The sequence below is a fragment of the Carettochelys insculpta genome, chromosome 6 (assembly GCF_033958435.1).
Source record: "Carettochelys insculpta isolate YL-2023 chromosome 6, ASM3395843v1, whole genome shotgun sequence".
Classification (NCBI taxonomy): domain Eukaryota; kingdom Metazoa; phylum Chordata; order Testudines; family Carettochelyidae; genus Carettochelys; species Carettochelys insculpta.
The window spans coordinates 120,031,674-120,175,287 of record NC_134142.1 but is presented as its reverse complement, the minus strand read 5'-3'; the positions used below and the strand labels follow the sequence as shown (position 1 = coordinate 120,175,287).

At 48.6% G+C, this 143,614-nt stretch overlaps 7 protein-coding genes across 8 annotated transcripts; all 7 read left to right on the top strand.

Annotated features, from left to right (window-relative positions):
- The first annotated feature begins 7,457 nt into the window (after window positions 1-7,457).
- LOC142015157 (olfactory receptor 5F1-like) lies at window positions 7,458-8,402 on the top strand. Its single transcript, XM_074998575.1, has one exon. It carries the CDS (start codon window positions 7,458-7,460, stop codon window positions 8,400-8,402), a length of 945 nt encoding a protein of 314 aa, XP_074854676.1.
- A 9,446-nt stretch (window positions 8,403-17,848) lies between these two features.
- Window positions 17,849-18,793, top strand: LOC142014045 (olfactory receptor 5F1-like). Its single transcript, XM_074996055.1, has one exon. The coding sequence runs from the start codon at window positions 17,849-17,851 to the stop codon at window positions 18,791-18,793; it is 945 nt and encodes a 314-aa protein (XP_074852156.1).
- An 18,670-nt stretch (window positions 18,794-37,463) lies between these two features.
- LOC142014044 (olfactory receptor 8D4-like) lies at window positions 37,464-38,411 on the top strand. Its single transcript, XM_074996054.1, has one exon. The coding sequence runs from the start codon at window positions 37,476-37,478 to the stop codon at window positions 38,409-38,411; it is 936 nt and encodes a 311-aa protein (XP_074852155.1). The 5' UTR covers window positions 37,464-37,475.
- Window positions 38,412-51,841: 13,430 nt separating this feature from the next.
- On the top strand, window positions 51,842-52,789 carry LOC142014043 (olfactory receptor 5AR1-like). The gene has a single exon (XM_074996053.1). The coding sequence runs from the start codon at window positions 51,854-51,856 to the stop codon at window positions 52,787-52,789; it is 936 nt and encodes a 311-aa protein (XP_074852154.1). The 5' UTR covers window positions 51,842-51,853.
- A 10,388-nt stretch (window positions 52,790-63,177) lies between these two features.
- Window positions 63,178-64,125, top strand: LOC142014042 (olfactory receptor 5AR1-like). Its single transcript, XM_074996052.1, has one exon. It carries the CDS (start codon window positions 63,190-63,192, stop codon window positions 64,123-64,125), a length of 936 nt encoding a protein of 311 aa, XP_074852153.1. The 5' UTR covers window positions 63,178-63,189.
- An 11,378-nt stretch (window positions 64,126-75,503) lies between these two features.
- LOC142014865 (olfactory receptor 5AS1-like) lies at window positions 75,504-83,856 on the top strand. 2 transcript variants are annotated; one of them, XM_074998078.1, is made up of 2 exons: window positions 75,504-75,523; window positions 82,926-83,856. In XM_074998078.1, exons 1-2 carry the CDS (start codon window positions 75,504-75,506, stop codon window positions 83,854-83,856), a joined length of 951 nt encoding a protein of 316 aa, XP_074854179.1. The 2 variants fall into 2 exon arrangements, with proteins under 2 accessions (XP_074854179.1, XP_074854180.1); XM_074998079.1 differs by lacking the exon at window positions 75,504-75,523 and having other exon boundaries at window positions 82,918-83,856.
- A 21,174-nt stretch (window positions 83,857-105,030) lies between these two features.
- Window positions 105,031-106,029, top strand: LOC142015156 (olfactory receptor-like protein COR4). The gene has a single exon (XM_074998574.1). The coding sequence runs from the start codon at window positions 105,031-105,033 to the stop codon at window positions 106,027-106,029; it is 999 nt and encodes a 332-aa protein (XP_074854675.1).
- Window positions 106,030-143,614: the final 37,585 nt, after the last annotated feature.

Below are 143,614 nucleotides of genomic sequence, written 5' to 3'. Positions count from 1 at the left end.
CACAAAGCACAAAGCTCAGATCTGCCAGCTGTGGGTGCTCTGCCAATCAGCTAGGTGACACCTGGATCTCTCTTGGGTGGCCGCCCAAGAGCTCAGCTTACGGGGAACACTAAGCACCACCTGTGGCTAACCCACTTTCTCCATGCTACCTCCTGTGAGAAAGAAACTGTAGAAGCTGCAAACGACTTTTTTTCCAGAGCACAGGCTCAGCATGGGTAGACACGCTTCAAGGTGCCCCAATTCAGGTCCTGCTGAAGTGCCTCTGCCCTGAGAATAGGGACCAGTCTATAAACAAGAGGCAAGTTCAGGCTCCATGGACCGCTGAGCTGTAAGACTCTGCCGAGAGCCTTTCTAGTTAAGGAACTTTGGTGAGACCCATCATGGTGGTATCTGAGCATTAACATATTTAAACCCCACCCCCACCAACACCCTCTGAGACAGGGAAGACTGAGAACTGAGGCTAAATGAATTGCTGGAGATCACACAAGAAATCTGTGGCACATTGGGGATCCAAAAGGAAATTTTCTGACACCTAAGCTAGCACCCTACCCACTGAACTATGCTGCTTGTTACCGCCCCAACATTTATGGAAGGGCTGATTTTCACTGGTGACGACAGAAGCCACATAAGTAAGCAGAGGCTATCCACACGTTGGGCACATGGCTGTGACCATCTGAAGGTACAAAGACGATAAGGAAACAGGAGCTAAGAATCAACCACTGCTTCTGAATGCTGCTGCTTCAAGTCACAGAACCACAGAACACTAGAACTGTAAGGGACCTTGAGAGGTCATTGAGTCCAGTCCCCCCTTACGGAAGGACCAAGCACCGTATAGACCATCCCTGCTCGATGTCTATCTTAAATATCTTATATATATCCAGTGATGGAGATCCCACAACCTCCCTAGGAAATTTATTCCACAGTCTGATGGAAAAGACATGTTTCAAAATCCTTAAGTCTCAAGCAAATATACCCTGTTACTGAGTGATTTAAATGAAGTGTCTGTGCTTACACTTAGATCCAGCAGGGAAACCAGACCAATTTGCATTGTTTGTTCTCTGCTCCACATTCCTCTGAGATCAGGTCCCATAACTCCATGAACCTCTATGAGATAAATGCTCAAATGATCACTCTCAACTTGATATATATTGGTTTCTGCAATACAGAATTAGCTCTTTTGTTTCTCCAAGCAGTTCAGATCAGGCCAGGGCTTGGAAGAGACCAGCTATCTAGCTGTGCCAAGCATCAACAATCATGAGGCAGATGCAATGGATCCATATCTGAAGTCACACGGAAGGGAGTTTTGGAAGATGTTACGCGCGGGACTTCTACAAAGTGACTTCCCCCTGCCCCAGGCCAAAGTGGTAAGAACTGCAGGAGCATCTCAGTCACAACCCACAGCCTTTACAACACGGCTTCATATTGATTTGTTCACATAATTTTCTTGGGGAAACTGGTGCAGTGGCCGTGCTGTTCAACTCTGTACTGCTTTGCAGCATTGGTAGTATGTTATATGCTAACCTACCACCAAGGTAAATAGTCTCGGAGAGGTAGCTATGTTAGCCGGTAGCCTCACCAAGAAGCAGTCCTGTAGCACCTTAAAGACTAACAATTTTATTTATTAGGTAATGAGCTTTCATGGGCAAGACCCATTTCAGCAGATTTGGAGCAAAAATAAGAATCTAGGATTTACACTGGGGGGCAGTGGAGGGTTCACCTGTCATTTATAGGACCTGTAGAAGAAGTAAATTAAGTGAGATGGGTGCCACTCCTGTGAATAACAAAAGTAGGGAAATTGTTCTTTTTATGCATAAGGTAATTGAAATCTCTGTTAAGTCCCAGGTTAAATGTATTAAATTTGCAAATGAATTTCAAATTCAGATGTCTCCCTCTGTAATCCAGTGGTAAAATCCTTTTGTAACAGGATGGTCACTTTAATGTCCATCATAGTATGTCTTGGGAGGTTAAAGTATTACTCAACAGGATGAGACATAGTCTAATTCCTGATGTCTGATTTATGGCCATTCATGCTTTGGCACAGGGACTGTCCAGTTTGTCCAATGTAAATGGCAGAGGGGCAGTGCTGGCACATGATGGCATATATGACATTAGTGAATGTTTAGGTGCATAAGCCCCTGATGGTGTGGCTGTCTCTGGAACTCACTCCCGGTGCCCCTGTACTTGTATTCCCAGGGCTTGAATGTCTTCAAACTAACCAAATGTGAGGACACGTGCATTCCACAAAACCATCCAGCAGCAACATAGGGAACCTACACAGTAAGTGTCCACTGCAGCTCTGAGATTTTTTCTTGTGCCCCAAAATGCCATTTACTTTTCATATAACAACTGATTTAAAATAATTAGTGGAGCAGAGTTTCATCTGAGGGAACATTGCCCTGGTACGTTTCCTAAAGACAATCTTTTTTTATTTTCTTCAGTCATCAGTTATTTAACCTTTCTTGCTGTTGTATGTTAGGTTATTGTACCTTGTACCTCTCTGTCTTTTTTTAACCTTGATCCCTCATCCCCGTTCCAGCAATTTTTTGGCTATTCTGTCTGTCGTCAGCCATGATCACTTTCAAATCTGCTGATCAACACACACAAAATAAAGGATTTCAGTAATGTTTGCAATACATAGATTGCAAAAAGTGTGAACACAAAGGACTATTCAGAGCCGGAAGGCTCCTAGTTTATTCTGAAGATCTTTGTTTTACGCATTTTGTTTCTGTAGATTATAAGGGAAGCCTTATACAGAGCTGCTTCTCTACCGGTTGTGACATTTCCCAGAAGGAACCAGTTAGTTATCTCCTGTGCAAATGATATCAGTGCTTTCACCAACTCCTGCCATGGTGTAAGGATGGCCACGTGATTTGATGTTGCCTAACTTGCAAACGCTGCAGGATGAATTGTGAAGATAAGAGTTTATTTTCTAGACAAGCATAGAACAGAATGGCTGGAGACAACCTCATGGAAGTGTCAGAATTCATCCTGCTGGCATTCACTGACCCTCCAGAGCTCCTAGTTCCCATTTTCATACTGTTCCTCATTATCTATGTTATTGCAGTTGTGGGGAACCATGGGATGGTCACGTTAATCTCTGTTGATTCATGGCTTCACACCCCCATGTACTTTTCCCTCAGCAACTTGGCCTTTGTGGATTTCTGTTACTCTTCTACTATCGCTCCCAAAGCCATGGAGAACTTCCTAGCAGAGAAGAAAACCATTTCCTTTACAGGGTGCTTTGTGCAGTTGTATGTCCTTTGGACAATGACATCTGCTGAGGGCATGTTGTTGGCAATCATGGCCTATTGCTGTTATGTGGCCATTTGCAGTCCCTTGCTCTACACCACAGTCGTGTTCTCAAGATGACAGCTGGATCATATGCCCTATGCTTACTGATCTCCATGATACTCAGCACTTTATTAAGCCGTTTATCTTTCTGCCACGCCAATGTCATCTTTTTAAAGATGCCTTTTTATCCCTCACTGCTTGTTTTACATGGGTGTTAACCATGGTGGCTCTTTTTTTGGTCTCTTTGTTTGTTTTTTAATTTGGGGTATACATTTAAGTTGGGCCTCTGTTATAGTGTCTTTGAGACGCTTCCATGCACCTTGCAGGGTTTTTGTTCTAGTCACTCTGGCTTTTAATTTCTGTTTAACAAACCTCCTCATTTTTGCATAATTCCCCTTTTTGAAATTAAATGCCGGCGTGTAGGACTGCTGAGGTGTTCTTCCCACCACTGGAATAGCAAATGTTATTACATTATGATCACTATTCCCAAGTGGTCCTATAATAGTGACCTCGTGGACCAGATCCTGTGCTCCCCTCAGTACTAAATCAAGAATTGCCTCTCCCCTTGTGAGTTCCCGTATCAGCTGCTCCAAGAAGCAGTCATTAACAGCATTGAGAAATCTTATTTCTGCGTCTCGTCCTGATGTGACTTGTACCTAGTCAATATGGGGATAACTGAAATCCCCCATTACTATTGAGTGTTTTATTTTTATTTTGGTAGCCTGTCTAATCTCCCTTAGCATTTCAACATCACTCTCACAGAATCTAGGCTGTTTTACCAGCGTAATAAGCATGGTTATGACTACCCAGGCATACGTAATAATATATGAATAACTGTACACAAATTATAAGTACAGGCACACTCACACCCTCAATGATATTTTTAGGATCTGATGGATTCCTCACCAATGGATCATCACTAGAGGGACCGTTCCTATTTGGGGTTTTCCTGTAGGTATTCCCAGCTACACTTAACATCCTGTGTGCCTGTAGGAAAGTGTCAGCTCTCTACCCCCTATTTGTACTTCCATGCCTGAGGAATAGTGGGACTTTTTTCATTTTTTGTCCTTTCTCTTGTGTTTATTACAATTTATAAACAACAGGTACCTTGCAATAAGGTCAGGACATTTAGAGGATCTTACTATAAGGTATTCCATGATCTTGAATATACTGCAGTAGATTTTCCAGAATACTTTCTATTTCCAAGTATTTACAGTAGCCTGATGACCATTACTGGCATAGGGTTATCTCTTGGTCACTTACTTGTGTCAAAAATTCCCAAGCCTGTGGCCTATTATGGACAAGCTGAAATGTTATAGGCCTCAGCCTGCACACCTTATATTTCAGACTTGCTTTGTTAGATACCTAACACATATTCATCACTCCTGAACGTTTATGTTCCTGCATCTTAAATTAGCCTCCATAAATTACATAGAACACAGCAGAGGAGCTAATCCTAACATCAGGCAGCACAATAAATGGATCAAAAAATTAGCCAGATGCCTACAGAGCCCACTCTTTCAGCATGCCTGTCTCTGCAGTTATTGTCTTCCTCCCCATGCACCACACCCTACTTCATCTCTTTAATTTCCTGTTGCTCTTAATCTGTAAATTCACTAGGGCAGGGACAGGTGGTGAATTTTGTTTGTAATACACATAGTCGTGATGGCAAGATGGCTTTAGTTCGGGCTTCTGAGCTGCTGGTGATCCAGGTTCATTCTTTCTGCCTGTGTCTGCTGTGTGACTGCTATTGGGTTCTCGGTGCTTCAGTTCCCCACCACTACTACGGAGGTAAGAGCACATTCCTACTTCTAAGAGTTTGCAGAAACGTAAATACACAAAGCACTGTATGATGCTGTAAGCTGCTCGGCTATTTCAGAAGTGGGTGAAAATAAGGACCTTAATTCTGGTTTGGGGGCCTTAGGTGCCAGCTCAACAATAAGGATCACAGTGCATCGTGACATACTGGGACATTTTTGGTTGATTCATTCTGTTTGTGTACATAGCACAGAACACCGAAGGAGCAGCAAGATCCTGCAAGTGAGACACATTGGCAGAGAAGGCAGTTATATGTAGGAAATTTGAACTCTGTAGGTTAATGACACAATACTTTGACCTACCAGTGTCGCATGTGTAGTACCCAGAGGCACTGAGACCTCATCTGGGGTGAGTGAAGTTTCTGCTCTACAGCCTCAGCTGACAGCCAGCTGGACTATCCATCCCCCCATTCCACAAACATGCTGGAAACCATTAACAAAGGGATAGCTAATATGACAAAAAATGTCAAATTTCCAATCTATATAAATCCGTGGTACACCCTGATCTTCCATGCTATGTGCAGATGTGGTCGCCCCAACTTCTCAAAAAAGATATATTGGAAAAGATACACAGAAGGGCAACCAAAATGGTTAGGGGTATGGAACAGATTCTGTGTAAGGAGAGCTTAATAAGACTGGGAATCTTCTGCTTGGAAAAGAGGCGACTAAGTAGGTATATTATAGAGGTCTATAAAATCAGGACTGGTGTGGAAAAAGCTAAGAAGGAAGTGTTATTTGCTTCTTTTCATAACCGAAAAACTAATAAGTTAACAGGCAGCAGGTTTAAAAACAAACTGGAAGTATTTCTTCACATACCACAGAGTAAACCTGTGGAGCTCTTTGCCAAAGAATGTTGTGGTGAAGGCCGAGACTATAATAGGCTTCAAAAAAAGAACTAGATAAACTCATAGAGAGGAAGTTATGCAATGACTATTTACCAGGATGGACAGGGCTGGTGTCCCTAACCTCAGTTGTGCCTGAAGTCAGGAATGGGCCAATGGAGATGGATCTGCTTGATGATGACCTGTTCTGTTCATTCCCTCTGGGGCAGCTGGCGTTGTGCTGCTGTGCGGCATATTCACTGTGTAGAGTGACACTGTTCCTCTGAGAACAGGTGAGAGGCTAAGATGTGCCTCTGGCTACCTCTGCTTGGGTTTTTAGTATTCCAATATTGCATAACCCATAATAAAAATAATCACAGAATCATAGCACTCTAGAACTGGATTGGTGGTCAAACACTGGAACAAACTGAATAGGGAAGTTGTGGAATCTCCATCACTGGAGATTAAAAGTAGGTTGGACAAACATCTGTCATGGACGATCTAGATGGTGCTTGATCCTGCTATGAGTGCAGGGTTCTGGATGGAATGACCTCTCCATGTCCCTTATGAATTCCAATATTCTATGATTCTGAGGGATGGCCAACATAGATGCCTAAAACAGCACCTTTGACAGTCTGTGTCGTTCCAATTTTTAATCTTTTCATCCATTAACTGTTTGAAAAAACAATTGGCTCAAATCATCCACTGATGTAAATGGACAATGCTCACTTCAGAGGAGTGACATTAATCTACCCCCACTGGATACCTCCTATGATTGCTATTCTCTCTCACTTTCATACCCGACACACATTAGACCCATGTTGTCATTCATGTGTGTGGAGCGCAAACATCTCTCCCAAGGCTTGTTAGATGGTCAGCAAACACTGAGAAGATGATGTGTCAGGTGAATCCAGAAACCTGCTAAACATCACAGAGGTTGCTAGTCACTTTCCTCAGAATTACTGTGGGATCTCCTCTCCTCCAGCTGTTGGAAGGTCCACAGAAATGGGACAAATGCCACCCATTTCTTTCTTCTGAAGCCCTCTCTCTGAACCCAGTAAACCTCCCTATTTATATGCTGCAGTGTGGACCAAGGGAGCCCAGAGAACCTTGGAGAAGGGTGGAGGAGATATAGAACATGATGTGGGGCTGCAGGGTGTGGGAGTTGGGCCAGGCTAAAGCTAACAGAGAAATTAGATTTCTATGGAAAAAATGGTCTGACTTTCTTCATAGAGTGAAAAAAGACAAAGCCTTTCAGTCATCATAATTTCCTTATTTTGGGTGTGTTTGTGTCATTATGTCTGGTCTGGTCTAGTCTGAGAAGTTTCTTTCTTTGACTCTTTTCCCCTATAGACTGGAGTTAAGGCTCACACAGAAGCACATGTCAACTTGTTATGCTTCTGTATAACTTCTCCTCTACTTTCAGGACACGTCAATGCCCTCACCATTTCCAGGTGATTTCATATGTGCCTCACTGCAGGGCTGCTTGTGAGAAGTCAGATTTATTTCTGTACAAGCTCAGAAGAGAATGGCTGGAGACAACGACACAGCAGTGTCAGAATTCATCCTGCTGGCATTCATGGACTCTCCAGATCTCCTTGTTCCCATTTTCACACTGTTCCTCACGATCTACATTATCACCCTTGTGGGGAATCTTGGAATGATCACATTAATCTTTGTTGATACACAGCTCCACACCCCCATGTACTTTTTCCTCAGCAATTTGGCTTTTGTGGATTTCTGCTACTCCTCTACTATCGCTCCCAAAGCCATGGAGAACTTCCTAGCAGAGAAGAAAACCATTTCTTTTACAGGATGCTTTGTGCAGTTGTATGTCTTTATAGCATTGGTCTCTGCTGAGTGCATGCTGTTGGCAATCATGGCCTATGACCGTTATGTGGCCATCTGCAATCCCTTGCTCTACACCACAGTCATATCCTGGGGACTTTGTCTCAGGATGACAGCTGGAGCATATGCCCTATGCTTACTGAACTCAATGCTACTAACCATTTTAATGAGCCATTTATCTTTCTGCCACACCAGTGTCATCAATCATTTTTTCTGTGATAGCCCCCCGCTCCTCAAGCTCTCCTGCTCCAACACACACCTCATCGAAACACTCATATTCATTACCGCTGGAGTAAATACACTGAGCTCCATCCTGATCATCCTCACCTCCTACATCTACATAATCTCTGCCATCCTGAGGATCCCCTCCACCCAGGGCAGACACAAAGCCTTCTCCACCTGCACCTCCCACCTGATGGCTGTCACTTTGTTTTATGGAACTGGCTTTTTTGTCTATTTACAACCCAGTTCAAGTTTCACACACATTCAGAACCAAGTGATGTCTGTGTTTTGCACTTTGGTTATCCCCATGCTGAATCCCTTGATCTACAGCTTGAGGAACAAGGAAGTAAAAGCTGCCCTCCAAAGACTGATGGGCAGAATTTTTTTTTTTCAGTTGCTCTGACTTTGTTAATTTGATGGGGCCTGAAAGAGACGATTCAAAAAGATTAAAACAGCAGAATATGCAATTTTGGTTGACAAAGGAATGAGCCTCGTTAGCCAGTGAAATATTTATCTAAGGTAGCTAGATCACCCCCTTCACTGAGACTCAGAAAGCTTAAAAATTTGAAGCATGTAGACAACGGAAAGCCTATTTTTGAAAGGTTTTGAGTTTTCAAAATGGTGCTTATTTAATTGGAGCAAAATCTGAAAGTCTTGAAATTCTCCATGAAAGGAAATGCTGGACAAAATGCAATGTGGGATTGATCAAAATGTCATGTTTCAATCATGAGCAGGGCTCTGGACAGTCATTTATCTGCTCCATGGGTGCAAAGGTAGGTTGGGACAGGGAACAAGTAATATTGTCTTGTTTAGTAACCTCTGTGGAAGTAAGGGGCAAAAGAGTTCTATTGTCCTATCCCTCTCCTGGCAGTCTTTGTTCCTGCTGCCATGTATCTGAACTAGATCAAAAGTTTGGAATCCCTGCACAGCCTTGATCATTCTTGTATCTTGCCTACTCTGCCCAACCACACTGCATCCTCTGCTCAGAAACAGCCATGGCTGCAGGAGGATGATTTGTCTCTTGTAGGGTAAATGAAAGGAAGCTCTCCCTTGACAGGAAATCATCTGGGACTACCAACCTGTAGCCTCAGTGAGAATAGATCTAGGGATGTTATCATTTATGACCATGGGTTTGGCTCCGCTGGCTACAGTCTGAACCCAGGAGAGTGAAAGCCACCTGTGCATTTTGTCTGTTATTCAGAGACACTAGGAACACGTGAAGACCAGGGATAGAGGCCACACATTCATTTACAAGCACAGAGTCTAGTCTGTTTTATTAGGGTAACAAGCAAGGTCATGACTACCCAGGCATCTATAGTAATATAAGAATGCCTGTACATAAATTATAAGTACAGGCATACTCACATCCACAAAGATATTTTTAGGGTCTGATGGTTTCCTCAACAATGGACCATCAGTAGAGGGGCAGTTCCTACTTGGGGTTTTCCAGTAGGTATTCCCAACCAGGGAACACTCTGCCATCTTGACTACACTTCACATCTTATGCATCTGTAGGAAAGTTTCATCCCTCTATTCCCTATTTGTGCTTATATTGGGATTTTCTTCATTTTTATCCTTCCTTTTGTGCTTATTAGAATTATTTAAACAACATGGACCTTGTGAGAAGGTCAGGGTGTTTAGAAGAGCTTACAATAAGCTATCCCATGATCTTGAATACATTGCTGTAGATTTGCCAGAATATCACCTATTTGCACATGTAGTCTGGTGACCATTATTGGCATAGGGTTGTCTTTCAGTCACTTACTTATGTCAAGAATTCTTAAGCCTATGGCCTAATGTGGATTAGCTGAATCTTACAGGCCTCAACCTGTACACCTTATATTTCAGCCTTGCTTTGCTTAGATACCTAATGCATATTCATAACTCCTGTATTTTTATCATCCTGCAACTTAAATCGGCCTCCATAAATTATGTATAATGCAGCACAGGAGATAATCCTAATATCAGGCAGCACAATAAGGCCGCTTCTACACAGCCCCCTCCCTTCCAGAAAGGGCATGGCAATGATGAAAGGGGAATATTCAAATGAAGAGTTGATTTAAATACCAATTAAATAAATGGATCAGAAAATGAACTAAATGACTACAGATCCCACTCTTTCAGTGTGCCTGGTTCTGCAGTTGTCCTCTCCTTCCCCCCTATGCAGTGATGACAAGATGACTTTCATGTGGGCTTCTTGGCTGCTGGTGACCCAGACACATTCTGTCTCCGTGTATCCGCTTTGTGCCTGCTGTTGGACTCTCTGTGCCTCAGTTCCCCACCAGTAAAACAGAGATAAGAACACTTTCCTACCTCTAAGGAGCTGTAGGAACATAAATAAGTGAAACGCTATAAGATACTCAGCTATTTCAGAAATGGGGGCAAATGACGACCTTGATTGTGACTTGAGGGCCACTGGAGCCAGTCAGCAATAACGTCACAGCGCAGCATGATGTACTATGAAATTTTTGTTTGACTCATTCTGCACAGCACAAAAAACCACATAGGACAAACAAGACGCTGAAAAGTAGGAATACTGGCAAGGAGGAAAATTAGATGTAGGAAACTTGAACTCTGTTGGTTAATGACACAAGACTTTGACCTGCCAGTATTGCATGACATTTAACATCAGTGTGAGGCATTGTACAGTATCAGTTGGTGTTTTGGGGTCCTATATTCCGTCTGCCCAACACTACTTATTTCCATGTACACATCTTGTTTATCTGTCATTTTTGTATAAGTTTGGAATAAAACCTTTTAAATAAACACTGACTGGACATTAAGGCCTGGGCATTTGGACTCTGTTCATGCAACTGAGCAGAAGGAAGGCCAAGAGCACCGACTGCATGTACTTTCCAAGTGTCTCCATGTACACCTTAGGTAATTTGTACCTCCCTAATTTCCAAGGAAGGGAACAAGGAAAACCAGAAACAAGAATGCGGTGTACCCTGCTTGCTAATCCAAAGTAACTGTTTCTCCACTCTAGTGATTGAACAACACACAGGCTATGTCTACACTTACCAAAAAGTTTGGAATGACCATGCTAATGGCCAGATTGAAGAATACTAATGAGGTGTTGAAATGCATATTCATTTCTGAACTAGCCGCATTTCGCTCCCACGCGGCTTGTCTATACAGGGGGCCTCTTCAAAAGGAACCCACCAACACTGAAATCCCCTTATTCCTATGAGCTCTTGTATGAGCTCAAGAATGTAGAGCTCATAGGAATAAGGGGATTTTGATGCTGGTGGGGTCCTTTCGAAAAGGACCCTCCGTGAAGAAGAGCTGTGCAGGAGCAAAATGCGGCAATTTTGAAGCGCCGCAGCTGGCAGCATGCTAATGAGGTGCTGAAATGCATATTCAGCGCCTCATTAGTATTCTTTGATCTGGTCATTCGCATGGCCGTTTCAAAGTTTTCGGTAAGTGTAGACATAGCCATAATGATTTATGGGTCAAGTACTGCCTACTCACTAATGGAATTGGTATTTCAGCTTAAACAAGAGAGGCCCATAATAAAAGTCAAATGGTCAGTCTCCCAGTAGAGGATTAGAGGATGTTAGAAGAGGTGTCCGGTCCAGGGGCTGGAGCTGGTTTAGATCTCAGAAGAATTTTCCCCAACCAGCAGGTGTCTGAAAATCATGAGAAACTTATGTGACTCTTGTCCCCTTCCAGTGAGTGGAGCACATTTAGCTCTTAAAGCTTTAGTACTAAGCTAGTAGTTGTAAGTGAAGGGGCTTGGCTATGTTTGGCAAAGTGCCCTGTCATCCACAGTTCCTGGCACAATCCTGGAAGGAAAAAAAGCCCAAAACAGAGGCACTGGTACCTTCCAACGTGTCCAAAGGGCATTAAAATGAGTTCCCCACAGAACACATCACTGACCCTCTTAGTTCTCCCTTCTACCAAGCTGCCATATTTAGAAGTTAAACTGCAACTTTGGACCCGCCTTGGTCCCTTATGTCCCATCACAGGGCCCTCCCCACTAATGAGCTAATGGAATATGAGATCTAGATAATTACACTGTTGTTCACCTAGAAACAAATTGACCAAGCCATTGAAGTACAAGTTATAAAGAAAAAAATTAGGGGTGGGGAGAAACAGTTCAACAGCTTACATATTGCCTTCCATATATATGATTATTTAATTCAATAAGTAAATGCAAAAAGAATGTAGAAGCAAATGAATGGTTAACATCAGAAATATAGATTTTCAAATGTTTTATATATATATATATATATATATATATATATATATATTTGGCCTACAAAAGGGAATAGGTAAAGGAGAGACCTAAGCAACAACTCCCATCAGTCCTAATAGCTCACCCAAATTCAGTTTAATGCCAAACCCCACCAAAAAGCAGTGCTCAGATATTTCAGCATTAACATATTTCAGAACTCTTTCTTCTGTTTGAAGTGTTGATGTTTCTACTCCACTGAAGATGAAAAAAATCTCAAAATATTGGAATGTCCCGTGTGATAGAATTTACAATTTTCAAGCAACTCCACAAGTTATTTAGAAGTAATTTTAACATCTGTTGAATGGATTTGGTTGAAAGCTTTTTTTTTTAAAAAAAAAAACTGCAGAGCCAAAAACTTAGGGTGAAGCATCAGCTAGGTTCTCTAGTTTTAGATGTCTCTAGAAGGAGAAACTTGTGCACACTTATGAAAAAGGAGCAAGTAACAGACTTAATAGAAGAGGTCAAAGAATCTAGGAGTTCTGTGTGCAGGTACTAGGCCTGTGTGACTGAACCTGATAGCCTGCAAAAGCAAGAAATTTAGCAAATGCTAGAACATTTATCCAAAGACTAAGGACAGCTGAGAACCCTACCCTGATTTTTCCTGGAAAACTGTATTTCTGACTCACGCTACTTCTGCGAGATTGGGAAATGGTATCATACCCATTTCACAGATGGGGAGTCTGAAGCTAAGTAACTTGCCCGAGACAACTGAGGAAGTTTGTGGTAAAACACTGAATTGATCATTCTCATCATCATTCTCATCATCATCATAATCAATTCCTATTAAAGACCTACAACCTATCCTTACTCAAAATACCACACTCCAGAAGGCCGTAGGTGACAGACCTGTTCTCTCCTACAGACAACCTCCCAACTTTATGAGGATTCTCAACAACAGCCACAGTCTTTATCGTAGGAACACCAGTCCTGGAACTTTTCCTTGCACCAAAGCCTGCTGCCAGCTTTGTCCACATATCTATTCTGGAGATACCATCACTGGACCTAACCAGGTTATTCACAGAATCACAGGCACATTCTCATGTTCCTCAACTAACATCATATATGCCATCATGTGCCAACAATGCCCAGATGCTTTGTATATTGGACAGACTTCAAACTCCCTTAGACAAAGAGTTAATGGGCACAAAACAGACATTAAAACACTCCTGATCCACAAACCTGTTAGCCAGCATTTTAATGGAGTGGGCCATTCTGTTAATGACTCAAGAGTCTGCATGTTACTGAAGAAGAATTTTCACAACACTGTTGAAAGAGAGACTGCCAAACTCTCTTTTATATTCAAATTCGACACATTACCATGTGGTTTGAACCAGGATGGGAATTTTCTGAGTCACTATAGGGGCTCTTTTGCATACTTGGCTTAATCTAATTCTTGACGTCCCCTCCTCCCTCCTTCTGCCCCTCTCCTCTCTGATTTGCTCACCTTGATAATTTTTTCTGATTTGTCCACCTTGATTACTGTTTTTGGTTCTCTATGCCTTGAATATTGAGTCTGTTCTGGTATGGCTATGGGCTGAAGAAGTGGGTCTGTCCCACAAAAGCTCACCTAATAAATTATTTTGTTAGTCTTTAAAGTGCTACTTGACTGCTTTTTTGTTTTGCTATTATACCTCTGGCTTCTAGGGCAAGGATGAAGCTTCTCTACTCTTGTCTATTCCTTCAAGATTTTCAATGGTGCCCCAGTTGTGCCCTAGCTTTTTCAGCTTGGCTTCCACAGCCTTTTGCCATGCTATTTTTGGGCAGCCTTGTTTTCACTTGCCCTCAGGATTCCATCTCACTGCTACTCTGGTGCTGGAATCAGTTTCCATCTAAAACATGTGGCCAATTCATCTCCTACATCTCCTGGCAATGGTGGTGCTCATGTGTACTTGGCTGCGCTGCGTCAATAGATTTTGGTTTGAGATTGACAGCATAGAACAGCTGTCCCCTAATTCTGGAAATAGTGCCTATGCCACTGGCTCATCCGTTGCTGTAGCTCCAAGACACCCGAACAAAGACACTGATGGTTTTTTCCTGCTGTCAACCTCAGCTACTGGAAAGCAGGCAGAGAGCACGAGCAGGTTAACTGCACACAGCCCAGCAAAGAGTGAGATGCCTATGACCTTTGGTGGCAAATGAGTTGCCTAACTAAACACTAAGGCTGTTGCTACACTTCCATGGTCATGTTGGAGGGGCCGTGGTAATGAGGCAATTTGAAGCAAGCTAATGAGGCGCAGATATGCATATTCAGTGCTTCATTAGCATAATGGCAGCCACATGAAGACACTTTGATTTTCAGATTGACAGGAAAGATGGGGGCAACTTCAAAATAAGCAGCCCACTTCAACATTCCCTTACTCCCTCAGAACTAGAACGGAGTAAGGGAACGTCGAAGTGGGGCGCTTATTTCGAAGCTGCCTCCGTCTTCACTGTCAATCTGAAAATATATGTTTCTTTGCACAGTTGCCATTACGCTAATGAGGTATTGAATGTGCATGTCAGCACCTCATTAGCTTGCTTCAAATTGTCTCGTTACCATGGCCCCTCCAACAGGAACACGGTAGCGTAGCAGCAGCCTAAGGAAACAAGGGCCAAAAATTGGTCTCTGCTTCTGGATGTTCAAGCTACCACCAGATGGAATCTACAGATATTTTGAAATCACAGAATACTCCCTGCAAAAAAATCTCCCGAAGAAACAAAAACACCACCAGTTCCTCTTACTGAGTAGTTCCCTCTCAGGACATTTGCTCCAGAGCCAATCAAATCACAGGTGTTTTCAGTGTGATCTCTGTGCAATTCTTTCAACCCAGCAGGGTAAGCAGACCAATTTGCATTGTTTACTATCCTCATTGACCTGATCCCTGAGGACTGTCTGATAGGTTAACAAACCACCCTGAGATACATGCTTGAATGATTGCTCTTGACTGGGCAAATACTGGCTTCCGTATCACACTAAGAACTCCTTTTATTCCCCAAGCAAACTCCATAAGACTGGAACTTAGGAACTTGCAGCTAGCAAATCTGTGTATTGACACTCACAGTGCACACTCCATGCTTCTGTAGCTTGGACACAAAAAGTGTTGAGAAGATACTATATGCAGAACGTCTATTGGGATGCCTTCTTCCTCGCCCATCTGGTAAGAAACACGCTAACGTGTTGGGAATCATTAACAAAGGGATAGATAATAAGACAAAAATATCATATTGCCTCTATATAAATCCATGGTACACCCCCATCTTCCATACTGTGTGCAGATGAGGTCACCCCCCTCTCAGAAAAAGAGTTATTGGAAAACATATGAAGAAGGGAAACCAAAATGGTTAGGGGTATGGAACGGCTTCCCTGTGAGGAAAGATTAAGATGACTGGGGATTTTCTGCTTGGAAAAGAGATGACTAAGTAGGGATGTGATAGAGGTCTATAAAATCATGACTGGTGTGATAAATAAGTCAATAAGGACGTGTTATTTGCTTCTTCTCATAACACAAAAACCAAGAAATTAATAGGCAGCAGGTTTAACACAAACAACAGGAGGTTCACACGCCTGTGGAGCTCTTTGCCAAAGGGTGCGGTGGTGAAGGCCAAGACTATCACAGCGTTCAAAAAGAACTAGATAAACTCATGGAGATTAAGTCATTCAGTGGCTATTTGCCAGGATGGACAGGGCTGGTGTCCCTAGCCTCAGTTTTGCCCGAAGCCGGGAATGGGCCAATGGGGATGGATGTACTTGATGATGACCTGTTCTGTTCATTCCCTCTGAGACACCTGGCATTGTGCTGCTGTGCAGCATGTTCACTGTGTTGAGAGATGCCATTCCTCCGACAACAGAGGAGAAGCTAAGATGTGCCTCTGGCTACCTCTGCTTGGGCTTTTAATATTCCAATACTGCATAACCCATAATAAAAATAATATAGTAACGTCAGGAAAAATGATATTATGGGAAATGAGTGTCTAGAAAGGAGGACTGCAGAAAGGGATCTGGGGTTCATAGTAGGCCGCAACCTAAATATGGGTTCAAAGTGTGATTCTCTTGCAAAAAAAAAAAAAAAAAAGAAGAAACCATTCTAGGATGTAGGAGCAGGAGTGTTGCAAGCAAGACACAAGTAGCAGTTCTTCTGCTCCACTCTGTGCTGATTTGGCCTCACCTGAAATATTGGGTCCAGTGTCTAGGCACCACATTGCAGGAAAGATGTGGGCAAATTGGAGAAGATCCAGGAAAGAACAACAGAAATGATCAAAGGTTTAGAAAAGATGGCATATGAGGGGAGATTGAAAGAACAGGATCTGTTGAGTTTGGAAAAGAGAAATCTGGGAGGAGACACAATAACAGTCTTCAGATACCTAAAAGGGTGTTAAAAGGAGGAAGAAAAAATATTCTCCTTAGCCTTTGATGCTAAGACAAGAAGTAATGGGCTTAAACTGAAGCAAGAGAAGTTTAGATTGAACATTAGAAAAACTTTCCAATTGTCAGGATGATTAACCACGGGAATAAATTGCCTGGGGAGGCTGAGGAAATCCACAAAGGCTGGACAAACATCTGTCACGGATGAGAGAGATGGTGCTTGATCCTGCCTAATCCTGCCATGAGTGCAGGGTTCTGGATGGAATGACCTCTCGATGTCCCTTCCGAATTCTAGTATTCTATGATTCTGAGGGATGGGCAACATGGATGCCTAAAACAGCACCTTTGACAGTCTGTGTCGTTCCAATTTTTTCTCTTTTCATCCATTAACTGTTTGAAAAAACAATTGGCTCAAATCAGCCACTGATATAAATGGACAATGCTCATTTCAGAGGAGTGACATTAATCTACCCCCACCGGATACCTCCTATGATTGTTATTCTCTCTCACTTTCATACCAGACACACATTAGACCCATGTTGTGATTCCTGTATACGGAGCACAAATATCTCTCCCAGGGCTTGTTAGATGGTCAGCAAACACTGAGAAGATGATGTGTAGAGGACTCCAGAAACCTGCTAAACATCACAAAGGTAACCAGTCACCTTCTTAAGAATTACTGTGGGATCTCCTGTCCTCCAGCTATTGGAAGGTCCACAGAAAGGGGACAAATGTCACCCATTTCTTTCTTCTGAAGCCCTCTCTTTGAACCCAGTAAACCTCCCTGTTTATATTCTGCAGGGTGGACCAAGGGACCCAAGGGCTCAGGGAACCTTTCGGAAGGGTGGAGGAGATATAGAACATGATATGGGGCTGCAGGGTGTGGGAGTTGGGCCAGGCTAAAGTCTCCAGAGAAATGAGTGTTTTGTGGAAAAAGTGGTTTGACTTTTTTCATGAAGTGAAAAAAGATGAAGGATTTTGGTCATCATAATTTCCTTATTTTGGATGTGCTTGTGTCAGTATGTCTGGTCTAGTCTGAGAAGTTTCTTCTGAGAAGTCATTTTTCTCCTATAGATTGGAGTTAAGGCTCACACAGAAGCACACGTCAACTTGTTATGCATCTCTATAACTTCTCCACTACTTTCAGGACACGTCAATGCCTTCACCATTTCCTGTGTGGACAGTAGGATTTCCAGGTGATTTCATATGTGCCTCACTGTAGGGGTGCTTGTGAGAAGCCAGATTTATTTCTGTACAAGCACAGAAGAGAATGGCTGGAGACAACGACACAGCAGTGTCAGAATTCATTCTTCTGGCATTCACTGACTCTCCAGATCTACTGGTTCCCATTTTCACACTGTTCCTTGTGATCTATATTATCACTGTTGTGGGGAATCTTGGGATGATCACATTAATTTCTGTTGATTCACAGCTCCACACCCCCATGTATTTTTTCCTGGGCAACTTGGCCTTTGTGGATTTTTGCTGCTCCTCTACTATCGCTCCCAAAGCCATGGAGAATTTCCTAGCAGAGAAGAAAACCATTTCCTCTACTGGGTGCTTTGTGCAGTTTTCTCTCTTTATAGCTTTGGTCTCTGCTGAGTGCATGCTGTTGGCGATAATGGCCTATGACCGTTACGTGGCCATCTGCAATCCCTTGCTCTACACCACAGTCATGTCCTGGGGCCTTTGTCTCAAGATGTCAGCTGGATCATATGCCCTATGCTTACTGATCTCCATGGTACACACCACTTTAATAAGCCGTTTGTCTTTCTGCCACACCAGTGTCATCAATCACTTTTTCTGTGATAGCCCCCAGCTCTTCAAGCTCTCCTGCTCCGACACCCATCTCAACGAAACACTCATATTCATTACTGCTGGAGTAAATACACTGAGCTCCATCCTAATCATCCTCACCTCCTACATGTACATACTTTTTGCTATCCTGCGGATCCCCTCCACCCAGAGCAGACACAAAGCCTTCTCCACCTGCACCTCCCACCTGATGGTTGTCACCTTGTCTTATGGAACTGGCTTTTTTATCTATTTACAGCCCAGTTCAAATTTCACACACAGTCAGAACCAAGTGATGTCCGTGTTTTGCACACTAGTCATCCCCATGCTGAACCCCTTGATTTACAGCTTGAGGAACAAGGAAGTGAAGGCTGCTCTCCGAAGATTGATGGGAAGGAAACTGTTTTGTCATATACTCTGACTTTGATCGTTTTGTGGGGTGTTAATGAAATTTAACCCAAAGAGATTCAAACAGAAAATTCAACCATCTTGGAAAAGAGGAGTAGCAACCTCTTTAACCAGTGAAATAGCACCTAAGATCATTTCTTGATTTGCTAAAACTTAAACTGATTTTAAAAAGAAAAAATCCATTTCCAGTCAAACAGAATGTTTCACTTTACATTTTTTTTTAACATTTGTAGGGCTTTCATCATTTTTCATTAAAAATAATATTGTAGGAAATATCTAAAAGAAAATGTCATTTTGAGAAAATTGAAACATTTCCTTGATGGTATATGACAACAAATAATTTCTCACTCTTTTTCCACTTAAAGAATTCAGCAAATTCAACATGAATTTGTCAAATGCTTTGATCCACCCAAATCTGTATCATTGGCCAGAGAAAATGTTTTAGTATAAAAATTCGGCACATTTCTCAGAATGGGGTGTCCTTCTTTAGGCAGAACATGTATAAAGGAGGTTAATGCTCTCCAAGTCTTGTCTGAAATAGCGTAGTTTTGCTCAAAGTGTGTGTGGGAAAGCTGGAGACGGTAGATTTTTGTGCACCTCCACATGAGTCTCTCCTCTTCTCTTACCACACCAGAGGTCTATGGTTTCCCACTTTACCCTAGTACCAGAAGATCCTGGTGCCCCTCTGTGAACAAGTGGGAGTTTTTCATATAATGTTTTGTGGACTACTGCATGTCTCTGTTTCCCCTATGTGAGGAAGAGGGTTTAGGCTGTGGCCAAAGGTTGTTATTCTTTGCACAAACCCATGTGGAGGCTGATACCTGTTTGCCTGGGGTCCCAGAAGGACAGTCGCCTGAGAATTGCTTACCTAGCAACTGAGGAACCTGGCCCTCTGCAGAAAACTACCCAATTTAACAAGCTGAAGAAGAGTGAGTCAATAGGAGGGACTTTGCCTGGGAAGAGGAACAAAAGACGAAGGGATTGTTATCTATCGTCTGTTGGAAGCAGGAGTCATGCTTCTAGACTCAGGGATTGTTGGGGCATCCCATGCTCAGGGACCTTGCTATAGCTGTCCTGTTTTGTGTCTTAACCATGGATATCCTATACTGTGTTCCAGTCATCTAATAAACCTTTCTGGTTTACAGTGCTGGGTGATAGCCACTGCTGTCTAAGGTCAGGTCTGCACAAGGGGATAAAATCAAATTTAAGGGTCTTAGGATGATTTTATAAAGCATCAGTCTTCACCACAGCATTCAATAGGTCAATTTTAAGGGGCTCGAAAGTCAACTTTTGTACACCTGATTTCACTAGGAATAATGCCAAAAATCAATTTTTCAGTGTTGACATGCAAGTGCAGAGGGCAGTGTTATTAAATCAATTTTATTAGCCTCCAAAAGCACTCCCAATACCCACAATGCGTCCTTTCGGATCATCACTTCACCTCCACTCTTCTCCAGGTGAGAACATAAGAACAGCCATACTGGGTCAGACCAAAGGTCCATCTAGCCCAGTATTCTGTCTCCGGACAGTGGCCGAGACCACGTACCCCAGAGGAAGTGGACTGAACAGTTAACAATCAGGAAGTCTCTCTCCTGCCATCCATCTTCAGCTTCTGACAGATGCAAGGGACACCATCCCTTACCCATCCTAGCTAATGGCCATTAACAGACCTAACCTCCATGAATTTATCTAGTTCTTTTTTAAACCCTGTGACAGTCCTAGCCTTCATAGTCTCCTCTGGCAAGGAGTTCCACCGATTGACTGTGCTGTGTGAAGAATTTCCTTTACTTATTTTACACCCGCTGCCCATTAATTTCATTTGGTGTCCTCTAGTTCTGATATTATTGGAACAGGTAAATAATCTTCCTTGTTCACTTTCTCCACATCACTCATAATTTTACATACTTTTGTCATATTCCCACTTAGGCTCCTCTTTTCTAATCTGGAAAGTCCTAGGCTGCGTCTACACTAGCCAGCTACCTCGAAGTAGCCGGAACAACTTCAAAGTAGCTATTTTGAAGTTGAAACTGACGTTAGCCAGTGAGACGTTGAAATCGCGATTCATACCAGAAGATGGGAATAGCGCCCTACTTTCACATTGAACGTCAAAGTAGCATTAAACATTAAAAAGGTCGTAGAGCAGTTTTTAAACTAAGAGGTGGGGGAAAGCTGATTGGTGCCGGGGAGCACGTGGATCGGACGGAGACGTCTCTTACACAAGGCTCCATAGATAGGGATTCCCTAGAAGTTAGTCAGATAGGGAACGTGGGAAATAATATATGGGCAAGATCAGATGTGAAACAATTGCATATAAAAAAATCCAAGGCGTCTGTGAAAGGCGGACATATAAATAGTGGTAGTTTTTTAAAGTGCTTTTACACAAATGCTCGGAGTCTGTCTAATAAGATGGATGAACTGGAGTACCTCATATCAAAGGAGGAAGTTGACATAATAGGCATCACAGAAACATGGTGGAATGAGGACAATCAATGGGACGCTATCATACCGGGATATAAATTATATCGGAAAGACAGAACAGGTCGTGCGGGTGGCGGAGTGGTACTATATGTGAAGGATAATATAGAATCAAATGAAACAAAAATCCTAAAGGAATCAAAATGTTCCATAGAATCATTATGGATAACAATTCATTCCTCTAATATGAATATGGCATTAGGAATATATTACCGACCACCTAACCAGGACAGTGATAGTGATGCTGAAATGTTAAGGGAGATTAAAGAGGCTATCACAATAAAAAACACAGTAATAATAGGAGATTTCAATTATCCCTGTATCGATTGGGTACATGTCACCTCAGGACGGGATTCAGAGATTAAATTTCTTGATGCCTTAAATGACTGCTTCTTGGAGCAGCTAGTACAGGAACCCACAAGGGGAGAGTCAATTCTCGATCTAGTCCTGACTGGAACGCAGGATCTGGTCCAAGAGGTAACTGTTACTGGACCGCTTGGAAATAGTGACCACAATATAATAACTTTTAATAGTCCAGTGTTGGGAAGAACACCGCAGTGGTCAACACTCTGGCATTTAATTTCAAAAAGGGGAATTACACTAAAATGAGGAAGCTAGTTAAACAGAAACTAAAAGGTAGAGTAACTAAACTAAAATCCCTGGAAGCTGCATGGAAACTGTTTAAAGACACCATACTAGAGGCCCAACTTAAATGTATACCCCAAATAAAAAAACACAGTAAGAGACCTAACAAAGAGCCACCATGGCTTAACAGCCATGTTAAAAAGGCAGTGAGAGAGAAAAGGGCAGCTTTTAAAAAGTGGAAGTCAAATCCTAGTGAGGAAAATAGAAAGGAACATAAACACTCCCAAATTAAGTGTCATAATGTAGTAAGAAAAGCCAAAAAAGATTTTGAGGAACAGCTAGCCAAAAATTCAAAAAATGATAGTAAAATGTTTTTTAAATACATTAGAAGCAGGAAGCCCGCTAAAAAAGCAGTGGGGCCCTTGGACGATAAAGATATAAAAGGAGCAATCAAGGAAGACAGTGCCATTGCGGAGCGATTAAATGATTTCTTTGCTTCAGTCTTCACAGCTGAGGATGTTACAGAGGTTCCTAAATCTGAGCCAGCCTTTTTAGGTGACAAATCTGAGGAACTCTCCCAGATTGAAGTGACATTAGAGGAGGTTTTGGAGTTAATTGATAAGCTGAATAGTAACAAGCCTCCAGGACCAGACGGTATTCACCCAAGGGTTCTGAAAGAACTCAAATGTGAAATTGCGGAGTTATTAACAGTGGTTTGTAACCTATCTTTAAATCCGCTTCGGTACCCAATGACTGGAAGACGGCCAATATAACGCCAATATTTAAAAAAGGCTCCAGAGCAGACCCTGGCAATTATAGACCGATAAGTCTAACATCAGTACCAGGCAAATTAGTAGAAACAATAGGAAAGAATAAAATTGCAAGGCATGTAGAAGAGCACGAATTGTTGGGCAAAAGTCAGCATGGTTTCTGCAGAGGGAAGTCGTGTCTAACTAATCTATTAGAATTCTTTGAAGGGGTTAATAAACATGCGGACAAGGGGCACCCAGGGGACATAATATACCTAGATTTCCAGAAAGCCTTTGACACGGTCCCACACCAAAGGCTTTTATGTAAATTAGGCGGTCATGGGATAGGAGGAAAGATCCTTTCATGGATCGGGAATTGGTTAAATGACAGAAAACAAAGGGTTGGAATAAATGGTAAATTTTCACAATGGAGGAGGGTAACTAGTGGTGTTCTCCAGGGATCAGTCCTGGGACCGATCCTGTTCAACTTGTTTATCAATGATCTAGAAAATGAGGTAAGCAGTGAGGTGGCAAAGTTTGCAGATGACACCAAGTTGTTCAGGACAGTCAAAACCAAAAGGGATTGTGAAGAACTACAAAAAGATCTCAGCAAACTGAGTGATTGGGCAGCAAAATGGCAAATGAAATTTAATGTGGGTAAGTGTAAGGTAATGCACATTGGAAAAAATAACCCAAATTACACGTACAACATGATGGGGTCAAATTTAGCTACGACAGATCAGGAAAGGGATCTTGGAGTTATAGTGGATAGTTCTCTGAAGACATCCACGCAGTGTGCAGCAGCAGTTAGTAAAGCAAATAGGATGTTAGGAATTATTAAAAAAGGGATAGATAATAAGACAAAAGATATCATACTTCCCCTATATAAAACTATGGTACGCCCACATCTTGAGTACTGTGTGCAGATGTGGTCTCCTCATCTCAAAAAAGATATATTGGCATTAGAAAAGGTTCAGAAAAGGGCGACTAAGATGATTTGGGGTTTGGAACGGGTCCCATATGGGGAGAGGCTAGAGAGACCGGGACTTTTCAGTCTGGAAAAGAGGCGATTGAGGGGCAATATGATAGAGGTATATAAAATCATGAATGGTGTGGAGAAAGTGAATATAGAAAAATTATTTACCTTTTCCCATAATACAAGAACTAGGGGACACCAAATGAAATTGATGGGTAGTAGGTTCAAAACTAATAAAAGGAAATTTTTCTTCACACAGCGCACAGTCAACCTGTGGAACTCCTTGCCGGAGGAGGCTGTGAAGGCCAGGACTCTATTAGGGTTTAAAAAAGAGCTCGATAAATTTTTGCAGGTTAGGTCCATAAATGGCTATTAGCCAGGGGTAAAGTATGGTGCCCTAGCCTTCAGTACAAGGGCAGGAGATGGATGGCAGGAGATAAATCACTTGATCATTGTCTTCTGTTCTCCTTCTCTGGGGGACCTGGGATTGGCCACTGTCGGCAGACGGGATACTGGGCTGGATGGACCTTTGGTCTGACCCAGTATGGCCATTCTTATGTTCTTATGTTCTTATGTGTGTAGATGATCCACGTCCCGCTACTTCAAAATAGTGGGGTCTTCCATGGCAGCAATCAGCTGAGACGTGCTGTCCAGCCCCTACGGGGCACTATGATCACTGCATGCAGCAGCCCTTAAAGCACCACAGACCTGGACATCCTGTGGCAGGAAGCTGAGAGCGTGCAGGCAGCAGCAGCCATACGAGCTCGCCCTGCACACCCTAAGCGACACCCCAAGCTGCCCACCCACCACCCATGGCAGCCAGCCAGCTCCCTGAGTGCCCCCAGGGTTTCCCCCCCAAGGGGACCCAGGGCTCCCAGGCATCCAGCTGGGGCGGGGAGAAGTGGTGGGGCCCCTCCTGGATGAACACTGAGCTCCAAGACCTGCTGGGCTGTGAGGTGAGGAGGAGGTGCTCCATGTACTTGTGAGCAAGTGGCAGAATTGAGAAGTGTTTGCTGGGTTGGCCAAGGGCCTGGCTGTCCAGGGTCACACTGCCCACACTCTGGATCATGGCCAGAGCAAAGTAAAGGAGTTGTGGCAGGGTTACACCTGGGCCCGGTACTCCGCCAGCTGGTCTGGGGCTGCCCCCACTGCTTGCCCCTATTACAGGGAGCTCATGGCAATCCTGGGCCCCCGGTACACCTCCTCCCGCTGGCCATCCTTGACACCCCAGCTGAGACGCCCCAGCAGGCCTTGGAGCTGGAGTCCATCCCGGAGGCCAGCCCCCCATCCTGGGGGGCCACTGAAAGAGCCAGCCCTTGGGACCAACAAGCAGGGATCAACCAGTGAAGGGGGGAGTGCCTCATCGACCTCCCATCCTGGAGCTCTATCTGGGCATCTGGCTGACAGGCATCCGCTGACTGCTGCAGTGGATTGTCAGTTACGTACCCCACAGGGCACGCACCCCTGGGCCAGGGTGCAGGGGCACCAGACATGACCACGGGGACTCCCACATTTCCAGCAGACCCTGGCCTGCCACAGCCCAGCCACAATGGCCCTGGGACAGCGGCACGGCCACAAGTGCCCATCAGCACCCGCTCCCACAGACAGCACTGTGCCCTAACCCCGGGGAGGAGGGGGGACCGTGCAATGGGAGCGCCCACCGGGATGCCGTGCCCACGGACAGGGAACGGGGGGGTGTGGGCCATGGGCCAGGGCTCAGAACTAAGAGACTTCTCCCTCCCTCCCTCCCTGTTTCTGCGCTGCACCATCTGAGGCCCTGGAAAGTCAGGCACCATCTGTCGTCCTGGAGAGCCCCCTGGGGTCCAGGGACCACCAGCGCCTGGGGGCACCACCAGCTCCTGGACCTGCCCACCCCCACCAGACCCAGGGGACAGCCCCCATGGATTCCCAGCTCCTGGTGACTCTCCAGTGGCAGGTGGAGGTAGCTGAGGAGAGGCTCTCCCATGACTGGGAGGAGGCCACCTGGCGGTGGGCAGCATGGCAGGACTTCATGGGGGTCTTCAGGGACATCACCCAGTCATTCCGGCAGGTTGTGGCCTGGTTCCCACTTCCCTCCTGTTGGGTCAATAAGTTAGACGTTTTTTAAAGTGGGGGTCTAAAATGGTGTCATTTTATGTTGTTAACAAGTTACCTCAAACTAAAAAGGCAAACCTAATTAAGAACTGTTATTAGCGCCAGCTGTAGTTGGCAAACTAACTTAGTATAAAGGCAATGGAGGGTCCTGTGGCACCTTATAGACTAACAGAAAAGTTTTGAGCATGAGGTTTCGTGAGCACAGACTCACTTCATCAGATGCTGGTCTCGGAAATCTGCAGGGCTTATTTATACCTGGCCCTGCAGATTTCCAAGACCAGTATCTGATGAAGTGAGTCTGTGCTCATGAAAGCTCATGCTCAGAACTTTTCTGTTAGTCTATAAGGTGCCACAGAACCCTTCGTTGCTGTTACAGATCCAGACTAACACGGCTACCCCTCCGATACTTAGTATAAAGGGCGGACCTAATTAAGGACTGTGGTTATGCACACAGCACGCAACATCTGTGCACACGGCACGCAACTGCCTGGGAAAGTATATAAAGTGGAGGTTTAAGCCAAGCTGGAGGGGGTGGCTTTTCCGTTGGTCCTCTTTTAAAAAGTAAAGGAAAAAAACATCTCTAAAAGCAGAGCTAAAAGCTAAAAAGCTAAGTTAAAGCTACACATCACTTTGGGATGTACTTTGGCGCCACTGTCACTGTCAGGTGCCATTAGGCCCTAATGCACCTATGCAGACACTAATCTGCCATTAATGACAAGCACAACGGTGCTGTCATAACAAGCTGTCTCACATGAGCTAATCACACACCTAAACTCCTCATTGGTTCTGGTTGCTGTCATGCTGTTTGCTGCTGCAACGTTATCGTTCCTGAAGGAAGCAAAGCTGCCGTACACTATGTTCCAGTCATCGTCATCGTTCCATGTCACCGTTCACCGTGTTCCAAGCTGTGTTCCACCCGCCCAGTGTTACCTAGAGTCAACACCACTATACCGCCACAACCTAAACGCCATCACCATGATTACTGACATCGTGGGTTCGCCTCACTCTTCCTCCTCTAAGGCTCCAAGGAGCCACGGAGTTAAAGGTCGTAAGCCTCGTTCATATACTGGAAAGTATTGAATTCCGGGTTGCAAGGGTTAGGGTTTCGGAGTGTAAAGGTTTTTTAAGGTAATGTTTATGTGTGTTGTATGGCTAAATTCATTGCCTTGTTTCCAAATTGTTATCCAATACATGGTTTGGCCCTAAATTCTATGTCAAGTACTAATCTAACTACCAGTGATAAAGATATGGGAGGGAGTCAAATCTCAAGCCACCTAAGCTAAGGCATAGTCAAAGTCCCTAGATTATTAATTTGTTATTTCTCAGTGTACCAAATTTGGCGACCGCAGAAGGACTCCCCCAAATTAATTGGTATTCTGTTTTGTTCAAACTTGTATGGACAAAACTTGAGCTTGGCAGTGAATTTATTTTAAGAAGCACTATCCTTGGGGATATAGTGTGGCAAACAACTGACTTGGTCGGTAACAGAATGCTAGCATAAGCTTCCAGGAACCATTATAGGCTTGGCTTACGAAGTATGGTGAGCAGGCTTCGGTTTACGGGCCTAGCTAATAATATAAGGATTGAGGTGAACAATCCGAAGAACTGAAGTGATGATAACCTCGAACCAACTCTTCGATTCGGAAGGCTGGAGACCCCAGTACAATAAAAATTCTTTGGAAGCTGCAGTCCAATTATTTGGAAAGGGATCAAATCCCTGGGCAAAGAGCTCTTTCAAAGGGGAAGATGCCCTAAATAAGTTTGGAGAATTATGGAAAAAGCTTAAAGTAACCAAGCCGTTTCCCAAGAAAAAGTATCAAAAGAGAGCGCTCTGATTTATGGTCTTGCTTTGGTGGGTAAAGAACTAACTGGTTGTGTAAAACAGCTAAAGGCAAAGTATGACAACACTATAGGGGTCGTTCAGTCCTTAGAAGCCCAGCTTAATCAAAAGGAAACTGACCTAAAAAGTAAGGAAGCTTTGGTTCAGACATTAAATGTCATGGTTTCTCAGAATAAAAATAAAATATCCAAGTCGTCTAGTAAATTAAAACAAACTAAGGAAATTACATTAGAACAGACTGCTCAAATTAATAGGCTCAAACTGCCATTAGGCAATTACTAAAAGAAGTCAATGGCGCTAGGGCAGTCGGAGACCATTCTAAGTGTGAGCAAGCTATCAAGCAGTTACAGCAGCAGCTTTGCTCAGCAAAGGGTGTGGTAGCAGCAGTTCAGCCTCATTGGAATTTAACATGGCTAACTCCTAAAATAGACCATAGAAATTTAAGTCCTTCTGCTCCACCTTTTAATCAAGGAGGAGTAAGTGGAGTCAAAATTATGGCCCCAATTACAACTAGTGTTGTGGGATATCCTGGACAAAATCATGCAGTTATCAAGCATGAACAAAAGGCCTTAACCCCAGAACAGACAAGAGCATTGGGGAAAAGTATGGGGATGTGTACTAGAGGCAAAGCTTTAAATTGGTTAGCCATACTAAGTGCCACTCCAAAATTAACCCCGAAAAATGTAATAATTCTCCTAAAGGAGCGCATGCCTGTAGAGGACTATTTGTCCCTACCCTATGCCATGCTCAATAATCCTCAAGTAAAGCAAATTGCTATATATAAGGTGGTGTATCATTTATACTTTCCACATGAGGCCATTTTAGGAAATGTTTATTCAGATAAACAAGGGAAGGGAGAAAAACCCAATATATATACTATGCGTAAAAAGTTGTTATATTGGTTAGCAGGTCTAGGGGTTGTAAGGAATGGTATTTTAAGTTATGATATCCCACAGTTCAAAAAAATTTGTTACCAAGGTCTATCCCCAGCCGTGAAGTTAGCTTTAGGAGGATTTAATATGGCAAATATTCCATTAAGTAAACTAGAAGAAAAAATTTGTGAGGTTAATGATCTCCAGCAAATGGCCAGTGCTGTGAATAAACCCATGAGGAGAATAGCTGCCATTACTGATGGTTCGGTGCAGCGTACCAGGGAATGGTCCAAGGATCAAAACAAGAACAAACAATGGCCTCAACCCAGGATTCTCATGGGAAGAAGAGAAGACGTAGTAGCCACACGCCAAGTGTTAGTGCAGCGATTATCTAAGTACTTGCTCTGGGGCAAAATCCGAACAATGGACACGGACACTGTTTTTAAAGAACTGCTGCACTGCGAAAGGAATATAATGCTATCGCCCATTACCGAGAAACAGCTTTCTCGCTCTCTAAAAAGAGGTCGTAACAAAAACATTAATTGTAATACCGGTAATAATAAAGACCATTGAGTATGCCAAGCTTCCTCACCTCTAAAAAAAGTAACCCCACTAGAGTTTAAGGTATTTAAAAGTCCTATAATAAAGGGGGCTTCTACTAGCCCCCGTATTTACTATAGCCCATTGATCAACCTTACCGAACTTCCCCTTATAAACCACCTTTATTATATACTAACTCTGAAAAAGCCACCAAAAAGGTAATACATCCTATCATTCCACTAGGTCTGTTCATAAACCAGTCCGTTTTAATACCAGTTCATAATAAAATGTGGGCACATATCAAAAAAAAAAAAAAAAAAGGTAAAAACAGTAAACTTGAAAGCATGTGTAGAGCAACCTACTTTAAAATACTTGGGTACTACTGGGTTATGGGAACAAAGCCATGTATGTTTAAATGCATGGGAAGGAAAATGTCTTTATAAAATACATCTGCTCAATCCAAAATTAAACCATTCAGTAGCTGTCCAGACTCAGAAAGGGTGTATATGTATAAGAAGTCTTTGTCCAACGTTCACAGTAAATACATTTCATATAGTCTTAAATAAGCACGGCTCCAATCTATGTATATATAACGCATACCACATACAAGGATGTGATGTGGAGGTCCATCTATTGGAGCCAACCAATAACAAGGTCAAAATTAACCTTCGGCTCATAAGAAAGGTTAAACCTATTAACATGAAACCAAGTGTCAAAGCTATAAAGTCCCTATTTCATCACCCCAAGTTAATACAAATAATAAAACAAATTGGGTATCAGGGTAAAAAAGCAAGAGTTACAGTCCAACATGCGGCAAATAAAATGAAAAAAGTCAGAATGTAGTATTCAACCTATTGTTCAAAGTCATTGGTGGGATTTGTTTACAAGTATGAATGGTTTTGGATCACGGATTAAAAATCCACTGTTTGTTTGTATTGGTATTCAATGTACATTAACAGTGTATTTAATTGTATTATCAGTATATGTATGTACCAAAAGGCCCATAATGCATAATTCTAATATGTTTTCTTTAAAATAACAATTGTAATGTTATGGTTAAATTGTAATGGTCTAGTTTCGTTGTTTTCTCAATCTCACTAACCATCAAGGAGGGGAATTGTTGGGTCAATAAGTCAGACGTTGTTTTCTAAAGTGGGGTCTAAATGGCGCCATTTTGGGTGCGTCTACACTAGCCAGCTACTTCAAAGTAGCCAGCACAACGTCGAAATAGCACCCATTGCGTCTACACGCGCCATGTGCTATTTCGACGTTGAAATCAATGTTAGGCGGCAAGACACCGAAGATGGGAATAGCACCCTACTTTGATGTTGAACATCGAAGTAGGGTGTGTGTAGACGATCTGCGTCCCGCTACTTCGAAATAGCGGGGTCCTCCATGGCGGCCATCAGCTGAGGGGTTGAGACGCTCTGTCCAGCCCCTGCGGGGCTCTATGGTCCCCCCTGCGCAGCGGCCTTTAAAGCACCACGGACCCGGATTTCCTGTGGCAGGAAGCTGAGAGTGTGCAGGCAGCAGCACATGCACGTGCTAGCCCTGCATGCCCTCTCCAGACCCTGACCCGAGCACCCAGCGTCATGGCATCGAGCCAGCCCCCTGAGCGCCCCCTCCTGAGGGGACCCAGGCACCCCCAGCAGCCAAGTGGGGGGCCAAAAAGAGGCAGGGCCCCTCCTGGTTGGAGGCCGAGCTCTGAGACCTGCTGGGGCTCTGGGGTGAAGAGGAGGTGCTCCACGTGATAGGGAGCAAGCAGCAGAACGCAGAAGCATTCGCCCGACTGGCCAAGGGCCTGGCCGCCCGGAGTCACCCTGCCCACACTTTGGATCTCATCTGGAGTAAGGTGAAGGAGTTGCGGCAGGGTTACGCCCGGGCCCGGGACTCGGCCAGCCAGTCTGGGGCTGCCCTCGCCACTTGCCCCTATTACAGGGAGCTCAGGGCCATCCTGGGCCCCCGGGACACCTGCTCCCCCCCAGCCACCCTTGACACCGCAGCTGACGAGCCCCAGCAGGCCTCGGAGCTGGAGTCCAGCCCAGAGGCCAGCACCGCACCCTGGGGCCCACCTGAGGAGCCTCACCTCGGGACAGCAGAAGAGGGGGTCCAGCAGCAAGGACGGGGGACTCCTCATCGACCTCCCCTCCCAGAGCACCAGCCAGGCGTCCACCCACCAGGCTTCCCCCGACCGCGGCAATGGATGGTCAGGTACATACCCCACAGAGCACACACCCATGGGCGGGGGCACCAGAAATGACCGGGAGCCTCACACTCCCCCAGCGGACCCCAACCTGCAAACGCCCAGCCACTGTACGGTCCCAGGACGATGGCACGGCCATCAGCGCCCATCAGCACCTGCACCCATGGACAGCACTCAGCCTTAACCCCGGGGGCATGGGGAAAATGCCATGGTGACAGCCAACAGGGACATCAAACCCACCAATGGGGATGGAGACCCAGCACCCAAGAGGGGGCAGGGGGAACGGGCCATGGGCCAGGGCACTGTACTAACAGCCTTCGCCTCTCTCTCTCCCTCTCTCCAGCTGCAGCATCCAACGCCCCAGGCAGTCAGGCACCGTCCGTCATCCCCGACAGCCTGCCAGAGGTCAGCCACCGCCAGCGGCTGGAGACACCCCCAAGGGCAGCAGGACGGTCCTGCCACCACCGGACTCTGGGATGGCCCCTGTGGACCCACAGCTCCTGGCAGCTCTCCGGTGGCAGATGGAGGTGGTGGAGGAGAGACTCTGGTTTGACCAGGAGGAGTCCACCTGGTGGTGGGTGGCATGGGAGGACTTTATAGGGGTCTTTTGGGACATAGCCAGGTCGATCCGGGAGGCCGTCACCCAGCTCCCGCCCCCAACTGTCCCCCGGGCTGCCCTCCCCACTGCTCCACCCGAGGCCCCCCCCGCTGCACTGCCTGACGCCCCACCCGCCTCGCCACCTGCTGTTCCGCCTGCTGTCCCACCCGCCTCGCCACCTGCAAGCTCCACAGAGCCCACTGGGGCTGAAGACTGGCCAGTGGAGGCATCCTGGCCATACTTGCTGGTCCTCCCAGCCCCCAGCCGGCCATACCGGGGACCGTGGACACGGGGGGGGAGGGGGGGTTGCAAGCCATACCTGCTGCAGGTCGCGCCCCTCTACCCCCACCCCGGACTGATGGGCCAACAGCCGAGTCGGCCGCTGGGCCCCCATGTATATAGTTGTCCCCCATGTATATAGTTGTCCCCCTTTTTGTATATTCGTTGCAGTTTCTGTTGTGAACAAAACAAGTTTTCAGGTTTCAGAAAAAAAAAGGTTCTATTTTCCAAAAAGCTGGAGGCGTGTGCTTGTTGGGGGGGGTGGCGTGCGGGTGTTGGAGGTGGTGTGTGGGCATTGCGGGCTGTGTGGGGGGGGGATCTTCTGGGGAAGGCCAGAGAGGTGCTCGGGGGTCTCCCTGATTGAAGTGGGCCCACAGAGCCTCGCGGACCCTTACCCCCTCATGGTGGGCCTGGTGGCTGGGTGCAGCGGCTGGCTGGGGGAAGCCCGTGCCGGCGTCGACCGCCCACCCCTGGACGAAAGCCTCCCCCTTGCTCTCAACGATGTTGTGGAGTGTGCAGCACGCGCCCACAACCTGGGGGATGTTTTGGAGGCTGACGTGCAGTCGGGCAAGAAGGCACCGCCAGCGGGCCTTCAGACGTCCGAAGTCCTCTCCAACACCTGGCGGGCGTGGTTCAGGCGGGCTTTGAACTGCTCCTGGCTGGCATTGAGGTGGCCAGTGTACGGGCGCATGAGCCAGGGCTGAAGGGGGTAGGCTGCATCTACCATGAGGCAGAGGGGCACGGTGGTGGGATGTAGGTCCCTGCCTCTAGCTGGCGGCACAGGCCCGAGTTCCTAAAAACACAAGCATCATGGGTGCAGCTGGGCCAGCCCCCATACACGTTCTGGAAGCGGCCCGAACCGTCCACCATGGCCTGCAGGACCACGGAGTGGTAGCCCCTGCGGTTTATGTATCTTCCTCCACTGTGGTCTGGGACGCGGATGGGGACATGGATCCCATCCAGGGCCCTGAAGCAGTTTGGGAGCCCCATGGAGGCGAATCCAGCGACAGCTGCATCCAGGTCCCTGAGTTGGACGACCCTCTGGGGCAACATGGCATTAAGTGCACGGACCACCTGTGGGGAGGGAACACAGGTGCCCATGAGGCTGTGCAGGGTGCCCCAGGGCTCTTCCCCCAGGTGCCCCTCCCAGGCACCTCCCCGGGTACCCCACCCTCCCAACCCCTCCCTCCCCGGTGTCCCTCCCTCCCTCCCCAAACCCACACCCGGCCACCCCTCCCCACAGTGAGTGCGTGCCCAGGCCTCCTTAACTCCATGACGATGGCCCCGACCGTAGCCTTTTCCACTCCTAACTGGTGTCCCACGGAGCGATAGCTGTCTGGAGTGGCCAGCTTCCAGACGGCTATTGCGACCCTCCTCTCGACGGGGAGGGAGCGCCGCATCTGGGTGTCGTGGTGCCTCAGTGCTGGGGTGAGCCACTGGCAGAGCTTGAGAAAGGTCTGCTGGCGCATGCGGAGGTTTTGGAGCCACATATCGTCGTCCCACTCCCACATCATGAGCTGCTCCCACCACTCGTAGCTGGTGAGGTAGAGGCGAGCCCGGTGGTCAGGGGCGTCCGTGTCTGCCTTCGGGGAGGGCTCTTCTGGCAGGAACCACTGGGCAGCCTCCTGGTCAGCACCTATCAGGGAGCTTGCCCCCTGGATGACTACCTGGAGGGCCTCTTCATCCTGCTGCTGCTGGGTGTCCATATCTGCTGTGACTTTGTCTGCGAGGGAGTGGCTACTGCTCTGCAGACCTCGTGCTGGGCAGGCCGGGTGTGTCTGGGAGGGGCCTCTTAAAGGAGCGGCTTGCTGTTGCCCCAGAAGGGCTAGTCCAGACTGTGACCTGGTCCGCGGGCTTTCCTGGACCCTTATTTCGAAATGGGGATGCTTGTGTGTGTGGACGCTCTGCATTTCCTTCCGGGGCGGCTCCTTTCGACGTTCCCTGTCACTACTTCGACGTTGAATGTCGATGGCACCAGCCTTGGAGGACATGCAGACGATACGCGTCGAAGTAGCCTATTTCGATGTTCTGACTTCGAAATAGGCTACCTCGACGCAGTGTGCTAGTGTAGACATCGCCTCTATGTATCCTCTTACCTGTTTCATGACATGCTTGTTACCTCCCCTTGTGCTTTCCTCCTGATATTCCAGACCAAGCTTCATTATTCATCATTTTTAAAAACCATTTCATCATATGCTAGGTTGGGGTGCCCTTACACTGTCCTGGTGGAATGTATTAACATGTTCTGTGTGTTTTAGCAGTGTTAGCAATACTGATGGCGAGTTCATGTCCCGAACACTGACGTACAGGCACACATCTGTTTTGACAGAGACTTCTTGTGACTCATAGTATCATGTTTGTCCACTTTCATTCAGGCCTAAGGACTTACACCAGTGCCCATCCTTCAGGATCTTTCTTTCTCCGACAGCCATCCTTTGAAGCCATGGGGCACAGACCACTTGCTGATATAACCTATAGTAAATGGTGTATTCTCTGCAGCTTGAAGTCTTTAAATCATGATTTGAGGATTTCAATTACTCAGCCAGAGGTTTGGGGCCTATAGTGGGCATGGTAGGAGAAGTTCTGTGGCCTGCAATATGGAGGAGGTTAGACTGAGTGATCTAGCCTTCAATTCTAAGAGTCTATTCCAGTCTCTGAACAACTATGGTCCTATAGTGAGAGCTGAAAGCAGAGGCAGGAAATAAAAACGCTTAATTAAAATACAGAAAAAAGATAAGATGTGGGCATCAGATATTTAAATTAGCCCATGCAAGTGTCTGAATTAACTTTTCAGTGGTAGGAACCACTACCGTTGAGATGAAGTCAGAAGGGATTAATCATCCAATTCTTCTGTATGAGATTCCTCTGAGAAAAATAAGAAAAATGAGCTCATGTGTCTTGAGCTCCCGTGAGGAGCTCTCCAAGAAACATGAAAAAGTCTATGTTTAAAAGCTCAGAGCTCAACCAACCCAGACATCTCTTTCCAGGCAGAATCTAGTCAGGGTCTTCCCAGACAGAAATACAACTTTCAGACATTCAAACAACCAAAGGCATTTCTCTAAAATCTGAACATGAATTTACTGGATGGTTCTGCAGTTCCAGTCGCAGGCTAGTTGGGAAGCAAATCAACCTTGACTGCCCAGATGCATCTCGCATCTTCCTGGTAAGTCACTTATATTTCTTGGTGTTCAGAGTCATAGACAGCTGGAATCAAAAAAAGTCTTTTTGCACCATGAGTCCAGTTTCCCAGCTCCTTATGTTCTCCAGGTTTCTTTCCACCCTCGGCAGCGCAGTCCCACTGCTCAGCTGCAGAGCTTTTCCCTAACACCTTAACTGGAATGTCTCACTTTAATCTTCTCCTTCACCTTCTTCGGAGATGGTGGTGAATTCCCCCCTTTCAGGCTATATTATTCCACTAAAGCTGTTTACGATAGTTTTGTTCCCATTAGTCATTCACAGTAATAGCCCATTTTCTTTTCACCCTATGCCTTGCCATCCAGGACCTATACGAAATAGCATCCTTTATATTTTCTTTAATTGTCATCAAAGCATTTTTCTGAAGGAATCCTAATTTATACAAGAAATCAAAATAAATTGGCATTCGCAAAAAATAAAAAGGAAATGGAAAACTCCCAAGCTTTACATTTATTCAGCCCAGACTGATGAGCCCTGGATGTTGAGCTCAGATTTCTCAAATTTGTCTCACCACACCTTACACTTAATGACTACTCTGATGGACCTTCAGTCTTTGATACAGTGCTAGCAGCACCTCTGTTTCAATGTTCTGAGTGGACCAACAGCAGGGGCTCAGTTTCTTGCCTTTACTTCTCTTAGAGCAGAATCTCACGAGTCTTCCACTTTTTCTCCTTGGCTGCATCTACACTAGCAAGTTCTTTCGAATGGTTTTTCGAAAGGGGGCTCTTTTGAACGATCCCATACAGCGTCTACACACAAAAAGTGTTCTATTGAAAGTAAAATAAAGAATGGAGTGTTCCTTTTGAAAGTGCTCTTCCACTCCCATTTTAGGAAGACTGTCTCCTTTTGAAAGCTTCTTTAGAAAGAAATAGTGCATAGACACTCCTTGGGGCCTTTCTTTCAAAAAAGGAGTCCTCACGGCACTGGATTTTTCAATCCCTGGCCCTTTCTTTTGAAAGATCGGGGCTGCATGGGTGCTTTCTATCAAAAGAGTGGACTGATCTTTCAATCTGCTTTTTTGTGTATGGACACGCTCTTTCCAAAGGAGTTTTTCTGGAAGTTATCTTCTGGAAGAACTTCTATCAAAGGATCTCTGTAGTGTAGACATAGCTCTTCTGTATACCACCCACTTATCACCCTGCAGGTCTCACTGGATTTCCAATTTATGCGTTTTCTTTTTTGGGGAGCCCGTGACCATTAAGACTGATGTACAACCTTCTTAAAACAAAGGGTTTTTAGTTATCAGGTGGAAGAAAGGACGATACAAATGGGGGATCATCAAACAACCAACTGCCTTCACACAAGATTTAATTTAAGACCTATAACCCTATATGTCTTCAGATAACCCATGGGTTTTTGTTCGCCCATTGCATGCTTGGGAGACTGTCCTTTAAAAGCTCACAAGCATCATTTCTTTTAGCAAGAAGCTTATTCCACCCTTCATGACCGTGGTCACCCTGATCACTAAACCAGTTCTGTCATCTGGAAGGGGATCAAGCCGGAGCTGTCAGAGAACATAGATTTGTTGATTTTACAGCCAGAAGGAATGACTGTGATCATGTAATCTGACCTCCTCTATAAGGAAGGACAGAAAACACAATCCCAAAATATTTCCCGCAACCCTGAGGATGGTCTTCAACACTGTAGTACCCCAGCATGAGGTGGCCATATTATTGCACCAGGAGCTCAGATTCAGCTGCTTATCCATCATGATGCACAGATCTTTTTCAATGGTCACTGCTTCCCAATAGACAACCCCCACTCCTCTAAGTTAAGCTTATGGACTTTACTTCTAAGTGTATATTTACTCATAGCCACATTCAGTGCATGTTTTCTTGAGCCAAGCTTGTCAAGCAATTTTAGTCATTCTGTATCAGTGACTTGACCTATTTGTTATTTTCCTCTCCCCCTGATTTTTATGTCATCTACAAACATTATGACTGATGACTGGAGGTTTTCTTAATTCTGGACTAGTTTTTTATAAACTCAAGGAAATTACCTTGAGCTGCCTCATCCCTCCTGCATGCTCCATCGAATCCAATGCTCTGGTGAGGGGTGATTAAACTAAAATATCCATCGACTAAACTCCATCATCTCATACCCAACATACAGTGTTAATTGACTATTTCAGGGCACTTCCCACGCATGGCTTGGGAGGGTGGAACTGAAATAAATGCCTTTTTCTTTGAGAACAGGTGGAGCCTTTACTCTCAGTCGCTGCTGCATTTTATGCTGCACCGTGTTTAATGTTGTCATCCTTTTTCCCGGCAGATTAATCTTATTAAAGGCATGGCTGGGGGAAATCACTCCATGGTGACAGAATTCATCCTCCTCGGGCTAACAGATCAGCCCCAAGAGAAGATGGTCTTCTTTCTCTTGTTCCTAGTGATTTATGCTATCAGCCTGCTGGGGAATCTGGGAATGATTGTGTTAATAAGGGCTGAAGCCCAACTTCATACCCCCATGTACTTTTTCCTCAGTAACTTGTCCCTCATAGATCTCTGCTGCACCTTGACCATCACCCCCAAGATGCTCGAAACATTGTTATCTGACGAGAACAGCATTTCTCTCTCTGGGTGTGTCATGCAGATGTTTCTCTGTGCTGTGTTTGTTACTGTGGAGGCCGTCATCTTGGCGGTGATGGCGTATGACCGCTTCGTCGCCATATGTAATCCCTTGCTTTACAGCACACTGATGTCCCCTGCGGCTTGCCTTCGGCTTGTTGGTGCATCCTACACTGTTGGTTTCACAACTGCCGTTGTTCATGTCGGATGCACCTTCAGTTTATCATTCTGCGGCTCCAACAGGATCCACCATTTCTTCTGTGACGTCCACCCACTGCTGAAACTCTCCTGCACTGACCCACGCATCAACGAGATTGTGCTCTTTACTTTCAGCTTTCTCATTGGCTTGTCCACTTCCCTGCAAATCCTCATCTCCTACATGTACATCCTCTCCACCATTCTGCGGATCCACTCCATGAAGGGCAGGTGCAAGGCCTTCTCTACCTGCACCTCCCACCTGCTGGCTGTCACCCTCTTCTACGGAAGTGCTCTATTTATATACTTACGCCCCTCATCCATTGACTCCCTGGACTACAACAGGGTGGCCTCTGTGTTTTACACAGTAGTGATCCCCATGCTGAATCCCCTGATCTACAGCCTGAGGAACAAGGAGGTGAAGGGAGCCATCAAGAAGACCATCAGCAGGAAAGTGGGCCTGTAACATTGACTGTAGAAATGTGGTACAATTTTTATTATCTTTTGTGGTTATTGGGGTGGATAAAAAGCCATCTAATTCTGCCTGGAGAGAAGAGATATGCCCAGGCATAAGAGAGTGTGGTTTCATTGCTTCACATAAGAGTTTAAGTAGGTTATTCTGTATGTAAGAATTGGGAAACCCCACTGGGCACCAAAATATCACAAGGGTGTAACGTATGAGTTTGTTTCATGAGGACAGCCTCACGCTTGAGAAAGCTCTGAGGCAGAGCATAATATGCAAACCTAAAAGCCCTGCTTGACAGCTCACAGCTATTACTTTGAAGAGCCCGGAGTAAAAAGCACCTCTCTTCTGCCATCACCAAAGAAGAGGAGCAGCAAAGTGTTCTTCTTAGATCCAAGCTTGTGCTACTCCTTCCAATATGTAAAGCTAACCTCTTATGTCCTGCTGTGGGACAGAGGGCAGTCCTCAGTGACTACAGATGACCCATCTGCTCAATTTCTTTCATGGTGGCTAAGGGTATACCAGGGGTCTCTTGGAGATAGAGGTTGTATAGGGCTCTATGTATGGTCTGAAGATTAGTGCAGTTATGAGATGGCCTGATAATCAGGCTTGGTTTAAGGCTAAAGGCTTGAAACAATGGTCAATGCCTAGCTAAAGCACCTCAAGCCTGAACAACACAGGGTTAACTATATTAACGTAGAGCAAGCTAAAAGCAAAAAGCCGAGCTGTGAGCAACACAGGCTCGCGGGACTGTGGCAGAGAGACAGGGCTAATCAGAACACTACCCCAAAGCACAAGGCACTCAGTGATACACATAAATACCTTCCAGTATGGTAACAGAACATCCTGCATGGTACCATAGACTACCCATAAACTTCCCATAGATAATAGCTTAGCATTGTGACATTCTGACCAGGTTCAGTACAGAGTCATTATGACAGCTTGAGTGATAGTGTTGTTTTGATGGTACCACTATCAACAAGGTAATGAGTAAGATCTAGTTACATTAAGGGGTGTCAACATATTATAACATAATATAATCAGGGGTTGTACCTGGGATATGTCACAAGTACGTAACTTGTTTATACCTGTGTATAAAAGCGTGCGTAACAGGGACTGTGTTGAGTGACCTAGGGGATGATGGATCCCCCCTGCCGTCAATTAAGTCACGTCCATTGTCAAGGCACATGCATGTATTAGTGTAAAACTGCTGGCGTCCAAGTGGGGACACCCAGGGTAATAAAGCCCATGAGTGAACAACAATAAACCTGGTTCCAGTTCCTTTGTACCTCACTTGATTTGCAGTTATTGGGGCCGTCAGAAGTTTGCTGTGCAGGATAACTGATCAGAGGCAGCCCTGGCGTTGGGAGAGGGCAAATGTTCATGCCATCAAAAGTTATGAACACAGCAAGGAGCAGAACAGGTGCCAGACACCACACAGGTAATGGCGTCTTGCTGCCACTGGATTGGACAGTTAAGTAAGGGGTATTCTCTTTCGCTGTCTGCTTATGATAGCTTGTTTCATTGCCTTTCTGCTCGTGTTGTCCCATCAAGGAACACCTCAGTGAAGGTATCGGCATGTGACCCTGTCACATGGTGTGGGGGGGCCCCCAGGCCCTGCACCCCATCCACAGACAGATGTGACTCTCAGTCAGAAGAGAGAAGAGAAGGTTTGTTAGGAAACTGTAATCACAGAATCAGAGAGGTAGTCGTGTTAGTCTGTAGCTTCGAGAACAACAAGAAGTCTTGTGGCACCTTATAGACTAACAGATATTTTGGAGCATAAGCTTTCGTGGGCAAAGAAAGCTTTGTCCACAAAAGCTTATGCTCCAAAATATCTGTTAGTCTATAAGGTGCCACAAGGCTTCTTGTTGTTCTGTAATCACAGTGTGCTCCAGTATGCCTATCAAGAGCTGTGTCTACACATGCATGCTACTTCGAAGTAGCGGCACTAACTTCGAAATAGCGCCCGTCACGGCTACACGAGTTGGGCGCTATTTCGAAGTTAACTTCGACGTTAGGCAGCGAGACGTCGAAATCGCTAACCCCATGAGGGGATAGGAATAGCGCCCTACTTCGACGTTCAACGTCGAAGTAGGGACCGTGTAGACGATCCGCGTCCCGCAACGTCGAAATTGTGGGGTCCTCCATGGCAGCCATCAGCTGGGGGGTTGAGAGACGCTGTCTCTCCAGCCCCTGCAGGGCTCTATGGTCACCGTGGGCAGCAGCCCTTAGCCCAGGGCTTCTGGCTGCTGCTGCTGCAGCGGGGGATTCATGCTGCATGCACAGGGTCTGCAACTCGTTGTCGGCTCTGTGGATCTTGTGCTGTTTAGTGCAAGTGTGTCTGGGAGGGGCCCTTTAAGGGAGCGGCTTGCTGTTGAGTCCACCCTGTGACCCTGTCTGCAGCTGTGCCTGGCACCCTTATTTCGATGTGTGCTACTGTGGCGTGTAGACGTTCCCTCGCAGCGCCTATTTCGATGTGGTGCTGCGCAACGTCGATGTTGAACATCGACGTTGCCAGCCCTGGAGGACGTGTAGACGTTATTCATCGAAATAGCCTATTTCGATGTCGCCACATCGAAATAGGCTACTTCGATGTAGGCTTCACGTGTAGACGTAGCCAAGGTCTCCAAGCTAGATAGTGCATGACACACTGAAATGTCATGTAATTTATACCTCTGACCAGTAGTGTGTCACCATGTAGACAAGCCTCTGTTTGACGAACCAAGTCCATGAACAAATATAGGTCAGGATGGGCAGAGATGAGTGGAGACTGGTGCCTGCAGGACAAGGGGATGCAGGGAATGCCACCCAGAGGGTTAGGGAGGGGACATGTGGGGACAGGACACCAAGGTAGAGTCACTCATGGCAGGGATGGCATCCTTAGCCTCTGTTTGCCAGAAGCTGGGAATGGGTGACAGGGGCTGGAGCACTGGATGAATACCTGATCTGTTCCTTCCCACTGGAGCACCGGGCATTGGCCACTTTTGGAAGACAGGATGCTGGGCTAGATAGACCTTTGTTCTGACCCAGTCTGGCCATTCGTATGTTCTTAATGACAATGAATGTTCACTGGGCCAAAAAGCGAGACTGAGAATGCTCTTTAATTCGGTGGTTAAGGAGCTCACTTAAGATGTGTGAGATCCACCGCAGAGCCCCTTCCTCAGATGATTGTTTCATTACTCGTACACCATGGTACACCTTCCACAAGACAGAACGAGAATGATCCACACCAGAATAAAGTATGTCCCCAGGCTTAGTGAACTTTCCTGGATCATGTGAGATCCAAGTTCAAAAGCTCTTCCACACCTCAGGCATAGTAATAATATGTATTTTTTTTTTAAAAAAAAAGAAGGACTCCAAATGCAATTCTAACTTTAGTACCAGGCCAACTGGTTGAAACTATGGTAAAGAACAGAATTATCAGATCCATACAGTAAACTCACTGATATCCGGGCATCCAAGGGACCAGGGACAGGTTGCCAGATAATAAAATATTCTGGATAATTTAGAGTATTCACTGGGTAGGCGAGAAGAAGATCCTGCTGGATGAACTCAGAGAAGCATGGAGGGAGAGGGCAGCACTGAGAGGGCTGGCCCCTGCTCGGTGGCAGGGGGTAGGGGGACATTGCTCTCCCTCCTGTGCACAAACAGCAGCCCTAACGCCACTTCTCCATGCTCCTGCTCCGTGTTCACTGACCAGGTCTGCCCAGCTGTGAGGTCACACTGGTTATTTGAATGTGCAAGTTAATCAAATACTGGTGAAACAAGATTTTACTGTACATAAACACTATGTTGGAGAACATTCCACATGGCACTTGTAAAGGGAAATCATACCTCACCAATCTACTAGAACTCTTAGAGAATATAAACAAGCATGGGGGCAAGGAAGAGCCAGTGGATGTAATATATTTGTATTTTAAGAAAGCTTTTGGCAAGGTCTCTGAACAAGGTTCTTAACCACAGAAGTCAGTCCTGCAAAAAGAGGAAAGGACCTCTCACACACCAGTGTTGAATTAAAATATAGCTAACAAAGAGTAGGAATAAATCGGCAATTTTCACAATAGAGATATCTAAAGAACAGGAGATCCCATGGGTCTGTCCTGGGACATGTGCTATTCAACATGTTTTTAAATCAACTGGAAAAGTCAGGTAGCCAAATTTTCAGATGATAGAAAATGACTCAAGATAGATTCAAAGCTGATAGTGAGGATGGGCAATACAAAGGGATGCACAAAACTGGGTAATTGGGCAACAAACTGGCACATGAAGATTGAATGTGGATGCCTGTAAAGTAATGCACAGTTGGCAAACATCATCCCAACTAGCCATACAAAATTATGGGATCTACATTACCTGTTACCACTCAAGAAAGAGATCTTGGAATCATCATGTATTGTTCTCTGAAAACATCTGGTCAAGGTGAACTGGCAGTCAAAAGATCTAACAGAATATTGAGAACCAGTAGGAAAGGGATAGAAAATAAAACAGAAAATATTATATCACTATTTAAATCCAGCATGTGCCCAAACCTTGAATGCTGTGTGCACTTCTAGTCACCCATCTGGAAAAAAAAATATCAGAACTGGAAACTGTATTAAATAAGCAACAAAAATTACTCAGGAAATGGCATGTCTTCTACATAAGAGATCAAGAAGACGGGGTCTTTTCAGATTAAAAAGGAGACAGCTGAGAGGTGATATGCTAGAGGTCTATAAAATCACGTACGTTGTGAAGAAAGTGACTAAGAATGTGTTATTTAGCCCTTCACAAAGCACAAGAACCAGCAGTCACCCAATTAAATGAGCAGGCAAATAGCTTAAAATAAACATCAAAGCTGTGTCTACACGTGCAAAAAACTTCGAAATAAATGGCCCTTTTTTGAAAGAGCGGGAGGAGCCTCCACACATGTAAACCCGTCTTTCGAAAGAAAATCGAAAGAACGGGGTGCACGCTTCGAAATCCAAACCCTGATCCCGTATCAGGAAGATCGCTCCCTTTCGAAATAATATATCGAATGGGTAAACGTGTAGATGCTCCACAGTCTGCTCTTTCGAAATACGGGTCTGACATGGCGCCGGTCAGCTGGAGCACGGGGACGCTCCAGTCAGCAGCAGCGGGGCTCTATGGTCCCTGCGTTCGGCTGCCTTAAAGCCACACACACGCAGGAAACCCGTGGCAGGAAGCTGAGAGCGTGCTAGGAGCAGCCTGCACATGCGCTCCAGCCTGATGCTCCAGCACCCTCATGGCTAGCAGCCAGCCCCACCGCGAGCCCCACGGCCCGTCCGCCGAGCCCCCAGAAGGCTCCCAGGGCGAGGAGAAAAAAAGGGCCCCTGCCGGATGGAGCAGGAGGTGTGGGACCTCCTCAACCTCTGGAAGGACGAGGAGGTCCTGCACCAAATGGGGTGAAGTAGCACAATGTCACTGCTTTTGCCTGCCTGGCGCAGGGCCTCCGGACCAGGGGCCACCCGGAGCATACCACAGAGCAGGAATGCTCCAATGTAAAAGAACTCTGCCAGGGATATGCCCGGGCCGGGGACCAGGCCGGATGCTCCAGGGCAGGACCAGCCACGTTCCCTTTCTACAGGGAGCTACGGAGCATCCTGGGGCCCCAGGAGAGTTCACCCCCCATGGCTTTCCTGGCACCTCCAGGGAGAAGCTGCAGCCGGAGGAGGAGGAGGAGCAGCCCGGATCGGGGACCCAGGAGGGCGAGGGGACCACGGACTGGTCGAGCGAGGAGGGGGAGCTGACCATAGTGATCCCCTCCCGCTCCTGCAGCCAGGCAACAGAGGGCCGGACATCTCCAGACATCACTGAGGGACCCTCAGGTACTTCTAGGGAGGGGCGCACACCTACTCTAAAGGTGGGGGTGATGCAACGGCTAGGCGCCCGCACACAGAACCAGTGGTCCCAGGCCGCACACAGGCCAGCCCCCACATGGGATGCAGCTTCCCGCAGTGCCACACCAGCGACGCCCAGCACTCGCCCCCAGTGGGCAGCGCCGTAAACCACACAGGGATGGCGGCCAGTCGGTGCTGGGCAGCGCCCGGGGCCCGCGCACCACAGGCCGGGAAGGGCCACCTGCAGGAGAGACCCCTGGAACCACACCCAGGCTGGGAGGACCGGTCCCGTGGGGGGGCGGTCGGTGCTCTCTGGAGGGGTCAGTGTCCCTTGGGGGGGGTGGGGACAGGGGCCGACATGGAGTGGCGGAGAGTGGCCTGGGCTAGACTGCTGGACACACTTGTGGGCATTGGCCACGCTGTGCAGGAGCACACGGCAACTATGGCCTGCCTCCTGGCCCCCCGGCGTCTCCCCCTGCTGGCCCTGCCCCTCCGCCCCCACCAGGCCCACCCGCTGGCAATATTTGCTGATGCTACTGGCACCCTCCCCCTCCCCCAGCCACGGACCCCACACCCGGGGGGGCAGGGGCTCCAGGGGCCGACAGGGGTCGTAGCCACTACTCCTGACCCGGAATGAGCACCTCACTCCCCTCCAAGTTAGGTTCCCCCCGCCAAGTTAGGCTTCCCCCTGTACATATGATTTACGAACACCCAAGTTATATAAACGTTTCTTTATTATTCACCACTATGTGCTGTGCTCCTCGGTTGCTGGTGGATGTGCGGGATGTGGGTGCGCATGGGGGTCAGAAGTGGCCATTGGCAAAGGCCTGCCTGAGGACCCCTCGAATGCGGTGCCCGTCCCGGTAGGCCTGGCGGATAGGGGCGGCGCCTGGCTGCTCAGAGACAGTGCCAGCCAGAGGGCCCCCCACGGGGACATAGGCGTCCCCCTTTCCCTCCACAATGTTGTGGAGGATGCAAGAGGCGCCCACCACCTGTGGCACGTTGGGGACTCCGACCTCCAGCCGGGTGAGGAGACACCTCTAGCGCCCCTTTAGATGCTCAAAGGCCCGCTCCACCACATTGTGGGCGTGGTTGAGGCGCTCATTGAACGTCTGAAGAGTGGGGTCGAGGTGTCCCCTGTAGGACCTCATTAGCCACAGCTGCAGGGGGTACGCCGCATCTGCTACCATGCAGAGCGGCATGGTGATGTCCTCTGCCACGGGGATCTCCCTCTGGGGGACGAAAGTGCCGGCCCCCATGTGGCGGCAGAGACCGGAGTTCCGGAAGACTCGGGCACTGTGGGTGCGGCCGGTCCAACTCATGGAGAGGTCAGTGAACCGGCCCCTCATGTCCATCAGGGCCTGCAGCAGCACCGCATGGTGGCCCTTCCTGTTCACGTACTGGCCGGCGCTGGGTGGGGCGTGGCTGGGGATATGTGTGCTGTCCAAAACGCTGATGCAGTTCGGGAAGCTCAGGTCCTGGAAACCGGTGATGGTGTTGTCCAGATCCCCCAGGTGGACAACTCTATGGAACAGCAACGCGTCGATGGTCCTGATGACCTGCAGAGGGGGAAGGGGGATATGTGCTCTAGAGAGGGTGTGGCGGCCACGGCTCCCCCCCCGGCCTCGGGCCCATTCTGCCTCCCTCCCGTCCAGCCCCTGGCCCGTCCAGCCCCTGCCCCATCCGGCCCCGTCCAGGGGAGGGTTCCTCTTGTCCCAGTCCCCCCGCCCTCCTGGCCCCACCTTACCTCCATAAGTACAGCCCCGACGGTTGCTTTGCCCACCCCAAACTGCTCTCCCACGGAGCGGTAGGAGTCCGGGTTGGCCAGCTTCCAGATGGCAATCACGACCCGTTTCTGCAGGGTGAGGGCTGGGCGCATGCAGGTGTCCTGGTGTCGGAGTGCGGGGGTGAGCTAGTGGCAGATATCCTCGAAGGTCTGCCTCAATGTGCAGAAGTTTGGCAGCCACCTTTGCTCACCCCACTACCCCAGCACCATGTGCTCCCACTAGTTGGTGCTGCTGGCGTGGGTCCAGAGGCGTCGGGGCACCCGGGGGCGGCACCCGGCGGTGCCCCGGTAGGGGGATCCCTGTGGCCCCGGGTGTACCTTGCAGCCACCTGATTAGCTCGGTGCAGCTGTGGCAATGGTGCACAGCACTGCCAGCAGGGTGTCCATGATGAGGGCGTCCTCCTGCAGGAGCTGTCGCTGGGCCTCCATGGTGGCCACGAGTGGGCTCTGCTGGGCTGGGACAGGCTGGGCAGCACTCGGCTCGTGCGGAGGGAGGGGCCCTTTAAAGGAGGTGGCTGGCTGCAGCCCTGGAAGGGCTTCTTGGCCATGGGACCCCATCCGTGGCATTTCCTGCCTCCCTTCTTTCAAAAGAGGGCTTGGAGCCGTGTGGACGCTCTCTTTCAAAAGACCTCGATGGCACTTCAAGAGAGCAGATCAGAACGCTGACCTGAAAAACGGTGGCGGGGGCTCTCTTTCGATGGCTGCTTTTTTGAAAGCTGAACTTCGATTTTTGCTCTTTTGAAAGGGCGCTTACGTGTAGACACAGCTTAAGGGTGTCACAGCGTCTTTCAAAAGAAGAAAGCCAATGTATATGCTGCTCTTTCAAAAGTAAACCCATCTTTGAAAGAATCCTTCTTCCCTTCAGACGGCCGAATGTCCCCTCCACCACCTGGTGGGTGTGGTTCAGGCGGGCGTTGAACCGCTCCTGGCTGGCGTTGAGGTGGCTGGTGTACAGGCGCATAAGCCACGGCTGGAGGGGGTAGGCCAAGTCCGCCACAAGGCAGAGGAGCACGGTGGTGTCCCACAAAGGGATCCCCCTCTGGGGGATGTAGGTCTCCGCTTCCAGCTGGTGGCACAGGCCTGAGTTCCTAAAAACACGGGCATTGTGTGTTCAGCTGGGCCAGCCCCCGTACACATTCTGGAAGCAGCCCCGACTGTCCACCATGGCCTGCAGGACCACGGAGTGGTAGCATCTGCAGTTTATGTATCTTCCTCCGCTGTGGTCCAGGGCACGGATGGGGATGCGGGTCCCATCCAGGGCCCTGAAGCAGTTCGGGAGCCCCATGGAGGCATATCTGGCGATGGCTGCGTCCAGGTCCCCAAGTCGGACGACCCTCTGCAGCAACATGGCGTTAAGCGCACGGACCACCTGTGGGGAGGGAACACAGGCACCCATGAGGCTGTGCAGGGTGCCCAGGGGCACTTCCCCCAGGATCCCCTCCTGGGCACCTCCCCAGGTACCCCACCCGCCCAAACCCTCCCTCCCCGGTGCCCCTCCCTCCCCAACCCCACACCCGGCCCCCCCGCCCCCCACTGAGTGTGTGCCCAGGCCTCCTTACCTCCATGACGACAGCCCCGACTGAGGCCTTTCCCACTCCAAACTGGTGTCCCACAGAGCGGTAGCTGTCTGGAGTGGCCAGCTTCCAGATGGCTATTGCGACCCTCCTCTCAACGGGTAGGGAGCGCCGCATCTGGGTGTCGTGGTGCCTCAGTGCTGGGGTGAGCCACTGGCAGAGCTCGAGAAAGGTCTGCTGGCGCATGCGGAAGTTCCGGAGCCACATATTGTTGTCCCACTCCCGCATGACGAGCTGCTCCCACTACTCGGAGCTGGTGGGGTAGCTCCAGAGGTGGGGGAGCAGCCAGTGAGGGAGGAAGAGGGGAGCCCGGTGGTCAGGGACGTCCCCGTCTGCCTCCGGGGAGGGCTCCTCTGGCAGGAACCACTGGGCGGCCTCCCGGGCAGCACCTAGCAGGGCGCTTGCCCCCTGGATGACTAACTGGAGGGCTTCCGCTTCCTGCTGCTGCTGCTGCTGCTGCTGCGGCTGGGTGTCCATATCTGCTGTGACTCGGTCTGCGAGGCAGTGGCTACTGCTCTGCAGACCTCGTGCTGGGCAGGCCGGGTGTGCCCGGGAGGGGCCCTTTCAAGGAGCGGCTTGCTCTTGCCCTGGAAGGGCTAGTCCAGACTGTGACCTGCTCCGCGGGCTTTCCTGAACCCTTGTTTCGAAAGAGGATGCTTGTGTGTGTGGACGCTCCGCATTTCCTTCCAGGGCGGCTCCTTTCGACGTTCCCTGTCGCTACTTCGACATTCAACGTTGATGGCACCAGCCCTGGAGGACGTGCAGACGATACACGTCGAAGTAGCCTATTTCGATGTTCTTACTACGAAATAGGCTACTTTGACATAGTGTGCTAGTGTAGACATCGCCTCTATGTATCCTCTTACCTGTTTCATGACATGCTTGTTACCTCCCCTTGTGCTTTCCTCCTGATATTTCAGACCAAGCTTCACTATTCATCATTTTTAAAAACCATTTCATCGTATGCTAGGTTGGGGTGCCCTTACACTGTTCTGGTGGAACGTATTAACATGTTCTGTGTGTTTTAGCAGTGCTAGCAATACTGATGGCGAGTTCATGTCCCGAACACTGACGTACAGGCACACATCTGTTTTGACAGAGACTTCTTGTGACTCATAGTATCATGTTTGTCCACTTTCATTCAGGCCTAAGGACTTACACCAGTGCCCATCCTTCAGGATCTTTCTTTCTCCGACAGCCATCCTTTGAAGCCATGGGGCACAGACCACTTGCTGATATAACCTATAGTAAATGGTGTATTCTCTGCAACTTGAAGTCTTTAAATCATGATTTGAGGATTTCAGTTACTCAGCCAGAGGTTTGGGGCCTATAGTGGGCATGGTAGGAGAAGTTCTGTGGCCTGCAATATGGAGGTTAGACTGAGTGATCTAGCCTTCAATTCTAAGAGTCTATTCCAGTCTCTGAACAACTATGGTCTATGGTGAGAGCTGAAAGCAGAGGCAGGAAATAAAAACATTTAATTAAAATACAGAAAAAAGATAAGATGTGGTCATCAAATATTTAAATTAGCCCATGCAAGTGTCTGAATTAACTTTTCAGTGGTAGGAACCTCTACCGTTGAGATGAAGTCAGAAGGGATTAATCATCCAATTCTTCTGTATGAGATTCCTCTGAGAAAAATAAGAAAAATGAGCTCATGCATCTTGAGCTCCCATGAGGAGCTCTCCAAGAAACATGAAAAAGTCTATGTTTAAAAGCTCAGAGCTCAACCAACCCTGACATCTCTTTCCAGGCAGAATCTGGTCAGGGTCTTCCCAGACAGAAATACAACTGTCAGACATTCAAACAACCAAAGGCATGTCTCTAAAGTCTGAACATGAATTTACTGGATGGTTCTGCAGTTCCAGTCGCAGGCTAGTTGGGAAGCAAATCAACCTGGTTCCCTCAGATCCATCTGGCATCTTTCTGGTAAGTCACTTATATTTCTTGGTGCTCAGAGTCATAGACAGCTGGAATCAAAAAAAGTCTTTTTGCATCACTGAGTCCAGTTTCCTAGCTCCTTATGTTGTCCAGGTTTCTTTCCACCCTCGGCAGCGCAGTCCCACTGCTCAGCTGCAGAGCTTTTCCCTAACACCTTAACTAGAATGTCTCACTTTTATCGTCTCCTTCACTTTCTTCTGAGATGGTGGTGAATTCCCCCCTTTCAGGCTATATTATTCCACTAAAGCTGTTTACGATAGTTTTGTTCCCATTAGTCATTCACAGTAATAGCCCATTTTCTTTTCACCCTATGCCTTTCCATCCAGGACTTATACTAAATAGCATCTTTTATATTTTCTTTAATTTTCATCAAAGTATTTTTCTGAAGGAATCCTAACTTATACAAGAAATCAAAATAAATTGGCATTCGCAAAAAATAAAAAGTAAATGGAAAACTCCCAAGCTTTACATTTATTCAGCCCAGACTGATGAGCCCTGGATGTTGAGCTCAGATTTCTCAAATTTGTCTCACCACACACTTAATGACTACTCTGATGGACCTTCAGTCTTTGATACAGTGCTAGCAGCACCTCTGTTTCAATGTTCTGAGTGCACCAACAGCAGGTGCTCAGTTTCTTGCCTTTACTCATCTTAGAGCAGAATCTCATGAGTCTTCCACCTTTTCTCCTTGGCTGCGTCTACACTAGCACGTTCTTTCGAATGGTTTTTCGAAAGGGGGCTCTTTTGAACGATCCCATACAGCGTCTACACACAAACAGTGTTCTTTTGAAAGTAAAATAAAGAATGGAGTGTTCCTTTTGAAAGTGCCCTTCCACACCCATTTTAGGAGGAATGTCTCCTTTTGAAAGCTTCTTTAGAAAGAAATAGTGCATAGACACTCCATGGGGCCCTTCTTTCAAAACAGGAGTCCTCACGGCGCTGGATTTTTCAATCCCTGGCCCTTTCTTTCGAAAGATCAGGGCTGCATGGATGCTTTCTATCAAAAGAGTGGACTGATCTTTCAATCTGCTTTTTTGTGTATGGACACGCTCTTTCCAAAGGAGTTTTTCTGGAAGTTATCTTCTGGAAGAACTTCTATCAAAGGATCTCTGTAGTGTAGACATAGCTCTTCTGTATACCACCCACTTATCACCCTGCAGGTCTCACCGGGTTTCCAATTTAGGCGTTTTCTTTTCTGGGGAGCCCGTGACCATTAAGACTGATGTACAACCTTCTTAAAACAAAGGGTTTTTAGTTATCAGGTGGAAGAAAGGACTATACAAATGGGGAATCATCAAACAACCAACTGCCTTCACACAAGATTTAATTTAAGAACTATAACCCTATATGTCTTCAGATAACCCATGGGTTTTTGTTCGCCCATTGCATGCTTGGGAGACTGTCCTGTAAAAGCTCACAAGCGTCCCTTCTTTAGCAGGAAGCTTATTCCACCCTTCATGACCGTGGTCACCCTGCTCACAAAACCAGTTCTGTCATCTGGAAGGGGATGAAGCCAGAGCTTTCAGAGAACATAGATTTGTTGATTTTATAGCCAGAAGGAATGACTGTGATCATGTAATCTGACCTCCTCTATAAGGAAGGACAAAGAACAAACTCCCAAAATATTTCCCGCAACCCTGAGGATGCTCCTCAACACTGTAGTACCCCAGTATGAGGTGGCCACGTTATTGCACCGGGAGCTCAGATTCAGCTGCTTGTCCATCATGATGCACAGATCTTTTTCAATGGTCACTGCTTCCCAATAGACAACACCCACTCCTCTAAGTTAAGCTAATGTTCTTTACTTCTAAATGTATATTTACTCATAGCCACATTCAGTGCATGTTTTCTTGAGCCTAGCTTGTGAAGCAATTCTAGTCATTCTGTATCAGTGATTTGACCTATTTGTTATTTTCCTCTCCCCCTGATTTTTATGTCATGTACAAAGATTATGACTGATGATTGGAGGTTTTCTTAATTCTGGACTAGTTTTTTACCAACTCAAGGAAATTACCTTCAGCTGCCTAATCCTTCCTACATGCTCCATCCAAGCCAATGCTCTAGTGAGGGGTGATTAAACTAAAATATCCATCGACTAAACACCATCATCCCATACCCAACAAACAGTGTTAATTGACTATTACAGGGCACTTCCCACGGATGGCTCGGGAGGGTGGAACGGAAATAAATGCCTTTTTCTTTGAGAACAGGTGGAGCCTCGACTCACAGTTGCTGCCACATTTTATGCTGCACCATGTTTAATGCTGTCATCCTTTTTCCCGGCAGATTAATCTTATTTAAGGCATGGCTGGGGGAAATCACTCCATGGTGACAGAATTCATCCTCCTGGGGCTAACAGATCAGCCCCAAGAAAAGATGGTCTTCTTTGTCTTGTTCCTAGTGATTTATGCTATCAGCCTGCTGGGGAATCTGGGAATGATTGTGTTAATAAGGGCTGAAGCCCAACTTCATACCCCCATGTACTTCTTCCTCGGTAACTTGTCCCTCGTAGATCTCTGCTGCACCTCGACCATCACCCCCAAGTTGCTGGCAACATTGTTATCTGACGAGAAAAGCGTTTCTCTCTCTGGGTGTGTCATGCAGATGTTTCTCTGTGCTGGGTTTGTGACTGTGGAGGCCGTCATCTTGGCAGTGATGGCGTATGACCGCTTTGTTGCCATATGTAATCCCTTGCTTTACAGCACGCTGATGTCCCCTGCGGCTTGCCTTCGGCTTGTTGGTGCATCCTACGCTGCTGGTTTCACAAATGCCATTGTTCAAGTTGGATGCACCTTCAGTTTATCGTTCTGTGGCTCCAACAGGATCCACCATTTCTTCTGTGACATCCACCCGCTGCTGAAACTCTCCTGCACTGACCCACGCATCAGCGAGATTTTTCTCTTTACTTTCAGCTTTCTCATTGGCTTGCCCGCTTCCCTGCAAATCCTCATCTCCTACATGTACATCCTCTCCACCATTCTGCGGATCCACTCCATGAAGGGCAGGTGCAAGGCCTTCTCTACCTGCACCTCCCACCTGCTGGCTGTCACCCTTTTCTACGGAAGTGCTCTGTTTATATACTTACGCCCCTCATCCATTGACTCCCTGGACTACAACAGGGTGGCCTCTGTGTTTTACACAGTAGTGATCCCCATGCTGAATCCCCTGATCTACAGCCTGAGGAATAAGGAGGTGAAGGGAGCCATCAAGAAGACCATCAGCAGGAAAGTGGGCTTGTAACATTGACTGTAGAAATGTGGTACAATTTTCATTATCTTTTGTGATTATTGGGGTGGATGAAAACCATCTAATTCTGCCTGGAGAGGAGAGATATGCCCAGGCATAAGAGAGTGTGGTTTCATTGCTTCACATAAGAGTTTAAGTAGGTTATTCTGTATGTAAGAATTGGGAAACCCCACTGGGCACCAAAATATCACAAGGGTGTGACGTATGAGTTTGTTTCATGAGGACAGCCTCATGCTTGAGAAAGCTCTGAGGCAGAGCATAATATGCAAACCTAAAAGCCCTGCTTGACAGCTCACAGCTATTACTTTGAAGAGCCCGGAGTAAAAAGCACCTGTCTTCTGCCATCACCAAAGAAGAGGACCGGCAAAGTGTTCTTCTTAGGTCCAAGCTTGTGCTACTCCTTCCAATATGTAACGCTAACCTCTTATGTCCTGCTGTGGGACAGAGGGCAGTCCTCAGTGACTACAGATGACCCATCTGCTCAATTTCTTTCATGGTGGCTAAGGGTATACCAGGGGTCTCTTGGAGATAGAGGTTGTATAGGGCTCTATGTATGGTCTGAAGATTAGTGCAGTTATGAGATGGCCTGATAATCAGGCTTGGTTTAAGGCTAAAGGCTTGAAACAATGGTCAATGCCTAGCTAAAGCACCTCAAGCCTGAACAACACAGGGTTAACTATATTAACGTACAGCAAGCTAAAAGCAAAAAGCCAAGCTGTGAGCGACACAGGCTCGCGGGAATGTGGCAGAGAGACAGGGCTAATCAGAACACTACCCCAAAGCACAAGGCACTCAGTGATACACATAAATACCTTCCAGTATGGTAACAGAACATCCTGCATGGTACCATAGACTCCCCATAAACTTCCCATAGATAATAGCTGAGCATTGTGACATTCTGACCAGGTTCAGTTCAGAGTCGTTATGACAGCTTGAGTGATAGTGTTGTTTTGATGGTACCACTATCAACAAGGTAATGAGTAAGATCTAGTTACATTAAGGGGTGTCGACATATTATAACATAATATAATCAGGGGTTGTACCTGGGATATGTCACAAGTACGTAACTTGTTTATACCTGTGTATAAAGCGTGCGTAACAGGGACTGTGTTGAGTGACCTAGGGGATGATGGATCCCCCCTGCCGTCAATTAAGTCACGTCCATTGTCAAGGCACATGCATGTATTAGTGTAAAACTGCTGGCGTCCAAGTGGGGACACCCAGGGTACTAAAGCCCATGAGTGAACAACAATAAACCTGGTTCCAGTTCCTTTGTACCTCACTTGATTTGCAGTTATGGGGGCCGTCAGAAGTTTGCTGTGCGGGATAACTGATCAGAGGCAGCCCTGGCAGTGGGAGAGGGCAAATATGCATGCCACCAAAAGTTATGAACACAGCAAGGAGCAGAACAGACGCCACACAGGTAACGGCGTCTTGCTATCAATGGATTAGGCAGTTAACTAAGGAGTATTCTCTTTCGCTGTCTGCTTATGATAGCTTGTTTCGTTGCCTTTCTGCTCGTGTTGTCCCATCAAGGAACACCTCAGTGAAGGTATCGGCATGTGACCCTGTCACATGGTGTGGGGGGGCCCCCAGGCCCTGCACCCCATCCACAGACAGATGTGACTCTCAGTCAGAAGAGAAAAGAGAAGGTTTGTTAGGAAACTGTAATCACAGATTCAGAGAGGTAGTCGTGTTAGTCTGTAGCTTCGAGAACAACAAGAAGTCTTGTGGCACCTTATAGACTAACAGATATTTTGGAGCATAAGCTTTCGTGGGCAAAGAAAGCTTTGCCCACAAAAGCTTATGCTCCAAAATATCTGTTAGTCAATAAGGTGCCACAAGACTTCTTGTTGTTCTGTAATCACAGTGTGCTCCAGTATGCCTATCAAGGTCTCCAAGCTGGTTAGTGCATGACACATTGAAACGTCATGTAATTTATACCTCTGACCAGTAGTGTGGCACCACGTAGACAAGCCTCTGTTTGACGAACCAAGTCCATGAACAAATATAGGTCAGGATGGGCAGAGATGAGTGGAGACTGGTGCCTGCAGGAGAAGGGGATGCAGGGAATGCCACCCAGAGGGATATGGAGGGGACACGTGGGGGCAGTACACCAAGGTAGAGTCACTCGTGGCAGGGATGGCATCCTTAGCCTCTGTTTGCCAGAAGCTGGGAATGGGTGACAGGGGCTGGAGCACTGGATGAATACCTGATCTGTTCCTTCCCACTAGAGTACCGGGCATTGGCCACTTTTGGAAGACAGGATGCTGGGCTAGATAGACCTTTGTTCTGACCCAGCCTGGCCATTCGTATGTTCTTAATGACAGTGAATGTTCACTGGGCCAAAAAGAGAGACTGAGAATGCTCTTTAATTCGGTGGTTAAGGAGCTCACTTTAGATGTGTGAGACCCACAGCAGAGCCCCTTCCTCAGATGACTGTTTCATTACTCGTACACCATGGTACACCTTCCACAAGACAGAACGAGAATGATCCACACCAGAATAAAGTATGTCCCAAAGCTTAGTGAACTTTCCTGGATCATGTGAGATCCAAGTTCAAAATCTCTTCAGCTGTGTCTACACGTGCACGCTACTTCAAAGTAGCAGCACTAACTTCGAAATAGCGCCCGTCGCGGCTACATGCGTCGGGCGCTATTTCGAAGTTAACTTCGACGTTAGGCGGTGAGACGTCGAAGTCGCTAACCTCATGAGGGGATCGGAATAGCGCCCTACTTCGACGTTCAACGTCGAAGTAGGGACCGTGTAGACGATCCGCGTCCCGCAACGTCGAAATTGCCGGGTCCTCCATGGCGGCCATCAGCTGGGGGGTTGAGAGATGCTCTCTCTCCAGCCCCTGCGGGGCTCTATGGTCACCGTGGGCAGCAGCCCTTATCCCAGGGCTTCTGGCTGCTGCTGCCGCAGCTGGGGATCCATACTGCATGCACAGGGTCTGCAACCAGTTGTCGGCTCTGTGGATCTTGTGTTGTTTAGTGCAACTGTGTCTGGGAGGGGCCCTTTAAGGGAGCGGCTTGCTGTTGAGTCCGCCCTGTGACCCTGTCTGCAGCTGTGCCTGGCACCCTTATTTCAATGTGTGCTACTTTGGCGTGTAGACGTACCCTCGCAGCGCCTATTTCGATGTGGTGCCGCGCAACGTCGAAGTTGAACATCAACGTTGCCAGCCCTGGAGGACGTGTAGACGTTATTCATCGAAATAGCTGATTTCGATGTTGCTACACGTGTAGACGTAGCCTTCCACACGATGCTATTTCGATGTTGGCTTCACGTGTAGACGTAGCCTTCCACATCTCAGGCATAGGAATAATACCTATTAAAAAAAAAAAAGAAAGAAGGACTCCAAATGCAATTCTAACTTTAGTACCAGGCCAACTGGTTGAAACTATGGTAAAGAACAGAATTATCAGATCCATACAGGAAACTCATTGATATCCGGGCATCCAAGGGACCAGGGACAGGTTGCCAGATAATAAAATATTCTGGATAATTTAGAGTATTCACTGGGTAGGAGAGAAGAAGATCCTGCTGGATGAACTCAGAGAAGCATGGAGGGACAGGGCAGCACTGAGAGGGCTGGCCCCTGCTCGGGAGGGGGCGGGGGGGCGGGGGGCATTGCTCTCCCTCTGTGTGCACAAACTTCAGCCCTAACGCCACTTCTCCATGCTCCTACCCCATGTTCACTGACCAGGTCTGCCCGGCTGTGAGTCACAATGGTTATTCAAATGTGTACGTTAATCAAATACTGGTGAAACAAGATTTCCCTGTACATAAACACACTATGTTGGAGAACGTTCCACATGGCACTTGTAAAGGGAAATCATACCTCACCTATCTACTAGAATTCTTAGAGAATGTAAACAAGCATGGGGTCAAGAAAGAGCCAGTGGATGTAATATATTTATATTTTAAGAAAGCTTTTGGCAAGGTCTCTGAACAAGGTTCTTAACCACAGAAAGCAGTCCTGGAAAAAGAGGAAAGGACCTCTCACACACCAGTATTGAATTAAAATATAGCAAACAAAGAGTAGGAATAAATCGGCAATTTTCACAATAGAGATATCTAAAGAACAGGATATCCCATGGGTCTGTACTGGGACCTGTGCTATTCAACATGTTTTTAAATCAACTGGAAAAGTCAGGTAGCCAAATTTTCAGATGATAGGAAATCACTCAAGATAGATTCAAAGCTGATAGTGAGGATGGGCAATACAAAGGGATGCACAAAACTGGGTGATTGGGCAACAAACTGGCACATGAAAATTGAATGTGGATGCATGTAAAGTAATGCATAGTTGACAAACATCATCCCAACTAGCCATACAAAATTATGGGATCTACATTACCTGTTACCACTCAAGAAAGAGATCTTGGAATCATCATGTATAGTTCTCTGAAGACATCTGGTCAAGGTGAACTGGCAGTCAAAAGATCTAACAGAATATTGAGAACCAGTAGGAAAGGGATAGAAAATAAAACAGAAAATATTATATCACTATTTAAATCCAGCATGTGCCCAAACCTTGAATGCTGTGTGCACTTCTAGTCACCCATCTGGAAAAAAAAATATCAGAACTGGAAACTGTATTGAAAAAGTAACAAAAATTACTCGGGAAATGGCATGTCTTCTATATGACAGATTAAGAAGACTGGGTCTTTTCAGCTTAAAAAGGAGACAGGTGAGAGGTGATATGCTAGAGGTCTATAAAATCACATACGTTGTGAAGAAAGTGAATAGGAATGTGTTATTTAGCCCTTCACAAAGCACAAGAACCAGCAGTCACCCAATTAAATGAGCAGGCAGATAGCTTAAAATAAACATCAAAGCTGTGTCTACACGTGCAAAAAACTTCGAAATAAATGGCCCTTTTTCGAAAGAGCGGGAGGAGCGTCCACACATGTAAACCCGTCTTTTGAAACGAAATCGAAAGAATGGGGTGCACTCTATGAAATTCAAACCCCGATCCTGTGTCAGGAAGATCGCTCCCTTTTGAAATAATATATTGAATGGGTAAACGCGTAGATGCTCCACAGTCTGCTCTTTCGAAATACAGGTCTGCCATGGGGCCGGTCAGCTGGAGCACGGGGCTGCTCCAGTCAGCAGCAGCGGGGCTCTACGGTCCCTGCATTCGGCTGCCTTAAAGCCACACACACGCAGGAAACCCGTGGCAGGAAGCTGAGAGCGTGGTAGGAGCAGCCTGCACATGCGCTCCATCCTGATGCTCCAGCACCCTCATGGCCAGCAGCCAGCCCCACCGCGAGCCCCACGGCCTCTCCTCCGAGCCCCCGCAAGGCTCCCAGGATGAGGAAAAATAAAAGGGCCTCTGGAAGGACGAGGAGGTCCTGCACCAAATGGGGGTGAAGTCGCGCAATGTCACTGCCTTTGCCTGCCTGGCGCAGGGCCTCCGGACCAGGGGCACCCGGAGCGTAACACAGAGCAGGTACGCTCCAAAGTAAAAGAACTCCGCCAGGGATATTCCCAGGCCGGGGACCAGGCCGGATGCTCCGGGGCAGAACCAGCCACGTTCCCTTTCTACAGGGAGCTACGGAGCATCCTGGGGCCCCAGGAGAGTTCACCCCCCATGGCTTTCCTGGCACCTCCAGGGAGAAGCTGCAGCCGGAGGAGGAGGAGGAGCAGCCCAGATCGGGGACCCAGGAGGGCGAGGGGACCACGGACTGGTCGAGCGAGGAGGGGGAGCTGACCATAGTGATCCCCTCCCGCTCCTCCAGCCGGGCAACAGAGGGCCGGACATCTCCAGACATCACTGAGAGACCCTCAGGTACGTCCAGGGAGGGGCGCACACCTACTCCACAGGGTGGGGGAGACGCAACGGCAAGGCGCCCGCACACAGAACCAGTGGTCCCGGGCCGCACACAGGCCAGCCCCCACATGGGATGCGGCTCCCCGCGGTGCCACACCAGCAACGCCCAGCACCCGCCCCCAGTGGACAGAGCCGTAAACCGCACAGGGGTGGCGGCCAGTTGGTGCTGGACAGCGCCCGGGGCCTGAGCACCACCGGCCAGGAAGGGCCACCTGCAGGAGAGACCCCTGGAACCACACCCAGGCTGGGAGGCCCAGTCCCGGGGGCAGGGGGCGGTCGGTGCTCCCTGGAGGGGTCAGTGTCCCTTGGGGGCTGGGGCGGGGACAGTGGGGCCTTTCCCACTCCAAACTGGTGTCCCACAGAGCGGTAGCTGTCTGGAGTGGCCAGCTTCCAGACGGCTATTGCGACCCTCCTCTCGACAGGGAGGGAGCGCTTCATCTGGGTGTCGTGGTGCCTCAGTGCTGGGGTGAGCCACTGGCAGAGCTCGAGAAAGGTCTGCTGGCGCATGCGGAAGTTTTGGAGCCACATATCGTTGTCCCACTCCTGCATGATGAGCTGCTCCCACCACTTGGAGCTGGTGGGGTAGCTCCAGAGGTGGGGGAGCAGCCAGTGAGGGAGGACGTCCCCGTGGTCAGGGATGTCCCTGTCTGCCTCCGGGGAGGGCTCTTCTGGCAGGAACTACTGGGCGGCCTCCCGGGGCAGCACCTAGCAGGGCGCTTGCCCCCTGGATGACTACCTGGAGGGCCTCCGCTTCCTGCTGCTGCTGCTGCTGGGTGTCCATATCTGCTGTGACTTGGTCTGCGAGGCAGTGGCTACTGCTCTGCAGACCTCGTGCTGGGCAGGCCGGGTGTGTCTGGGAGGGGCCCTTTCAAGGAGCGGCTTGCTCTTGCCCCAGAAGGGCTAGTCCAGCCTGTGACCCGGTCCGCGGGCTTTCCTGGGCCCTTATTTCGAAATGGGGATGCTTGTGTGTGTGGACGCTCTGCATTTCCTTCCGGGGCGGCTCCTTTCGACTTTCCCTGTCGCTACTTCGACGTTGAATGTCGATGGCACCAGCCTTGGAGGACGTGCAGACGATACGCGTCGAAGTAGCCTATTTCGATGTTCTTACTACGAAATAGGCTACTTCGACGTAGTGTGCTAGTGTAGACATCGCCTCTATGTATCCTCTTACCTGTTTCATGACATGCTTGTTACCTCCCCTTGTGCTTTCCTCCTGATATTCCAGACCAAGCTTCACTAGTCATCATTTTTAAAAACCATTTCATCATATTCTAGGTTGGGGTGCCCTTACACTGTCCTGGTGGAACGTATTAACATGTTCTGTGTCTTTTAGCAGTGCTAGCAATACTGATGGCGAGTTCATGTCCCGAACACTGACGTACAGGCACACATCTGTTTTGACAGAGACTTCTTGTGACTCATAGTATCATGTTTGTCCACTTTCATTCAGGCCTAAGGACTTACACCAGTGCCCATTCTTCAGGATCTTTCTTTCTCCGACAGCCATCCTTTGGTGCCATGGGGCACAGACCACTTGCTGATATAACCTATAGTAAATGGTGTATTCTCTGCAGCTTGAAGGCTTTAAATCATGATTTGAGGATTTCAATTACTCAGCCAGAGGTTTGGGGCCTATAGCGGGCATGGTAGGAGAAGTTCTGTGGCCTGCAATATGGAGGAGGTTAGACTGAGTGATCTAGCCTTCAATTCTAAGAGTCTATTCCAGTCTTCGAACAACTATGGTCTTCTGGTGAGAGCTGAAAGCAGAGGCAGGAAATAAAAACGCTTAATTAAAATACAGAAAAAAGATAAGATGTGGGCATCAGATATTTAAATTAGCCCATGCAAGTGTCTGAATTAACTTTTCAGTGGTAGGAACCACTACCGTTGAGATGAAGTCAGAAGGGATTAATCATCCAATTCTTCTGTATGAGATTCCTCTGAGAAAAATAAGAAAAATGAGCTCATGCGTCTTGAGCTCCCATGAGGAGCTCTCCAAGAAACATGAAAAAGTCTATGTTTAAAAGCTCAGAGCTCAACCAACCCAGACATCTCTTTCCAGTCAGAATCTAGTCAGGGTCTTCCCAGACAGAAATACAACTGTCAGACATTTAAACAACCAAAGGCATTTCTCTAAAATCTGAACATGAATTTACTGGATGGTTCTGCAGTTCCAATCGCAGGCTAGTTGGGAAGCAAGTCAACCTGGTTCCCCCAGATCCATCTGGCAGCTTCCTGGTAAGTCACTGATATTTCTTGGTGTTCAGAGTCATAGACAGCTGGAATCAAAAAAAGTCTTTTTGCATCACTGAGTCCAGTTTCCTAGCTCCTTATGTTCTCCAGGTTTCTTTCCACCCTCGGCAGCGCAGTCCCACTGCTCAGCTGCAGAGCTTTTCCCTAACACCTTAACTGGAATGTCTCACTTTAATCTTCTCCTTCACCTTCTTCGGAGATGGTGGTGAATTCCCCCCTTTCAGGCTATATTATTCCACTAAAGCTGTTTACGATAGTTTTGTTCCCATTAGTCATTCACAGTAATAGCCCATTTTCTTTTCACCCTATGCCTTTCCATCCAGGACTTATACGAAATAGCATCCTTTATATTTTCTTTAATTGTCATCAAAGCATTTTTCTGAAGGAATCCTAATTTATACAAGAAATCAAAATAAATTGGCATTCGCAAAAAATAAAAAGTAAATGGAAAACTCCCAAGCTTTACATTTATTCAGCCCAGACTGATGAGCCCTGGATGTTGAGCTCAGATTTCTCAAATTTGTCTCACCACACCTTACACTTAATGACTACTCTGATGGACCTTCAGTCTTTGATACAGTGCTAGCAGCACCTCTGTTTCAATGTTCTGAGTGCACCAACAGCAGGTGCTCAGTTTCTTGCCTTTACTTCTCTTAGAGCAGAATCTCACGAGTCTTCCACTTTTTCTCCTTGGCTGCGTCTACACTAGCAAGTTCTTTCGAATGGTTTTTCGAAAGGGGGCTCTTTTGAATGATCCCATACAGCGTCTACACACAAAAAGTGTTCTTTTGAAAGTAAAATAAAGAATGGAGTGTTCCTTTTGAAAGTGCCCTTCCACTCCCATTTTAGGAGGAATGTCTCCTTTTGAAAGCTTCTTTAGAAAGAAATAGTGCATAGACACTCCATGGGGCCCTTCTTTCAAAACAGGAGTCCTCAGGGTGCTGGATTTTTCAATCCCTGGCCCTTTCTGTTGAAAGATCAGGGCTGCATGGATGCTTTCTATCAAAAGAGTGGACTGATCTTTCAATCTGCTTTTTTGTGTATGGACACGCTCTTTCCAAAGGAGTTTTTCTGGAAGTTATCTTCTGGAAGAACTTCTATCAAAGGATCTCTGTAGTGTAGACATAGCTCTTCTGTATACCAGCCACTCATCACCCTGCAGGTCTCACTGGGTTTCCAATTTAGGCATTTTCTTTTTTGGGGAGCCCGTGACCATTAAGACTGATGTACAACCTTCTTAAAAAAAGGGTTTTTAGTTATCAGGTGGAAGAAAGTATTATACAAATGGGGGATCAACAAACAACAACTGCCTTCATACAAGATTTAATTAAAGACCTATAATCCTATATGTCTTCAGATAACTCCACGGCCTCTTGTTTGCCCATTGCATGCTTGGGAGACTGTCCTTTAAAAGCTCACAAGCGTCCTTTCTTTAGCAGGAAGCTTATTCCACCCTTCATGACTGTGGTCACCCTGCTCACAAAACCAGTTCTGTCATCTGGAAGGGGATCAAGCCGGAGCTTTCAGAGAACATAGATTTGTTGATTTTACAGCCAGAAGGAATAACTCTGATCACGTAATCTGACCTCCTCTATAAGGAAGGACAAAGAACAAACTCCCAAAATATTTCCCACAACCCTGAGGATGCTCCTCAACGCCATAGTACCCCTGCATGAGGTGGCCATATTATTGCACCAGGAGCTCAGATTCAGCTGCTCGTCCACCATGATGCACAAATCTTTTTCAAGGGTCACTGCTTCCCAATAGACAACCCCCACTCCTCTAAGTTAAGCTTATGTTCTTTACTCCTAAGAGTGTATTTACTCATAGCCACATTCAGTGCATGTTTTCTTGAGCCTAGCTTATCAAGCAGTTTTAGTAATTCTGTATCAGTGATTTGACCTATTTGTTATTTTCCTCTCCCCCTGATTTTTGTGTCATCTACAAACATTATGACTGATGATTGGAGGGTTTCTTAATTCTGGACTAGTTTTTTACCAACTCAAGGAAATTACCTTCAGCTGCCTAATCCCTCCTACATGCACCATCCAAGCCAATGCTCTAGTGAGGGGTGATTAAACTAAAACATCCATCGACTAAACTCCATCATCTCATAGCCAACATACAGTGTTAATTGACTATTAGAGGGCACTTCCCACGGATGGCTCTGGAGGGTGGAATTGAAATAAATGCCTTTTTCTTTGAGAACAGACGAAGCCTCTACTCTCAGTTGCTGCCACATTTTATGCTGCACCATGTTTAATGCTGTCATCCTTTTTCCCGGCAGATTAATCTTATTTAAGGCATGGCTGGGGGAAATCACTCCATGGTGACAGAATTCGTCCTCCTGGGGCTAACAGATCAGCCCCAAGAAAAGATGGTCTTCTTTGTCTTGTTCCTAGTGATTTATGCTATCAGCCTGCTGGGGAATCTGGGAATGATTGTGTTAATAAGGGCTGAAGCCCAACTTCATACCCCCATGTACTTCTTCCTCGGTAACTTGTCCCTCGTAGATCTCTGCTGCACCTCGACCATCACCCCCAAGTTGCTGGCAACATTGTTGTCTGACGAGAAGAGTATTTCTCTGTCTGGGTGTGTCACGCAGTTGTTTCTCTGTACTGGGTTTGTGACTGTGGAGGCCGTCATCTTGGCGGTGATGGCGTATGACCGCTTCGTCGCCATATGTAATCCCTTGCTTTACAGCACACTGATGTCCCCTGCGGCTTGCCTTCGGCTTGTTGGTGGATCCTACGCTGCTGGTTTCACAAGTGCCATTGTTCAAGTTGGATGCACCTTCAGTTTATCGTTCTGCAGCTCCAACAGGATCCACCATTTCTTCTGTGACATCCACCCGCTGCTGAAACTCTCCTGCACTGACCCACGCATCAACGAGATTGTGCTCTTTACTTTCAGCTTTCTCATTGGCTTGCCCACTTCCCTGCAAATCCTCATCTCCTACATGTACATCCTCTCCACCATTCTGCGGATTCACACCATGGAGGGCAGGTGCAAGGCCTTCTCTACATGCACCTCCCACCTGCTGGCTGTCACCCTCTTCTACGGAAGTGCTCTGTTTATATACTTACGCCCCATATCCATTGACTCCCTGGACTACAACAGGGTGGCCTCTGTGTTTTACACAGTAGTCATCCCCATGCTGAATCCCCTGATCTACAGCCTGAGGAACAAGGAGGTGAAGGGAGCCATCAAGAAGACCATCAGCAGGAAAGTGGGCTTGTAACATTGACTGTAGAAATGTGGTACAATTTTCATTATCTTTTGTGATTATTGGGGTGGATGAAAACCATCTAATTCTGCCTGGAGAGAAGAGAGATGCCCAGGCATAAGAGAGTGTGGTTTCATTGCTTCACATTAGAGTTTAAGTAGGTTATTCTGTATGTAAGAATTGGGAAACCCCACTGGGCACCAAAATATCCCAAGGGTGTAACGTATGAGTTTGTCTGATGAGGACAGCCTCATGCTTGAGAAAGCTCTGAGGCAGAGCATAATATGCAAACCTAAAAGCCCTGCTTGACAGCTCACAGCTATTACTTTGAAGAGCCCAGAGTAAAAAGCACCTGTCTCCTGCCATCACGAAAGAAGAGGACCAGCAAAGTGTTCTTCTTAGGTCCAAGCTTGTGCTACTCCTTCCAATATGTAACGCTAACCTCTTATGTCCTGCTGTGGGACAGAGGGCAGTCCTCAGTGACTACAGATGTCCCATCTGCTCAATTTCTTTCATGGTGGCTAAGGGTATACCAGTGGCCTCTTGGAGATAGAGGTTGTGTAGGGCTCTAGGTATGGTCTGAAGATTAGTGCAGTTATGAGAGGGCCTGATAATCAGGCTTGGTTTAAGGCTAAAGGCTTGAAACAATGGTCAATGCCTAGCTAAAGCACCTCAAGCCTGAACAACACAGGGTTAACTATATTAACGTAGAGCAAGCTAAAAGCAAAAAGCCGAGCTGTGAGTGACACAGGCTCGCGGGAATGTGGCAGAGAGACAGGGCTAATCAGAACACTACCCCAAAGCACAAGGCACTCAGTGATACACAAAAATACCTTCCAGTATGGTAACAGAACATCCTGCATGGTACCATAGACTCCCCATAAACTTCCCATAGATAATAGCTGAGCATTGTGACATTCTGACCAGGTTCAGTTCAGAGTCGTTATGACAGCTTGAGTGATAGTGTTGTTTTGATGGTACCACTATCAACAAGGTAATGAGTAAGATCTAGTTACATTAAGGGGTGTCGACATATTATAACATAATATAATCAGGGGTTGTACCTGGGATATGTCACAAGTACGTAACTTGTTTATACCTGTGTATAAAAGCGTGCGTAACAGGGACTGTGTTGAGTGACCTAGGGGATGATGGATCCCCCCTGCCGTCAATTAAGTCACGTCCATTGTCAAGGCACATGCATGTATTAGTGTAAAACTGCTGGCGTCCAAGTGGGGACACCCAGGGTACTAAAGCCCATGAGTGAACGACAATAAACCTGGTTCCAGTTCCTTTGTACCTCACTTGATTTGCAGTTATTAGGGCCGTCAGAAGTTTGCTGTGCGGGAGAACTGATCAGAGGCAGCCCTGGCAGTGGGAGAGGGCAAATATGCATGCCGCCAAAAGTTATGAACACAGCAAGGAGCAGAACAGACGCCACACAGGTAACGGTGTCTTGCTGCCACTGGATTGGACAGTTAACTAAGGGGTATTCTCTTTCGCTGTCTGCTTATGATAGCTTGTTTCGTTGCCTTTCTGCTCGTGTTGTCCCATCAAGGAACACCTCAGTGAAGGTATCGGCATGTGACCCTGTCACATGGGGTGGGGTGGGGCCCCCAGGCCCTGCACCCCATCCACAGACAGATGTGACTCTCAGTCAGAAGAGAGAAGAGAAGGTTTGTTAGGAAACTGTAATCACAGAATCAGAGAGGTAGTCGTGTTAGTCTGTAGCTTCGAGAACAACAAGAAGTCTTGTGGCACCTTATAGACTAACAGATATTTTGGAGCATAAGCTTTCGTGGGCAAAGAAAGCTTTGCCCACAAAAGCTTATGCTCCAAAATATCTGTTAGTCTATAAGGTGCCACAAGGCTTCTTGTTGTTCTGTAATCACAGTGTGCTCCAGTATGCCTATCAAGGTCTCCAAGCTAGTTAGTGAATGACACATTGAAATGTCATGTAATTTATACCTCTGACCAGTAGTGTGTCACCATGTAGACAAGCCTCTGTTTGACGAACCAAGTCCATGAACAAATATAGGTCAGGATGGGCAGAGATAAGTGGAGACTGGTGGCTGCAGGAGAAGGGGATGCAGGGAATGCCACCCAGAGGGATAGGGAGGGGACACGGGACAGTACACCAAGGTAGAGTCACTCGTGGCAGGGATGGCATCCTTAGCCTCTGTTTGCCAGAAGCTGGGAATGGGTGACAGGGGCTGGAGCACTGGATGAATACCTCATCTGTTCCTTCCCCCGGAGCACCGGGCATTGGCCACTTTTGGAAGACAGGATGCTGGGCTAGATAGACCTTTGTTCTGACCCAGTCTGGCCATGCGTATGTTCTTAATGACAATGAATATTCACTGGGTCAAAAAGAGAGACTGAGAATGCTCTTTAATTCGGTGGTTAAGAAGCTCACTTAAGATGTGTGAGACCCACCGCAGAGCCCCTTCCTCAGATGATTGTTTCATTACTCGTACACCATGGTACACCTTCCACAAGACAGAACGAGAATGATCCACACCAGAATAAAGTATGTCCCCAAGCTTAGTGAACTTTCCTGGATCATGTGAGATCCAAGTTCAAAATCTCTTCCACAACTCAGGCATAGGAATAATGTGTATTTTTTTTAAAAAAAGAGAAGGACTCCAAATGCAATTCTAACTTTATTACCAGGCCAACTGGTTGAAACTATGGTAAAGAACAGAATTATCAGATCCATACAGGAAACTCATTGATATCCGGGCATCCAAGGGACTGGGGGTAGGTTGCCAGATAATAAAATATTCTGGATAATTTAGAGTGTTCACTGGGTAGGAGAGAAGAAGATCCTGCTGGATGAACTCAGAGCAGCACTGAGAGGGCTGGCCCCTGCTCGGGCGGGGGGCGGGGGAGGGGGGCATTGCTCCCCCTCTGTGCGCACAAACTTCAGCCCTAACGCCACTTCTCCATGCTCCTGCCCCGTGTTCACTGACCAGGTCTGCCCGGCTGTGAGTCACATTGGTTATTAGAATGTGCAAGTTAATCAAATACTGGTTAAACAAGATTTTACTGTACATCAACACACTATGTTGGAGAACATTCCACATGGCACTTGTAAAGGGAAATCATACCTCACCAATCTACTAGAATTCTTAGAGAATATAAACAAGCATGGGGGCAAGGAAGAGCCAGTGGATGTAATATATTTGTGTTTTAATAAAGCTTTTGGCAAGGTCTCTGAACAAGGTACTTAACCACAGAAGTCAGTCCTGGAAAAAGAGGAAAGGACCTCTCACACACCAGTATTGAATTAAAAGATAGCAAACAAAGGGTAGGAATAAATCGGCAATTTTCACAATAGAGATATCTAAAGAACAGGATATCCCATGAGTCTGTACTGGGACCTGTGCTATTCAACATGTTTTTAAATCAACTGGAAAAGTCAGGTAGCCAAATTTTCAGATGATAGAAAATGACTCATGATAGATTCAAAGCTGATAGTGAGGATGGGGAATACAAAGGAATGCACAAAACTGGGTGATTGGGCAACAAACTGGCACATGAAAATTGAATGTGGATGCATGTAAAGTAATGCATAGTTGACAAACATCATCCCAACTAGCCATACAAAATTATGGGATCTACATTATCTGTTACCACTCAAGAAAGAGATCTTGGAATCATCATGTATAGTTCTCTGAAAACATCTGGTCAAGGTGAACTGGCAGTCAAAAGATCTAACAGAATATTGAGAACCAGTAGGAAAGGGATAGAAAATAAAACAGAAAATATTATATCACTATTTAAATCCAGCATGTGCCCAAACCTTGAATGCTGTGTGCACTTCTAGTCACCCATCTGGGAAAAAAATATCAGAACTGGAAACTATTGAAAAAGCAACAAAAATTACTCAGGAAATGGCATGTCTTCTATATGACAGATTAAGAAGACTGGGTCTTTTCAGCTTAAAAAGGAGACAGCTGAGAGGTGATATGCTAGAGGTCTATAAAATCACATACTTTGTGAAGAAAGTGACTAGGAATGTGTTATTTAGCCCTTCACAAAGCACAAGAACCAGCAGTCACCCAATTAAATGAGCAGGCAGATAGCTTAAAATAAACATCAAAGCTGTGTCTACACGTGCAAAAAACTTCAAATTAAATGGCCCTTTTTCAAAAGAGCGGGAGGAGCGTCCACACATGTAAACCCGTCTTTTGAAAGAAAATTGAAAGAGTGGGGTGCACACTTCGAAATCCAAACCCCGATCCCGTATCAGGAAGATCGCTCCCTTTTGAAATAATATATCGAGTGGGTACACGTGTAGATGCTCCACAGTCTGCTCTTTCGAAATACAGGTCTGACATGGCGCCGGTCAGCTGGAGCACGGGGCTCTATGGTCCCTGCGTTCGGCTGCCTTAAAGCCACACACATGCAGGAAACCCGTGGCAGGAAGCTGAGAGCGTGCTAGGAGCAGCCTGCACATGCGCTCCAGCCTGATGCTCCAGCACCCTCATGGCCAGCAGCCAGCCCCACCGCAAGCCCCACGGCCCCTCCTCCGAGCCCCCGCAAGGCTCCCAGGGCGAGGAAAAAAAAAGGGCCGCTGTCGGATGGAGCGGGAGCTGTGGGACCTCCTCGACCTCTGGAAGGACGAGGAGGTCCTGCACCAAATGGGGGTGAAGTGGTGCAATGTCACTGCCTTTGCCTGCCTGGCACAGGGCCTCCGGACCAGGGGCCACCCGGAGCGTACCACAGAGGGGTACCGTAATAAGGGGACTTCGAAGTAGGCGGGGTCCTTTCGAAAAGGACCCCCGTCGGGACGAGCCACGCGGCGGCCAGGCGCATCAATTTCGAAGTGCCGCAGCCGCCCGCATGCTAATGAAGCGCTGAATATGCATTTCAACACTTCATTAGTAAACTTCGAAATGGCCATTTGCGTGGCCATTTCGAAGTTTGGGGCACGTGTAGACACGGCCAATGTGAAGCAGGTACTGGCAGGAGGGCAAACCCATCCGACTACTAGGGAGGGAAGTAGGTGAATTGGGGCGGAGCCTAGCTTGTAAGGGGAGGGGAACCAGGCAGGCCCCCCGACCCTGAACATGTGTGTCTCCCTTGGGAAACGTTTGGGCAGGATCAGGCCAATGACCCAATGTTCCAGAATGTCTGTAAGGAGGTGGTCGAGGTTAATGAGGCCCCTGTGGAGGGAAAGAGCAAAAGTATGGGCCCTTACTATGTAATTAAGGGGGGGCTTGTTGTACAGAGTAGCCTGGATACAGGACAAAGAGGCAGAATAGCTTTTGGTACCTTGGAAGCACCGTAGGGCAGTAATGGAGCTGGCCCACAGACACTTGTTTGGGGGGCATCTGCAGGTGGACAAGACCCTAGACTGCATTCTGCGGAGATTCTTTGGGATCTATACGGAATCCTGGAGATATTGTACTTCCTGTCTGGAATGCCAGTTACACTGGCCCCGACCACACCTGCGGGCCCCGTTGGTGCCCCTACCGATCATTGAGGTGCCCTTTGAGAGGATTGCCATGGACAAAGTTGGGCCACTAGAGAAGTCTGCCCAGGGCCACCAGAGCATCCTAGTTTTTGTGGACCATGCCACCAGGTATCTGGAGGCTGTGCCCCTGCACAATACCCTGTCCAAAACAATAGCAAAGGAGCTGATCCAGATTTTCTTGAGGGTGGGGGTACCCAAGGAAATACTAACTGATCAGGGGACTCCCTTAGTGTCCAAGCTCATGAAGGACTTATGTACCCTGCTCCGGATATGCTCCCTGAGAATGTCAGTCTATCATCCCCAGACTGACAGCCTCGTTGAGCAGTTTAATAGAACTCTGAAAAGTATGGGAAGAAAAATTGTGAGCCATGATGGCAAGGACTGGGACATGCTGCTGCCATTTCTCATGTTTGCTGTAAGGGAAATCCCTCAAGCTTCTACCAGGTTTTCTCAGTTTGAGCTCTTGTATGGGCGTAACCCCTGGGGAATCCTGGACCTTGCCAAAGAGGCCAAGGAAGAACAGCCCAACCCGGGGCAGAACATCATTGACCGTGTGCTTCAGATGAGAGACGGAATCGCCAGAGTCACCCCAATAGTGCAGGAACACTTAGAGAAGGCACAGAAAGCCCAGCAAGCCCACTACAACCAGCAAGCGACACCCTGGAAATTCCAGGTGGGAGACCGGGTGATGGTGTTGGTGCCAACAGCTGAGAGTAAACTCCTCGCCAGGTGGCAGAGGCCATATGAGGTGATAGAAGTTGTTGGCAAGGGGAGTATAAGCTCTGCCAGCCTGACCGATGGAAGCCAGAGTAGATATATCATGTCAACTTGCTAAAACCATGGTGTGACAAAGAAGTGCAGCTGGTTGTTCTGGGAGTGCCAGCTCCAGAGAAAGATCCCCAGAAGCAGGTGGGGATATCTGCTGAGTTGACCCCAGACCAACACATGGAAGTAGTTGACATGATGGATAGAAACAGTGATGTGTTTTCAGCTAAACCCGGAAGAACAACAGGTACGCCATGACATTGTCACCGATCCAGGAGTTAAAGTGAATGTCAAGCCCTACTGGATATCTGAGGCAAAGAGGGGAGATCCAAGCAGAGGTTAAAAAAATGCTGGAGCTGGGCATTCCTGAAGAGTCGTACACCCAGTGGTCTAGCTTTATCGTACTGGTACCCAATCATACCAATACGATAGAGCTTGATGGAAGCCTGATGGAAGCCTATGGTTTTTCAATGACTTCCGAAGGCTGAATGAGGTATCGAAGTTTGACGCCTACCCCAGGCCGTGGGTAGATGAACTTATCGACCAACTGGGAAAGGCCCGATTTCTGTCCACCCTTGATTTAACCAAGGGCTACTGGCAAATTCCTCTGACCCTAGGGGCCAAAGAGAAGACAGCCTTCTCAACCCCAGATGGGCTCTTCCAGTACATCGTCCTCCCCTTCCATCTGCATGGTGCGGCCACTACGTTCCAAAGACTCATGGACAAGCTATTGCGTCCATATGCCAAGTATGCAGCTGCCTACTTAGATGATGTCGTTGCCCACACTCTGGATTGGGACACACACCTTGAGAAGGTGGAAGTGGTGTTGGAGACTCTGAGGAAAGCTGGCCTTACGGCAAACACCTTTAAGTATGCGATTGGGTTAGCTGAAGCCAAGTACCTCAGGTATATTGCAGGAAGGGGCGTGATAACACCCCAACTGAATAAAGTGGAGGCAGTACAAAATTGGCCCCATTCATCCCGAAAGAAGCAGATCAGAACCTTCTTAGGGCTGGTTGGGTACTACCACCGGTTCATTCCCCACTTGGCTTCCAAGGAGTACCCATTGACTGACCTGACCAGAGCCTTTGGCCCTGATATTGTAACGTGGACCCCCGCAGCTGAGGAGGCTTTTATAGACCTGAAAACTGCCATCTGCAGTGACCCCGTCCTCATTGCCCCTGATTTTAAGAAGGAATTTATCCTACAGACCGATGCCTCAGAAGCCAGGCTAGGGGCATATAGTAGGGGAGGAGGAACACCCTGTCCTATACCTTAGCAGAAAGCTCCTGCCGTGTGAACAAAGATATGCCATCACGGAGAGAAAATGCCTCGTGGTGAAATGGGCCATGGAGGCCCTATGCTATTACCTCCTGGGGCAGAAGTTCACCCTGGTCACCGATCATGCACCCCTACAATGGATGCATCACAACAAAGACAAACTCGAGGGTCACCAGATGGTTCCTGTCCCTGCAGCCCTTCAATTTCAACGTGCAACATAGATCCGGAAGCCAAAATGGAAACGCAGATGGCTTGTCAAGAGTGCACTGTTGCCTGACCCAAGTAGCCCAACCCCAGGGTGTTGAGCGGGGTGGAGGGGATGTGTGGCAGGGCCGGGGGAAGGGCCCCTCAGAGGGAGCCCAAACAAGCTTAAGGGCCTGCAGGGCAATCACGGGCAGCCGGGTGGGAGATGGCTCAGCCTAATTAAAGCCAGCTGGCCCCAATGACTGGGCCAATAAGAGGCCTTTGAAACCCTTCACAGTGGGAAGGGCAGGGGGAGAGAGTGAGAGGTGAGCAGAGAGATGCAAGGAGACAGGAGCAGTGGGAGAGAACAGGTTTGAGAAGAGCAGAGGAGAGCAGCAGGCACACCCGAGACCACAGCCTGGGGAAGGTACCAGGGGAATTCATCTGGGGAAGTGGCCCAGGGAGGACAGCTGCTGTGCCAAGGGCTCAGGGAGTCAGCTCCTCTCACTGGCAGCTGCACAGGGTCCCTGGGCCAGAACCCGGCATGAGTGGGCGGGGACTGGGTTTCCCCCAGACCACCCCTTGCCCCAGCAAGGGCAACAGGGCCCTTCAGTGGTCCTAATGGACTGAACAGAGGACAGAGGCCCAGGAATAGGACTGACTTTGTCGCAGCAGCCTTTTATCACAAAGTTCAGAGCGTAATGGTGGCAAGATATACTAGAACAGGCCTGCCGATGGAGGGATGTTGGGGGAAAGGGGCAGTTGCTCTGAGCCCCTTTGAAACACCATGGCAGTGCAAATGCCACTCCATGCAGCTCTAGGCAGAGGAAGCCCAGCACCACTGACTGCCCTAGGCCATGCCCATTCCACCCTTTACCCTCCTCTTCCAGGGCATGTAGCCAGGCCCCTCTCCCACCTTGTTCTGGGACCCATGGTGGTGGTCAGCCCCACTGTACTCAAAAGGCTAAGAGGACTGTCTGTGACTCCCTATTGAAGACGTGTTTAGTGCTCCAGGAGTTAATGCGTTACTGGTTTGGTGAAATCTAATTATAGGCTATACCCACAGTATGGGGGTTTTGCCCTTGTTTTTGAAGTCTTCTCTGAGGTAGGCACTCAGAGTGGTGCCTCACGGCAGACAGTGTGATGAGGATCTCTTTGAGAAACTGCCATCTCTCCAGAACGCTTCTTCCCCTTAAAGTTTCCTCCTGTGAGACCATACCTATCATTTCTCTGAATTTGTTAATGTTTGCTTTGGTGAAGCCAATTGTCCTTATTCTGCTGCCTTTGTTTTCTTTCCTCAGAACAATGAAATCTATCATTTCACGATCACGTCATCTGCACCGTGGATCAGTTTTTTTCTTTCTTAAATTGCTTATGGGCTTTAAAAACAACCCCCCGGCAGCTCACATTGCATCATGCAGATTTCCCCATGCACATATACCGAAATAAGAACAAAGCCATTTTAATTGTTTATTTCACTGCCTCACCCCATGAGATCAACAGCCTCAAAATGCTTCAGGGACTGTGTGCCAGCTGTCAGAAAGATGATTGTAAAATTCCCTACATGGTACACAGCTGCCTCTCTTGCCCTGGGGGAAAGAATGACTCTTTCCTCAACAACTAAGTTGGAATAAATATAGAGGTGAAACAATTCATTTTCATTTCATGGGCTAAGCCGAAATAGCTCCAAGTGGGTTGATCTGTTAACTGGCCGTAATCCAGGTGAGCTCGGAGTGAAACACTGTATTTGATGAGATGTGGTTAATGAAAGGCATTGCTTAGAAGCTTAGTTCCAAAATAAAAGCTGGGTTTGAACTACAAAGGACCATAATTTGGTCCCTGATTTCTTTTACGTAACTTTGGAAATTTCTGCCAAAAGCTTCAAGAAGAGCTGTTTGGAACTTGATGACTAATTGAATGGTAGCTGGAGGGTGCATGGATCTTGATGACTCATCTTATAGTACCTGCCAATCCAATTGCAAATAGAGGAAAATAACTTGATTTTGCATAATTGCTCTGAGTTTAGTAGGACAGACACATTCTCTTTTTACCTTCAGAGGCAGTGAAAGATATAAGAGCAATTATATAAAAATATGACTAGGTATCAATGGTATCTTTTTTACTCTCTCTGGATCTGCTCCCTCTGCATTACAGAGTGAGATCAGCTGACTTTGACAGCTAAATCACCTACTGTTTTTTGATCAGCTAGCCTTACACCACTAATGCTGCTACAGGTGAAGAACTGGTTTCTTTTCATGAATCACCAGTGGGTTTGCTGGCTAAAGTACAATTACTGCTGGGTTCCTTTGTAAGAGCTAGAAAATAACACCGGGTGACAAGGCAGGATTTGCATGACAGGCAGCATGGGCCATATCCTTAGCTGGTGTAAATTGGTGCTGCCTCTTTGAAAGCAAGAGCTCAGTGCCTGTTTAGAAGATCTGAGGCTTTATCTGTCATTCTACCAATGCAATATGGAAATGTTGTGCCCCAGAATGACAATTTTGTAGTCACATTTCTGACTCTAGTTTTAGCCCAGCAAAAGTCTTAAGTCTGAGCTTAACTTTGGGCATGAAGTAGTCCCTTGACTTCATGGAACTATTCATATGCTTAAAGATAAGCAAAAGCTGAACTGAGTTCTCCAGTGGGACACTTTGATCATGGGTGTCCAACCTTTTGGCTTGCCTGGGCCGCATTCAGTGAAGAGGAATTGTCTTGGGCCGCATATAAAATATATAATATAGTTAATGTATATAAATCAGATAATAATGTTAAAAGTTTATGATCTTGTGGGGCCACATTACTAGCTGTCCAGGGCCGCATGCGGCCCGCAGGCTGGACACGCCTGCTTTAGACGGTATTTGTCCAGCTCCAGCTGTTACCGGGGAGGAGGTGGTATTGCTCCTTTGTGTATCCTGCTCTTTCTTCCTGGACTCTGAAGGGCTGAAAGTCATGTCATTGTCCATGCTTTATTCACGTTGATATTGGGTGACTGCTGTCTACTCTAGCTTGGGTTATGCATCTAGGCCATTTACAAACCACAGCTATCAGTGAATCTATGTACTTATCAGTCATGTATGAGCATCTCACAGTCTTTGATGTAGCTTTACAACACCCCTGTAAGACAGGGAAGTACTACGGGACTCCTTCAACAGTTAGGCAACTACAGCACAGAGAGGTCAGGCTAACATTTGCAAAAGCTCCTCAGGGCCAGGGTTTTAAAGCATTAAGGTTCTTGGCCTGTATAAAGTGGTCATTGTGGGGTTAACTGGGTTATCTGGAGCAGAGGTTGCCAAATATTTCGTGCTGTGACTCCCTTCAAAGATACGTGTCCTGCGCATGCCTCCTTGGCACAGGGGAATGGGGGCACCTGACTGCTACTGAGTTCTGACCTTGAGAAGAAGAAGAAGAGGGAAATTCCAATCGGAGCAGCAAAATTCCCTTCCCCTGTGGAGGGAGCTCAGCCACTGTGGCTTGAGGGTAGGGTGGGCATGTGGATCTCATAGTTTGGCTCTGGGTGAGGGTTCTTATCACAAGAGTGCCTCATCAGCTCCACAGTATGTGGGGAAGGCCAGGGCTGCAGGGTGACGGGAACCCAATGACTGGCCCTTCAGTAGACAGCCAGATCTAACCCGCCCACTGCCTAGTTCTCCAGCCAGCCCCCGAGACCACATCATAGTCCCCAATGGCAGAAATAACTCAGTTGTCTCCCTGTCATCTTCTCCCAGTCACCTCTCTCCAAACCTCCTTGTTCTTACCCAGGCTCTGTTCACCCTGGGCAGTCCCACAGACCTGCCTGTGGATGGGGGTTTTCACATGACTTTGGGGTGCTGAGGTCCTGTACAGCACCTTTTTTTGAATTCTCTGGTCTGTGTTCTGCCAGACACCAGGAGCTGGGCTCAGCGTGTCTTGCCTTTCCAGCCCCGGCTGCAACCCCACAAACATCTCTGACACAGGCCTTTCCAGAGGGAGTGGGAGATACAGCGCACAGTTTGAAACCAATTATTTAGAGTACTCAGAAATTGCTGAAGCTTTGATCCAGCTCTACTTCCAATTTTTTTCCACGAGAGTTCCACTCCCTGACAACCCCGCTCTGCATACGCACAATACACACATTCACTCAGGGCTTATCTACATAGGGGGTTTAAGCCACATCTAACTGAGTTGATCTGGTTTGTGTGCACAAGGCAACCCATCACTGTGCACTAACTCCATATTTATCAGGAACGTGGGACAAGGTTTGCTTCAGATTCAATGGGCTTGGTCTTTTGCTCATATGCACACAATTTCTGCACCCCACTTGTTGCATGTTTCCAATGGCTATTCCATAGGGCTTTGCAAGTTGACCATGCCTGACCTCCCTGTTTATTTCTGTTCCCTTCCTGCCATGTGGTCAAGATTCTAGGAAGAGCCTTCCCCACTTTCAAAGGTGGCATGGAGCATGAATTTATTTATTTATTTTTTCTGTTAGCTCCTAGAACTCGGTAGATCATTCTTCCAGCAATACAATAGCACTCTAAAATGCCACTACATGTCTCACACAGTTGAATAAGGCAGCAAGCTCCCCAGCCTGCAATCCTGTGAGTAAAGTATTATTTTTGTACGAAGCAGCGCTCCCTTTTTAAAATAACTCCAGCTGAAATCAACAGGAGATAGGCACCTAAAAACCTTTAAAAATCTATGTCTGGGTCCTAATTTCAAAAGGAGTTTTATATCTTACGAGCCCGAGTCTCCCTGAAAGTAAGTTTGAAAATGTGAGTTAGGCCCCTAAGAAACCTAGGCACTTTTGACAATTATAACCCAATTAGTCCAGCATAACAGAGGGTATTTGTAGCACAGGTTGAAATAGAGCCACAAGTTTTTGGAATCTGAAGTTATCCTCATAACCATTCACTGGGTCATCCTTCCTGCCCTTAAGCAATTAAACAACCTAGTGTTGTGTAGGATGTATAGAACACCATCTATCTGCTTAGGATTCCTGAGTGGACCTCAAGATGTCATTGAAAACCAACAAACCCCTCATTGTAAGCACTTTGGCTGTGTTTGAGCAACGCTTGGGACAATAGCTTTCCACCTGATTAGGGACATGGGGTGTTGCTGCAGTATAAATATTAAACAATAACGGCAACATTATTCCTTCTCTGTGAAGTAATCAATGGGCAGAAATATTTTGATTCAAATTGGGGGCCAAGGACAGGTCATCTTTTGGGGAGAGAAAGTCACCAGCTTTGCAACTGCCTTCTGCTTTTGTCCACAATCAGTTGGATGTGTTAACTTTCTAGGAATGCTCTCAAACACTTCTTCCTTCCCCAGCTTGTTTCGGGATGATGGGTGGATGCCTCCACAATGGGGTTGAAGCATGTGGATTGTTTTTATGGCTGGAAAAGACAATTCTGTGACCCCAGAATTGTCCTTTTAGCTCTTCAGTTTTCATTTAAGTGTTTCAAATTAGGAAAAGCACCAAAATCTAGGATAGGCTGGGGGGCGGGCTACAATATAACCGGAAAGTTAATGTATAGAACTGGTTGGAAAAAACTGATTCAATGATTTTCTGTCAAAAATGCCAGTTAGTCTGAACTGAAACATTTCTTGGAAACATTGGTTTGACAAACTTTTTTGCCAAATAGGTTTCACAGAGCCATGAGGTACTTTCCAGCTAAAATGAGAAAAAGAGAGATTCTAAAATACCCAGCATCCCACTGATTAGGGAGCTCTAGGATGTGGGTGATCCAGACTCAAGTGCCTGCCCCAACTTGGGCACACCAGAGACTTCAACTTGCATCTCTACATCCTGATTAGTAACAGAAAGAAAGCCTTGCTCATCTATATACTATCAAAACAAAAAAGCAATAAAGTAGCACTTTAAAGACTAACAAAATAATTTATTAGGCGAGCTTTTGTGGTACAGACCCACTTCTTCAGACCATACACATACCAGAACAGACTCAACATTTAAGGCACAGAGAACCAAAAATAGTAATCAAGATTGACAAATCAAAAAGAAAAAATTATCAAGGTGAGCAAATCAGAGAGTAGAAGGGCGGGGGGGGGAGTCAAGAATTAATTAAGCCAAGTATGCAGAAGAGCCTCTATAATGACCCAGAAAATTTGCATCCCAGTTCAAACCACATGTTAATGTGTAAAATTTGAATATAAAAGAGAGTTCAGCAACCTCTCTTTCCAAAGTAGTGTGAAAACTCCTCTTCAGTAAGACACAAACTCTTAAGTCATTAACAGAATGGCCCACTCCATTAAAATGTTGACTAACCGGTTTGTGGATCAGCAGTGTTTTTATGTCTGTTTTGTGCCCATTAACTCTTTGTCTAAGAGAGTTTGAAGTCTGTCCAATATACAAAGCATCTGGGCATTGTTGGCACATGATGGCATATATGATAGTAGTTGAGGAACATGAGAATGTGCCCGTGATTCTGTGACTAACCTGGTTAGGTCCAGTGATGGTATCCCCAGAATAGAGATGTGGACATCCTAGGTGGCTGTCCTAACTTTCTGGCTATTATGGAGGCCCTTTGTCTTTCCTGCTTTGTTCTTCATCTCAGAAATTCAAAAAGGTTTTGTTTTCATTCTACACCAACATGAAGAGAAATTTGCAGTGTTTAACAAAAGGGAATTGTTGTTTTTCATCCAGTTCTATTCATCTATACCTAGATTGGCTATAAAAGAAGAAAATCCTTGGTACGTGCTGGCTTCTTCCCATTGTTTTGGTGTGGTAAAGCATCATAGGCTTGTTAAATCAGGTTTACGGATACTTTCAGCTAATCTGGCCCTAAGACTCAGATTTAAGATGTGAATAAGGCCTTGTCTACACAAAGGAGAAGGTGGAGACTACTGCCATTTATCTCCCAGGGTTTGACTGAGTGCCCCTCCTAGGAACGCGCTAAATCAAACACTGAGGGCACCCCTGTCAACTGCAATAAAGTTGACCAGGGAAGTTCATGGGAGAGTTTCTCACGTTGACCTCCCACCGTGGTGCTGTGCCAGAAATTCGACTGAAAGTAGATGGACTCCAGCCATGCAATTCTCACACCCGGAGCTGCATATCTTAGGTCTAATTTGTTTTCTAGTATAGACCTGCCCATAGACCACACGGTTTATTCATGATCTCTGCCTTTCATTTTACATTTCCAACCAAGGGTGTAATGATGCTGTAGTGATGCTGAAATGATGAGGGAGATTAGAGAGGCTATCAAAATAAAAAACACAGTAATAATAGGAGATTTCAATTATCCCCATATTGATTGGGTGCATGTCACCTCAGGACGGGATTCAGAGATTAAATTTCTTGATGCCTTAAATGACTGCTTCTTGGAGCAGCTAGTACAGGAACCCACAAGGGGAGAGTCGATTCTCGATCTAGTCTTGACTGGAACGCAGGATCTGGTCCAAGAGGTAACTGTTACTGGACCGCTTGGAAATAGTGACCACAATATAATAACTTTTAATATTCCTGTGTTGGGAAGAACACCGCAGCGGTCAAACACTCTGGCATTTAATTTCAAAAAGGGGAATTACACTAAAATGAGGAAGCTAGTTAAACAGAAACTAAAAGGTAGAGTAATTAAACTAAAATCCCTGGAAGCTGCATGGAAACTGTTTAAAGACACCATACTAGAGGCCCAACTTAAATGTATACCCCAAATAAAAAAACACAGTAAGAGACCTAACAAAGAACCACCATGGCTAAACAGCCATGTTAAAAAGGCAGTGAGAGAGAAAAGGGCAGCTTTTAAAAAGTGGAAGTCAAATCCTAGTGAGGAAAATAGAAAGGAACATAAACACTCCCAAATTAACTGTCATAATGTAGTAAGAAAAGCCAAAAAAGAGTTTGAGGAACAGCTAGCCAAAAATTCAAAAAACAATAGTAAAATGTTTTTTAAATACATTAGAAGCAGGAAGCCTGCTAAAAAAGCAGTGGGGCCCTTGGATGATAAAGATATAAAAGGAGCGATCAAGGAAGACAGTGCCATTGCGGAGCGATTAAATGATTTCTTTGCTTCAGTCTTCACGGCTGAAGATGTTACAGAGGTTCCTAAATCTGAGCCAGCCTTTTTAGGCGACAAATCTGAGGAACTCACTCAGATTGAAGTGACATTAGAGGAGGTTTTGGAATTAATTGATAAGCTGAATAGTAACAAGTCTCCAGGACCAGATGGCATTCACCCAAGGGTTCTGAAAGAACTCAAATGTGAAATTGCGGAGTTATTAACAGTGGTTTGTAACCTATCCTTTAAATCCACTTTGGTACCAAATGACTGGAAGACGGCCAATATAACACCAATATTTAAAAAAGGCTCTAGAGGAGATCCTGGCAATTATAGACCGATAAGTTTAACATCAGTACCAGGCAAATTAGTAGAAACACTAGTAAAGAGTAAAATTGCAAGGCACATAGAAGAGCACGAATTGTTGGGCAAAAGTCAGCATGGTTTCTGCAGAGGGAAGTCGTGTCTGTCTAATCTATTAGAATTCTTTGAAGGGGTTAATAAACATGCGGACAAGGGGCACCCAGTGGACATAATATACCTAGACTTCCAGAAAGCCTTTGACACGGTCCCACACCAAAGGCTTTTATGTAAATTAGGTGGTCATGGGATAGGAGGAAAGGTCCTTTCATGGATCGGGAATTGGTTAAAAGACAGAAAACAAAGGGTGGGAATAAATGGTAAATTTTCACAATGGAGGGGGGTAACTAGTGGTGTTCCCCAGGGCTCAGTCCTGGGACCGATCCTGTTCAACTTGTTCATCAATGATCTGGAAAATGAGGTAAGCAGTGAGGTGGCAAAGTTTGCAGATGACACCAAGTTGTTCAGGACAGTCAAAACCAAAAGGGATTGTGAAGAACTACAAAAAGATCTCAGCAAACTGAGTGATTGGGCAGCAAAATGGCAAATGAAATTTAATGTGGGTAAGTGTAAGGTAATGCATGTTGGAAAAAATAACCCAAATTACACGTACTACATGATGGGGTCAAATTTAGCTACGACAGATCAGGAAAGGGATCTTGGAGTTATAGTGGATAGTTCTCTGAAGACATCCACGCAGTGTGCAGCGGCAGTTAGTAAGGCAAATAGGATGTTAGGAATTATTAAAAAAGGGATCGATAATAAGACAAAAGATATCATACTTCCCCTATATAAAACTATGGTACGCCCACATCTCGAGTACTGCGTGCAGATGTGGTCTCCTCACCTCAAAAAAGATATATTGGCATTAGAAAAGGTTCAGAAAAGGGCGACTAAGATGATTAGGGGCTTGGAAAGGGTCCCATATGGGGAGAGGCTAGAGAGACTGGGACTTTTCAGTTTGGAAAAGAGGCGATTGAGGGGCGATATGATAGAGGTATATAAAATCATGAATGGTGTGGAGAAAGTGAATATAGAAAAATTATTTACCTTTTCCCATAATACAAGAACTAGGGGACACCAAATTAAATTGATGGGTAGTGGGTTCAAAACTAATAAAAGGAAATTTTTCTTCACGCAGCGCACAGTCAACCTGTGGAACTCCTTGCCCGAGGCGGCTGTGAAGGCCAGGACTCTATTAGGGTTTAAAAAAGAGCTTGATAAATTTTTGCAGGTCAGGTCCATAAATGGCTATTAGCCAGGGATAAAGTATGGTGCCCTAGCCTTCATAACAAGGGCAGGAGATGGATGGCAGGAGATAAATCACTTGTCTTCTGTTCTCCTTCTCTGGGGCGCCTGGCATTGGCCACCGTCGGCAGATGGGATGCTGGGCTTGATGGACCTTTGGTCTGACCCAGTATGGCCATTCTTATGTTCTTATGTTCTTATGTTCTTATGTTGCTTTCAGACTGTTACTAACTTTTCATTAATAATAATCTATTATCTTCTGTGCCTTCAATAATTTGTATTGTTGCAAAGACAGATGGCTTAATTCACAGATGCAGTAAAATAATTGTACTTGAACACCGGTTGAACCTCTCTAATCCAGAACTCTCTTGTCTGGCAACATCCGTAATCTCACATGATTTATTAGCTGGAGGACCACTTACTGTGGGTGAGGTCAAGCTTCCTGTGGTACCATAAAGTTTGTTTACAGCCACCAGTCCTGGCTCTCAGTGTTCTGTGCTGTTATTTACCTGTAATTTACCCCTAAATGTCTTCTAAGGGCCCAGTAAGCAGTGGAAATGTAGGTAGTGCAGCTAGACAATATTGACCTTCCATGGTCCGGGAAATTCTCTTGTCTGGCACCAGTCAGGTTCCAAGGGTGCTGGATTAGAGAGGTTCAACCTGTATATGAAAGCACCTTTTTAAGAGGCTGATTAATTAAACCATTTCAAGCTTTGTGTCTAAGAACCACAGTCATTTGAAGGATGACTTTCCTGAATAGTATCTCCATGTCCTTGAGGCTGAGAATGGGTGACAGGGGAGGAATCACTTGATTACCTGTTCTGTTCGTTCCTCTTGGACATCTTGCATAGGCCACTGTTGGCAGACAGGATACTGGGATAGATGGCTCTTTGGTCTGACTTTGTATGGACTTTCTCATGTTCATATATTCCTTTGTTAGATCCCTTTAATTCAAGATTGAAGAAGTCATATCTGTGCTACTTACAGTAGGCACTAGCTTGGGGAGGTGTTTATATCCATCCAACACAGTGACAGTATCTTCAGGAAGATGTGTCTGAATTCCGTACTCTACACAGCCCTAATGGAATATGTAAGGACCAGCTGTTACATGGTACTTGTCATGGCTTTTGGAGCAATATGCCACTGGTGAGTCAAAAATAGATTTTCCAAGTCTGGCACCATTCCCTGCAGCTTTTTCAAAAATGCTCCCGGAAGACACATTTAATTCAGGTATCATTTTATGTGTCTGTTTAGTAAAGAGAACTCTATATATTGAATTACATTCATCCCCCTCTGTCTTTGAATGCCCTCCCAAGCCTTCCTTATGCACACACTTGAGGTAGGTCTCCATATCTTTCTCTATGAGCAGGGATCACTGCTGGGATAGTAATGCCTCCAATAATGCTCTCTTTATTGTGTTTATAGGGGCGTCTCCATCTCCCTTTTTTCGCTTGGGTTCAGCTGGCAACAGACAGTGCATGTGCTGAGGAAATGTCCAGGGGAAACCACACTATGATGATGGAGTTCATACTCTTGGGCTTCACCAATCACCCGGAGCTGGAGGTGGTCCTCTTTGTTCTGTTTCTAGCCATCTACATCACCACTTTGGTGGGCAATGTTGGCCTCATTCTGCTAATCCATCTCGATTCCTGTCTTCACACCCCTATGTACTTTTTTCTCAGCAACCTCTCCTTCCTAGACCTTAGCTACTCCTCCGCCATAGCTCCCAAGATGCTGACGAACCTCCTCACTCAAAGCAAGACCATTTCCTATGCTGGCTGCGCAATGCAAATGTTTTTCTTTGCTGCCTTTGCAGATGCTGAGTGCCTCATCTTGGCTGCAATGGCTTATGACCGTTACGTGGCCATCTGCAACCCGCTGCTCTATATGGCTGTCATGTCCCGGAGGCTCTGCGTTTCTCTAATAGCAGTTGCATATATCAGTGGCGGTGTGACCTCACTGGTCCACACTTGTTTGACATTCAGCCTGTCTTTCTGCAGCTCCAATGTCATCAATCATTTCTTCTGTGACATGCCCCCATTGCTGGCCCTCTCCTGCTCTGACATCCACATCAATGAAATCCTCCTCTCTGCCTTGTGTGGCTTTATCCAGACCTGCACCTTTGTGGTCATCCTCATCTCCTACGCCTACGTTCTCACCACCATCCTGAGCATCCGCTCCAACGAGGGCAGGCGCAAAGCCTTCAACACCTGCACCGCTCACCTGACCGCTGTTGCCTTATTCTATGGGGCTCTTCTCTTCATGTATTTACGGCCCCGCTCCAGCTATTCATTGGATGCAGACAAAGTGGTTTCTCTGTTTTATACAGTGGTCTTTCCAATGCTGAATCCCCTGATCTACAGCCTTAGGAACAAGGAAGTGAAGGACGCCCTGAAGAGAACGTTACGGAGAAAGGTGTTTTCTCAGTGACATGAGTGGGGGATAAAAGGGAGAAGAGTGCCCCTGGTACATCACACAGCAAAGTCACAATGGGTTTTAAAGGCAAACCCCATGCACATAGCTAGTTTATGTACTGGAATTGTGATGAAATGTCTTTAAATATGCAGGAGTAAAGGCTTGTATGGACTCGGAAGGACCCAGGAGGGACAGACATCCTCTTATATATTGTCACAATTTATTGCATTGCCTTAATCCACATCCAAAGCCTCAATTCCACCCTTTGATAGCTGTATAATCAGTGTGTGAGCTCAAAGGGCCAGATGCAGTGTCCTTTGAACTCAATGGAAAGTCTCCCTGGATGAACATAATGAAGGTTCCTGGAAATTTTTCTGATTGCGTGTATGATTCTTTTGAATAAACCAGATGGAATTATATGCCTGTGGCCATGTCTACACTAGCCCCAAACTTCGACATGGCCATGCAAATGGCCATGTCGAAGTTTACTAATGAAGCGCTGAAATACATATTCAGCGCATCATTAGCATGCGGGCGGCTGCGGCACTTCAAAATTGACGTGGCTCGCTGCCTCGCGGCTCGTCCCAACGGGGCTCCTTTTCGAAAGGACCCCACCTACTTCGAAGTCCCCTTATTCCCATCTGCTCACAGGAATAAGGGGACTTCGAAGTAGGCAGGGTCCTTTAGAAAAGGAGCCCCGTCGGGACGAGCCGCGTGGCGGCGAGCAGTATCAATTTCGAAGTGTCACGGCCGCCCGCATGCTAATGAGGCGCTGAATATGTATTTCAGCTCTTCATTAGTAAACTTCGAAATGGCTATTTACATGGCCATTTTGAAGTTTGGGGCTAGTGTAGACATAGCCTGTCTCATGTAGGAGGCCACACTGGACCAGGTTATGCTCTCTTCTGGTCTTAAAATCTATGAATCTTTGTGCTCGTTTACCACAACGGACAAAATGAAACAGCAGCAGGAACCACAGCAGCAGTCCCAATAAGCAAGAAATTGGGGGGGTAGGGGTACAAAGGAAATAATTTAACAGACTGAGGGCTCATCTATGCTTTCCTGGAGATCGACCCATTCAGGATCAATCTTCCAGAGTTTGATTTTGCGCATCCGTTAAAGACACGTGAAATCAATCTCTCTGGGGTTGGCAGTCAACCCCCTGGACTCCTCCTATTGAAAGGAGTAAGGCAGGTCAACAGGAGAAATGCTCCCCTCAACCTCCCTCAATGAGACCTTACAGTCAACTGCAGACACGTCAATTCTAGCTATGCCATTGAGCCCTTGAATCCTGCTCAAGTGAGGGCGTATGTTTTAGAAAGATATATTGCCATGATTTTACCCCAATAGCAGGGGTCAGGGTTGGGAGCTCCAGGCCTCTTTGACAGGCTCTAACAGCCTCACTTCACATGGCTTCTGAGCACTGGTGGGGGGCAAGCACCGGGCTCTGGGTAGCACTAAGGGCTGACTACTCTTGGCCACGCCCCTTCTTCATGAGGCTCTGCCCCCAACTGCTTGCCCTGGGGCCCACAGTGGGTGTCAGCCTCACTGCTTGGGAGTGCCTAACTCCGCAACTTTTTCATCTATATTATCCTTAGTTTTGTTTTTCCTAGTTTTTATGTCTTGCTTTACTGAAGAGGCCGACCTTTGTGACAAAGTGTTTTCATTTGCACAGTAGCCATCAGTCAAGCATCAATAGTATGTGCTTTACAAGACAAAAAAGTAAAGGGACTGCCTAAAAGAAAGACCTGATGATCTAAGCAAGATGGACACTCTAGGCGGGTCCCACCAGTGGCAGGATGGCCTAGTGGCTAGGTCCCCATGGCACCTAGGGGCTCGAGGTGTAGGACTCCAGCTCATTCACTAGAGGCTGTAGCTTAGTTTGGGATGTGGCCCACCGAGTCTAGTTTCTCCCTCCTTAGAGGGGTGGTTTGCAGGGGTTCTCCCCCTGTGAGTCTCAGGGAGGGTAGGGAGGCTGTGTCCTCCTGCGACCAACCCAGGGGCAGCTCTGGCTCAGGCCCTGTGGGTTTCTGAGCCAGCTCCTGCATCCTCGCACGTCAGTCCCAAACTGTCCTAGCTTCCCTCCTTTTATGCTGCCTCCAGGCCTGACACTGGCTGCAGATGAAATGGGATGAGGCTAATTGGGCCAGCAGGATCTGTTTAGCTCCTGCACTGCTAGGCCTTCATCTCACTCCCTTACAGACACACACAAAGAAAGTAGGATATGCAAGAACTAGGAATCTTTCTTTGGCCATGTCTATACTTCTGGGAAGATCGACCCGGTCAGGGCTGATTTTCCAGAGTTCGATTTCATTCGTCTGGAAGAGACACGTGAAACTGATCTGTCTCGGGTCGGCAGTTGACCTCTGTACCTCTTGCTATCATGAGAAGGAAGGAAGGTCCACAGGAGAAACTCTCCCATTGACCTCCCTCAGTGAGAACAGACAGGTAAGTTGTCTGCAGATATGTAGATTCTAGCTACACAAATGCTGTAGTTAGAATTGGTATCTACAATTGACTTTAAGGTCTAGTGTAGACCAAGCCTTCCTGCCTGCCTTCCTTCCAATAGCTATTTTATTATGAATAATAATCATTATAAAGAAAGGGTGATGCACTGGAGAACCGGCATGATAAGGATGTTCCATAAAGAGGGAGGAATATGAAAATGCACAAAGAACTGAATGAGAGGAAGAAATACACATGCTGTTAGCCATAAGCAGAGGGGGGTGGGAGGTGATGCAGAAAAGGACTAGATATTTCATTATGGCTTGTCCTTGGCAGTAGCCCTCTAATGGCGTGGCTTAGCATTTTAAGGGATAAAGGCCTGTGCTCAGCCAGTTCTGGTTGCTAAGAAGGCACACCTGAAAGGGGATCAGCTGATGTTCTTACTGTTCAGTGGGAAGCAGAAGAGGAAATGGTTGAGGGAGTTGCAGGAGCTGCAAAAAAGAAACAGCAAGAACTATTAGAGACACCGAGGTTGGAAATAAGCTCGGAAGAAAGATCCTGAGAGCAGAGACTAAGGCCAGCAGTTAAATTGCTGTATGCTGTTATTCTCACTTTGGTTTGTTGTGTCTTGGAAAATGACTAAAAGCTTCCACTCAAGCCACAATGGGGTGTTTAGGGGGAAGACATGAGCATGGAAGGAGTGGGGTTTGGGAGGAGGCTGCTCTACAACAGTGAACCCTGAATTTGTGCACCCACAAAATCAGGGTATTTCAAGTTCTGGACTCCAACCTGATCTGAAGGCAGCTGCTCAAAATCATCCATAAGTAACATTTAATTCAGCTGTGGCTTTTCACGGACACAAGGTCATGCTCCCAGGATTCAAGTAAATTTAAAAACCAGCATCATGCATTGTAAGTGGCACTCCATGCAGACCAAAAGGATGGACCAAGACAGGTCTATAGCTCCTAGACCAGGCGTGCTGCATGCTGGGGACCAAGTCATGCTCACCACCCCACTCTCAAAGCCCCTTGGGAATCAGTGATGAAAATGGTGTTAAACCTTATAAGGGCCATTATGCCAGCACAGTATGGCACCTTGTCCTTCCCCTGAATTGTGCCAGCACACCTCCTATACCAAACACTGGGCTGGGGAGAAAGGGATGAATTCTACAACAGCCATTGAGCCCATATCCCCAGAGCGGCACACACGTTTGCAAAATTTTAAGGATACTGCACCTTTATTCATAGAATAATAGAATACTAGCATTGGACCTTCGCCTCTCGCAGTTGCCTTGAATGTACCTCCAATAAGACACTAAGTAGAAAACCGTATGAATTAAATGCATATGACCCAAGCAATTTTGCGCCGCGAGCCACCTTGCAGGTGGACATTACGAGCCCTCTGACAGATGCTAAATTGTTCCCTAAAGCTTTAGTAGTTGTCGATCTCGGATCACGCCAAGTCTGGGCTGCACCAACGAAGAAGACCACGTCAAAGGATATAATCAGGTTGCTAATCAAGTGTGCTGCATATTGGAAAATTCCCCAAACTATACAATCAGACAATGGACCTCCTTTTAACTCAAAAGACATTAATCAACTTATCAGATCATGGAACACAAACTGGCATTTCCATATGCCGTACCACCCTGGAGGGAGCAGGGTGGTAGAGCGCAAAATCGGAGTTTTAAAAACTCAATTAAGAATTCTGAACACTAATCATAATTATGAAGCGTGGCCTCTTCACTTGGCTCAGGCATTGCTCAATATCAACAGGGCAGTTTCACAATGGCCGGACATAAGCCCTAAGACTAGAGATGAATGGGTGCCTGTGTATGAACCCAATCAGAATGTTTGGGTCACTTTACCTGGGGAAGGACACGGTAAACTTTTTGCAGCAACAATTGATAAGGCTGAATCCTATCCCAATACCTATCATCTGTTAACCCCCAAAATCATTGTACATCACAACTGGCTGTCAAAACAGAGTTAATTAATCATTGTAATCAAAATCATTGTTGTAATTATCGATCATTGTTCTGTATTTCAACTGCTGCTCTATATTAGTGTCCTGTAATGTTTACATCAGTGTGCCTTAATTCTAACCTAACCAGTCATTGTTCAACAGATCGTCGTCATCCTAATGACTGCCGTGGTGTCTTCAATCAATCATCATGATCATGCCAATATCTACATAAAGACATCGGAAGCAGTAGCCTCCACCTTAAATAAATCTGATTGCTGGGCTTGCTCCATCATACCCGATAACTCCTACACCGGCATTCCATTTGACTCAGTTCTGCTTACAGAGATTGCAATGACAGACGATTGGACTGCAGATGCCATGAGTCAAACGAATCAACAAATCAGTGCAGACTGGAACAACTCTAATTATTTAATAGTAGATCAAAAAGTCGGACAATGGTGCTTCGTCTGCAATGGCAGGGATGTTTATGGCAAACAATACAAAGCGACTTTTAGTTTGCACCAAGGGGTTAGGCGGCAAGAGACAATCTCAGTTAAAATTGGACATAAAAAGTTGCCTGTGGGTAATAGCACGTGCACCAATTATATACTTAACGAAGGGTATTTGCTGAATGGAACATGGGCAGAAAAGGTCCAGTGCTACTGGTCAAAACCAAACCAAACCAGTGGGCGATGTATATATAATCTTGCTAAAGAATTGTACAACTGTACAAGCAGCGCCAGGGCAAAAAATCAACTACCCTTTTCAGGTTATTATTCAATAATGCGTGCAATGAACCCTAATTGTGATCATGGACTGTATGCCTTGCAGGGCCACTACTTTATATGTGGACAAAAAGCTTATAAAACGTTACCAGCACACCAGAAAGGCAAATGTTACCTTGCCTATGTTGTCCCTGGGGTTCAAGTACACAATGAACTACCACAAGGAAAGATACGAAACGTGTGAGATTTGGTAACAGCTAAAAAGGGCATTGCCAAACAAAAGCCATTAAACGTTCAAGAACTAAGAGGCTGGGCATTTTTACCACCCGTAGGAATATCCCGTGTCGGCGCTGCAGTACTTCGACTTCAATCAGTGATAGAAATTATAGCTAACGATACCAGTGAATCATTGAAATTATTAGCGGAAGAGCAAAAAATCATGCGGCAAATGGTATTACAAAATAGGATGGCACTGGACTTAGTGTTAGCGGCTGAGGGAGGAACCTGCACATTAATAGGAGTGAAATGCTGTGTTTACATAAAGGACAATTATAATCAAGTATTTGACAGAGCCGAACATTTAATGAAAATCGCATATGTTCCCCGAGTCCCAGCTATGGGACCTTTGGACATGGATTTTTAAACCTTTAGGTTATCAGGGTACACAAATCATGAAAGGAGCGGTAATTGTGTCATTAATAATCATTTGTATATATCTGTTTTTTGTAATTGTGTCTTGTTTGATCAATGGTTGCAAAAGAATCAAGCTCACAAAAAGAAATAATCAAATCGTAATAAGGAAACTGAACCTCAAATTACTTATGCATATACTTAATACAAGCAATTATGTACCTGTAAATATTTGTGAAGTCATGTATATATTCAAACATCAATGTAAATAAGAATAAAATATCCTTTTTATCAGACTAAATGAATGGATATGTATAGAGTAATTGGTAAATTAGTAGAGGTGCCTCATGATGGTCAAGCATGTGCTTAGTTTGGAGGGACCTTGCCACCCTCGGCTGTGGCCATGGAGGCATGTCAAGAAATCCTGTCAGAAAAACCCCTGGCAGGATTTCAGGACTCCCCCAGCCTCTGGTGTACTACGAGGTCTCCTTGGCAACAGGTCGTGCTTGATACATTAATAAATCGCAAAGTTTTACCTCAGAAATTTCTTAGAATATTGGTTTTTATTTAAAATCAATACATAGCCATTCATTCAAACTGAGGGGAATGACCATTGGGGGTACCCCACAGACACTGTATGCCCATATATGGACATGTTTCTAGCAAGTTCCATAGTCCTCAGACCAAAAAGGTGAGGTTCTCAACCAGGTCTGACCAGAACTTTGGGACTAATGAATATTCATAAGACTGCTCTATAAAAGAGCAGGCCTCACAACAAGGAGAGAGAGAAGCCAGGCAAAGCCCTTTGGGAAGGTTGCGTCTAACAGACAAGACCAATCCCTTTTGGTAGCCCCCAGGGGCGAAGCTAAAAGAGAGCAAAAATCACTGAAGGGACCAGGGTGAACGGCATCGAGCTAGCCTCCACCTGCCCTTATTCTATTGAGCTGACGCTCACCGGTAGCTGCCAAGTGTCAAGCGGCGGCACTGTGATGGCGAGACTACAGAACCCAGCGCGGCTCCCAGCAGGCGGCAGCGTTTCCTAAGCAGCACTCCCTGCTCTCACGGCTAGTGGTCGACCTGGGCTCTCAGGGGGTACTGCGCCCTAGTCAGTGTGTTGCAGCGGAGCCTCCAGAGAAACCAGACTAACACCACCACGCTACCTGCGGTTGTCGGGACCACCTTACCTGAGCACGAGACAACATTATCTACAGCACAGGGACTGTCAGGCAGCAGCAAAAGAATTGCGCCCCAGTCACCTGCCATATCCTTCTTATTAACTGCGTGTACCAATTATTGATTTAAACTCTTCAGTTTTGTAAATCCAATTCATTTTTCCTTACCTGTAGCGCTGACAAGAAAGGACTTCATGTTAAACCAGTGTTCCCCTGGATAATTATCAGCCACGTCTGCAAGTGGACAAATTTATGCAGGAAATTCTCCAAAATATAAGAAAAATCCAGAAAAAGGTAGCTATCCAGCTCAAGTAGAACATAAGTATATAGACCAGAGACTAAATGATAGGTTTAAACCCCTAGGGTACGTCTACACTAGCCGGCTACTTCGAAGTAGCCAGCACAACATCGAAATAGCACGTGTCGCGTCTACACGCGCCGTGTGCTATTTTGATGTTCAAATTGACGTTAAGCAGCGAGATGTCGAAACTGCTATTCCCATCCAAAGATGGGAACAGTGCCCTACTTCGACGTTCGACGTCGAAGTAGGGTATGTGTAGACGATCCACGTCCTGCTACTTCGACATAGCGGGGTCCGCCGTGGCAGCAATCAGCTGTTAGGCGGAGACATGCTGTCCAGCCCCTACAGGGCTCTATGATCTCTGCACCTAGCGGTTCTTAAAGCTGCACAGACCCGGAAACCCCGTAGCAGGAAGCTGACACCATGCAGGCAGCAGCCGTGCCATGAGGTGCCCCTGCACAGGCCAGACGGACACCATGGCAGTGAGCCAGCCTCCTGAGCACGCCCAGAGCTCCCTCTCCGGGCCATCCCAGGGCTCCCAGGCCTCCAGCTGGCGGGGAAGGAAGTGGGGCTCCTCCTGGACTGACTCTGAACTCCGAGACCTGCTGGGGCTCTGGGGTGAGGAGGAGGTGCTGCATATCATGGGGAGCAAGCGGCAGAACATGGAGGCGTTCACCTGGCTAGCCGAGGGCCTGGCTGCCCAGGGTCACCCTGCCCGCACTCCTGACCATGTCAGGAGTAAGGTCAAGGAGTTGTGGCAGGGTTACACCCGGGCCCGGGACTCGGCCAGCCAGTCTGGGGCTGCCCCCACAGCTTGCCCCTATTACCGGGAGCTCAGGGCTATCCTGGGCCCCCGGGACACCTCCTCCCCCACAGCCACCCTTGATACCACGGCTGATGAGCCCCAGCAGGCCTCGGCACCAGGGTCAGGTCCGGAGGCCAGCCCTGCACTCCCCAGGCTAGAGCCCAGACCCTCCACCCTGGCCACTGAGTAGTCCAGCGAGGAGGGCGAGCTTGTGCTGGATATCCCATCCCACAGCTCCACCTGGATGTCTGCTAGATGGGCCTCTCCTGATCCTGGCAGTGCACTGTTGGGTACGTACTCCACAGGGCACAGACCCCCTGAGCATGGGGCAGGGGCACCACTTGATTGGGGGCCTCCCACATCCCCACAAGACCCCAGCCTGACATGGCCCGGGCAGACCATGGCCCAGGGACAGTGCCTCAGCCACCAGTGCCCAGCAGCACCTCCACCCATGGACAGTGCTGTGCGCCACCCCCGGTGGGAGATGAGAGGGGCGGACCACTGGAAGGGGCCACCCACAGGATCACTGCACGCACCAATGGGGGATGGGGGGGACCACAGGCCCTTGGGGGGATGGGGTGTGAGCCATGGGTCAGGGCTGGGTACTCATGGCCTCCCTTCCCCCTTCCCCCCTATTTCTGCAGCCACACCATCCGTGGTCCCAGACAGCCCCCCCGAGACCACCGGACCACCAACGCCCGGTATTGCCGCCTGCACCGGGACAGGCCCACCCCTGCCAGAGGCACTGCCGCAGCACACATGACCCACAGGTGGCTGCTGCCCTCTGGCGTCGGGCGGACATCATGGAGTGGAGACTCCAACTGGAGGAGCGGGAGGCCGCCTGGCACCAGGAGGCCAGGCGGGAGTTTATGGACACCTTCAACCGGGTGGCCGACACCTCTGAGGAGCTGGTGGCCCGTCTGCCCCCACCGATGTCCTCCGTGCTGCCCTGCCTGCTGTCCCACCTGCTGCCCCACCGACCAGCTCTGCAGGGCAGGAGCCACCCAGGACCGATGACCGGGCCGAGGACCTGCCTCGGCCGTACCTCCCCATCCTCCCAGCCCCCAGCCGGCCTCGCTGGGGGCCCTGGCTCAGAGGGGAACTGGCCACCCGAACACACCGGGGGTTGCGCCCTTCCACCCCTGCCCCCAAATGATGAGCCGATGTGTGGTCTGCCCACGTCTCCCCCTGTATATAGTTGTCCCCGCCTTTGTATATAGTTATTTATAGTTGACACCCTGTACATAGTTTATTATAGATGTCCCCACCTGCATATAGTTATTTTCAATGATTCTGTTTTATTTGGCTTATATATGCTGAAAAGAGGCGAAATTTTTGGTTATGTAAATAATGACAGTTTTACTTTTCAAAAAACCTGTGTCCCATGGGCTTTTGGTGAGGGTGGGGGGTGGGTGCTGGGGTGGGGTGCAGGGATGGCCTGGGTGTCACTCACTAGGCTCCCCTGTCGAAATATTCCCTCAGGGCCTCCCGGACCTGGACCCCGTCCTGGTGGACCTGGTGGCTCGGGGCAGCAGCTGGCTGGGGGTAGGCTGTTCCAGCCTCCAGTGCCCAGCCCTGCATGAAGGCCTCCTCCTTGCTTTCCACCAGGTTGTGGAGCGTGCAGCAGGCACCCACAACCTGGGGGATGTTTTGGAGGCCCAGGTCTAGGCATGCCAGGAGGCAACGCCAGCGGCCTTTCAGGCGCCCGAAGGCTCACTCGACCACTTGGCAGGCATGGTTGAGTTGGGCGTTGTAACGCTTCTGGCTAGCATTGAGGTGGCCTGTAAAGGACCGCATAAGCCAGGGCTGGAGGGGGTAAGCCACACCCCCCACAATACAGAGGGGTACGGTGGTGGTATCCCCCAGAGGGATCTCCTTCTGGGGGACGTAGGTCCCCACCTGCAGTCGGCAGCATAGTCCCGAATTCCAGAAAATGCATGCGTCATGGGTACAGTCGGCCAAGCCCACGTATATGTCCTGGAAGCAGCCACAGCTGTCCACCATGGCCTGCAGGACCAGAGAGTGGTCGCCCTTCCTGTTGATATAGTGGCCACCACTGCGGTCTGGGGTGCGCATGGGGATGTGGGGCCCATCGAGGGCTCCAAAGCAGTTGGGGAATCCCATGGTGGTGAATCCCTCGACGGCCGCGTCCAGGACCCCAACTCGGATGACCCTCTTCAGCAGCAGGACATTGAGTGCACGCACCACCTGTGGAGAGGGAACATTGGTGCCTGTGAGGGTTTGCAGAGTATGACCCCCTCACTCAGGTCCCCCTCAACCAGGAACCCCTCCTCAGGGGGTTCAGACCCAGGCCTCCTTACCTCCATCAGGACAGCCCTGACTGTGGCCTTTCCCACTCCAAACTGCTGTCCCACGGAGCGGTAGCTGTCTGGAGTGACCAGCTTCCAGACAGCCATTGCGACCCTCTTCTTGATGGGGAGGGCGCGCCACATCTGGGTGTCGTGGTGCCTCAGTGCAGGGGTGAGCCACTGGCAGAGCTCCATGAAGATCTGCTGGCTCATGTGGAAGTTCCGCAGCTACTGTTCATCATTCCATTCCCCCACAACCAGGTGCTCCCACCTCTCGGTGCTGGAGGGGTAGCTCCAGAGTCGGCATGGCACCTGGTGGGGGGTGGGGGGGAGCAGGAGGGCCCGATGGTCTGGGGCGTCTCCTGGTGCTCCTGGGGAGGGCTCCCATTCCAGAAGCTGCTAAGCAGCTGCCCAGGCAGCATCTAGAAGGGCGCCTGCTCCGCGGGAGGCGGCTTGGAGGGCTTCCAGCTGCTGCTGGATGTCCATGTCTGTGGGCTTGAGGTCTGTGAGGCTTGTATCACCAACGCAGGGCTGCTCGTGCAGTGCAGGCTGAGTGTGTCTGGGAGGGGCCCTTTAAGGGAGCGGCTTGCAGCTGCCCCAGAAGGGCTAGTCTGCTCTGTGATCCTGTCTGCAGGCTTTCTTGGCCCCTTATTTCGAAAGAGTGGCCTTGTGTGTGTGGACGCTCCTCATTTCCTTCTGGGGCAGCTCCTTTCGATGTTCCCCGGCGCTACTTCGACGCTGAACGTTGACATCACCAGCCCTGGAGGACATGTAGACGATAATCGTTGAAGTAGCCTATTTCAGTGTTCTTACTTCGAAATAGGCTACTTGGATGTAGTGTCCTAGTGTAGACATAGCCCAAGAGTGGAGTATTGGGGACAAAGTGCTGTACAGATATTACTCTGAACAGGGACATGCACTGAGCCCCAGGTGGGTGGGCCCAGCTACTATAATAAACAAAGCCAGCCCGACCATCTATGACGTGGAATTGAAAGGGGGTAAAATCACGAGGTCAAAATGGTTCCATTCAAGTCAGTTAAAACAATGGAAGGGAATCCAGGGATGAAAGAGGAACCTCTTTCATGTAATAATCTCTGTTGTATTTGTTTATATTTCAGACACAGCTCATCAATCATCTCATTGTAATGATTTTTGTGAATAGTTATCTCGCTATGACTGTATGAGAGGGAGAATTGTGCTATTGTGTGGTTAAGCTCAAAGATGGTGTGAGGAGATATGAATTTCCAGCACAACGTGGGTACCCCGACCCAGAATAATGGATGCGAAGGACCCCGTGTTCACATTTGCTCACTGGAGAAATTCTCTGTGTGCATTGGAGTGGATGGAGGAGGTAGGAGATAAAGCAAACCTCATCCCGATCCCCTTCGATGAGGATCAGAAGCGGCTAACCTCTGAGCCCCGAGGTGTTGTGCTCAAATTGGAAAAGAGCCACATTTGGGAGCTAAGGGAGCCTCGCATTACTAGGTGTGAGAAAGGGATAGTGGTCACAGGACCAAGGAGATGTTCATGTATGTCTTCCAATTAAAAATATAGAATCAAGGAGGGGCACCAGAAAATGGTTTCTTTTTATGGAGACCCAATTTTTCATGCCATCTTTGAAGGCTAGGTTGCACACCCCTTCAAGGTCATATTATATTTTGGCAAACTGTAGTTATACTTGGAATAAGAACTATTGTAATGAGTCATGCATCTTAAACGATCTGTGTTCTGGGGGGGAACCATTCGGCCCCAAGGCCGGGTGTAAAGGATTTATAGATTTGAACGTAACTCCAAAGGACTCAGGTTTTTGGTATATGGTGGGAGTCTATGGTGCGATACAACGAAGAGGGGTATTGGTCCTTCCAGAGCCTCACTTAAGCCACATAGGGCCAGTGGCACTGAAACAAGATTTGAGGCACCTTCTAACTGTGAATCCCAGATATGCTCTAAATAAGGTGGTGATAGACCTTCAATACCAAACGCAACTTATCCAGCCAAGGTGTGAGGCCTTTATAAATCCCATGGTGGAGGGGTGGAATGCATGGGTCAAGAGCCTGATTGTGGATTATTTGTGGACCAAAAGGGATCTGACTGCAAAGATACTAGGAGGGGTTGGCACAGGTTTAGGAGTGATGAATGTGATGAGTGCCGAGAATCTAGCACAGCACATCAGTAATGCGGGTCACCACATGGCTACTTTAGAGCAACCATTAGTTACTCCTCTAAACCAAATGGGGAATTTTAGTTTTAAGATAGTCTCAATCATGAGGGAGTGGTTCTCCTTCCAAAATAAGAGCCAGCGTCACATAGTTGATGCCTTAGGTACTTTACAAAGCAATGTCTCCTGGGCTATTGCTTATGTGCAGATTCAAGCTTGGCTTCAGAACGTAATATCTGGCATCATAGGAGTAAGGTATCATGAGAAGATACCAAGCGAGCTGAAAACCATGTTGTTAAAGGAGGTAACCCTCTTTGTAAAAGAGCACCATCAATGGTGGAAGTTATTAGATTTCTCATCTGATGAAAACGCCAGTCAGATAACAAGCCACATTCTTACTATCGTCAATGCCAGTGTTAAATGGGTCTATCCACTTATTCCATTGGGCATGATTATTAACAATATCGTAATGACCCCGGTGGATATTCCCTGAGATAGGCAATCCAGAATGATGATGAATATTTTGGAGTCAACTTGGATGCTTGTGTTTGGGAACAGGATCACGGCTATATCTGTTCAACTGATGTGTATCAAGGCCCTCACATCTGTTTAAATGCCAAGCAAGGGAAGTGTCATTACAATTTGGAACAATGTGTCAATAACAATTCCCAGGTGATTATAGTCAATACTAATCGTGTTTGCATTAGAAGTACTTGTTCTGAGTTCTTGGTAAATTTTATGTACCCTGTTAAAAACATTCCTCATGCTAACCTTTGTATCTGTTTAGTTTTGTCAATAAGGGGGTGTGATATTAACTATGAATCAGAAGGGCTTAACACTAGATCTATTATGGTTGCATACCTTTGGTATAGGCACGTGGAACCTGTAAAATTGGGAGCTGATATAGAAGCCCTGAAACAACTTATTCAACACTCTGAATTAACCAAGCATATCCGAGACCTAGAACAGCAAGGGAGAGCATTAATGATTACTGTGCATCACTCCACAGCTCAAATTGCACAAGTGCTAAATAGAGTTAAGAAAAGCTCTAGCTGTAACCATTGGTGGGAGGCTCTCTTTACTACCTCTGGAGAGTCGTTCAACCTGGTATATGTTGTTACACCCCTTTGTCGTGATAGTGTTTGTTCAAGCTATTCTTCTTCTTTTTCTTATAGCTGTAGTGGGATGGGTTAAATACCGGATACAAAAAATATCCTACCAAACCCAAAGGAAACAATTCTCCTGATCAGCTATTATATTAAATTGTGGTGGCAGTTGTTCCAGGACCACAACACCACCAAGAAGGGGAAATGTTAGGTAGAAATTTTAGTTTTCTAGTATTCAAGATGGATTCCAAGTTGTCCTCCATTTTGGAAAGGGGGTGATTCCCTCTTCTTCCTCTTGGAAAAGGTGGGAATTTTTGGCACCAAGTCAAAGCGGGAACCAGTAGAAATCTGCCTAGCAACCAGAGGGTATATAAAGGGGCGGAGCTTGCCTCTCACGGCTCCTCTCTCTCTCTCTCTTGTCCTCAGCGTAGAAGCTCACTGAGGAGGATTCTCTAAGGACCCTTGCCAGAGACCAGCAGCCTCGTATGCTAGCTTGGTGGGGAGAGTTGGGGAATTCAGGCCAGCTGATAGCTGAATAGCAGCAGTGTAGCCACGGATCAGCTTCGTAGGTCAGCTGAGCTGTTTTATTTTACTTTAAGTTAGAGACCTATACCATATACACCTGCACGTACCACCATAGGTCATTCTTTCTAGGCATTCCGCCTTCAGGTCGGCAGGTCAAGAATAGAAGACAGAAGAACCAGAGAGAAGATCTACACACCCGACCATTCCTGCTGGCTGCCTGAAACATCTCTGCAGTGATTCACAGACTCTTCCATCTTCACATATGGTATTATCTGTTCTATTGATTTGTGGTGATTTTCTTTTCATTTTGACTGTCTAGACTAACATCCAAGCCATCTAATAACATTTATGTACATAGTTGGGAGTCCTATTCTTAGTGTTATCTGGTAATATATTTTAATAAATGTTATTTCTGTTTTATCTCAACGTGTTATAAAACCTACACACTTACCGTTGATAGATGTGGGAGGGAGATAGAACCTGCAGACCAGCCTATCTTCTGGAATGTGTATTAACCTCACTTAGTTTAATCTGTTTTGGGCTAACAATCTGGCTAGCTAAAATCGTGCAGGATTACAGATGTTTCTGGATGAGAGAGTGCCTGAGTAGAGAGGTTCTACCTGTATCCTCAAGTATGAGATCTGCTGGCCTCCTGTGAAATGTGGTTGTTTGTGTGCTTTTACTCTGTACTACACAGATTTCACAGGGGAGACCAGTTCTCAAATTGGGGGACCTGACCGAAAATGGAGTTGAAGGGAGGTTGCAAGGTTATTTTAGGTGGATGCTGGTATTGCCACACTTCTGTGCTGCTTTCCAAGTTGGGTGGCTAGGCAGTGGCAGCTGTTGGCCACCCTCCTACCCGCCTTCCACAAAGGCAGTGCCCCATCAGCAGCAGCATAGAAATAAGGGTTACAATAACATACCATGGCACTCTAATTTTTGCGCTGCTGCCTGCAGAGCTGGGTGGCCAGAGGGCGTCAGCTGAATAGTGAGGGCCTGTCTCCCTGCCGCGCAGCTCCTTTTTGGGTCAGAAGACTGTTACAATTCCATCACTGTGAAATGTCAGGCTTAAATCACTGAAATCATTAAATTTGCAATTTTAAAAATCCTCTGGCTATAAAATTGGCCAAGATGGACCGTGAAATGGGGAGGACCTGAACTATTCAACACAGCCCTGGCACAGCTCTGCTGGCTGCAGCTTTTCACTAAATTGCAGTGGATATTTACACAGATCAAATCCTGGCCCGTTGAAACCCAGGGGAGTTTTGCCATGGACTTCAAAGAGGCGAACACTAAATGTGCGAAGAGTTATGGTCGCGCATTCTCAATGGGGAGTCTTCTGAACCTGATGGTCATTGCCTTGAATACACAGGCCAAAACGTGTGCTTCCTCAGCAAAGTGTAAAGCTCAGTACTTTTTCTGACCGTCAGGTGGAGGTTTGGTTGTGGTGAGCCCGGCAGGCTGGAATGCACGCTCACAACCGCTTTCTAGTGGCAAAGTCTACAGCTGCTGAGTCCTAGGAAAACACATCATTCCCGGGAATCAGATGGGCTCACAGACATGGTTCACTCAGATGCTCTACTGAAAATGTGTTTATGTTAGTCTCTTCTACGGTATTTTAAACTCCAGCTTTCCTTGAATCATGTCCAATGGTAAAGGGAAATTCTTTCGCCTCTTTTGAGATCAATTGTGACTTGCACGGAGAGAGAGAATGAGTTTTTTGGATTTGAGATCTATGAGCAGGCAGAAGAGCACTAAAAATTTAGCATTAACATTGATTTATGGTCATCCAACTTGTATTTCCTTTTAAAGTGGAGGTGGAGAACAGCTTAATAGAAATCTGTTAGAATGGAACTAACTGATCTCTAGTTCAGATTCTCTCTTTAAAAGGAATCTGGCCTGCAGAGGCATTTGGGTTCACCAATCGTTTTATGAAATACCGATTCAACATAGGAATGGCCAGAACACCACAGACTTGAGCTCCATCTAGAGCTGCGTATTGCCTCTGATGGTGGCTCATACCAGCTGTTCCTAAAGAAGGTTTAATAACTTTCTATATGCAGATATGGAAAAATTGGCCCTGATAACTGTAAGCCCCGAAGCATGATACTACCTACGTTTCCCAGCTTCTCAGCACACCCAGAAAAAGAGTACAAACCAGCAAGGCACTGAGCACTCTAGTCCCAATCCAAAGAAACACATAAACATATACTTAACTTTAAGCAACTTTAAGCAGGTAAGAAGCCACATTGTATTCAATGTGCTTGAACTTTGGGGTGAAACTGCAGACTGCCTAGAGGAGAGCAATAAGGAAGCTTTAGAAAACCTTGGGTGGCGATCAGTCATCTGAAGAAAGGGGTAAACTGTGAGATGGAAAAGTTTGCAGATGATACTAGACTACTCAAGATAGTTAAGACCAAAACAGACTGTGAAGAACTTCAAAGGAATCTCACAAGACTGAGTGATTGAGCAACAAAATGGCAAATGAAATTGAACGTGGATAAATATAAGGTAATGCACTCTGGAAAACATAACCCCAACTATATATACAATATGACGGGGGCTAATTTAACTACAACTAATCAAGAAAGAGATCGTGGTGTCATTGTGGATAGTTCTCTGAAAACATCCAGACCGTCAAAAAAGCAAACAGGATGTTAGGAATCATTGAAGTAAAGATAGAGAATAAGATGGAAAGTATCTTATTGCCTTTATGTAAAACCATGGTATGCCCATTATCTTGAATAGTGTGTATAGATGTGGTCATCTCATCTCAAAAAAGATATATTGGCATTAGAAAATGTTCAGAAAAGAGCAAGTAAAATGATTAAGGGTTTGGAATGGGTCCCATATAAAGGGAGATTACAGAGACTAGGACTTTTCATCTTAGAAAAGAGGAGGCTAAGGAAAGATATGACAGAAGTATATAAAATTATGAGTGGTATGGAGAAACTGAACAAGGAAAAATTATTTACTTGTTCCCAAAATATAAGAACTAGGGGACACCAAATCAAATTAACAGGCAGCAGGTTTAAAACAAATAAAAGGAAATAGTTCACACTGTGCACAGTCAAAATGTGGAACCCCTTGCCAGAGGAGGTTGTGAAGGCAAGGACTATAACAGGGTTTAAAAAAGAGCTAGTTAAATTCATGGAGGTTAGGTCTATTAATGGCTATTAGCCACAATAGGTAAGGAACTGTGTCCCTAGCCAGAAGCTGGAGATGGATAGCAGGAGAGAGAATGTTGCTGGTTTGGTTCACTCCCTCTAGGGCACCTGGTATTGGCCACTGTCATTAGACAGGATACTGGGCTAGATGGACCTTTGGTGTGACCTATTATAGCTGTTCTTATGTTCTTATGAACCTCTTCAAGCTCTACATTTCATGATTCTATGAAAAGTTTTGCAGCTGCTCTTGTGTTCTGCTGGACACTGAATGACCTATTGTTATTTGCCTGGATGTATTTGATGAAAGAATTCAAATTCTTCTTCCTTGAACAGTAAGCAAGGAGAACAAATCAGAAAAAGATAATCAAGGTGAGCAAATCAGAGAGTGGAGGGGTGGGGGGGGGAAGGTCAAGAATTAGATTGAGCCAAGTATGCAGACGAGCCCCTATAGTGACTCAGAAAGTTCCCATCACGATTTAAACCATGTGTTAATGTGCCGAATTTGAATATAAAAGCCAGCTCGGCTGCTTCCCTTTCCAGAACGGTGCGATAATTCTTCTTCAGTAACACACATACCTTTAGGTCATTGACAGAATGCCCCATTCCATTAAAATGTTGACTAACTGGTTTGTGGATCTGGAGTGTTTTGATGTCTGTTTTGTGCCCATTGACCCTTTGTCTAAGGGAGTTAGAAGTCTGTCCAATATGCAAAGCATCTGGGCATTGTTGCCACATGATGGCATATGTGATGTTAGTAGAGGAGCATGAGAAAGTGCCCGTGATTCTGTGAGTAACCTGGTTAGGTCCAGTGATGGTATTTCCAGAGAAGGTATGTGGACAAAGCTGGCAGCGGGCTTTGTTGCAGGGAAAGGCTCCAGGACTGGTGTTCCGGGGGGATAGACTGTGGCTGTTAGTGAGGATCCTCATGAGGTTGGGAGTTTGCCTGTAGGAGAGAACAGGCATGTCACCCAGGGCCTTCTGGAGTGTAGCATCCTGATTAAGGATAGGTTGTAGGTCTTTAATAATTCATTGCAGTGGTCTGAGTTGGGAGCTGTAGGTGATGACCAGTGGTGTTCTGTTCTTGGCTTTTTTGGGCCGATCTTGGAGTAGCTGGTCTCTGGGTATTCGTCTGGCCCTGTTTGACCTCTGCAACTTTGTTCTCACACACAATCATTTCCGTTTTGGGGACAATTTATACCTCCAGATTAGTGGAACTGCTATGGGCACCCGCATGGCCCCACCATATGCTAATATATTTATGGCTGACCTGGAACAACAATTCCTCAGCTCTCGTCCCCTATTACCACTCCTCTACTTAAGATACATTGATGACATCTTTATGATTTGGACCCATGGTACAGAGGCTCTAGAAGAATTCCACAGAGACTTCAACAATCTACACCCCACCATCAACTTATGCCTCGATTACAACATGCAAGAGATACATTTCCTGGACACTACAGTACTAATCAAGGATGGCCTGATCCCGAAAACCTACTGATCGCTATACTTATCTACACCCTTCTAGCTTCCATCCTGCACACGTGACTAGATCCATTGTTTACAGTCAAGCTCTTAGGTACAATCTCATTTGCTCTGATCCAACTGACAGAGACCAAAAACTACAAGAACTTTACCAAATATTCATAAACCTGAATTACCCACCTGGAGAAGCAGAAAAACAAATCGACAGGGCCATACGAATACCCAGAGACCAGCTACTCCAAGATCGGCCCAAAAAAGCCAAGAACAGAACACCACTGGTCATCACCTACAGCCCCCAACTCAGACCACTGCAACAAATTATTAAAGACCTACAACCTATCCTTAATCAGGATGCTACACTCCAGAAGGCCCTGGGTGACATGCCTGTTCTCTCCTACAGGCAAACTCCCAACCTCATGAGGATCCTCACTAACAGTCACAGTCTATCCCCCCGGAACACCAGTCCTGGAACCTTTCCCTGCAACAAAGCCCGCTGCCAGCTTTGTCCACATATCTCCTCTGGAAATACCATCACTGGACCTAACCAGGTTACTCACAGAATCACGGGCACTTTCTCATGCTCCTCTACTAACATCACATATGCCATCATGTGGCAACAATGCCCAGATGCTTTGTATATTGGACAGACTTCTCACTCCCTTAGACAAAGGGTCAATGGGCACAAAACAGACATCAAAACACTCCAGATCCACAAACCAGTTAGTCAACATTTTAATGGAATGGGGCATTCTGTCAGTGACCTAAAGGTATATGTGTTACTGAAGAAGAATTATCGCACCGTTCTGGAAAGGGAAGCAGCCGAGCTGGCTTTTATATTCAAATTTGGCACATTAACACACAGTTTAAATCGTGATGGGAACTTTCTGAGTCACTATAGGGGCTCGTCTGCATACTTGGCTCAGTCTAATTCTTGACCTTCCCCCCCACCCCTCCACTCTCTGATTTACTCACCTTGATTATCTTTTTCTGATTTGTCCTCCTTGCTTACTGTTTTTGGTTCTCTGTGCCTTAAATATTGAGTCTGTTCTGGTCTGGCTATGGTCTGAAGAAGTGGGTCTGTCCCACGAAAGCTCACCTAATAAACTATTTGGCTAGTTTTTAAAGTGCTACTTGACTGCTTTTTGTTTTGATAGTGTATAGACTAGCACGGCTTCCTCTCTGTTACTCTTCTTCCTTGGTACCTCTTCTACAGCTGCACATTAAGCAAGCTGTCTTTGGAGTTGAATGAGCATTTTAGTCTTATCTGTAATAGTTCCTTGAACACTGACTGACTCAGATGCTACTTGGCCAAAATCACATGTGTAAAGAAATAAAAGATACACGTGTGTAAGTATGGCGTGTGTAGGTCCATGAGTATTACACACACACACCTCTCTTTGATCTCTGGCCACAGAAAACATACCAGGTGAAAGCTGAACAGATTACAAGTTCTCTCCCTTTTACCTTGATAGGGTGTAATGAACGAAAACCAAGCATCCTCCTAATTTCACAACCTGAAATGTGTAAAGTGAATGAAATACAATTAATGATTATATGATAGGGCAATCACTGTCATGGGACATGGGGAGGGAAGAGCTGCTTCGAGGATGTTGACGTATGATGAAACAGATTTACAGGGAGTTTTGTCCTGACCCAATCACAATCTAGTAGTAGTAGTAATAGTATAAAGACCCTTTTAGTCTAATCGTCAGAAATATATGTGTGGTAACTTTTCAGCACCCCTCATTTTGTCCTTACCCCAGAGCCTGGAAGTGCTCACAAAATCTACTAACCCTGGGACCCCAAAAGAGTTAATCTGGCCTGTGGAAAAACTTGAAGCTTGGTCCTCTGTGCCTCTCCTCCCATCCTTTTCACCACCCCCACCCCCACCGTGGGGCTGGAGTACCAGGGGAGTGGAGCATCTCAGTTGAGGGACCACATCTCTAAGGGTTAGGGGTTTTTTGTTTTTGGGGGGCTTTGCTCTCACTTGTGTTGCCCCCAACTGATAAATCGGTGAACCCCTGACCCAGTAATGCTTCCCTACCTCTGCCATACATAAAGAAAATGTTACCAGGTAGCTTAATATGAAGAATTTTGTATTTAAGGAATTTAGGAATAAAGGAAGGCATTTTGTCACCCTGTGTGTTTGGCTGGAGGTCCACGGAAAGGTTTGCGTTGAGTGGGATGGGCCATAGAACAAAAAGGTTGAGAACCCCTGCGTGAGCAGAAGTGACGGACATCTGGGAGTTTTTCTGATCAGTTTCACCGGGTTCCATTCCACAACCTGAGGAGTCTTTACACCCATAACCCCCGTTCCTTGTACCAGCATAGCCCTTGCTAAGGACTTACACCTTCCTTTATGATTGTTCTCACAGCTAGCACCCAAGGCTGAGTGAATGGCAGGAGGAAATTGCACAGCAGTGACTGAGTTCATTCTCACAGGACTGACAGATCATCTGGAGCTGCAAATCCCCCTCTTTGTGGTGTTTGTAGTCATCTATGCTATCACCCTGATATGGAACCTGGGGATGATGGTTTTAATCAGCATTGACACGCGACTTCACACTCCCATGTACTTTTTTCTCAAGAATTTGTCTCTTGTGGACGTCTGTTACTCCACAGTCATCACCCCCAAGATGCTGATGAGCTTCCTAGCACAGAAGAAAGCTATTTCCTACACAGGTTGCATCATCCAATATTTTAGCTTCATATTGTTTGTCATCTCAGAGTGCCTCATTCTGGCAGTCATGGCATATGACCGTTATGTAGCCATCTCTAACCCACTGCTCTACATGGTCATCATGTCACCAAAGTGCTGCCGGCAGCTGGTGGCTGGTTCCTATCTATGGGCCTTCCTGAACTCTGTGATACACACTAGCGGTTTGCTAAGATTATCCTATTGCAACTCCAATATCCTGAATCATTTTTTCTGTGATATCAACCCACTTCTGAAGCTCTCCTCCTCTGGCACCTATCTCAACGAGCTTCTTGTTTTTGTCTTTGGCAGCCTGATTGAGTTAATGAGCATTGTGACCATCCTCGTCTCCTACATCTTGATTATTGTAACTGTACTGCGGATCCGCTCTGCCAAGGGCAGGCACAAAGCCTTCTCCACTTGCACCTCCCACATGATTGTTATCTCCATGTTTCATGGGACAATTCTCTTCATGTATTTCCGACCTTCTTCCAGCTATTCCCTGGACACAGACAAAATGGCCTCCGTGTTCTACACCATAGTGATTCCCATGCTGAACCCCCTCATCTACAGCCTGAGGAACAAGGATGTGAAGAACGCACTAAGGAGAGCAGTAGAGACAAAACTGAGGGCCTCATTTTCACAAAAGCATTCCATGATAGGGCAACCACATCCTTCAGTGGCTGCTCTGCACGCATAGGCCCCAATTCTGAAGGCCCTTAAACACATTATGTCTGTCTCCTTCTGTCTTCAAACAGGCTTAAGCATGTGTTTAAATTAAACTTGTACGTGAGTGCTGCTTTAAGCAGAGCTGCTTTCCTCAATAGAGGCTGTACAGGTTCCCCTCTGGAGTGGAGACAGTGAGCAGGTCTGTGGAATCCTGGTTTAACCACTAGGCCAGCTGCCTTTGAGAAAGAGCCATGACACCCACTCAAACATTTTCCCTCTTTTTCATGCCAGCTGCTCCCTTCTACCTCCTGCTGCTGCCACCTCCTTTCCGCCTTTGCCCAAACACTGGAGTTTTCATCTCATTCCCCTGTCCCCAGCGCAGCTTGGACCCAAAGCTGTGGAAACAGCCCTTCTAAAGGTTGCATGGCCTGCATGAGCAGAGGTATCATAGAGTTGAGAACTGTGCAGGCAGAGGAAGGGGGAAAAAACAGAGCTGCACTCAGCTACCAGCATCGCCCATCCTGCAGAATAAGAACATAGGAGTGGTCATATACTGGGTCAGACCAATGGTCCATCTAGCCCAGTGTCCTGTCTGTGACAACAGCCAGTGCCACATTTTTCAGAGTCAATGAACAGAACATTGCAATTATCAAGTGATCCATCCCATTGTCCATTCCCTGCTTCTGTCAGTCAGACGTTGAGGGATACCCATAGGGTTTAGAGACAGCCGTAGGGTTGCATCACGGATCATCTTGGCTAATAGCCATTGATAGACCAATCTGCCAGGAAATTATCTAATGCCTTTTTGAACCCAGTGTGACAGGGTGAGGCCAGAAGGCTAGCTCAGAAGGGGAGAGACACAACATTGGGCTAATGAACAGATGGATACTTTGGAGCAGCTGACTAGGGGAAGCAGCTGAGGAGGGGCTGCTATCAATTAGTTAGGGTCAGCTGAGCTCACCTGAGGCTGCCACAGGACTATTTAAAAGGCCTCCCCTGCTGGAAGAAGGGGAATAAAGTGGAAGAGGAAGTTGGAGGGAGGTAAGACCATTGAAGGAAAGAGTGAGAGAGAAAGCAGAAAAGAATACCAGCATTGCTAGAGACCATGGGGGGAGGTGAAAAATATTTCGATTCCCCTCCCCCAGGAGACCAAGGTGCCCCTACTTCAGTCCCTTCAGCCAAGGGACATAGGGGCAAACCTCAGCTAGGGTACATGTAAACCCGTCTTTCAAAACAAAATCGAAAGAACGGGGTGCAGACTTCGAAATCCGAACCCCTCTCCCAGATCAGGAAGATCGCTCCCTTTTGAAATACTAAATCGAAAGGGTACACGTGTAAACGCTCCACAGTCCGCTTTTTCGAAATACAGGTCCACCATGGCACCGGTCGGCTGGAGCGTGGGGCTGCTTCAGCCAGCAGCAGTGGGGCTCTGTGGTCCCTCTGTTCGGCTGCCTTAAAGCTGCACAAACGCAGGAAACCCGTGGCAGGAAGCTGAGAGCGTGCTAGGAGCAGCCTTTGCACGTGCTCCAGCCTCACGCTCCAGCACCGCAGCACGGCCAGCAGCCAGCCCTCCCCGTGAGCCCCAAGGCCCCCCCCCAAGCCCTCGCAGGGCTCCCAAGGGGAGAAAAAAAAAAGGCCCCCTCCTGGATGGAGCGGGAGCTGTGGGACCTCCTCGACCTCTGGAAGGACAAGGAGGTCCTGCACCAAATGGGGGTGAAGTGGCGCAATGTCACTGCCTTCGCCTGCGTGGCACAGGGCCTCCAGACCAGGGGCCACCCGGAGTGTACCGCAGAGCAGGTATGCTCCAAGGTCAAGGAGCTGCAGCAGGGCTATGCTCAGGCCAGGTACCAGGCCGGCCGCTCCAGGGCAGCTCCAGCAACATGCCCCTTTTTCTGGGAGCTCTGGGGCATCCTGGGGCCCCAGGAGAGCTCCCCACCCCCAGCATTCCTGGACATATCCGGTGAGGAGCTGCAGCCGGTGGAGGAGGAGGAGGAGCAGCCCGGACCAGGGACCCAGAAGGACGAGGGGGCCACCGAGTGGTCGAGTGAGGAGGGAGACCTCACCATCGTCATCCCCTCCCGCTCCTCCAGCTGGGCAACCAGGCTCCAGACATCCCCAGACGTCACCGAGGGACCCTCTGGTACATACAGAGAGGGGTGCACACCTGGTCCACAGGGAGGGGGGCGATGCAATGGCTACTTGCCCACACACAGGACCGGTGGTCCCAGGCCACACATGGGCCACCCCCTACATGGGACGCGGCACCCCGCAGTGGCGCACCAGCAATGCCCAGCACATGCCCTCAGTGGACAGCGCCACAAGACGCACAGAGGTGGTGGCTGGTCAGTGCCAGACAGCACCTGGAGTCTGCGCACCGCAGACTGGGAAGGGCCACCTGCATGAGAGACCCCTGGATGCACCCCAGTCCGTGGGCGGTGGGCCAGTGTCCCTTGGGGGAGGTCAGTGTCCTTTGAGGGGGCAGGGACACCATGGGGTGAGCTCAGGCGGGTGGGCCACAGCCTGGTTCCCTCTGTCTGGGGTATATTACTGACATGCTGCCCTCCTCTCCACACAGCTGCACCATCCGTGGGCCAAGAGAGCCCTGCGCCGTCCCTCGTCCCCGAGAGCCCCCCCACAGCCTTCGGAGGTGCCCGGACGCCACCCCAGGCAGCGCGCCATCGGGGCTGTGGCCGGAGGGCCCCCCCCCGCCAGGCTGAGGAGGACCCAGCCAGCCAGCCAGTGTCAGGTCAAGGTGGCCGAGCAGCACCTGAGGCTCACCTAGGCCGACATAGAGTGGTGGAGGGCTGCCAGGGAAAGGCTGCTGACCACCCTAGAGAACACTGGCCACAACCTCCAGGGCTATACGGCCACCTCCTGGCCACAACACTGGCCACAACCTCCCGCCTCCTGGCCCCCGTGGCAGCTCCCCCCACTGAACCTGCCCCCCCACCCCCACCGAGCCTGCCCCTCATGTTGAGAGACTCAGCAGGAGTTGGGAGGGGTGTGGATGTCTCAAGCCCAAGCTGCAGAGGCCTAGCAGAAACCCTGAGCTCAAGGACCCAGAGCCCTAAGAGCAGCAGGGATGGGTGTGGAAGCCCTGAGCCCAGCACTCCAACCCTGGCTGCAGCAAGGGACCAGATGCCCTGAGCCTGGGTGCCCAGACCAGCAACAGGCAGGAAGAGCAGAGTGCCCAAGCCTGAGCAGAAGTTGCCAGGGCCAAACCCCTGCCCAATGCTGGGGCTACTGGCGTGTAGAATTCAGGGTGCACCACCCTCACTTCTGTGCCTCCCCGGAGAGGTAGGTGCGATCTCCTCACCGAGAGAAGCCATGCAGGATATGGCCTGTCCTCAGCCCAGCAGACTGACAGCTAGGAGGCCCAGGCTGTGGTGCTTCTGGCTGGAGCACTCTGCGCCGGACAAGGAGATCAGATTTCACGGGGCAGGCCAATTTCACAGTTTGCGACATGTTCACGGCAGTGAAATTCACAGGGACCAGCTACAGAAGAAGATTGAGAGGTGACTTGTTCAGAGTGTAGAAGCACCTTCGTGGAGAGAAAATAATGAGCACACAAGTGCTCTTCAATCCAGCTGTGAAAGGCAGAACAAGAAGGAACAGCCATCAGCAGAAGCCAGAGAAATTCAAATGTGAAGTAAGGCAAAAACTGTGGTAGTGAGGGAAACTAATCACTGGAACAAATTACCCAAGGAAGAGGTTATTCTCTGTGTCCGGGTGTCCTCACATCACAACTGGCTGTCTTTCTGGAAGGTGTGTGTTAGTGAATTACGTTAGTGGGCTTAATATGGGGTAAGTGTGTGAAATTTTCTGGCCTGTGAATTGGAGGTTGTATTAGGAGATCTAACGGTTTGATAATCTCTGCCTCTATGAATAACTCAGTGTGGGGTAAGGGACAGATGCTGGTGTTTTACTGGGTAAGCTGCTTGCTCCCAGAAATCAAGGTGAGGAGGCTGTGACCTCACAGAGCTCCACTGACATCAGCCAGGCAGGACAGGGAGGTGGGGCAGGGGAAATCTCGGAGACCCCGTAGCCTTGCTGCAGCAGGCCTCCCTCTGCCGGTCTCTTTGGTGCCAGGCAGTATAACTTGAATTTTCATGACCTCACATATACAGCTGGTGCCTGATCTCAGATTCAGAACTCTGAGGAATTTCTAGCCGTGTATGTTGACCACAAATTTAGCTCTTAACAGGGGTTGTCAATATCAAGTTTACTTTTAAGTGGAATTTAATTACAAATCTAGTTAATGTTTTTAAAATATTCTCTTTCTATCCACCATGCTAGGGAGGAAAAGGCTTCAGCTCGTCTCCCAGCTCAGGAAGTGCTGATCCTTTTCCATACTATCTTCAGGGTTAGCCCCGCTGTCTACACTGGGTTGTACTGAAAGCCAGAATCCAAATACTCCTCTCTCAAAGATCACAGAATCATAGAATATTAGGGATGGAAGAGACCTCAGGAGGCCATCTAATCCAATCCCCTGCCCAAAGCAGGACCAACTACAATGAAATCATCCCACCCAAGGCTTTATCACGCTGGGCATTAAATGTTCCCACTAATCTTTTCCATCCGTGAGTGGAATAAATGTTTTATACACACCAAGGCACTTGTAAGCCTGCACCACAAGTAGAAACAGAAAACCTGGCTGTGAGTGCTCTACTAATAAACTAGGTGGCATATAAATGTCTCCTGAGCAGCTGCACTGTTTACAGCAGGCGTGTCCAACCTGCGGCCCGCAGGCTGCATGCGGCCCTGGACAGCTAGTAATGTGGTCCCACAAGATCGTAAACTTTTAACATTATTATGTGATTTTTAGCGATATTTTTCATGACTCGATTGCGCAGTACTCGAGCGTGGACTGTGAAGGCGACAATGGAACGCTGTGTAGGGGAGGGCACAGCGCAGTGCTAACTTCGCCTCCCGCGCCCGCCACACACAGTCAGTCGAATCAAAACCCGCGTGTGTCAGACGTTATATGCGCTTGTGCGACTTGGCGAGTAAAACGCAACGATTACCGATAATACGTGTGTGATAATATGACGTGTGTGCCTGTGAAGACAGGCGTTTATTGTTATTAACCCAGCAAACAAACGCTAACTTTTTTTGCTGGGAAGCAGACATGTAAGTTTTCTTATTTAATTATTGCACTTGGGCTTGTATTACTTGGTAAAATAATTTAATAAGTTAACATAGTTTTTTAGCAGCTGTGGTGGAGTAAGTACAAAAATGAATCAAATAGTTTTTTGCTCATGATATTGATATAATTACATATACAACATTGCTAATATTAGAAATATAAATGGTTGCTTATTTATTAATTTTTTTATCTGAGCATGGCTTCAACGTCGTGTCAAAAGAAAACAGAACCCAAAAAAAGGAAAATCGTGGATGAAGGAAGAGTGTTCAACAAAAAATGGACAGATGAATACTTTTTTATCAAGACAAATAATAAGGCACTATGCTTAATTTGTAGGGAAATCGTGTCAGTTTTCAAAGATTACAATTTGAAAAGACATCATATGCAAAAACATGCTGCCAAATTTGTTGCATATCAAGGAATGTTTCATAAAGACAAAATAGCGGAACTGAAAAAAAGTCTGTCATCTCAACAATTTTTTTTTTTTAAAATTACAACTCAAACAGACTCTGTTGTGAAAGCTAGTCATGTGGTAGCAAATCTGATTGCAAAAAAATCAAAACCATTCACTGATGGTGAGTTTATTAAGCAATGTATGGAAAGCGTGGCAGATATAACTTGTCCTGATAAAAAAAACGGATTTTTCTAAAATCAGTTTGTCTCGTCAGACTATAGCCAGGTGAATTGAACAAATAGGAAAATCTATCGAAGGAGATTTGGAGAGTAAAGCTACTAATTTCAAATTTTATGCTTTGGCGATAGATGAAAGTACTGATGCTACAGATATGGCTCAACTTGCCATTTTTATTAGGGGTATTGATAGCGAATACAATCTCACTGAAGAAATGGCTTCTTTGGTGCCATTAAAAGACACAACTAAATCTCTTGATTTGTATGAAGCAGTAAAAATTACATTAAAGCGATTTTCTTTAGCCTTTGCCAACATATCTGGTATAGCTACTGATGGCGCCCTAGCTATGGTTGGTCAAAAAGAGGGACTTATAAAACTAATAGAAGACAGTGCCATTGCCACCGGCAACTCACGTTTGATGAAATATCACTGCATTGTACATCAAGAACATTTATGCACGAAAGCTTTAAAAATGGATGATGTCATGCAAATTGTCATCAAAGCTGTGAATTTCATAAGATCCAGGGGATTGAATCATCGCCAATTCCAGGAGTTCCTTAAAAGTATGGATGCTGATTATGGGGACATCATTTACTTTTCTGAAGTAAGGTGGCTAAGTCGGGGTAAAATGTTGAAAAGATTTTATAATTTGCAAAATGAAATCAAGTCATTTTTGGAATCAAAAGGAAAATTTGTGCCAGAATTTGAAGATGAAAAATGGCTCACAGATTTAGCATTTTTGGTGGATTTGACCGCTCATTTAAATGAGTTAAACATGCGTCTTCAAGGTGAAAATCAACTTATCTGTGCTATGTTTCAAACCATAACAGCGTTCGAAATGAAACTTAAATTATGGCTAGCTCAAGTTATGGCAAATAATTTTATGCATTTTGACACGTTGGCTAAACACAGTCCTGTGAACAGTGAAAAATATGCAGCCTTGCTTTCCGTTTTGATACAGGAATGTGATAATAGGTTTCAAGATTTTCGAAAAAATCATCAATTTTTTGGTATATTTGCGATTCCATTTTCAGTCGACATAAATACCTTACCTGCGAATTTTCAAATGGAATGTATAGAGTTGCAATCAGACATTCTACTCAAAGAAAAATTTGATCATGTCTCTTTACTAGAATTTTATAAGTCCTATCTTCCCAGAGAAAAATATCCCTCGCTTCACAATCACGCCTTATTCATGTCATCGCTTTTTGGCAGTACGTACATCTGTGAACAACTTTTTTCAAGGATGAAGCACATGAAGAGTAAAATTAGATCAAAATTTTCTGATGAGCACCTTGAGAACTCACTAAGAATTGCAACCACTTCCATCGAACCAGACATTGATGCATTGGTTTCACAAAAACAAGCTCAAATATCCCACTAGTTTTATGTTTACATTGCCCTCTTTTGTTTTAATGTTATAATTAAAAAATATAAAAAAAAGGAAGTTTGTTATTTATATACATTAACTATATTATATATTTTATATGTGGCCCAAGACAATGCCTCTTCACTCAATGCGGCCCAGGCAAGCCAAAAGGTTGGACACCCATGCTCTAGGCTTCAGTAAAAGAGAGAGGAGGGGAGATATCAAACAATGGTCTGGATCAGACAAACAATCACTTATAAAAGAATCTAATACATCTGGGATGGGAAGATAAATAAGCAGAGGCAAATCTTTAAAATGTTTCTACACAAATGCTGGAAGTCTGACTAATAAGATGGGTGAACTAGAATACCTTGTATTAAAAGAGGAAATTGATATAATAGGCATGATGGAAACCTGGTGGAATGAAGACAATGTATGGGACACAATCATACCAAGATATAAAATATATTGGAAGGATAGAACGGGCCGTGTGGGTGGCGGAGTGGCACTTGTATGCGAAAGGTAACGTAAAATCAAATGAAATAAGAATTTTAAATGAATCAAAATGTTCCCTAGAATCACTATGGATAATAATTCCAAGCTCTACTAAGAATATAGCAATAGGAATATATTATCAATCACCTGATCAGGACAGTGATAGTGATGTTGAAATGCTAAGGGAGATTAGAGAGGCTACCAAAATAAAACACTCAGTAGTAATGGGGGATTTCAATTATCCCCATATTTACTAGGTACATGTCACATCGGGATGAAATGCAGAAATAAGATTTCTCGATGCCGTTAATGACTGCTTCTTGGAGCAGCTGATACGGGAACCCACAAAGGGAGAGGCAATTCTTGATTTAGTACTGAGTGGAGTGCAGGATCTGGTCCACGAGGTCACTATTACAGGACCGCTTGGGAATAGTGATCGTAAGCCGCGTCTACATGTCCCAACTTCGAAATAGCGCCCGCCGCGTCTACACGTGTTGAGCACTATTTCAAAGTTGAAATTGACGTAAGGCGGTGAGACATCGAAATTGCTATCCCCATCAGAATTTTGGAATAGCGCCCTACTTGGACGTTGAACGTCCAAGTAGGGCACGTGTAGACGATCCACGTCCCGCAACGTCGAAATAGCAGAGTCCTCCATGGCGGTCATCAGCTGAGGGGTTGAGAGACGCTCTGTCCAGCCCCTGAGCTCTCTGGTTGCCGCATGCAGCAGCCCCTTAAAGCTCCCCACCCCCTTATTTCCTGTGGCAGGAAGCTGAGAGCGTGCAGGCAGCAGCACAAACACGTGTACAGCCTGCACACTTTCCAGATGCCCCGATCCACTACCCAGTACCCATGGTAGCCAGCCAGCCCCCCCAAACCCCCACAGGTCACCCCCCCCCAGGGGAGCCAGGGCTTCCAGCCATCCAGCCGGGGGGGAAGAGACGGCGGGGTCCCTCCTGGTCGGACGCCGAGATCCAGGACCTGCTGGGGCTTTGGGGTGAGGAGGAGGTGCTACAGGTAATGGGGAGCAAGCGGCGGAACGCAGCTGCGTTCGCCCGGCTGGCTGAGGGCCTGGCTGCCTGGGGTCACCTGTCCGCACTCCTGACCATGTCAGGAGTAAGGTCAAAGACCTGCGGGAGGGTTATGCCCAGGCCTGGGACACGGACAGCCGGTCTGGGGCTGCCCCCCTCCCCCGCTTGCCCCTTTTACAGGGAGCTCAGGGAGATCCTGTGCCCCTGGTACACCACCTCCCCCCTGGCCACCCTTGACACCTCAGCCGACAAGCCCCAGCAGGCCACGGAGCTGGAGTCTGTCAGGATTTTTAACATCTGTGGATATAATCGCCCCCGTGGGCCAGGGAAAACATGCCTTTGGCTGTGTAAAATCAATGCAGACACATAAAATTCTAAAGTGTCACAGGCTGCCATTTGGCAGCATTACCAACGGTCACTTTTTGTCAGTTAGCTTCCCCGGCAAACTGAACTCATGAATAATCAATGAGCAGGTGTTTGAAATCATGGCCTCTGATTGGGCAAAGCTCCAGGTTTCTGGAAGCTTCTGAGCCCAGGAGGACCTGGTTGAAAACCATTTCAGCATGCCAATTGAATCATGAATATGCATATAGAACTTTGAATAATTCATGAGGCACCTGCATAAAAGCAGGGGTCTCGGGGCACTCAGCGGCCCTTGGGAGCACAGCGTGACCTGTGTAACCTGCAAAGGGAGGTGTTGGCTGCCCTGCACAGCGTCCACCGTCCCCTCAGGCCGGCCCCAGAAGCAAAGATGCTTCGGAGCTGATCACACTTGAGCAGGGGCTGAGTCACACAGCGCCGCCCTGCCATCGCGGCGCCACCACTCTCCAGCAGCGCTCCCTAAAATCATCTCCATACAGCACCATAAGGGAGCAGCAAGTGGCCTCAAGGGGAAGTGACTGGGCGGCGAACTAGCCCACCTCACAGTGGGTACTGCATACCCGGTCACCAAACCTGAGGTCGCCATCTTACCTGAGCAGCTGCCACTTTGACCAACTACCTTCACTATGACAACTCACCTGATCTGACAACAACCACCGGACTCGACCACTCACCTTTGACTTTGACTACTGGACACGTAAAATACCACTGAAATTCGCATACATTCACATTACTAGCCTGGGACACCGGGGCCCTCTGTGCGGGAGAGGGGGGTTGCTCCCCCACTGTACACCCTCCTCGATGGGGGAGGGGTAGAACCTGGGGGCCTGACCCTGAAGGCCAGGCCTATTTGCCCAGGCTAAATGCCATTAGAGAAAGGCACATTTAATTAATAAGTTATACCTGTTGATATGCAAAATTATCATAATAATATTATTAGAGTTATAGAGTTTCGGTATTAATAATTAAGGTGAAGGCAAAGGCTCCCTTACCCTTTTTATGCTTTATCAATATAGTGAGGCAAGTGTTGTAAATTCCTCTTTAAGAGAACATGTCCCTGGCCATGGGCTGTGAGGCTTGTGTGTGCCTTCCACTACCCTTTACCAGATAGCCTCGAGAAATTGAGCATTTTAAATCAATAAGTTTTACTTTTCGGTTCTTAGCAGTGTTCCCTATCAATCCGCCTTAGAATAAAATAAAAATAGAAAAAGATTTACTTCAAAAATGTAATGTAAAAGTGTTTAGGTAATACAGGTTTAATATAAGGTATAGGGGGTAACCGTTAGGGTTGCCAGTTGGAAATGAATATTTATGAGGTAATAGAATATTCATGAGCATAGGTTTGAAATCCGAAGCTCTAATAGGTTAAAATAGGACGCTAATGCATATGTATGTGGAATGTGCATCCTGGTTGCCGGGGCAACACAGGTGCGGACCTGACACCTGCGAGTGTTCAACCAGGTCCGCCCTGGCTCTATAAATTCTGGAGCGCAGCCCCGGCCACCTCAGTCCGCCGGAGGACGAGAAGAGGAGCGGACGGGTCAGCAAAAAAGGACTGCATTCAGAGCTGGACTGCACTAGTAGCCGAAGACTCAGAGCGGAGAGCTGAAGCGGACCCGCGCGTCAATCATCGTTCCCCAGCCGCCGCGGGACGCAGAAGCCCTTTTCGAAGAGCTCCGTCTGCGAAGCCTTTTTGAAGAGCTCCAGTCAAGAGGATCCAGTGAACTGAACTGAATCACTAGCTAAGACCTCAGAACTTTACCTGAGGCAAGCTCACCGGGCAGACCGCGCCGGCAGGTGCCCTGCCTGGTGAGCCGCGCAAGCGGCTCCGCTGCTTTCGCCACCAACCCCTGCGGGTTGGCGGTAGAATTGCAGGCCGTTTTTTTTATTGCCAGGGGGTTTTTGTTAACCACGTTGGTCTTTTCCCCCTGGCCTCTCTTCTCTCCCTTGCCTTTCTGTCTGCCTGTCCGCGGCTGCCGTACAAGCGCGCCGTGAGGGCTTCCTCTCCTAGCCCTGGAGGAGACCTGCGGGCCCGGCACCCGGATGGACAGAGCAGGAGGGTATAGGTATTTAACATCACACCTCCACACATTCATATAAGTTTTTAGGTTAGTTATTTAATTGTTTATTATGGACCTAGGCTTAATATTCTTTATATTATCTGTTATACTGTTACTAGTAACATTGTTTGTAATTATTCCTTGCTGCTGTTATGTTTACGGCAGATCTGAGAGTTCTAATATTGTTTAAATAGGAGCACCATAGATTTTGTAACCCCACTTCCTACAGCCGCAATTGTAAAGCACAGGAGGCGGTCTTACTGGGCCTAGCCTTTATATTTAGCATCCAAATAGAAGACTAGTATAGACTTTAGCCATTATTAGATATAAAGAACTGTTAGCTCCCTCACCTTAGTAGAGCTCGCTTGGGTAGAGGCTAGAGCATTTAGGGGACAACCCGCTAAAGGGGAAACCCCAATAATTAGATCCCGGGTAAAGTTGATAAAAAGGAATATTTGAACCCCTTAAGGGTATTTTAAATTGAATTTGGAACAGCGCAGTAAAGGGCCCTTCAAGGGTCGACACAGGCAGTTCCATTTCTATATATGTCTGAGGAGACAGTACCTATATTAATGCTCACTGAGCTTGGGGCAAGGCAGTAAAGGGCCCTTCAAGGGTCGAAATAGGCAGTTCCAAGTGGCAGTGTTCGACGGGTGTTAAGGCAAATAGCCCCTACAGGGAGAAGCCCCGCGAGATATTTTTGGAGGCCTCTGTCCTGCCTGGCCAGCAGGGCAAACCTCACTTAACACTTTCAAGACCATCTGTTCCCCAAGGTAGCTGGGGCCTAGGGTAGAACAGCCTTCAGCCAGAAGAGCTGTAGAAGAGCGTGGATGCTGAGGCGAAGGGAAGACAATATAGTATAATTCATTGTATTGTAGTCCTTTTAGATAAAAAATTCCATTTAGAAAGAATATAATATAAAATATACATATAAAATATAAAAAATACATAAAAGAGAATATAATACAAATATACATAAAAGATATTATCATATACAGTTCTGTTATAATTTTTCCTTTACAGACATTCAAAGAAGAGCATTTCATTATGCATCACATTGGACCCCAAGTAAGTTAGGAGGGTTTAGAGTAGAGTTGATTACCGTAATAACTCAATACATTAAAGGCTACTAGTCTGATAACAATCAAATCCTGTGCTAGGCTTAGGAAGCAGGGGAATTAATAGTTGTAATTCATAGAACAACGACATAAAGCAAATATAAGCAATTTATTTAAATACACATATAAAACAGAAAATAATATATTATAAAAAGAATCCTGTTCTTGGAAAATAAAATCTTTTTGTGAGAAAGTTGATCCTTGTCCGTCATCCTTTCTGGGGAACAGCACAGCTCGTTCACGCACCCTGAAAACCCCACTGGATCAGGTCCCGTGACATTCGACACAGGTTGCGGGGTAAAACCTGGGGCAGTGTCTGGCCGCTGGTGGAACGCCTTAGGTGACCTTACAGGCCTTTTGGTTACCTCTGAGCTGTCCACTCAGTTTGCATCGTTAGCAAGGACACAACTGGTCCTGCCTTACCTCCCCGGCTTTCCCGGCCTGGTAAGAGGCAAACGCCCTCAGGGTCTGGATCTTACAGCTGGGCCCCCATGAGGTCATGGCAGCCTCAGAGAAAGGCACAGCCTAAGGGCCTCTGGGGTCACGGCACATTTGGGGTGGGCTAGCACCCCGCCCCCGGGAAGAGGTGCGGATTAGCACTCTCACCCTTCCCCTTAAGGAAGGCACACGGGGATCTTTAAACCCCTTTATACCTTCTTTGGTCCTTTTAAAAATTCCATTCTTGTTTACTTTATTGGTTTAGTTAACTCAACAACTTCTTGCTTTGCGGTATAATAAAACATTTTAAAGACTTCACCACCAGAATATATAATGGAAACTGTTCCGCTTGTAAGTAGTTATTAGAGTTTAAAGAGATATACTTTAAATGTAATGAAGTACCTTATGTGCCTATTTTATACTTGTTGATGCATGTTTGCATGTTGTTGGTTGTGTTGATTAATAAAATAACCTGTTACCTTGTTTATCCTAATCCTTGTCCTAGCCTCGTCCTCTGCGCCAGGCTCATCCCTCCAAGTGGCTTAGCGGGGTCCAAAGCACACTGGGGTGGCGCTCCCCCGCCTTGGGATTATAGCAGGGCTCGGGCTTAGGGTCCTGGGATCTGTGCATTAGAAGGTTTACGTCCTCCTTGTGAGGGTCTCATTTAAATATCATTAGCACCCCTGTCCATGAGAGACCCCAACAGAGTCCGGCCCGGAGGCCAGCCCTGCACCCCGGGGGCCCACAGAGGAGCCCACCCTGGGACAGCAGAGGAGGAGGAGAAGGGCTCCAGCGACGAAGGCCTCCTCATTGACCTCCCCTCCCGCAGCTCCAGCAGGGTGTCCGCCTGACGGGGATCCTCCAACCATGGGAGCGGACTGTCAGGTATGTACTCCAGGTGCACATCCCCGGGGTTAAGGAGCAGGGACAAGGGACAAGCAGGGCCCTCCACACACCCAGCTGACCACAGCCCCAAGGACAGCAGTGGCACGTCCCTCAGAGCTCATCAGCCCCTGCCCCCCAGGACAGCGCCATGCCCCATCCCTGGGGATAGGGAGGAGCAGAACCTCAGAAGGGGTCCCCCTAGGGGGGAAACCACACCCATCATCAGCATCTCTGGGGGACAGGAGATGGGGAACTAGCGGCAGAGGGGTGGGGGGACGTGGGCCACGGGTCAGGGCCCAGACTAAAGGCTGTCTCCGCTCTTCCCCCCTGTTCTGCAGCCGCACCATCTGAGGACCTCGAGAACACAAGCGCTGTGTCCGCCATGCCAGACAGCCCACCAGGGCCATCGCAGCAGGCCAGCCCAGTGGTAGAGCAGGGACTGGCCCCAGGACAAGCCCAACAGTGGTGGAGCCATCCCCTGACCCCCAGCTCCTTGCCACCCTCCAGCGTGAGCTGGAGGTTTCCGAGTGCTGCCTGCAAGTGGAGGAGCGCCGGCTCCACTTGCAGGAACGAGCACTGGCCTGGCGCCAGGAGGCTTGGGGGTCCTTCATGAGGACATTTGAGCGGCTTGCCGAACACCTGGCACCCCCTGCCACTCTGGCCGCCGTCCCTCCCAGCCACCCTCTACCTGTCCTGCTGGAGCCTGCCGTGGAGGGGGACCGTGGGGCCCAGGAACCAGCCTGGCCATACCTGCCAGTTCTTCTGGCCCTCACCCAGCCTCGACAGGGCCTCCGGCCCAGACGTGGGGCGCACTCCCCCCCACACCGGGTGCTGGACAGTAGGGGCGAAGGAGGCCAAGGACTGGGCCCCCCAGGCCCCTCCTTTGTACATATTCCTCCCCCCATTAAGTGTAAATAGTTGCCTTGTCCCACCCCCCTTTAGTAGCTGTCCCCCCCCCCATGTACATAGTTCCCCCATTAATGTAAAAGTTTATTGTTTGGTTTCAAGAAGGCTTTGGTTTATTTACAACAAAACAAACGTGTGGGTGTGTGCTCTCTGGTGCTCAGTGGTGTGGGCGTAGGGGCAGGTACTGTTGTGGGGGGGGGCAGTAGGTGGCTCACCAGCAGCTGGCCCTGCCAGCGTTCACCACGCAGCCTGCTCAAAATGGGCCCGCAGGGCCTCCCAGACCCGGATCCCCTCAGGGTCGACTTGGTGACTGGGGGCAGTGGGTGGCTGGGCATAGGCCCTGCCAGCCTCCACAGCCCAGCCCTGGACAAATGCCTCTCCCTTGCTCTCCACCAGGTTATGGAGTACACAGCACGCGCCCACAACCCGGGGGATGTTGGGGACCCCTGTGTCCAGGCAGGTGAGGAGACACCTCCAGCAGCCTTTGAAGTGGCCAAAAGTCCGCTTGACCACCTGGCGCACATGGTTCAAGCGGGTGTTGAACCGCTCCTGGGTGGCACTGAGGTGGCCCGTGTAGGGGTGCATGAGCCAGGGCCGGAGGGGGTATGCCGCGTCTGCGACGAGGCAGAGGGGCACGGTGGTGTCCCCCAGAGGGATGTGCCGCTGGGAGATGCAGATCCCCACCTCCAGCTGGCGGCACAGGCCCAAGTTCCTAAACACCCAGGCGTCATGGGTGCTGCCAGGCCAGCCAACACAAATGTCCAAGCAGCCCCCCCAGCTGTCCACCATGGCCTGGAGGACCACAGAATGGTAGCCCTTCCTATTCAGGAAGCGTCTTCCGCTGTGGTCCGGGGCACGGATGGGGATATGGCTCTCATCCAGAGCCCCGAAGCAATTAGGGAAGCCCATGCTGGCAAACCCCATGATGGCCGCATCCGGGTCCCCAAGCCGCACAAGCCTGTGGAGGAGCAGGGCATTGATTGCGTGGATCACCTGCAGGAGAAGGACATGAGAGCACCCGTGAGTGGTGTGCAGGGGTGTCTGGCCCACCCCCTCCCCCCAGGCTCCCCCCTCCCCCGGTCTCCCCTAACCTTCATGACAACAGCCCTGACGGTGGCCTTGCCCACACCAAACTGCTGTCCCACGGATCAGTAGCTGTCTGGAGTGGCCAGCTTCCAGACAGCAATGCCGACCCTTTTCTCAATGGTGAGGGCACGTTGCATGCGGGTGTCCTGGTGCCGCAGGGCAGGGGTGAGCCACTGGCAGAGCTCAAGGAACATCTGCCTGCTCATCCGGAAATTCCAGAGCCAGAGATCGTTGTCCCACTCGCCAAGCACCAGCCACTCCCATCAGTCTGTGCTAGTGGGCTACCTCCATAGCCAGCGGCGTGTCTGGCGGGGAGAGGCTGGGAGGGCAGCATGGTCTGGAGCTGCTTCTTCATCCCCCAAGGACAGCTCGTCTTCCTCTAATAGAAGATGCTGAGCTGCCTCCTCCATGGCACCGAGCAGGGCGGCCACTGCTCCAGGGGTGGGTGTGTGGGCCTCTGGCTGCTGCTGCTGCATGCTGCTTACACAGGGTGCGAGTGCTTGTGGGCTCTGCTGACTGTGTCTGGGAGGGGCGCTTTAAGGGAGCGGCTTGCTGTTGCCCCGGAAGTGCTAGTCCACCCTGTGACCCTATCCGTTGCTTTTCCTGGCGCCCTTATTTCAATTTGGGCTGGTTTTGTGTGTAGACGCTCCCCTGTGGCACCTATTTCGATGTAGTGCTGTCCTACGTCGACGTTGAACATCGACAGCACCAGCCCTGGAGGATGTGTGGACGCTACTTGTCGAAATAGCTTATTTCGATTTCGCTACGTCGAAATAAGCTATTTTGATGTAGTATCCCAGTGTAGATGTAGCTATAACGTAATAACATTTGATATTCCTGTGGTGGGAAGAACACGCCAGCAGTCCTACACTCCAGCATTTAATTTCAAAAAGGGGAATTATGCAAAAATAAGGAGGTTTGTTAAACAGATATTAAAAGCCAGAGTGACTAGAACAAAAACCCTGCAAGCTGCATGGAAGCTTCTCAAAGACACTATAATAGAGGTCCAACTTAAATGTATACCCCAAATTAAAAAACATACAAGGAGACTGAAAAAAGAGCCACCATGGGTTAACACGCATGTAAAACAAGCAATGAGGGATAAAAAGGCATCTTTCAAAATGTGGAAGGCACATCCTAAGCCGCATCTACACGTGGCAGCTACTTCGAAGTAGCCACGCCAGCTTCGAAATAGCGCCTGCCACGACTACACGTGGCGGGCGCTATTTCGAAGTTGACATCGACATAAGGCGGTGAGACGTCGAAGTCGCTATCCCCATCAGGAGATGGGAATAGTGCCCTACTTCAATGTTGAACGTCGAAGTACGGCCTGTGTAGCCGATGTGCATCCCGCAACATCGAAATAGTGGGGTCCGCCATGGCAGCCATCAGCTGAGGGGTTGAGAGATGCTATCTCCAGCCCCTGAGCTCGATGGTCGCCGTGTGCAGCGGCCCTTTAAAGCTCCCCGCCCCCTGCCTTCCTGTGCAGGAAGCTGAGAGAGCATGCAGGCAGCAGCCCAGCCACGCGGCCAGCCTGCATGCTCCTCTGCAGCCAGAACAGCTGCCCACCACTGCGATGGCCGCCCCCCAGCCCCCAAAGCGCCCCCAGGGCACTCCCCCCAAGGGGAGCCAGGGCTCCCAGACCAGCAGCCAGGCTGGGAAGCAGCAGCGGGGCCCCTTCTGGACGGAGGCCGAGTTTTGGGACCTGCTGGGGCTCTGGAGTGAGGAGGAGGTGCTCCAGGTAATGGGGAGCAAGAGGCGGAACGCGGATGCGTTCGCTTGGCTGGCCGAGGGCCTGGCCGCCCGGGGTCACCCTGCCCACACTCCGGATCATGTCCGCAGTAAAGTGAAGGAGCTGCGGCAGGGTTATGCCCGGGCCCGGGATGCGGCCGGCTGATCTGGGGCCGCCCCCGTCACTTGCCCCTTTTACAGGGAGCTCAGGGACATCCTGGGCCCCCGGCACACCTCCTCCCCTCCGGCCACGCTTGATACATCGGCAGACGAGCCCCAGCAGGCCCCGGAGGCGGAGTCTGCCCTGGAGGTAAGCCCTGCACCCCGGGGACCCCCCCAGGAGCCCACCCCTGGGGCACCGGAGGAGGAGGAGGAGGGGGCATCCTCCTCCAGTGACGGGGGTCTGCGGATTATGTTGCCCTCGAGGAGCTCCAGCCAGGCGTCCGCCCACCGGGTATCCCCCGACCGTGGGAGCGGACCATCAGGTATGTACCCCCTGGTGCGCACCCCCGGGGTTGAGGGGCGGGGGTAACATATGACCAGGGCCCTCCACATGCCCAGATGACCATGGCCACAAGGACAGCAGTGGCATGTCTCTCAGAAGAGTGCATCAGCCCCTGCCCCCCAGCACGACAGTGCCATGCCCCATCCCCGGGGTTGGGGGGAAGGAACCTAGGGTCCCCCGGGGGGAGGGGGTGGGACACCCATCATCATCAGCAGCAGCATCTCCCGGGGACGGGGATGGGGAACCTGCAGCAGAGGGGTGGGGGGACAAGGGCCACAGCTCGGGGCCCACACTAACGGCTGTCTCCACTCTTCTTCCCCCCGTGTTCCGCAGCTGCACCATCAGAAGGACCGGAGAGTGCCGGTGAGGTGTCAGTGGTCCCGGAGAGCCCACCGGGGTCATCGCTCCAGGCCAGCCCCTCGGCGGAAGACCGACCAGCCCCATGGCGGGGACGACGGCGGACCCAGCACCACCACCAGACAGCGACGGACCCCCAGCTGCTGGAGATCAACCATCGGCAGCTGGAGGTCGCCAAGCAGTGGCTGCGGGTGGAGGAGCGGTGCCTTGAGCTGCAGAAGCGGGCGCTAGCCTGGCGCCAGGAGCCATGGGGGGCCTTCATGCATACGTTCGAGCGTATCACGGACTACCTGGCCCCCCATGCCGCGCTGGCTGCCGCTCTGCCCGCCCTGCCTGCTCCATCCGCTGCTCCATCCGCCGTCACACTGCCACCCGCCACCGAGGGCCCTTCCGCCGAGGGGGACCTGGAGCCAGCTGACACCCACTGGCCTTATCTCCCGGTCCGCCCGGCCCACAGCCAGCCCCGGCCAGGGCTGAGGCTGAGGCGCGGATCGCAGCCACCCACCCCCATTGCTGGACATTAGGGGGTGTGGGGCCCACGACGTGGCCCCCCCCTTTGTATATATTCCCCTCAGTTTTATGTTCGTTTGTAAATAGTTTCTATTAGACCCCTGTTGTTATGTTGTTGATATGATGCTGATATCTGCCCCCCCATGTACATAGTTCTCCCCTTCCTTGTCTTCCCCTTTTTTTCCTTCATCTTATTGGACTTATAATACGTATATATGTAATATTTATTCGGCCTGTAAATAGTTAGTTAAGATATTAATAAGGAGAGTTCAACATAGATCTGGTTTTACAAACAAATGTCTGTTTTTATTTTCAAGAAAGGTGGGGGGGGTGCTCTTGGGTGCTCTGTGGTGTGTGTGTAGGGGCAGGGAGTGTTGTGGAGGATGTGGGGGTGGGGTGGGGGGGGCCTGCCAGCGCTCACCCCGCGGCCTCATCGAAATGGGCCTGTAGGGCCTCCCGGACCCGGGTCCCTTTGGGGTCCACCTGGCGACTGGGGGCAGCGGGTGGCTGCACATCGGCCCTGCCAGCCTCCACAGCCCAGCCCTGAAAGAATGCCTCCCCCTTGCTCTCCACCAGGTTGTGGAGGGCGCTGCACGCGCCCACAATCTGGGGGATGTTGGTGGGGCCCACATCAAGGCGGATGAGGAGACACCTCCAGCGCCCTTTGATGCACCCAAATGTGCACTCCACCACCTGGCACGCATGGTTCAGGCGCATGTTGAAGCGCTCCTGGTTGGCTGACAGGTGGCCCGTGTAAGGGTGCATGAGCCAGGGCCGGAGGGAGGATGACGCAGAGGGGCATGGTGGTGTCCCCCACAGGGATCTCCCGCTGGGGGATGTAGGTCCCTGCCTCCAGCCACCGGCACAGGCCCAAGTTCCGGAACACCCGGGCATCATGGGTGCTGCCAAGCCAGCCCACATAAATGTCCAGGAAACGGCCCCAGCTGTCCACCAAGGCCTGGAGGACCACTGAGTGGTAGCCCTTCCGGTTCAGGTAGCGTCCTCCACTGTGCTCCGGGGTGCGGATGGGGATGTGGGTCCCATCAGAGCCCCGAAGCAATTGGGGAAGCCCAGGGTGGCAAAGCCCGCGATGGCAGCATCCGGGTCCCCAAGTCTCACGAGCCTGTGGAGGAGCAGGGCGTTGATGGTGCGGACGACCTGCAGGGGAAGCACATGGGAGAGCACCAATGAGGGGTGCGCATAGTGTGTGTGGCCCTCCCCTGCCCTGCCCTGCCAGGGCCCCCCTCCCCTGCCAGGGCTGCCTCCCCCTCCCCCCGTGGGTCCTCTTACCTCCAGGAGGACAGCCCCGACGGTGGCCTTGCCAACGCCAAACTGCTGCCCCATGGATCGGTAGCTGCCTGGAGTGGCCAGCTTCCAGACAGCGATGCCGACCTGTTTCTCCACACTGAGGGCACGCCGCATGGCAATGTCCTGGTGCCTCAGTGCGGGGGTGAGCCACTGGCATAGCTCCAGAAATGTCTGCCGGCTCATGCGAAAGTTCTGGAGCCAGCGGTCGTCGTCCCACTCTCCGAGCAACAGCTGCTCCCACCAGTCGGTGCTGGTGGGGTAGCTCCACAGCCGGCAGCGTATGGGGGGGGGCGGGGTGCTGCAGGGTTGGGGGTTGCGTCCTCCTCCCCTGCGGGCAGCTCCTCCTCTGTGGCAAGGATGTGCTCAGCTGCCTCCTGCATGGCATGGAGCAGGGCGAGCACTGCTCCTACAGGGGCGGCTGGGTGGACCTCTGGCTGCTGCTGCTGCTGGGGGTCCATGACTGCGTCGCTCGAGGTGTGTGCCTATGGCTCTGCAGACCGCGTGCTGTGCAGGCTGCATGTGTCTGGGAGGGGCCCTTTAAGGGAGCAGCTAGCTGTTGCCCCAGAAGCGCTAGTCCGCCCTGCGACCCTGTCTGCAGCTGTTCCTGGCACCCTTATTTCAATGTGTGCTACTTTGGCATGTAGACGTTCCCTCGCAGCGCCTATTTCGATGTGGTGCTGCCCAACGTTGACGTTGAACATCGACGTTGCCAGCCCTGGAGAACATGTAGACGTTATTCATCAAAATAGCCTATTTCGATGTCATTACATCGAAATAAGCTATTTTGATGTAGCGTTCACGTGTAGACGTAGCCCCTGTGGCCTGCTCAAAGTGGGCCTGCAGGGCCTCCTGGACCCGGATCCCCTCGGGGTCCACCTGGCGACTGGGGGCAGTGGGTGGCTCCATGTCGGCCCTGCCAGCCTCCACAGCCCAGCCCTGAAAGAATGCCTCCCCCTTGCTCTCCACCAGGTTGTGGAGGGCACTGCACGCGCCCACAATCTGGGGGATGTTGGTGGGGCCCGCATCAAGGCGGGTGAGGAGACACCTCCAGCGCCCTTTGAGGTGCCCAAATGTATGCTCAACCACCTGGCACGCGTGGTTCAGGCGCATGTTGAAGCGCTCCTGGCTGGCTGACAGATGGCCCGTGTAAGGGTGCATGAGCCAGGGCCGGAGGAGGTATGCCGCATCTGCGATGACGCAGAGGGGCATGGTGGTGTCCCCCACAGGGATCTCCTGCTGGGGGCTGTAGGTCCCCGCCTCCAGCCGGTGGCACAGGCCCGAATTCTGGAATACCCAGGCATCGTGGGTGCTGTCAGGCCAGCCAACATATATGTCCAGGAAGCGGCCCCGGCTGTCCACCAAGGCCTGGAGGACCACTGAATGGTAGCCCTTCCTGTTTGAGAAGCGTCCTCCACTGTGCTCTGGGGCACGGATGGGGATATGTGTTCCATCCAGAGCCCTGAAGCAACTGGGGAAGCCCAGGGTGGCAAGGCCCGCGATGGCGGCATCTGAGTCCTCAAGCCTCACAAGCCTGTGGAGGAGCAGGGCGTTGATGGTGCGGACGACCTGCAGAGGAGGGACAAGGGAGAGCACCAGTGTGGGGTGTGCAGGGTGTGTCTGGCCCTCCCCTGCTAGGGCTCCCCTCCCCTCCCCTCCCCTGCCAGGGCTCCCCTCCACCCCCAGGGCTGCCTCCCCCTCCACGTGGGTCCTCTTACCTCCATGAGAACAGCCCCGATGGTGGCCTTGCCGACGCCAAACTGCTGCCCCACGGTAGCTGTCTGGAGTGGCCAGCTTCCAGACAGCGATGCCAACCCGTTTCTCCACCCTGAGGGCACGCCGCATGGCAGTGTCCTGGTGCCTCAGTGCGGGGGTGAGCCACTGGCAGAGCTCCAGGAATGTCTGCTGGCTCATGCGAAAGTTCTGGAGCCAGTAGTTGTCGTCCCACTCTCCGAGCACCAGCTGCTCCCACCAGTTGGTGCTCATGGGGTAGCTCCACAGCCGGCGGCGTGTGCAGCAAGGGCGGGGGGGCGGAGGACAGCAGGGTCTGGGGCTGCTTCCTCCTCCCCTGGGGGCAGCTCCTCTTCCACGAATAAAAGGCGATCAGCTGCCTCCTGCATGGCATTGAGCAGGGCGATCACTGCTCCTGCAGGGGCGGCTGGGTGGACCTCTGGCTGCTGCTGCTGCTGCTGCTGGGGGTCCACAACTGCTTCGCTGAGGTGTGTGTGCCTATGGCTCTGCAGACCACGTGCTGTGCAGGCTGAGTGTCTGGGGGGGCCCTTTAAGGGAGCAGCTAGCTGTTGCCCCGGAAGTGCTAGTCCGCCCTGTGACCCTGTCTGCAGCTGTTCCTGGCACCCTTATTTCGATGTGTGCCGCTTTGGTGTGTAGATGCTCCCCTGCAGCGCCTACTTCGATGTGGTGCTGCCCAACGTCGACGTTGAATGTCGACGGCACCAGCCCTGGAGGACGTGTAGACGCTATTCATCGAAATAGCTTATTTCGATGTCGCTACATCAAAATAAGCTATTTTGATGTAGCATTCACGTGTAGACGTAGCTTTTGTGTGCTGTTGCCGAAAGGCTTAAGAATTTGGGTGGTAGATTGGGACTGCCCCAGTTCTACCTATGCGATCTTATATTTTGTAACCCCTTTCCCTCACTCTAGTATGTAAAGCACAGGAGGCTGTGTTTAGAGCCAGCCTGAGAGTTAATACGTACCTCACTATAGGATAGAGCCTTGTTTAATCCTGCCTGTAAGAGGGACAGGAAGTGTAGTCAGGAGTTATCCTAAAAGGTGATTCCATATTTCAGAAACTGCCCAGTAAGAGGCATTTTGCCCAGTAAGAGGCACAGAATACTTGTTGGTTCTGCCCAGTAAGAGGCGTATCGCCCTGTAAGAGGCACAGAACCTTTATTCAAGAATTACCGTAAGAGGTGATTCTTAACTGGGATATAGCTTTGGGGCTTAAGTTCCACTATATCTCCAGGGCCATCGTAAGAGGTGGTTCTACAAATAACATCTGCTCCCCCCGATCGAACGGGAGGTCGAGCGTTTAAGTATAGGTGAGGATCTCGTGGTCCTCACACCTGCTTGCGTGGGAGTAGCGCCCCACAGCAGGCTTCACATTGAACCACTGGTGAAGTTCGGTTCTTCTGTAAAAGAGGGCCGTATTACTTGGTGTATTTAACCATTTTTCCCTTCACAGCACTCATTGAAGAGAACATGAGAATCCTGGGAAAAACAGTAAGTGAAGGGTTAGTTGTTTGAGGTTGCTGCCTGTTGCAGCGCACTAACGTTCCAAGGCTCAAGGTTTAAACTATAAATTACTGTGCTAGGACTAGTAGTGAGAGGGGAATATTTTAGTCTGTCATTTTAGGTTATTTTGTTCCTTTCTGTTTCTTTTTCGTTTTCCCCGTTTGTTTGTTTATTTTACCCTTAATAAACTTACCTCTTGTTTAAACCCAACGAAGCCTCACTCTCACTTCTGGGTTCAGACAGCTTTGCACCATAGTCCACGGATCCTTACCACAATCCTGTAAAACCCTGTTGGATTGGTCATCGTGTACACCGGCCTGGGTTGCGAGGTAAAACCCAGTGGGGCACTTTGCTCACACCTTTTGCGTGGTTAGTTGAGTGTCCCGGGCAGAGAGGTTTGAAAAATCTACACTTTTTGCGCATCTGGGTGTCGTGCCTCAGTTTCCCCTGTCACACTAGATCACTCCAGTTTGCTGCTGTGCCCTCTGCTTCACTCAATACACAGATCACTGATTCCCACCAGATATGTACCTGCCCTAGGAGTTTTGCAATCTAAATTAAAAAAGAATCGCAACTCAGTGTGGGGTGGTGCTCAATTAATGGGATACAAATTAATGTTACAATCTTTACTGACCCTGTCAAAATTAAGCTGAATCGATCATAGTTCCCTGGTATTGATCAACTTCAAGCTTAATTTCGATCAAGTTATAGTCAGGGCGGAACAAAATAATTATGTCGTTGGTAGATCAATTAAGAAATTACAAAGTAGTCAGGTCCGATACGGCATCTATGGAAAGACGCTACTCACATTAGAGGCGGCAATGGCTTGGAACCACCTCCATGGGACAGTAAGAGGCCCAGTTGTAACATCCCTCTGCTGGCTCATGGAAGGGCACCCACTGGAGTTCGGTGGCGAAGATTTGACCTGGAGCAAATTACTTTATTTGGCTGAAGCTAATTGGTCATCCTGGAGCTTGGTAAATGCTCCTCTCCCTGCAGAGTTAAAACCATCCGCTATTGTCATCAGAACGGACAGTCACGATCCATGGTTGTATTCTGATGGCAGCACAAATCAATTAGTAAAAGCTGGGATGTTCTGTGCCAAATGCAATTATCTAAAGATCGTGACAGAGGCACAGGACACCTCTGCCCAAGCGGCAGAGGTGAGGGGGGTTTACCTCGCAGTCCAACATGCCACAGAAAAACACACCACCGAAGCTCCAGTGTTAGGAGTAGATAGCGACTACACGATAAAGATCCTAACAAATGAAGGATCGCCACAAAAATACAATGAAATCTGGCACCAAATTAAAACTATGATTAATAGATCAAAATCGTGTATTTGGTTCATAAGGCATTGTCCTTCCCATTGACCCGATTCGGACCCACTACACACTTTCCTAGATTACCACCTACAAAGCTACGGTGGGCAGTTACCCTCAGCAAATTCTAATCAGGCCAAGGTATGCACTAACACCAGCATTAAAATATCTGATTTGGTTGAATTGGCCCGCTGGTTGCATTGCACCTGGGGCCACTGGGGGCCAAAAATCTGCCAAAAGCTTTGGAGGTTGGAATCGGATGCCCCTGACGTAACTTTCAAGGTCTGGAAAGATACTGTACAAAACTGTCTTGAATGTACTACAAACAAAACACTGAATCAGGTAAAAGTCCAGAAGGACTCCCTAGGCCCACAATACTTTAAACCTGGGGCTACCTGGCAGGTGGACCTTATGGGACCCCTGCCAGGGGCAAAACAATATCCTAAAGCCCTTGTTATTGTGGACCTAGGGACTCGACAGGTATGGGCAGTGCCAACAAAACACACCACAGCTAGGTATATTGAACACCTATTAATTAAGTGTGCTGCAAACTGGGGTATCCCACGGGAAATACAGTCAGACAATGGCCCACCTTTTGACTCGACCCTGTTGGATAAATTGTGCCGGGAGTGGAATACAGCCTGGCACTTTCATTTACCCTACCACCCTGAAGCAGACAGCGTGGTAGAAAGAAAAATAGCTGTAATCAAGGAACATTTGAGAACTGTTAATACTAATCAAGATTTTAAAGGCTGGCATCTACATTTGGACAGAGTTTTACTGGACATTAACAAGGCCACATCAAGATGGCCAGATATCCAGCCGCAAACTAAGGAACCGTGGACACCAGTATATGATTGTACCCAACCAGGCTTGGGTTCCGCAGAAACGAGGCTGCACCCAGAAGGAGAGTGCTATATTTGGTTTATTGAAAGCGCGTGACAACCGTGGCAGGAGCCCCAGAGACGCTGCAGTCACACGTGGGGGAAGACCCGATGCACCAGAGCTTCGCTCGGGGAGAGGCTCTGTAACAGGCCTCCTAACACTAGCTGATAAAGCTGAGCTCATTAACATAAGATTGCCTAAAATTGCCTATGCATTTCTTATCACTATCTCTTGTGGCATACTGCCAGCGTAGCCTTGAAGTCTTGCCAAGCGCGGCTTGTTCTGCAGCAGTTCCCATGGCAGTTATTTTGCAGCTTTTCGCCTTGCACAGACTGGTCTGTTTAGATTCTCCTGAGGATTCACAGAGGGGTCGGACTGCACTCTCGATGGTTACAATGTCTTCTCGCACCCTACAATGATCATGGACAAAAGGTTTGGGTATTGTTACCAGGATTAGGTCAGTCAAAACCAATCATGGCGGAAATCAACCAACCCGGAACATATCCTAATACGTATTTTTTAAAGAATCCGAAAATCATAGTTCTTCTTCGAGTGGTCCCCGTGGGTGCTCCACAGTAGGTGTCAGGCTCGCCCCGGCGCCGCAGATCGGAAAATTTCCAGCAGCCTCTGTCAGGTCGCGCATGCGCCGATGCACGTCGGTCCTTCATGCGCTTACGGTCACATGCGCGATCCGGTCCCCGCCAGTTCCTTCTCAACCGCCAATGGCTGCAGACGGAATCCACTCTGGCTCCAATGCCTGAGACAGATAAACTCTGTTTTACTTATTGCTAATAGTTATAGTTATAGTTAATTGTTATTTAGTTGTTATAGTAAGTTAGTTTAGCGTGTACATAGTTTTTAAAAGGGAGCGAGAAAAAGGATGGAGGCAGCCGCCTTCGGCGGGCCCACTATCTGAAAGCCTTCAACGTTGTTTTGTTAACTGTTAACAGTTATCAGTTGCTGCTTTGATTGACTGCTAAGTGCCCTGTTAGCACTTAAGGACCTTAAAGACTTTAAAGCTTAAACAATGTCCTCACCGGGTTTTAAAAAGTGTGAACCATGCCGGGAGGCCATGCCTGCCTCAGATGGACACAGTAAAAGTATTCGGTGCCTCGGGGAAGCCCATGTCCCCCCAAAATGCCCTCATTGCTCTAAGCTCACAACTAGAGCTCGAAAGGACACAGAAATGAGGCTCAAAATGTTCCTTTTCGACAAGGCCCTCCAGCCTGCGACATCGGAAAAGCCCCATAAGGAGGGCTCTTCAGGTTTGCACAAGAGGAAGGTGGCCTCTCTGACCTCCTCTGTGCAGAAGAAGAAAAAGACTTCACCAACTCGATCCCTGCCAGTTACTTCTATGAGCGGGACGAGTGGAACACGGGGCCCGGGCCCGCTGGCCTCTTATGCTGGGAAGGCCGCGGCACATGTGCCCGTGCAGGGGCCTCCGGCTCTTAAGGAGGCAGCACCGAGGACTGTGCAGGCACCGGAGAGGTCAGCACCAACTGCTGCGGCACCAAGCCTTGCGGCTCCAACGGCACCAGAGTGAGGGCACCCGGCAAGGAGCCCAACGGTGCCGGACGAGACTTCCTGAGCGGCACCGAGGACAGCAGCGCCGAGCGCGGCACCGGGGGCAATGGAACCAAGCACAGCACTGACTACAGTGCCGAGCCCCCCAGCACCGATCAGAACACCTGCAGCGCCCGAGCAGGGGAAAGAGAAAGCAAAGACCCGGCACCGCAGCCCCTCCCCTGAGGTCATTGCGCTGCCATTATCACCTCACTCTCCTCCAGAGATTCAGCGGGCAGCAACTCCATCAGCCTGCTGCAGGCTTCCATCTCCATTCCTTCAACCGCCATCTCCTGGACTTGGACATTTTTCACCAACTTCAAGCAGGGATCCCTATGAATACTATCGCAGGGCATCCCCGCCTATGTCAGTGTCATCTCGACGGTCACGCCATTCTTCACATCACCTCTACGCTTTCAGGTCGTGGTCCAGGTCCCCATCACTGGGCCCTTGCCCTTGTTGCTATGGCCGTCCTTACTATACGGGACATCAGCACAGGAGATCTGGGTCTCGGCGTAGATCCCCGTCAAAATCACAGCACACAGCCTCAACCTGGGGGAACACCACTGTTGAAATATCCTCACCTGAGGTGCTTGATATGTCCCTGGCCATGGGCTGTGGTGTCTGTGTTTCTCCCCACATCTTAACCAAAAGCCTTAGGAACTGAGCATTTAAACATCTATGTTGTTTAATTCACGGCTTTATTCCCTATCAGGCCCATAGAAACACTTTATAAAACTTTACTGCAAAAATCCTCCTTGAAAAACACCATCAAATTTTCTAGAATAGAGTAAACAAGAGTGACAGTTGGGAATGACAGTTGGTGTTAATATTCATGAGGGGTAGTTAATATGTATGAGTTACAGTTTAAAATCCTGATAATCAATTGGTTAGTTTTGGATACCTTATAAATATGTAACTCAGGACTTTTCTGGTTGCTATGGCAACCAAAATGCAACCAGAATGTAACACGACTTCAAACAGGTCCTCACAGGCACTATAAAGTTAGGGGCCTGAGGCCCTTGGACTCATTCCTTCTGGGGACCCGGACCTGGAAAGAGCTGAAAAAGAAAGAAGACAGAAGAAAGAAGGTGACAAGCACTGTACTCTAGCATCGCACCCCAGCACCGAGGGACGACTACAGGAACTCGGACTCTGCTCCAGTAGTCATCGAGGAACAGAGAAGATCTCCTGAATAACATCACAGAAGAGTTCCTGCTTGCCGCCATTTTGAAGGCTCCGGTTTTTCCTGGAGGGTTTGTTCTGGCCAGTGGCACCGCCTACCAAGCGTGTGCCCGGTGACAGGGACAAACCACAGCAGCGGTCCTGCCCTTCTCCTCATTGACCATTGCCGTGGCCAGTGGGGAGAACTAAGGCCGTCCTGAAATCACTGCAAATTTGCTTGCTTATTTGCAAATTTGTTACAGGAGGTTTTTGTATACCAAGTCGGTTCTTTTCCTCCTGGTTCTTTTCTTCAACCCTCTTTCCTGTCAGGCCTAGCGCGGCGCTGTAAAAATGGGCCTGTGCAGCCATACTTTCCTAGCACCTGAAAGAAGCGATTGCAGGCCCAGCACCTGGAAAACAGAGCTAAGGAAGGAGAGGTAACACTCAAATGTAATGACCTGGTTAATGTGTGTATTTTACACGTGTTGTTGTATCTTTGCTTGCTGCTGGATGTGCTAAGCAATAGCAGCAAAGCATCATAGGTGGTAGGCTGGGACTGCCCCAGTTCTGCTAACACAATTCAAACTGTGTAACCCTTTGTTTCTACTAGCTCACGTAAAGCACAGGGGGTGCTATTTATAGCCAGCCCGAGATTCCATCAACCCTCAGAGCATTCTAAAAGCATAATTTACTTTGCCAGTAAGAGGCAAGGAATAATTTGACTGGCCCTTAATAGGGACGGATATTGTATTTGGAAACTACCAGGAAAGGTGTTTCTTACCTTGGGCTAGCCGTTAACTGGCAGTCCAATCTAGGGAGTCATCATAAGAGGTGACCCCAAACCTCGGGAACTGTCGTAGGAGGCAGTCCCATTCCATCTGCTCCCCACTGTTCGAGAAGGAGGTTGAGCGCCCGGATCGTCGTAAGAGGTGATTCCGGAATCAGGGTGAGAGCCTCGTGGTTCTCTCCCCTGCTTGTAAAGGGATTATACCCCACAGCAGGTAATCTAGCCATTAACTGGCACCTCTCTAAAGGAGGATTTTTGTAATATTGTGCTTTAACTACTTTCCCCTTGCAGCACTCAGTGAAGACTCCATGGGATTCCTGGGATTCGCTGTAAGTAGTGGGACATTCTAAGGGTGCTGCTTATTGCAGGTATACATAAATTAAGGGCTGGTGTCATCAATAGACAAACTCTGTGCTAAACAACTAGTAGAGGAAAGGGAAACCTATAGTCTGTCAATTTAGGTTATCCCAGTGTGTAATTCCTCTCCCCTCAATAAACTCTTCTTGTGGTTGTACCTTTAAAGAGACTCATTCATTCTTTCAGGGTAGACAGTGTTCAGCACCATTGGCTCAGATCCAATCACAACCCTGTAAACCCTATTGGAAGCAACCACCATGTACAGCGTGCTGGGTTGTGGGGTAAAATCCAGGGAAACACTCCACCAGCATCTCTAAGGGTGTGGTCAGGTGTCTCGGAGGCAAAAAATCAGAAAAAATTAAAAATTTGTGTCGTGCCTCAGTTTCCCCAAGTGCACACACAGTGCTTAAAAGCATTGCCTCTCGCGATAACCACAAGTTTCCCAGTCAGAGACTGGTTCAGAGGATCTGGAACCCCACCTGGAAACCTTAAAAGTGCAACCATGTGAACAGAGTCAGGAACCTGAGGACTTAGAGGAGATGTATCACAGCGATGCCTCCTCGTCCTCCCAGATGAAGCTGTTGCTCCTGGAGATATCTCTCCCCCAGATGATCTAAAGCAGTTTCAAGAGCTGTTCAAAAGGGTGGCTCAATCACAAGACATTCAAGTGGAGGTGCAGGAGAAACACCATAAGCTCCTCAAAAACCTCAGACCTCCAGCTTCATCTAAGATAGCCATACCACTGGATGATGCAATTATGCAGTCAGCCACTAACATATGGCAGACTCCAGCCTCCATCCCTCCTACTAACAAGAGAGCGGATAAGAAGTATTTTGTCCCTGCCAAGAGCATGGAATTTCTGTTCAGTCACCCACAGTCTAATTCACTAGTGGTTGAATCCTCGCAACACAGAGCCAAAACGTCCCAGTATAAATCCGGGGGATCAGACAAGGATATAAAGAAATTAGACCTCCTCGGCAGAAAGGTTTATTCATCATCTACCTTACTGCTACGGATGGCGAATTACGCCGCTCATCTGTCGAACCACAATTTCGACAACTATTCTAAGCTCACCTCCCTCATGGACTTCCTCCCAGAGGATAAAAAGCCGGTCCTCAAAGCAATTGTCCAAGAAAGCTACGCAGCTTCATGAGCAGGAGTCCAGATTGCCTTGGACGTAGCGGACACAGCAGCTCATTCCGCAGCCACTGCGGTGGTAATGTGCAGGGAATCGTGGCTCCAGACATCCGGCATTCCCAAGGATCTGCAAGTAAAAATCGCAGATCTTCCTTTTGACAGGCAGAAATTATTTGCGGAATCAACTGACTCAGTTCTACACTCTAGTAAGGACTCGAGAGCTACACTTAGGACCCTGGGTATATATACCCCGCCATACAGGAGGAAGTTTTACCCTCAGCAACGGCGTTATAGTTATCAACCACAGCGCACTCACTTTCAACGGGGGTATGATCAGGGGAGCCAACAACAGCCACAACAGTACAAGGCCCCTAGACGTTGGCCACAGCAGGGCCGCACCCCCTCCGGACAAAACATAAGACAGCAGGTTTGACGGGTACGTCGGGGACTGCAAAACCAAGACCGTCTCTCAGTGCCAATCTCAACATATGTTTCACCATCGACTCAAGCCATTCTACTCTCAATGGCAAAGCATCACCGCAGACAAATGGGTATTGGAGATTATAGCCACAGGGTACACAATCCCTTTTCAATCGTTGCCACCACCGAATCCTCCCACCAGGCCCCTATTCAGGGATCCCTCTCACCACATAAAATTAAAACAAGAGGTGGACCACCTCTTGTTCATAGGGGCGGTGGAGAGAGTACTGGAACAATTCCAGGGCAAAGGCTTCTACTTCCGGTACTTCCTGACAGAGAAGAAGACAGGAGGTTGGAGGCCCATCCTGGATTTACGGGCCCTCAACCGGTATCTGTGCAAACAACGCTTCAAAATGACTACAGTTCCTTCCATAATCATGGCACTGGACGATGGAGACTGGTTTGCAGCCCTCGACTTACAGGATACGTATTTCCATATCACAATTCGTCCGGTGCACAGACGTTTCCTCCGGTTCACAGTAGGCAAAGAACATTTCCAGTACAGAGTCCTTCCATTCGGTCTCTCTTCGGCACCCAGAGTTTTCACCAAAACCCTGGCAGTCGTGTCAGCATACCTACACAGACAGGGCGTCTTCATTTTTCCGTACGTGGATGACTGCCTGCTGAAAGGAAGTTCCAAAGCGGAGGTCTAACAGATTATACGCATCACCACAAGCACATTTACCTCACTGGGCCTCATCATCAACCTGTCGAAGTCAAAAACCGAGCCCATGCAAAATATAGAATTTATAGGAGCCCAAATAGACTCTGCTACATCAAGGGTATACTTGCCCGATGCCCGTTTTCGCGCCATCAAATCTCTGGTACAAGTAATAACGTACAGCCCCACTGTTCCAATCCTAACATGTCTACAGTTGTTGGGGCACATGGCAACCACCACGTTTGTGATACAAAACAACAGACTGCACATGCGAGGCTTGCAGCATTGGTTGGCGAGCGTGTACAAACCATCAGCCCATACCGTTCACAGGATGGTATCACCCACAATGGAGGTGCAAAGGTCACTGGCATGGTGGGCAAACCCCAAGAACCTACTAGTAGGAGTACCTTTCCGCCAACCACAAATTACTGTTTTTCTCACAACAGATGCATCCCATATGGGATGGGGAACGCACATGGACAACAAAGCCACTCAAGGTTTATGGTCCCCCGTGGAGAGGACACTGCATAGAAACATACTAGAGCTCAGAGCAGTGTTCAATGCGTGCAGACATTTTTGGAATTACCTGCACGGGAAAGTAGTCAGGATAAATACTGACAACACCTCCACCATGTTTTATATAAACCGACAAGGAGGGGCCAGATCTCGTGCACTCTGTGCGGAGACTGTCCGGTTGTGGAACTGGTGCATTGCCAGCAACATAACCCTAAGAGCTTCATGCTTGCCGGGTGTGCACAACGTAAAGGCGGACCAATTCAGCAGACACTTTGCGCCCACACACGAGTGGCAGATCCATTCCGACCTGCTCCACCGAGTGTTTCACAAATGGGGGTTTCCCCAAATCGATTTGTTCACCACTCACAACAAGAAGAAATGTCCCCGGTACTGCTCCAGAGCAGGCATAGGAAATGGATCTTTGGGGGATGCCTTCATGATCCCATGGAAGGGCCCTCTACTCTATGCGTTCCCTCCCACAACACTCATACATAAGGTTTTAGAGAAAGCCAAAAGGGAGAGAGCATGCATGATACTCATAGTTCCAACCTGAGATCGACAAAAATGGTTTCCACTGCTTCTGCGCATGGCACATCACCAGCCGTTTCCTCTACCGGCAGTACCAGACCTTCTCACACAGGCTCGAGGGTCAATACTGCATTCACACCCGCAGGGATTCCGCCTACAGGCATGGCTAATCCATGGCTCAGCGCCCCAGAGAGTACAACTGTGTCTACACGTGCACGCTACTTTGAAGTAGCGGCACTAACTTCGAAATAGCGCCCGTCGCGGCTACACGCGTTGGGCGCTATTTCGAAGTTAACTTTGACGTTAGGCGGCGAGACGTCGAAGTCGCTAACCTCATGAGGGGATCGGAATAGCGCCCTACTTCGACGTTGAACGTCGAAGTAGGGACCGTGTAGACGATCCGCGTCCCACAATGTTGAAATTGCCGGGTCCTCCATGGCGGCCATCAGCTGGGGGGTTGAGAGACGCTCTCTCCAGCCCCTCAGCTCACTGGTGGCCGCGTGGAGCGTCCTCTTAAAGGTCCCCTCCCCCTCCCTTCTTGTGCAGGAAGCTGAGGGAACGTGCAGGCTGCAGCCTGCATACGCGTCCAGCCTGCACCACCCTCAGCCCCGCACACAGCTGCGATGGCTGGCCGGCAGCCCCCCCAGCGCCCCCAGGGGACCCCCCCCCCAAGGGGAGCCAGGGCAGCCAGGCTGGCAAGTGGCAGCGGGGCCCCTCCTGGACGGAGGCCGAGCTGCGGGACCTGCTGGGGCTCTGGAGCGAGGAGGAGGTGCTCCAGATAATGGGGAGCAAGAGGCGGAACGCGGATGAGTTCGCTCGGCTGGCCGACGGCCTGGTTGCCTGGGGTCACCCTGCCCGCACTCCTGACCATGTCAGGAGTAAGGTCAAGGAGCTGCGGCAGGGTTACGCCCGGGCCCGGGATGCAGCCAGCTGATCTGGGGCCGCCCCCGTCACTTGCCCCTTTTACAGGGAGCTCAGGGACATCCTGGGCCCCCGGCACACCTCCTCCCCTCCGGCCACCCTTGACACCTCAGCCGACGAGCCCCAGCAGGCCCTGCAGACGGACTCCGCCCCGGAGGCAAGCCCCGCACCCCGGGGGGCCAGCCCCAGGACATCGCGGCAGGAGGAGGAGGGGGGCTCCTCCTCCACAGAATCCGGGCTGCAGATCCTCCTCCTGCCATCCCGGAGCAGCAGCAGGGCCTCCGCCCCCCGGGGATCTCTGGACCGTGGGAGCGGACCGACAGGTAGGTACTCCCCTCTGGTGGACACCCCTGGGCTTGAGGGGCGGGGGGTAATAGATACATGTCCAGGGCCCCCCACATGCTCACATGGCCATGGCCCCAAGGACACCAGGGCCATGGCCCTCACAGCACTGCATCAGACCCTGCCCCCCCCCACCCCGCATGACAGTGCCATGCCCCATCCCCGGGCCGGGGGGAGCGGAACCTCGAGGGGCCCCCGGGAGGAGGGGGCGGGCCACCCTGCAGCAGCACCATGTGATGGAGTGGGGGAAGTGCCAAAGGGAGACTCAGGCTACATATGAGCAACAAGAGCCGAATAGCTCCCAGGGGCAAAGGAGGATCCTGGGGCTACAGCTGCCAAGTGACACCTCTGCCCTGAACAAACAGGAGGGAGGAGCCAAGCTGGCTTGGACTTGGGGGGGCGAGGGCGGGGCCCACAGGTAGAGGCTAGGGGAAGGGAGAGCTGGAAGGCAGCCAGCCTGAGGAGGGGGAAAGCTGCATCCCAGAGGGGCCCCCCTTGGGGTCTTCTCCCCAGGATGGGTTGGAAGGACTGTCTCTTCCGACAGCTGGTGCTGCCACTCCTGGCAGAAACTAGGCATCTGTGGCCTAAGAAACCTCTCCTGCTCTCAGACCCTGCGGGGTGAAGTGAGAGTCGCTCCCACCAGGGGATGGGGTGCAGGGCAGGGGGACCCCTGAACCCCATCCATCACAGCAGCATCTCCCGGGGACGGGGATGGGGAACCTGCAGCACAGGGCGGGGGGGACAAAGGCCACGGCTCGGGGCCCACACTAGCGCCTGTCTCCATTCTTCTTCCCCCCCTCCTCTCCTGTGTCCTGCACCTGCACCATCAGAAGGACCGGAAGAGAGCGCCAGCGAGGCATCAGTCGTCCCGGAAAGCCCTCCGGGACCATCGCTCCAGGGCAGCCCCTCGGCCGAGGACCGACTGGCCCCACGGCGGGCTAGACGGCGGATCCCGCGCCACCAACCGCCAACGGCGATGGACCCTCAGCTGCTGGCCATCCACCGTCGGCAGCTGGAGGTCGCGGAGTAGCACCTCCAGCTGCAGGAGCGGGCGCTGGCCTGGCGCCAGCAGGCATGGGGGGCCTACATGGAGACATTTAACCACTTGGTGGACTACCTGGCCCCCCATGCCGCGCCAGCCGCAACATCGCCCGCCCTGCCTGCTCCTGCAGCCCCACCACCAGCTGCTCCGCCCGTCGCCATCCCGTCCGCCATCGCCCCGCCACCCACCGGCGAGGGCCGGAGCGCCGAGGGACCCCTGGAGCCACCTGACACTCGCCGGCCACCGTACCTTCCGGTCCAGCCCGCTCCCACCCAGCCACGGACCAGGCTGCAACCACGGCGGGGCTCCCGGCCGCCAACGCCCGGTGCCGGGCTATAGGGGCGAGGGGCCCGGGACGTGGCCCCCCAGTTTGCCCCGTCCCCCCCATGTAAATAGTTCTCCCCTTTATCCTCCCTGGTTTTCTTTTTATTATTGCAGACAGTTGTTTCTTTGTATTGTTTTATTTTTGTACATATTGCTTTTGTTCAATGTTTGTACATAGTTTTTGGTTTGTGGTTCAAATATTTATTTACATTTATAAAAAAAAAAGGTTCAGAAAGAAAAAAAAAAGTTTACGTTCAGCCACAAGTGCGTGCTGTCATTTGTCCAGGACAAGTGGGAGGGGGGTGCGGTGGGGTGCTCCCTGGTGTAGGCATTGGGGCAGGAGTGTGGGGAAGGAAGGGGCGGGCAGTAGGGGGCCTGGGCAGAGTTCACCCGGCGGCCTGTTCATCAAAGTGGGCCCGCAGGGCCTCCCGGACCCTGGTCCCCTCGGGGTCCACCTGCCGACTGGGGGCAGCAGGTGGCTGGACGTGTGCCCTGCCGGCCTCCGCAGCCCAGCCCTGGAAAAAGGCCTCCCCCTTACTCTCCACCAAATTGTGCAGGGCGCAGCAGGCACCCACAATCTGGAGGATGTTGTTGGGGCCCGCATCCAGGCGAGTCAGGAGACATCTCCAGCGTCCCTTCAGGCGGCCAAATGAACGCTCCACCACCTGGCGCGCGTGGTTCAGGCGCTCGTTGAAGTGCTCCTGGCTAGCGGAGAGATGGCCCGTGTAGGGGTGCATGAGCCACAGCCGGAGAGGGTAGGCCGCATCTGCGATGACGCAGAAGGGCATGGTGGTGTCCCCCACAGGGATCTCCCGCTGGGGGATGTAGGTCCCCGCCTCCAGCCGGCGGCACAGGCCCGAGTTCCGGAAAACCCAGGCGTCGTGGGTGCTGCCAGGCCAGCCCATGTAAATGTCCTGGAAACGTCCCCGGCTGTCCACCAAGGCCTGGAGGACGACAGAATGGTAGCTCTTTCAATTCAGGTATCGTCCTCCACTGTGATGCGGGGCGCGGATGGGGATGTGAGTCCCATCCAGAGCTCCGAAGCAGTTGGGGAAGCCCAGGGTGGCAAAGGTGGCGATGGTGGCATCTGGGTCCCCCAGCCTCACGAGCCTGTGCAGGAGCATGGCGTTGATGGCACGCACAACCTGCAGAGAAAGCACATGGGACAGCACCAATGAGGGGTGAGCAGGGTGTGCGTGGCCCTGCCCTGCCCTGCTCTGGCCCCCCTGCCCTGGCCCCCATGCCCTGCCCTGCCCTGCCCCGCCCCCCGTGGGTTCGCTTACCTCCATGAAGACAGCCCTGACGGTGGCCTTGCCGACACCAAACTGCTGTCCCATGGATCAGTAGCTGTCTGGAGTGGCCAGCTTCCAGACAGCGATGCCGACCCGTTTCTGCACTGTGAGGGCACGCCGCATGGCGGTGTCCTGGTGCCTGAGTGCGGGGGTGAGCCACTGGCACAGCTCCAGGAATGTCTGCCGGCTCATCCTGAAGTTCCTGAGCCAGCGGTCGTCGTCCCACTCCCCAAGCACCAGCCGCTCCCACCAGTCGGTGCTGGTGGGGTAGCTCCACAGCCACCGGCGTGTGAGGCGGGGGGGGGCGGGGTGCTGCAGGGGTAGGGGTTGAGCCCTGCTGCCCTGGGGGCATCTCCTCCTCTGTGGCAAGGGGGTGCTCAGCTGCCTCCCACATGGCACGGAGCAGGGCAAGCCCTGCTCCTGCCGGGAGGGCTGGGTGGACCTCTAGCTGCTGCTGCTGCTGCTGCTGCTGCTGCTGGGGGTCCATGACTGCGGCGCCTGGGGTCTGTGTGCCTATGGCTCCTCAGACCGCATGCTGTGCAGGCTGAGTGTGTCTGGGAGGGGCCCTTTAAGGGAGCGGCTAGCTGTTGCCCCGGAAGCGCTAGTCCGCCCGGTGACCCTGTCTGCAGCTGTGCCTAGCATCCCTATTTCGATGTGTGCTACTTTGGCGTGTAGACGTTCCCTCGCTGCGCCTATTTCGATGTTGGGCTGCGCAACGTCGAAGTTGAACATCGACGTTGCCAGCCCTGGAGGACGTATAGACGCTATTCATCGAAATAGCCTATTTCGATGTCGCCACATCGAAATACGCTACTTCGATGTAGGCTTCACGTGTAGACGTAGCCTACATGTTCAGAAGGAGTGAAGCAAGTCCTGGAGTGTAGTCGGAGGACTTCCACCAGAAGGACTTATGAGCACAAGTGGACACGATTTACCTCCTGGTGCTCTTCCAAGCAGTTGACACCTCTGGACGCCCCTATATCCACAACTCTGGACTACCTGCTAGAACTCAAACAAAAGGGTCTCTCTCTATCCTTGATAAAGGTTCATCTCACGGCTATATCAGCTTTTCGACACAAAGAGGAG

Coding starts and splice junctions, on each gene's coding strand:
- LOC142015157 (XM_074998575.1), top strand. CDS start 7,458: ATGGCTGGAGACAACGACACAGCAGTGTCAGAATTCATCCTGCTGGCA.
- LOC142014045 (XM_074996055.1), top strand. CDS start 17,849: ATGGCTGGAGACAACGACACAGCAGTGTCAGAATTCATTCTTCTGGCA.
- LOC142014044 (XM_074996054.1), top strand. CDS start 37,476: ATGGCTGGGGGAAATCACTCCATGGTGACAGAATTCATCCTCCTCGGG.
- LOC142014043 (XM_074996053.1), top strand. CDS start 51,854: ATGGCTGGGGGAAATCACTCCATGGTGACAGAATTCATCCTCCTGGGG.
- LOC142014042 (XM_074996052.1), top strand. CDS start 63,190: ATGGCTGGGGGAAATCACTCCATGGTGACAGAATTCGTCCTCCTGGGG.
- LOC142014865 (XM_074998078.1), top strand. CDS start 75,504: ATGGCAGAAATAACTCAGTT. Junction 75,524..82,925: donor ATGGCAGAAATAACTCAGTT/GTCTCCCTGTCA, acceptor GGAAATGTCCAG/GGGAAACCACACTATGATGA.
- LOC142015156 (XM_074998574.1), top strand. CDS start 105,031: ATGGCAGGAGGAAATTGCACAGCAGTGACTGAGTTCATTCTCACAGGA.